The following is a 137674-nucleotide window of genomic DNA, read 5'->3' as shown; positions in this document are numbered from 1 at the left end:
ATATGAGCGTTGTTTGAAAAAAATATAGACGTAGCCTTCTTTGGGACATATATATATACATACATATCAGAGAAATACGGCTGTGATGCATAATTAAAGAAGATACCCGGAGGAGCTTAGAAGCATTTGAAATGTGGTGCTATATTCGCATGCTTCGTATAAGCTGGATCCAGAAGGTCTTAAACGAGTTGGAATGTCGAAAAAATGCAGAACATTAATCCACGTACAGGGTAAATGGCTTGTCGGTAGAAGAAATTATGGCTTCGCAACGTTGGAGAGTGGTCGGGTATTGCGACTGCAGAAGAGAGAGAGAGAACTGCTGGATCTGGCACAGGACAACACACGCTTCCAGAGACTGACGGCCAAACTGCAGTAATGGAGAGGCACCAAAAGAAGAAATTGATTGACATTAACTAAGGTACATTTCGTCTGTAATCCTGTGATGACCGACATGTTTAGGTGAGGAATGCATGCAAGTGCAAAAATCGTTCCTATTAACATCAATCGTGTGTGTAGCGACATCTACAATCGGCGCTTACAATCACTACGATGACGTCATACCCTGAAACGCGCTATCGAAGTATTTCAAACTAAGCATATATACCTACAACTTCCTGATGACCACTGGCGAGTAGCGACCATTTAAAATAGATTACAGTAAAAATCACCTTCACTAGAGAAGCGTGCACCTGTATTTCGTTCTTCGCTCACTCCAGTGAGTCCGAGTCTCGCAGGAGACGCCCCTGCATTAGTCGCGGGAAAATGCCCATTGCGGCCGAGCTCTCCCAGAACAACCCAAGGACAATCACTGGGTACTCTTGGCTGGTCTGTGGTTAGACTGGCCTAGTATCCTTTCTTTAGGTTGGAACAGTCCTTCCTATTATACTATATTATACTATACTATTGTTGAGGTCGCAATAACTAAAATACACGGCAGCTCTAAACGCTACTACGTACGAATTATTTCGTTTATCCAACCACACTTTTCTAATGCATAGCTATTTTGGCTTTAGCTTACTTCTAATTGAATTTATATCTAGAGAAAGATGAGAATATCACGGGACCCAGTTCCCACTAACGGTTTAAAGCAATTGTGTTATGTTTTAACTACAGCCTATTAAGAATATTTCTGAATAAACAAGATTTGTATTCGTACACACGCGGTGATCTCGTTAATTTGGTACTTATCAGTTTAAAGCATACATATCAACTTGATGTATTAATAATAACTTCTTAGTTGGAGCCGGAAAAGAAAAATGCAGATAAAGAAATATAGTTAAATATGGTCGTCTGTCTTGTACACATAAACTATGAATATGAAAACAATTTGATTTCATAGTACTTTTTATATTAAATCATAAATAAAGTATTTGCGTTCAAGCGGGTGCGGAATTTTAGTATTTTTCCGAATTTTAAGTAACTTTTTTCGTCATTAGTAGTCAAATGAGCGTAATTTACATCAGAAAAAATATTATGAATAGTTTTACAGTTATGAATAAACATCGCATAGTTAGGCATAGCTTAGAAACAGCCGCCTGGCAAAGGCGAAGACGCTGGCCGTCTAGAAAAAATAAAAAGGCCAAGGGTGAGGGGAACGGGGTATTTCCTTGAACGCCATTTCGAAAATCGATCAAGCGGCGCGTGTGTGGACCGTTTTGAATTTCGAATGTCTATAAAATTTGAATTTATTAAATATGGTAAAATGAACTTTATATGTAGAGCAAAGGGTTGGATTTTATTTGTAGAGTTTGTATGTGTGTGTGAACACATGGATAGAACCAAAATATGATATGAGGTCGGCTGCCGCCAAAATAGATTTTACAGAATTGGTAATGAATTTATAGATAGCATCTATAAGCACAGGAACATAACCATAGACACGTGTTAGGGAATTAGTATCTATGTAATTTTATTTAAAAATGAATTTCATAGACTGTATATACGAATAATTTGTTTTAATAAAAAGCAAAATTCATGCGTTTTATACGAATTACATCAAGAGCGCATTTCATTTAGCGGGGTGTCAAAGCATCAAACTTAGCAAATGCTTGATATTTATAAGCTATTAATATACTTTTAGAGTCTGCGTTAATATTCAAATTTCCGACGCATTCTAAATATAAATTAAATTTAAACTCTGTATTTTATGCATCATCGATAAACCATTATCGAGCGACATTTTACGTCTAGGGAAGTGTGTGCATAGTGTCGCATTTACAAAACCGTGCTTAAAATTGACTCAGTGGACTCGATGAAGACCTTTCGCGGAGTCGTTTTAGGGACCTTGTTATTTATTTGCAATTTTTTTTCCTTATTCCTACATAATTATGTAATTACAGTGTATATTCGCGTATGCTTGGCGGACCTATGCGGCTCCTTGAATACAAGTAATATATCAAGTTATTCGTTTATACCATAGATACTGTTAGACAAAAGCGTTTTTGTTTTCGAGTCTTGTTTTGAATTCGGAACGTGTTATGTTAAACTTATTTATCACATCTATTGACTATTCATAAAATGTAAGTAAATAGGGACTAAACTAGCTTTTTAATAGATATAATAGGCGATTTGAATTTAGAATGTGGACATTGTGGTTTCACTGACTTAAGAGATTGTTTGTGTTACGATTGTTCTCCTCTTTTTATTTTTATTTTTGGTTTATTTTATTTTATTTATTCATTTGGGAAACAAACAGATACATCTCTAAAAGTTTCACTGATAAAAGGTTATTCAAATATATAATAAAAATGTGAGTCTAGACGATAGATTTATATTATAATAAATATATTAATAATCCATAATAAAGATAACACTTATGTAATAGACGCAGAAATGTTTTAGCCGATTTTTTTTATACAGACTACAGAATATACGAAGTTCAAAGACTTGAGCAGTTGGTAATTATTTTTATCTTCCTTATAGGAAGCTTAACAACTGTTATTTATTATCTGATATATACAATAATATGTTATTATTAGTTTATGCCAGCAGTTTCTTCTCCTCAACGACGTTTCAGGCAATTTACCTAAAATCATAATGGCCTTACCCACATAATGTCATTAAACCAATATCTGATCTAAAGTCCCTATGTCCCCCAAGTCATTCAGTGTAGAAAACCAGTCTGATCGGTACTTCCGGCTCTTCTTATTTCAATCCACGTCATTCCAGCTTCCTCCGCCTCTGCAATGTTGTTTTGTTACCAGGTCTGAAACGGCTTTAAAGGTCCAAAAACTTAGGTTACAGGTAAAACCTAATTCGGCTGTATTGTATGATGGTGTGTGTGGGGTGTGCTCATGATTCCTAAGCTATAATATATGTATAGCTATGGGCCAGTCCCATTGGCCGCGTTTGAGATGACAGATGGATCACAAAGACCCTTACTAAATGGCCCAGTAAGAAAAATGAGAGGATGCCACCGGAGACCTGGGAAGATGGAATTAATGGAAGAGGATGTGAGACAAGTAGAGTGGAGGCCTTCATTGCGTCGAAGGTCGTGTCGACTTTTTTTTAGTACTTCGCTATGCGAGTCTATGGGTCCCGGAGAAGGTGATGTCTATTATTAAGTAGCTGTGGTGGTGTTTTGGTTCTATAACGGATTAAAGGCATTTCAATAAATCAAAGGGGAAAAATGATACGGAGAAATGAAACTCGTATCACGGTATTTTACTGATTTTATAATGTACAGTTATAGTTCGGTGTTTTATTACTCAATATAAAACAAAACAAGTATGTGGCAACCAATCGATATAATTAAGACTAAAAATAAAAATCTATATTTATATTGCGACAACGGTATAGTCCAAAAAAAACCCTCGTGACTTACTTTCTGTAAGGAGTTTTGTACACGAGCGTGTTTACGCACGGGGACACGTTATACCACACGACGATCTCCCGCACTAAAATGACGTTTAGTTTTCGAGATTCTATATACACTACTGGAAAGGCATCTTCACTGTGATGCCAGCTGCTTAATAACCGCCTACAACTAATTTCAAATAACCCTAATTATCGATTAATAACCTCTAAAGTTGTTTGTTGTACTCGAATTAAGTTCGGTGTTGTATGGCTATATTAAAATAAAACGTTTTGTTTAAAGCTGGGGACCACTGGCTTTAATGGTTTAAAACATGAGCTTATAACTGAGATAACATAAGGGGTAGTGAAGTTTTGACGCTAGATTAACAGAAAGTAAGAAAGACTTTATTATACATTGGCATCGACACTAGGATTCCTTGTTGTGGGCAGCCAGTCAACAAAAAACTAACTTCACATATTGAAGAGTTCGTAAATCTAAATGACACTTATGTTATTGGATATTAATGGAAATGTTTTACAATTTATGAGCGTGGGAACAACTAAAGGACTCAGTATTGGCGTCAATTGTACGATGTTTGTTTCCGCTTCTAATTATTAACATAAATATTTCTATATAACTCAACTAAAGTTAGGTTACATAACTCCAGACTAGCTACACATATTTATTGAAAAAGAGAGAACGTTAAACATAAAAATATGAGGAATTCAACGGGCGGCGTATTGCGTTTTCTGCCAGCCAACCAAAGTAAGGAGAAAATCTAAAAATCATGGGTAAAGTAAAAGGACTCTCTAATCTGACGGATTAATGAATTGCGATGCAATACAAAAGAATTACAAGTTACACGAGTTATAAATTTGTCCTCTTTTCACAGTATAGATAAACCATAGATCTTTAAAATAGGTAAATTTTTATTGCATCTGTGTCTATGATAGTTTCTGTCACAGACAATACAAGCCGTATCTCGAAAATTGTCGACACGAACTGTCATTTTCATAAAAAATAAGTTTTCGACTTTCTACATACACTGTTAAGGCATCTTGACTAAACTTCAGATTTCCTTGAAGGGAAGGTTTTCGTCGTGTTAAAGACGTTTGTCTATATAGACCTTAAGTTATTTTAAGAAACACTTAAAAGCTTACTTGTGTACTCTGTTATCAATTGCATCAATGAGTGTATGGCGACGTAGTTAAACCAATTAATTTAAATTATTTTTACAAATTAAGGACTTTATAATGAACCTTCACTTTCAATTGCTATCATTATTGATCCTGCCTTCGTGAAACTGTAATAATAACATTAAAAATACATTTTAAAAGTTTAGTCCCTGTGGCAGTTGTCAAAAATGCTTCGAAAGGAAACAAGCAAACTGAGTGTAGCGTGCGATAACTTCTCACTCAAAACACTCGTCAAGGTACCAAGGCGTTTTTTCGTGTACATAATCAGTATTACATTAAGTCCATTAAACGACCTTCGAAGGAGTGAAAGCCTCTTCTCTACGTGTCTCACATCCTCGTCATCATTTTCCAATGCAATTTATTCCATCTCCCCAGGTTCCTGGTGGACGTGATGTATAATTTTGACGTAAACGTCACGAAGATTTGCAGCGTTTTTGTCGAAGAAAAGGGAGAGAGCGATTGAGAGAGAGTGAGAAAGGGAGATCGAGAAAAAATACACGCTATTGGTGGATGTATTCGTTTAGTTACATATTAGAACTTTAGATGGCAATTCTGACGTCTTGTGCTGTAAATGCAGATTTATTTACATTATCATCAGCACGTATGCAGTGTGTAAACATTGTGAATATAGATATACATATACATGGAGTGATCATATGCTGGTACACGATCATCTATTGGGGCTTTTACCTTAGTAATAATTAATTTACAAAGAAGTTTCACTTCTGACATACTTTGTACGCACGCACTTTTTTTTGCAATATACGCCTAATTTGAGCTATCGCGGAATATACTTAAGAGTATTAAAAATATCCATAGTACTATCATCATTAGCACACCAATATACCACACACACATAGACACCCTCACTTATACACCATCCCAGAACCCAGCCGAATTAGATACTACATAGTTAATAAGTAAATTGATTTTTTTACTTCCATTGTAAATTTTTGTACCTTTTCGTATATATATATATATATTCCATCTTTGGTTATGTTTATTATAATTATTTCTTATATAATTACTGGAGTTGGGAATATATAAATACTGACCAGGAGAGAACGCAATAGTCTCGTCAAGTTGGTAATGGTAGGCTGGATTGATGGCAGGAGAAGTCGGGGTCAATCTCCTACCCAAATAAAGACATTGGCTTTTAACTTCCCTAATGCACAAGCTGAGGATAGATTGGTGTGGAGGCAGCTAGTCGACGTATCGTTAATGGCTCATCAGGACAGGCACCTTCAGTGATGAAAATTACCAAGGAGAGATATACTTGTAAGATTACTCATCTCCGGGCCATCACTCGCTACTCTATAAAGCGCAAACTCGGCCCCATATTGAATACTGTTTTCATCTGTGGGCGGGAACTCCCCAGTACCAGTTCCTTCCGCTTAACCATATTCAATGAAGAGCGATTCGAATCGTCAACGATACTGATCGTTGCGCACTTTCATTGCGGCTTAATCTCTATGCGTTGCGTAGATGTGGGGTCTCTCTGCATCTTCTACAGCATTTACAATGGAGTGTGTTGTAGAGTTCAGACTTCCTAGCTCCAGCTACAGCTGAGTTTCATCATCAGACGTCGAGTCAGAATAGAAAATACCATCCGTATCACATCGACATCCGTCGTTCCAAACCTGAGCGTTTTTAAAGGCAGGTCCTTCATGAAAAGAGTGTACCAATTCTTAAAAGGCCTGCATTTGCGAGCCTTCTTGCAATGTCAGTGTCCATCATCAGGTTAGCCTCCTGTTACATTATAAAAGAAATAAACGTTTATATTGTAATGAACAAATAGTCCTTCCTTAGATTGCTACATGGTATAATAAACAACAATTTATAATAAATGTCGAGCGAAGCCGGAAGATGGAAACTGTTTAACAGTTTTTGGTAATCGTAATAAAAAATGTCCCTGAAAAATAGACTTTCGATTTGCGTCATTCGCGATTTTTGTTTCATTAATTCATTATTTATGAGTCAATATTGATTAAACATTCCAAGCCGAAAGATTTTACGTACAAAGACAATATATGGAAGCAGCTGCTAAAGTATTTCCAAACCAACTCCACTTAGGATCCTTTAAACACTCCTTGATTTTAAAGGCACATAAGCATTCTGGCAATGTTAGTATTACTAAATATCAGACGAGCTTACTGCCCGTTTGCCCCCAATTCTTCGTCGCGTCATGGAAAGACACAACCAACACTGGAAACGCGTGACCAACAATCTAGTTTCTGTCGGTACTCATAAGTGAACTTGTTTACTGATATGAATAAAGATATTCAGAGTTTGAGTTTCATAAAACACTCATGAAATTTTAATAACGCTGTTTTTGCTAATGTAGCAACAAAAAATATGTTCCTGCATGAACTATTTGGTAAGAGATATCCAGTGTCTCATTGGCAGAGGTTTGAGGGTTTAAAGCACATCCATAATGTATTAGATTTGACAAATGGTGGAGCTAGCTCTTAACGTTTAGCGACGACTATTAAGGCGTGACAAATTTTAACGTTTTTGTTCGACGCATGTTTTGGTTATGAATATGAACAAATTGAAATGCAATAATTATTGCAGTTACAATATCGAGCAATAATGCGTGTGATTTTATTAAAATTTAAATATAAAAAAAAATAACAGTGCTTGACGTCAGTAATGAACTTGAATAGTCAAAATGTTTTTTATACTGTACGGAAATGTCAAGGTTGCTTTTAAACGAATAAAACTACGTGATAACTACTTTTTGTACGCGATTAGTAATGATAAAAGTCTTTAATGTCATATATAGACATTGACATTCATTGTAAAAAAAGTAAGATATGGCAAGAATGTTATTTAGATAAAACTAATATAGGAAAGAAAAAAAAAACAAATTAAAAAGGTACCATCAGTTAGTAAGAAAGTTAGGGATACGATGTGGACAGGTAATGTTTGTACTGAAGAAATCTAAAAGAAGATAGAGAAGGAGCTAAGCGTTAGGGACGGGAAGTGAATTCCACAGCCTCATTGCAGATAAAAAACATGTTTATTATGGAATATAAGATACAGGTATCACTTATTCTTCGTCATTAAATTTGTACCGCAGACATACCTACTCATCAGCAAAGACGACAGAGGGTGTAGACCCATGAAAAACTTTCGGTACTCTTTTAGAATAGCAAATTATCAAACAACATTTAGTTTAAAACAAATACCGCAAATTAATTAGAAGTAGCCTGTACCATTAGTCCCAGGCCCTATTATCAACTAGATAATCGTTAACTTTGTAGTAAGCCTTTATACACAGCGTTTCTTTAATGCAACTTCTTTAATAAATTTATTAAAAGGCAGAGATAAAAGAGAAATTCGCCAAGAAAGGATATAGTTTATGGATAGCGTAAGCTATAGCTATGGGCTCCCAAAATTACGAAACCGTTTTTGAGATAGGTGAAGGAAGATGCTGCTGGGAGGATCCTGAACCATCGTTAGACCACCAGCAGCCAGCAGTTGTTAGACTGGTAATGAAATTATGTAGTACTACTAGTAAATAACCCCTTATTTAAATAAAATCTTCCTGGTCTGGACAACTCAGCTCGGGCTGTTTTGGCGAGCGAAGCTCTGCTGAAAATATACTTTGACCGCTAGCACAAGGGCGACTCCTGCTAGACTTGGAGCTCAGCTGGATCCGTCGCAGGGTCAATTACCTCGGAGCGAAGAACTATTTTTTTTAATGGATTCTCGGTGGCGGCCTTAAGGGCCTTAACAGCTTTGCCAAGGCTCCTTTAGCGAACGTAGCTCAGCTGAAATGGTTTTTGTCACGCGACTTTGCGCTAGTCGTCTGCTGTGAGTCACGGACGCGAGGACGGCTTTTATTTTGTTTTGTAGTGATTCGTTCATCCGGATCCGTTAAGGCCTCTTAAGGGCCTTTTTGACAGGAAGGGCCAAGTGGCTGTGAGGTTGTATAATAGGTTGGGGAAAAAGTTTCTTCGCATTTTTAAAGAAAATTTGACTACATTTTTTAATATATTTTATTTACATTCAACTAAAGTATGTAGGTACAGTTTTGTTCGATAACTTTTCGCCATCTTGTAGGTAGGGACATAATCCAATTCTTCTTCTGATCAAAAGACTGATCAAAATCTTCATTTTCCATTGAGAGGACTTCCTCTCGTGATGTTAAACTGACACTGCGTAAAGAATTCTGAAGAGACCGAAACAGGTGGAAGGTCAGGACTAAACGGCGGATACATTAATACCTCCCAGCCAAGCTCTTTTAATTTGTACTGAGTGGCCAAAAAACCACATTCCTCATCTTGCTTAATTCAGGCCGCTTTCCCTTAACTTCTTGCTTTAATCGCATCAATTGTTTGCAGTAGAGTTCAGAATCGATGGTCTTGCCTGGTGGTAACAGCTCATAATAAATAATATTATGTATGTGTGATTTTTATAACAATAAATCAGATTTGAATATTGCTCTGTTTTATTCGTTACACGCTGCCTGTCAAAGTGGCAAAGACTACATCAAGCCCTTATTTATCGTGATGACACCACATTGCTTTGAGATAATCCCACTACCTTGAGCCTCTGATCCTAGCAGGACTCCGTCTGTTACAGATACCAGCAAACTTCTTGAGCATTAAACAAGGGAGTGGGAGAAAGTTAGCGCATCGTACACAGCGCGGGACACAGACGTCAACTGATTCACCAATCACGCGATCGATACGTCACTCTACCTAAAAATCGCTTCTGCGCAGGCAATGACATTTGTTAAAAATGTTTGCCGGTATCTTTACCTTAGTACTCTTGGTGCAGACATCGTGTACTTATTTATACATTCACTATTTATGTGTTAGGGTACATCTGTAGGACGTACAGATGATCCCCGTAGAGCGAAAACTAATTAAGTCAAATAATTGGCAAAACAAGTTATTAATGCCAATAAAATAATTATTGTTTTCTTTATTTAACTGTCTAACGGTAAATTTTGTGGGTATCCTAGTTTCCGATCTACGATGAGTGAAAAGTAGATAAATATATTATTTGCTCCTATTAAAAAATAAGAGTAATAATGAAATCACGATAACTATTTTTTATTTATCAAAAACATAGCTTGAAAATAAAGAGATTTAATTACTTTTACAATAACATTTTTAATCCATAGTTAGGAATTTAGATCGACTAAAAACGACTAAAGAATTGGAATGAAATTCAGCAATTTGTCAAAACACGAAAAGGCCAAAATTCATAAAATCCAAACATCTATTGTTCAATCTTTAATGTTATTGAATTTGAAAAATATTTCCAAAGTAAGAAATAATAGGACTTTTTATACTACAAATGGATTAAAACATTTATGGTGATATACTTAAAATCTCGTTATGATAGTTACATCCAGAACGTTTAAAGGAAGAATATAAATCACATAGTTTTAGAAAGAATGAAGCACAACACGCTAAAGAATTGGATGAAGAGTCTATTACTGATGATACATAGTTATTTACTTTTAACCTATGACTTGTAACCTATATACCAATCAGTGATGTACTAGAAAGTTAAACGTTTAATATTATACAATACTGCTAAATCTCCTCATGAAGCGTTTTGTATAACTTGTAATGAGATGGATGGTAAAAGGTAAATTGAGATTGCCACTGCCATACACTGGTGGATTACTCAAATACCAAACTATGTGAAAGAAATAAATATGTATAGAGAAAAATGCGCTGAGCAAATTAGTAACCTATTTATCACGGCACATTTTGTAAATTTAACAAAACGAGCCGATGTGTCTGTTGAAGTGATAGAACAAAAATATTAAGGGAGTAGTCATACCCATATGGAAGTGGATTCCATGTATAGCGCAATAGACAGAGAATGTGCTCGCTCTAAAAGAAACAGGGATTCAGCACCACCTTATATTGCCAAAGAGTTGCATTACTCGGAAATTTTAGATGTGAGAAAGTCGAAAATGGAAAAAGGGTAATCATTGTGTGTGTCCGATTTGAGAGTTAATGTCCAGGTCTAGTTAAGTTTTGGTATGATCATAATGGTCCTTGAATATACTATATTAGAAGTTCAGACCAACACCACACATGGAAAATAAGGCAAGTTGGCCTACCTACGACAGAAGAACTATAAGAAGTGTTAAAATACTATACGATACCTCGAGCATACTCCGACCTGCCTATTTCAGATGCTAAAAATAAAGATCTTATAAATTAATGTGTCAAAGGGATAATTTCCGGAGAACTGCACTTGTGGTATCAGTCTTTACCGACTAGTAAAGACGAAATTGATCGGCGTTTGGAGCCGAAGACAGAGGAAGAGACAATTTGAGAGAAATAATATTTTACTTGTAGTTTTGCAAAACGTTTTATAACACAAGACGCCTTTGAAGTCTTAGGCTTTTTTCACTATTCACATTTTGTATATCTAGCAGTTATATTATCTACCCAAATCATTCAAATAAGCAAGACTACCTTTGCACGTAATCAATACAACAATCGCTCAGCTTATCTCTATAATAGTTTAAATAAAACCCTTAGCTTTCATAATCTTACATACCACAAATGTAAAACAACTTTAAACCATTGGCTCGGTACACTCAACTACAACAAAACAGAAGCATTGTTAAATCATCGAATATAATTTTTCCTAAATCCTTCTTTTCATGCAACACGCGCACACATTTGTTTCGTCTTTCACAAACACATTACATAGTCATCATAATATATTCATATATTTATTTTTTTATTTATTTCTTTTTAAAACCAATTGTGTTGGTTGATGAAACTTTGTAAATTTAAAGAAGAGCGAAGCTTCCCTGTCACAGGTCTCTGACTTACTAGGGAGGCCTAAATCTGAATTCTATTGTACCTATATCTGAACAAATAAAGAATTTTTGAATTTTTTTAAATAAGTTCGATCTAAGTAATCATTAACTAGGGGAGAATATTAATTAATTCATAATATCATCGGATATCCTATAGACTTCTATCCTATTTTAAAAGTTTTCTCAGTAACTAAACAATTAACACAAGGGTCTTTGGATATAGTATGTCAAACGGCAAAACGGTTTCTCTTAGCTCACTTAAACACGCTATAACTATGAGAATCCAACTCCTTAATACAAAGGAACAAGAGGCCTAAACCGACCCTTTTGAGTTACTAAAGGTAGTTTGCTCTAGTTCAAACAATTTTTGTAACTCAAAATTTAGCGATTAAAAGGAGTGGCGGAAAGTTTCTTGCCAGTTCTTCTTGACCGCTCTACGCCCTTGACTTGCGAACTGCTAGTTATTAATTGAACTTCTTTTCTGACGTTCATAGGTGTATTTGTTTACCTATACGAATAGAGTTATTTTGAGTTTAGTTGTAAACACAATATTTACACTAAGACTGTTAATGAATATTTAAAAGCTACTAGTATTGTTAAAATTAAGTTAACAATATTATTGTATTACTATCTTTGTAATACTAGAGTTACTGGAACTAAAAGTCTTCTATACGTACTTACGGCTCGCTTATCGGCTTTTATTGGTCCAGTAAACACTTAATTACTAACATTGATGATAATTTTGATATATTTTACAACAATCTTCCAACTTACCGTAACTTTATTTATCATGCTCGTCGTAGTTTCCATTTAGTTTTAGTATTTTTTGTGGTTGCTTGTTTCATTGTTTCTGTAGGTGATTAGTACGTGTCGTAATAAAACAGTGATGTGTCCTGACAAGGACAGTTGTAAACGTTATCGTCATGAAACAATAATTTGTTCTGAAAAGAACAGTTAATTGGCGTTATCGTTAGACCACGATATCAAACTGTTCTGAGAAGAACACGTTCTTACCCTTAGACGGTTGCGCGCAGAAAAGGACAACTTTTTGCCGCGCCTCGATTTTATTCCTGTAGGTGATTAGTACATGTCGTAATAAAACAGTGATGTGTCCTGACAAGGACAGTTGTAAACGTTATCGTCATGAAACAATAATATGTTCTGAAAAGAACAGTTAATTGGCGTTATCGTTAGACCACGATATCAAACTGTTCTGAGAAGAACACGTTCTTACCCTTAGACGGTTGCGCGCAGAAAAGGACAACTTTTTGCCGCGCCTCGATTTTATTGTCTACGCACCCTTCGCATCTTGGTACCACATGTTACCACTAGTGGCCAGTGTAGGATAACTTTTGTATATAAATCTACAGTTTTTAAAAATTAAACACATTTCCACATTCCATCTTCACCTCTTCTCATTATTAGGAAGTTTTATTTTAACCAAATAAGGACCAATCAACCTAAACCAAAACAAACCTAAATTTCCCTTGCTTGCTTATGTTCTAATATAATTGATGTGTTTGTGTGTAAAATTCGTGATATAATAAATTATTGTATAACATAAATTAGCCATAATTATTGTATAGGCTAGATTGTAATGTACAGTCACTATGTGAACTTTATTGTAAGAAAAAAAATTGGTTTACGTTGACAAGGTAAAAAAAAGCGCCTTTAAAAATATACTTACGACCAATTCATAACCACGTCTTTAGAATTATTTGGATTCAGTTAATAACTAAAGTGAACTTATCGTTTCATAATTTAAAATACTGTTTTTGTGTAATAATAATTTTATTGAAGCGTTGGAAAAAAAATACCGTCACATTTTTCCGTGACACACCATCTTTTTCTTGTCCCTACCACGATTGATTCGAAGACATTAGTGACAAAAATATATAATAACGATAACAATGATAGTAATAATTCTAATAAAATTAATGAAATTCTGTAATAATCTTAGTATTAATAAGGTAAAATGAAATAATTGAATTATTTGTATTCGTGTCTATGATGATAAAAGCATTTTGTTAAACTTTATTTAACCAATTTCTGTAAATATGCATATAGTAGATCATTTTTCGATTTTTTTTAATGGAAAATCAAAACAAATTTATAAAGCTTGTTCCTTGTCGCAGTGTACCTTTAACGCTGGCAGCATTTCCTCGCTGTATTGCGGTGCTTATTCGTCATGCTAGGAAAGCACCAGCTCTGGGGTCAACTTAAATCTTCAATTAGCGCCTGAGCACTAGAACCCCACAGCCCAAGAGTCTCTACTCCAAAAGGAACCAAATCAAAGTTGATAGTATTTAAGCCGTTTATTATTTTCCGTTTAACTGCTCTGCGGCCGGCCAAGCTTCTTTGCTTGTCCAAGGGAGGTGACACGGGAAACGTGTCCACAAAAGTAGCTTCCCATCTTCCAAGGAATCAACTTCTCTTTGTGCTATTAAATCTCTAACCTTTGGCACCGTTGCTTTCGAGCACCGTCGGCTCCATCAATGCTATTTCATAATAAACAATTGTTAAGCGTTTATCGAAAGGTTAAACTCTAGCTTTCGCTTATTGGTATATATGGCCGTATTTCTGTCCATGTGGAGTGAAATCATTTGTTGTTGACAGTTGACAGTTGTTTGTTGACAGCTCGTTATAGAATTTCCATACTACTAGTAACTCAGTTTTGTTTGTGTAACACGAGGCAAACGAGCAGGAGGTTATGAGCCAGAAGGCTCGCGAATGCGTCGCCTTAATTAAGAATTGCTATATTTTCTTGAAGGACCATTAGTCGAATTGGTTTGGAAATAGTTCAGTGGGCAACTGGTAGCGCGTAGTGGTGGAGCACGGCAAATGTCAGTTTTTAACCGTAAAATGTTGAGATCCAGGTAATACCAAGTCGGTTCATCCAGCCCCAGTTTAAGGGACCTTCTTAATTATTTCGTATTTAGCCAATCAAAACATATAATGACCATGTCGCGCGACCAATGAGCGAAATTGCAAAATATTGAGCTTTTGCTTGATTTATACACTTAATATTAAATGTATTAGAGATTTGATGACGTCTGCTAGGAGTGCCTTAGATTTTAATGCCTGATGGAACTGAATTTATCTAAGTTATAAGAGGCAAAAATGGCCAGAACTGGCCCCTATTCGAATGTTCTAGTCGCTGAAGTTTTCGCATAGAAAAATATTTAGCTTTGACAGGTTTTAACAAACACTGTTTTGCTTTCACTATAACGTCAGTGATTCTTTTTTGAGTAGACGCTAAGCGTCTGATACCGTATTAGTACATTTTGTGACAATGTCAACTTCGCGATTAATGATTGGCGAAGATTACCAAGCAAGTTCATTCAGACCCAACTTCTAAGTTATTACGTAATTAGCTAATCCAAACATCTTATACTGACCGTATCAATAAGGTTCTTAAAGACTAACGAAGCGGCCTACAAGTGTCCATGGGACTAAGCACCATCATGTTTGTCTCTCTAAGTGGTGTCCTCTTGCGATAAGACTATATACAATGTAAACTGCATATAACGTCCCTCGATTTATGGACGAACAATTCCCTAAAGTCGAAATCAATTGGCTTTGGTTAGTTTAGCTTGTCTCCCATACAATGATAATCTACATAGCATTACATCCACTCTTAATAACGACAACAATTGAGTAATAAGTAATGTTGCTAAAATTAGTAAAAAACTGCGCAGCTGTGTACGTTCTTTTGTCGCTTTATTATCATGCATACGAATTTTCTAAGAAATCTTCTTCTTTTATTTACAAATTGTTGTTGACCATGACTAATAAGTAGGAGTCATGGATTATCTATACGTTTTTCTTCTCTCCATTTAACGACAACTCTCTATAACGCCATAAAATGCAGTTCCTTCAGTGTCTTCATATAGTTTATTGTAACAAATACATAGATTTACAGTAGAAGCCGCTTAATACGATTCGTCATCCCTGTGAAATCATCTTAAACGGGTTTTACTGTATTTGTTAAGTCACTTGCTGACAAAAGGTCCACCGTATCATAGGCCTCCCCCTCATCATCTCATCCGTTGCCCATGCCTCCACCAATAGTATGTCAAAGTCAAAATCAAAAGTTTTTATTTCAAATAGGCCTTAGCAGGCTCTTATGAAACGTCTAGTTGCACGGTTCCAAAAAGTGGGTCTCATGGAGAAGAACCGGCAGGAAACTCCATGGACACTCTTTTCAACAATGGTTTAGCTTACAAAGACTCGGTTACAATAGTAATAATCGGCTGAGAAGTTTATATAATGCAAGGTATACAGAGATTCTATACAATGCAAAAGAAAATTAAGTTTTTACTATTAGTGTAGAATGAGATACACACACTTGCACAGCGCAAGTTGCCAGGGAAGCCGCACATGCAGAGATATAGTCGACATAGTCTTGGATTTTATAATACGCTTTTTTAATTAGGATTACTTTGATGAGGTTTTTGAACTTTTTAGTCGTAAGATCAGTTACACACTTCGGTAGCCTGTTGTAGAATCTGACACAATTCGTAAGAAACGATTTATTCGATTTTGTTAATCTGTATTTTGGGACTACTATTTTATGCTTATTCCTGGTATTTATAGAATGAATAACACTTTTGACAGTGAATTGATGCAAGTTTTTACGAACAAACATGATATTCTCTAGAGTGTAAAGGGAAGGCAACGTGAGTATATTAATTTCTTTAAATAATTCTCTCAGAAACTCGCGGGGGCCAAGATTGTAAATTGCACGAATTGCCCTTTTCTGGAGAATGAATATGGCATCTACGTCAGCTGCTGCGCCCCACAGTAGAATACCATAGGACATTATGCTATGAAAGTAAGCAAGCCTAGCTGTAGCAACGTCAGTAACCTGTGACAAGAGCATCGCCAGGTCCAGTAAAATCAGGTGTGGAACAAAGTAGGTGGCTGACTGTAAAATATCTCAAGCAATCAAAATAATTTAAGACAAAGATTTTATTGATTCTTTAGGGGGCAGCTGAAAGCCGTTAGTAACGGTTTTGATAAAAATAGGTAATAGATATTCTATTTATCGCGCACTGTGGAAAAATACATGAATTATTTATTGTTATGCATCGCATCGCAGGCAAATGAAACGGTAGTGATGAATAATCGATTCTCGAGGGGGGAAGCAGCCCCCACCTCCCTTGTGACGGCCCTAGGCCTAGTTGTAACTTGAAAACTGAAATACTATTATGCATCGCATCTTCATCACACCTTCCCATGGTTCATTGGTTATAGTAGATTTTCATTGAACCAATCGGCTCACCTGATGTTAAGCGATGCAGCCGCCCATTGACACTCAATTCCAGAGAACTCGCGAGTACGATGCCGGCATTTCAAAAATTAGTACACTCTATTCTTGAAGGACCCTATGTCGAATTGGTTCGAAAAGACTTCAGTGAGCAGTTCCACGTGGTGGTCCGCGGCAAAAACTGTCTTTAAAAACGCTCAGTTGTGGAACGACGGATGTTGAGGTGATTCGGCTGGCATTTCGTATGTGGAACTGCTCACTGAAGTATATGTGACCCAATTCGACATAGGGGTACCAATTTGTGAAAGGCCAGCAACGCACTTGCGAGCCCTCCTGCATTGAGCGTCCATAGGTATTCCTGAACCAATTCCACTTAGCTCTTCAAGGATCCTACAAATTCCTAAAAGGCCGGCAACGCACTTGCGAGCCCTCCTGCATTGAACGTCCATTGGTATTCCTGAACCAATTCCACTTAGCTCTTCAATGATCCTACAAATTCCTAAAAGGCCGGCAACGCACTTGCGAGCCCTCCTGCATTGAACGTCCATAGGTATTCCTGAACCAATTCCACTTAGCTCCTTCAAGGAGCCTACAAATTCCTAAAAGGCCGGCAACGCACTTGCGTGCCCTCCTGCATTGGTATTCCTGAACCAATTCCACTTAGCTCTTCAAGGATCATACAAATTCCTAAAAGGCCGACAACGCACTTGCGAGCCCTCCTGCATTGAACGTCCATTGGTATTCCTGAACCAATTCCACTTAGCTATTCAAGGATCCTACTAATTCCTAAAAGGCCGGCAACGCACTTGCGAGCCCTCCTGCATTGAACGTCCATAGGTATTCCTGAACCAATTCCACTTAGCTCTTCAAGGATCCTACAAATTCCTAAAAGGCCGGCAACGCACTTGCGAGCCCTCCTGCATTGAACGTCCATAGGTATTCCTGAACCAATTCCACTTAGCTCTTCAAGGATCCTACAAATTCCTAAAAGGCCGGCAACGCACTTGCGAGCCCTCCTGCATTGAACGTCCATAGGTATTCCTGAACCAATTCCACTTAGCTCTTCAAGGATCCTACAAATTCCTAAAAGGCCGGCAACGCACTTGCGAGCCCTCCTGCATTGAACGTCCATAGGTATTCCTGAACCAATTCCACTTAGCTCTTCAAGGATCCTACAAATTCCTAAAAGGCCGACAACGCACTTGCGAGCCCTCCTGCATTGAACGTCCATAGGTATTCCTGAACCAATTCCACTTAGCTCTTCAAGGATCCTACAAATTCCTAAAAGGCCGACAACGCACTTGCGAGCCCTCCTGCATTGAACTTCCATAGGTATTCCTGAACCAATTCCACCTAGCTCTTCAAGGATCCTACAAATTCCTAAAAGGCCGGCAACGCACTTGCGAGCCCTCCTGCATTGAACTTCCATAGGTAATCCTGAACCAATTCCACTTAGCTCTTCAATGATCCTACAAATTCCTAAAAGGCCGGCAACGCACTTGCGAGCCCTCCTGCATTGAACGTCCATAGGTATTCCTGAACCAATTCCACTTAGCTCTTCAATGATCCTACAAATTCCTAAAAGGCCGGCAACGCACTTGCGAGCCCTCCTGCATTGAACGTCCATAGGTATTCCTGAACCAATTCCACTTAGCTCCTTCAAGGATCCTACAAATTCCTAAACGGCCGGCAACGCACTTCCGAGCCCTCCTGCATTGAACGTCCATTGGTATTCCGAAACCAATTCCACTTAGCTCCTTCAAGGATCCTACAAATTCCTAAAAGGCCGGCAACGCACTTGCGAGCCCTCCTGCATTGAACGTCCATTGGTATTCCTGAACCAATTCCACTTAGCTCCTTCAATGATCCTACAAATTCCTAAAAGGCCGGCAACGCACTTCCGAGCCCTCCTGCATTGAACGTCCATTGGTATTCCTGAACCAATTCCACTTAGCTCCTTCAAGGATCCTAGAAATTCTAAAAGGCCGGCATCGCGACCCACCTGGCAATAACTACGTCATACTTCAAAAACGTGATATTTATCACTACAAGAATTGACACACTCATAATGTATCCAACTTCTATGTAAAACTTGTGTATCAAAATGTTGTGTGTCAGAACATATGATCTTTCGATACACACAATTACACTTTCGTGCCGAATCCTTGCAAATCAATTATTTAGTGTTATAGGTATCGCTTGTGATCAGGTAAGCCTGCTATTTGGGTTATAAAGGTAAAGAAATAAAACAACTCTTCAACAAGGTATTATATTTGAGCGCAATAATTTTCTCATTCATGAAATGTGAATAATACGACAGACACCAGCCACATTCAAAACGACTCGACTGTGATCAATACGTTACAGGTACCGGCAAACTTCTTGAGCATTAAACAAGGGAGTGGGGGAAAGTGCGAAATCGTACACAGCGCGGGACACAAACGTCAACTGATTTACCAATCACGCGATCGACACGTCACTCTCATGGTTATACCTAAAATGTTCAAGAAGTTTGCCGGTATCTATATCTTATACTAAGTTCTCCGTCTTACAGGGATCCAAAGTGTTTTAGAATCCCTTTAAACTAGACGGTTTCGAATCGACTAAATGCACTAGTTCGAATCGTATATAAAATTATTATAATACCTAAATGTTCAGTATCACTTAAAAAAGCGATTATTGTTTAGAAACAGTTATATATCGTCATCGTTCCACAGATTTCCAACCCTAGCACTCTTGCCACACCCCTAGCAGACGCAAAGTTGTGTCCTGCGCCAGCGCGTAGACATTTTTTTGTATATAATAATTAACAATTTTTATCAGAAAACTAAATTTAGCGCCGTACCATTTATAAAATATAAAAAAATTACATCGAAATTGGATTGAATGTGGATATCTAGTTTACACAGCAACTTCAACTCACAAATTTCAACAAAATCGGTCCAGCCGTTTAGTTGGTCATATGACATTGTGTCAATATTTTTCTGATCCATAATACAGTATTAAAAAAATTCCCTAAAATCGTAACAATATTTGAAATTCTCAATTATTTTCACTCGGTACAGCACTAACAGCTAGGGATGTGACATAAAAAAAACATAGAGAATAGACAGCTTGGATAAATTACTGGTTAGCGGCTCAAACACGACTCTACGAAAAAATGGTCCTTCTTTGTCCGAAAATGTATATTTTAGTTTATTTTGAACAAAAACGAAAAAAAAAAACATTTTACTGTACACATTTATTCAATTACTATAATAATACTAAATTTTAAAACATATTTAGAAAGATATCCTTCAATTTCGACTCGTAAATGCAAAAGCAAAAATGTCGAAAGTTTCGAAGTCAAAGCGAAGTTATGTGTTGAACCGTGTAGTAGTAAGCGTAATAGAGGTGTGTGTGTGTGTGTGTTACAAAGCGCTATTAAGCCCAATCTATCTATTCTCCACCTCAAATTATCTAATAATCATCAATATCATACAAATTGTCTATCTCTTCATCGTCCAGTTGCATGGATTGGAAGTCGACCTTGTAGCGGAGTAGACCTGAAAATAATATTGTGTTTATAAATTCTTCATTACTAACAACTTGTCCGTCCCATATCCCCAAAGGGGCGAATGATACAGACCAATATATTAAAAAAAAGTCGAAAATCTCTAAAATCCGGCAAATTAAAACAGAACACAAATCCAGCAATATTTCAAACACGTCAGATAAAAAAACCTTGCAAATATAAAAAAATAACACTACAACACATCTACCAAACAATCAACGCCACGTTAAACGTTAAAAATAGGAACGCACGTGCAAATAAAATTACCTTGAATCCGTGTTGCGTTGAAAAAACTAAATTTACAAAATGTATTGGCGCGGATGAAATTACAAAATGAGTCCAACCATTCATCAACATCCCATCGTCCCAAAATCCCACCCGTAAACATTTAAGCTAATTGCCGCCAAGTTACTTGATCAAAGGAAAACCATAATTTCGGAGATACACAATAATGTATTTACAGTGTAATTTGTGGATGCTTGGCGGACAAATACGACTAACAACACAATGAGTTGTGTACCATAGTGCGGTGTAAAGTTCTAAGTATTTTTTTAATAAAAGGGAAAATAACAGTTTGGATTTAAAAACACAATTAATTTGCAAACTTTATATGGATACAAGAAAAGCATACATTCTCAATTTATACTTTCCAACCCTAAGCCTACTTAATTACTAAATCAAATTAAACGACCATTATCAGGCACTTCAGAATATTTCATTCGAGCATTGGGCATTCTCCATATACAAAAATGAATCCCTATTTTCCTTGGTCACGGCATCACGCGTCAACGGCTGGATCGATTTCGCCAATTCATTTTTTTGTATTTGTTATCGTCAGAAGAAGAAAAAATTAAGAAAATTGCGCGGAAAATTAGAAAATTTAAGAATACTTTTGTTACGATCGCAAATTTTTACAATTCAAACTTTTTTGATATAACCTTACGGCGTTTGACTTAACATTGACACAATGCTTGCTGCAAATGTCGTCAAAGAGGGATGTAAGAAAAATTTGTCAGAGTTATTATATTGATACAATACATATAAAATAATTACAGTCGCTAATTGTTTGTGGCATTAATCTTGAAGATCCATGTTTTTCACATGGCCAGTTATATGTCGGAATACCAACAAAACTATTTACATACGCCAGAAAAACAAACAAAGATTGTTGTCATAAAGCATTGTTAGTTAATTATACCAATACGAAATCAATATTCATAGTTAAGACAGGACAACGTCTGTCAGATCCGCTAGTAAACGTTAAAGTAATCGTAAATTATTTATAAAATGTGGTCCGGCCATTTTAAGGTTATGAACAAAACTAATGTTCAGGACTAATTTGGAACTGTACCCCTATACAATTTGTATAGTATTCGATGCTATTCGTAGTTATTAGTTCCAAATACGTCCAGTATTACATTTTTTTACGGTTCTTTCGCCAAATATTGGTACCTCGGCATACGAGTTTCATTCCTTCGTATCTCAAAGCAATTTTAGCCATTTATTATAATGCCATTAATGCGTTCCAGCATCCAAAACATCACCACAGCTGCTTTTGTATACACATCATCCTCTTCGAAGCCATGGTTATAATGTGATAATGTGAAACTCGAATCAAACTTATCAAAAATGCTTCGAAGGAAAACAAGCAAACAGACCGAGGTCTAAGTATAGCAAAACGTCAGTGTAGTGTGTCATTCCTCGTATCTCAAAGCAAATTCTCAAAACACTCACACACTATTTATATATATATGTATATAATAAAAATCAGTGGCGAGACCTTTTCAGGTCTGGATCTAAGATTTCTGTATGAAACAGGATCGTTTGTCGTAGGGAAATCTTTTGTTTTTGTATCTAAGGCTAAGGTTTCCTAACGATGTTCTCCTTCATCATTCGTGAAAGACATTGGTGCACAGCCCGGGATCTGAGGATCTCAGGGAAGAGCTCGCTGGAGCCACTAGGCCAACACATTTATATCGTATATATAAAAGTCGTAATGAGAATCCCCAGCTCGTGTATGTGTCCCTGATATTGCTCGTTAAAAAAAAATATACAACTCTGAACTCACTTGAATAAAACTATAATCTATAACATAATTGCACTCAATATGTTTTTATATTAAATGAGGTTTATAGCACTACAGCCTTTGAGGACTGGGCCTCAGTTTTATGTAGAAACAATTTATAGAATCAGTTGACTGACATCGCTTCTTAGGTCTTGGCCAGCTTTCCTTATATATGTTGTAGGAGTATTCTCGCATAACGCGCTTGTTTGACGGCATATAACGCGTTATGTAAAAATGAACGCGTTTAATTTTTCTCGTTAAATGTAATAGTACAGAAATATAATGTGCCATCCCCGCGTTATATGGATGAATTTCCGTGATATAGGAGAGACTGAAACCGCGTTTTAAGAGTACCGTGTTATAAGAGAATTGAAGAATTGTGAAAGTTTCTGATGAGATTCTTCCGAGGGAAACCTCAGCTCAGGTCAGCTGAGGTGAGCTTGAAACAATCCTGAGTCTTCAAAATCTCAGAGCTTACCAATTCCTCTTTATTTTTGATTTTAAAAAATTACAGACGCACAAAGAATAGTACGCCCCCCTATAACGCGATTTCCGACTCAATACAACGCGGTATACCCCCTATAACGCCGAGATTTGTCAAGACCATAATTAGTATTGCGTATCGTTATACATTGTTTAAAAAAACGATTTTACGAGAACACGGCTACAACGCGATCTCCTAAAATGTGGTCCGTATCTACCGCGTAATAGGGCGATACTAACGTGTCATAAATGTATTAGATTTTGACATAATTCGAGCGTTTCCGAATTCAAATTGTTGACATTCACGGCCTCATACCTCATTTAATACAAATTACAAATGTCTACATACTAAAAAACCTATATATAAAAATGACTAGCGATTATGGTCACAAATATCCCCAAACGGTCAACTGTCAAAACATCAATAAAATTTCAGTATCAATATCACGATTTTCTCAACTTTTCCGTCATATAGCTAGTAGCATTTTGAAGCGCGCACTTTGGGAACGAGGCCCGTTTGAAGTGTACACACGCAAACGCAATCTCCGAGACAAGCGCGCTCACAAATTATCATTCGAAAGCGTGTTGCGCGCGCGCTCCAAGATACACGAGCAGCCATTTTGTTTTACACTCCAACGCACGCTCTCGTAGAGTGGACGCACGTTGGAGCATCTTCTTTTTCAAATTCCAAAAGCCACCAACTATTTGGGATGCGGAAATAGCCGGTTATAAAAATAAATTAAAAAAAAAAAAAGTTTGAGGAGATGGGCAAGGAAAATTTTCGTGAATCTAATACTATTGCTGGTGATTCTTCGAACTGAGCAAGATGTGTACAGTATACTCGTCCTACTAAGGCTCAGTTTGTCTCGCACTTAAAGTTGCTTACGGAGTAAAATAAATCCAACAGTTTACGTAATAAAATACAATCAAAATCTCACAACGACATCCAAGGGTCTTAGATTAGGTCGTAAAAACCGATAGTCGTAACAACCCATGAAGCTGTTAATTACGTAATACTTTAACCAGTCGGATATAAATTTTGGTCAATATATTTGTCGTCGTAAATAGTTTTGACTGTATTAACAAAACGGAAAAAGCTAAGTTTCCATTAGAAAGCTTTTATGGTAGACACTGAGATGAGATTCAGAATCAAGACGGAAAACCTCAGACAAAAACAGTCTCTTACGAAAGAGATGTGATGGAGTTCTGGTGGAAAAGACAGCCTGAAAATGCCAGATTTTTTTTCTAAAAACAAGTCAAACTCAAAAAGTACTGTACGCAATTTCTTGCAGTGTTTACTAATATCCAGAAACGTTGTTACCAACGTGTGTTCGTTGCTAACGGTTGCTTTCTCCGACACTATCGACATATATGTTCGTAAAGTAAATTATGTGTTTAGTATATACTTTTTTCGATAGGCATTAGCATAAGGGATGTATTTCTGTAATAAATAAATTACAAATATAATCTTTGCAGGCCTAGCTTATGTTGCCAGTTATTAAATTGCTACAGGTATACATTTTATCAGCGCCGTAGAATTTATCCAAAATCGCGTTATGCCTAACACAAATTAACCAAAAGTTGAACAGCACTGACTACTTAAAATTGTAAAAACAACACAAGATAATCGTTAAGAAAGTTATCGAAACATTGGGGGTCTCGCTTCTGAATCTTTCCCTCAGCTCAGGACAGCTGAGCTGAGCTATAATCAATCCTGGTTTCTCATATACAAATTACATTTTTCCAAATTTCAGCAATTTCACAACAGAGCATTTTTCTCAGCTCACGAGTGCCTCGTAATTTTTGATTATTACATTACTCAAGTTAAAATATAATTATAGCTGTCTGTCCCTAAGCTCCATACAAAACTCGACTTTATGTTACGATTTTACGAATATCTTTCGAGTTTTATTTGAGTGATCTTTGTGATTCATTGGCCAGCATTTGACCCGATTGTTGGCATAAAGTGTTATTGAGAGTAATATAACAAGGCTTCCAAATAATAATTAATCCATAAATAGAAATATTGACATCGGTCACGTGACAAAACGGCCACATATCAAACGAACACGTAATGTCCGTCTAATCACGCCAGTCACCTGACACCGCCACAGATTCAATTTGTATAATGACAAATAACACGTTAAACTTGACGTTTACAAGGACGCGACGCCATCTTGTCTGTCAGTTGGCGTGTCCACGAAATTACCAATACAGATTCTAGCCACTAATAAATCTGCTTCATATCTTAATTAGCATATGATGTAGATTATTGATAGGTATCATTTTTACGCTAAATATAAATAATTTTTATGTAAATATCTCTTACAAACATTGATATAGGCACGTATATGTATTATTGCGTTTAGATATAAAACAACATAGTTTTTGCGGCGACAACCAGTCAACACAAGACAGACAAAAAGTCTCGAACAGATTTCACTTGAATCGACAAGAAAAAAACCAAATTCTTGTCAAGTTTGGCAGATCCCGTACCTGACACACCGGTTTCCGTGACGTTCGTTTAACCACAATGCTTGCCTGGGCATGTATGTCCCCGAAATATCCTGACACGCTTATATAGAGAGCTCGAGACTACATCGTTTGATACATTTGTCTCGGAACCAAACCAAACTAGCGAGACAAGACGAGGGGGGGGGGACTATAACAGTGGTGGTCACAACTATAACAAGCAACAAGGGAGATGTTTGAAAAGGTTAATAGGAATGGCCCAAGGGTAGAGAAGAGAGGATTTACAAAAACCTGGGAGAAAGAAAAGTGATAATTGAAAAAATTTAACTGGAAATGGGCCAATCAACACTCCTTTCCTTCCTCCAAAAAGCCTTTTCTTTAAATTGGAATAGCGCAAAAGAGCAGAAACAAGAGAGGAAGCCCAGAAATCTAGGTAGATGATAATACTCGAAGGAAGGGGAATGAAGGAAATGGGCCAAACAAAACTGCACGCCTGTTTCAGACTCTTACTTGGAACAATATTAGGTGAAGACCAGAAACCTAAGATGAAAAGAGATGGCGGCGAAGATGACAGACTTGTAGGAATTTGGAGTGGGCCTTCACTCAGGTCGTACTATATTTAACATACATCAAATATCAAAATTTAGTATCTTTTTTAAACACATCCCCGGTCGTCCCTTGCAATACACCTTCATGAGCGCATTTAACATCGTCCGGCGATAGAAAACATCGAGACACATGCCTTAGAAAGCGGCGCGGTTGACACAGCAAGACTCACGGCTCATTAATTCGATGAGATTTCTATTTGATTCTGTAAGGCACCAAATCTCAACTAGGAGACATCCAAAATGCTGTTCTAGCATTCGTTCTAAGACTACTAGATATATATAAAAGTATTGCTGTATTATAAGACCGAGTACGATAGTTAGGGGCCGTTCAAATATTAAGGGTCGTAAGCAGTATTGGGAGAGGTAGAGAGGGGTGGGGAGGGAGAAAAAAAGGGAGGAGAGAGAGAGAAAGGGAGGGGAGAGATAGAAAGGGAGGGGAGAGAGATAAAGGGAGGGAAGAGAGAGAAAGGGAGGTGAGAGAGAGAAAGGGAGGTGAGAGAGAAAGGGAGGTGAGAGAGAGAAAGGGAGCGGAGGGAGAGAAAGGGAGCTGGGAGAGAGAGAAAGAGAGGGGAGAGAGAGAGAGAAAGGGAGCGGAGAGAGAGAGAAAGGGAGCGGAGAGAGAGAGAAAGGGAGCGGAGAGAGAAAGGGAGGGGAATTTGCTTTTCTTATCTTTTTTAACCACTGGTTGTCTATGCTTGAAAAAGAAATGCATTTTCGAGGATTCCTACAAAATATTACGTTATTTTTGATAGCGTTTCCTTACTTTTGCTGACAAGGTTGGGATTTGATAAATTGCAGTAAATCTGCTTACGTAATACTTGAACGGCCCTTTAGTACCGAGTTCTGAACACGCCTTTATTACTATGTTGTTATATACGTCTTATGTACTATATATTCTATACAGATTAAATTTTAACCTATGTATAAAGAATGCCAGTTTCCGTTAGCCCTTGATCTGACGTAAATCTATAATTTATGATTGCTATTTCCTATATTTATTTAGAATAAAACTCGCTGTCCAATTCTCTACGACTCGTAATTGTTACATCCTAGAAGTTTTTTGACGAACCAGGGTTCGAAACTTGTACGACTCCTGTCAAATGCAAGATGTTTTTGACATACCAAAGTCACACTGAACTAAGTCTCGACTCCTGTCAAATGCAAGACGTTTTGACATACCAAAGTCACACTAAACTAAGTCTCGACTCCTGTCAAATGCAAGACGTTTAGACATACCAAAGTCACACTAAACTAAGTCTCGACTCCTGTCAAATGCAAGACGTTTTGACATACCAAAGTCACACTTAGCTAAGTCTCGACTACAAAACTAGGTGTTTGTAAAAATCGACTTCTAATTACGACTCCTGTCAAATGCAAGTCGTTTTTGACATACCAAACTCACAGTTAGCTAAGTCTCGACTCCTGTCAAATGCAAGACGTTTTGACATACCAAAGTCACACTAAGCTAAGTCTCGACTATGAACTAGGCGTTTGTAAAAATCGACTTCTAATTACGACTCCTGTCAAATAAATGCAAGACGTTTTTGACATACCAAACTCACAGTTAGCTAAGTCTCGACTCCTGTCAAATGCAAGACGTTTTGACATACCAAAGTCACACTTAGCTAAGTCTCGACTATGAAACTAGGTGTTTGTAAAAATCGACTTCTAATTACGACTCCTGTCAAATGCAAGACGTTTTTGACATACCAAACTCACAGTTAGCTAAGTCTCGACTCCTGTCAAATGCAAGACGTTTTGACATACCAAAGTCACACTAAGCTAAGTCTCGACTATGAACTAGGCGTTTGTAAAAATCGACTTCTAATTACGACTCCTGTCAAATAAATGCAAGATGTTTTTGACATACCAAAGTCACACTTAGCTAAGTCTCGACTATGAAACTAGGTGTTTGTAAAAATCGACTTCTAATTACGACTCCTGTCAAATGCAAGACGTTTTTGACATACCAAACTCACAGTTAGCTAAGTCTCGACTCCTGTCAAATGCAAGACGTTTTGACATACCAAAGTCACACTAAGCTAAGTCTCGACTATGAACTAGGCGTTTGTAAAAATCGACTTCTAATTACGACTCCTGTCAAATAAATGCAAGATGTTTTTGACATACCAAAGTCACACTTAGCTAAGTCTCGACTATGAAACTAGGTGTTTGTAAAAATCGACTTCTAATTACGACTCCTGTCAAATGCAAGACGTTTTTGACATACCAAAGTCACACTTAGCTAAGTCTCGACTACAAAACTAGGTGTTTGTAAAAATCGACTTCTAATTACGACTTCTGTCAAATGCAAGACGTTTTTGACATACCAAAGTCACACTTAACCAAGTCTCGACTATGAAACTAGGTGTTTGTAAAAATCGACTTATAAGTACAACTCCTGTCAAATCCAAGACTTTTTGACAGGAGTCTTTAGTTATTTTCATTAGATTGGCTCATGCGGTGATCAGAATTATTATATTAACAATAACGATGCTGGAACAAAGGCTTTCCAAGGTTTAAGAGAGAAAATACTAGCTTCTACATATATTGAACGGCTAATATTAATTTGAGTATTTTATTGGTTTTTATATATATATGAATATTAAAAATTTAGACTAAAACAAAAATCAACTTGATTATTATACATCCGTAATAATATAAATAGATAGAAAATAATCATTATATAAATTCAATAAAACAATATAGGTGAAATGCGATTGGGACAGACTTAAGACCTGAAACTACCTTCGAATGAAACCTATAATAATCTTGAAAATGAAAAGTAAAGTTATCTGTAAAGCCCTATTTACGGACTACGGTGTAACGTGATAGCTATTGATGAAATTATTGGATATTTTTGTAAATAAAATTGAATGAATTGGATGGCTATGCCAATCGAGTGGAAGAGAGAAAGATGGCGCAAGCGTACAATGAGCGTACGATGACGGTACGAGTATAAATATATAGACGTGAAAAAAAAACCTTGGCGATTTAAGTTGACGTTGTTTATTGACAGTTCTCTTCGTCTTTCGAGAACTGGCTAAAGAATTTAGAAGCATTATTTACTGGCGTTAATGTGTAAAAATTTACGTACAATCTTATGTTCGTAAAATCGTAAAGTCAAGTCCGTATGGCATTATTCTAAATTACAAAATAATATACCAAAATTAATTCTCCGACTTTAATCCATATGTCAGTTTAAGCTTGACATTCGACAACTGACTGTTTAAGCTTGATATTCGACAACTGTCACTTTAAGCTTGACTTCCGAAAAGTGTTAGTTTAAGCTTGACATTCGACAACTGTCAGTTTTAGCTTGACATTCGACAACTGACAGTATAAGCTTGACTTTCGAAAACTGTTAGTTTAAGCTTGACATTCAACAACTGTCAGGTTTAGCTTGACATTCGACAACTGTCACTTTAAGTTTGACATTCGACAACTGACAGTATAAGCTTGACTTTCGAAAACTGTTAGTTTAAGCTTGACATACAACAACTGTTAGGTTTAGCTTGACATTCGCAAGCTGTCAGTTTAAGCTTGACATTTTGCTTCTGTCAGTTGACGCAGAAATCGTTCGGTTCTCTTTAGAAGTTAGTAAAGCAGTGCTTATTAGTGAGTTATTTAAATAACAAAATAGTCGGCCCGTGTGGTTTTATCTATTGAATAATTTATGAACGAGACAGCTATAATTAACAGGTTAATAAGTAAAATCAGTAAACTTTTATACACTTAAAACAAAATCACAAACTAAATTTTAGTCACAATAACGCCATATTAACTTAGTGAATTTCATAAAAACTTAGGACTACTTTTAAAATCTAATGGTTTTAATACACGGACAGAAAAAAAGTATATTTTTTTTGGTAAAAACGAAAGATATTTTTCTAGAAAAAAAAAAAAAAAAACATTTCAACCATCACTTCTTAGGCTTTTCCCTGTCCGTATAAAATAAATCTAATAATCGTCAAGGTCCACGTCATCCAATGGTTCGTCGAGTTGCAGCGACTGAAAATCTACCTTGTAACGCAAAATACCTGTCCATCGGCAGCATAAGGGAAAAATAACAATTAATTTAAAATCGATTCATGGAGGTATCTAATCTTATACACCCAAAAACCAGCAATTAATAGCTATCCTGAAACTGTAACTGGAGAATGTTGAAGCCGGGCTTCGATTGATCTGGGATCTACCCCGAGAGAATCAAAAAGCTTTCCCAGAACATTGTTCCTCAGTATATGTTAAGACCACCTTTATCTATGTAACAGACACAATTACGAACATATTGTTCGATCTGTAGAATAATCTAGAATGTTTTTATTTAAAAAGAGAATAATATAAAATTTTTTTAGGTGTATACTAGTCTAGGTACATCCTTGAATCGATCCTAATTAGCAGACAAAAATCCTTAGCCTATAATGAGCAATTAAAAAAAAATGTTTACTATAATAATTCTTCCGCTAACATAATAAAATAAATAAATTCTATATAATTTTTTTAATTAAAATAATTATATAGAAAACTTTTTTTTTTCATATTAGCTTAGCAAAGTACCAGGCTACCATAAGTAGCAGAGAGCTTACTAAAAGGTTAATGACCCCTGAGGTCAATGACCTTGCCACGTGGGCTCAAACATGATTTGTGTGAATAAATAATATATTACTAAATACTTCTCATGGAAGTGGGGCATTCGAAAACAATTAGACATGTTATGGCATCGAAACTAGCTATAAAGCTTACTTTAACACACTAATAATAAGACCAGGGATTTACTGCGGGTTTTTCCCGCGTGTTAAAAACAGCTTATTAGGACAAACTCATAGCCATTATCAAATATTATGTAAACAAGAGCACCTAAGGAGCCTATATACAGTATTAAAAAACCAATGCGGGAAAACCCGCACAACTTAACCGCATAATTTTAACCGCTGTTAATATAGCAGAGTAGCTGAGAGACAACTTACCGCCAATTCCACCAAAACCGCGTACAAACTGACTCCCTTCTTGACTCTTGTCCGTGATAATTTCAAGTGTAGCTCCAAAAGACTTGTAGTTGTTCGCCAACCACTCAAGCAAAGGCTGACATTCCACCAGTTCCAGTTCGACCCCGCTCTGAAATTATTGATAAAAGCAATAAAGTAGTAAGAAATATATTAATAAATTATTTATTAGTTATACTCTGATTTTTAATACCGTACAATTCTGACAGCTATAATTTTTTGACATGTCAGAGATTGCAAACCTTTTTGGCCGGGCAGATTTCAATTTTCCAACGAGTGACACTTTAGTCTATGCATACATTGTATTTGTTAGTGAATGTATCCATTTAATTTAATGCGGTCCTCCACATTAAAGGTGGATGTACGGCTAGTGATAATTACGTCCCTTTTCTTCAAAAACGGTGAAAAACGCACAAGTACAGTTAATAATTTTTTTTTAAGGTTAAGATATATTGTTCGTGATATTGAATTATTTGATATTTTTGCATTAGGTCACTTGAGTGAGTATATATATTAAGATTTACGTTTTTGTAGGTAAAAAATAAAATGCTATTTTATTCTATTGCCCTATATTTGGGCAAATTTCTCCCTATTTAATGAACACAAATGCAACACTTTTGAAATGTCAGAATTCTACGGAATGAAAAATCAGAGTATAGTTCCTTAGAATTACAAAAATACATTGAATGGTCCATTTATACGAGCTGTACTATATCATTACATAGAGATGGAGTTAGAAGAAGAGAAGAAAAACGTATAAATGATCCATGACTCCTACTTAATAGTCATGGTCTACAACATGCAAGCAATCCCAATTGTAAACAAAACAACGAATTACTTAGAAAGTTCATATGCATAGTTGTACACTGTATTTATTTTGTGTCTCCAGTAGATCATTACCTAATATTGGCATTGATATAGTTTATTTGTAAAAATGGTATGTTTATTTTATGCATGGATAGCCATCTCAAGATTTTGTTGAAACTCAGACTGTACCCTTTCAAGAACTTTGTAGATATATATTAATATTGTTACGAAGACGGGTCGACTGCAATGTTTCTAGATTTTTCCACTACTTAGAGAACTTTTCAGCCGGCTGTAATATGATTTCTGGCCGTTTCAGGAGAGGGTCAATCACATATTAGAAAATTGTAATTTCCATAATGTTACCCTAGTTTTCAAGAAGCTGAAACATTTTTTTCAGTCAGTTTCAGAACATGTGTAGTCGAGTGGTGCAGTTTTTAGGAGACCCGTTTTCAGGCGTTTTCAGGCCTAGTTATACCCCTTTGATGAAGGAATATTCTAGACCGAACTTTCTAGGTGTGAGACATGGACGAAATGATACGAGAGAGAGAGAATCAGAACTTTCTCGAAACTAGACTGAGCACTCTAGAACGCCGTACGACAAGGACGGAGTAACGTGCGAAAGAGACAAAGAGTGCGGACGTTCTAGAATTGTGCAATCGCTACTCAGTAGCAAGCCCGCCTAGAAAGTTCTCGAATATTGTTTAGAATTATTCCCAGGGATATATAAGCGAGCCGAAACGCGATTAGTCACCTTTAGTTTGGAATGCGATAACAAGAGAGAAACACCAAAGTGTTACACAAGTGATAAAGTAATGTGTGAAGTGTGCATAAGCGGAGTAATAAGTGACTGTGTTTTTGTGTGCTATAAGTGCATTTCTGCAATTAATTTGTGCTCATAAGTTCCTCATTGATTTTTCAAGAAATAAACCCTTGAATAAATCAATAACATGAAGTTTTTTAAAACAAAAAAAGGAGTACGCTCTCTTCTTGATGGACCCTGAGTCGAATTATACCTCTTTATCGGTGAAGTGCGACTTGTCTTTTTCCTGTTCCGGTGTCAAATGAAGAATCGTTTCTTGATTGGTCGCGTGGGATTTGAGGACATATCTGAAAATTAAAAAAATATATATACCTTTTTCACTTTCACTTCTGACTCTTTATACCTTAAAGTTACCATTATGTGGTGTAAAGTACTGGAAATGCGAAAATAATATTAACAATAACGCGTAATTCAATCCCCGCCCCGCATCGTAACGTTTTACAAAAGGACAGTATTGAATATGTAGGTTTTAGTATTGAATATTGACTCTAAATTGCAATTATTTTGTTTATGAACGATGAAATCTTCAATTTTAGTAACAACTAATAAAAAGTACTTCTACTACTATAATCATATCCCAAGGTCCGCTCTTAAGTAAATGTTCTAACAAAATAAAACAGCACTGGACATGCTGCTGGAATTTATTTCTCCAATAGGCAAGTAGGTGATCACCTCATGAACACAGACAGGGTTCGAACTCCAGAGATGACGATGAGAGCTCCTTACAACGTTGTGTATAAAAAAAAAGCTTGGCAATTAAAAAGAGTGGCTAAGAGTTTATAGCCAGTTCTTCTCTTCCGTTCTCCTGTACTGGCAGTTAATGTAAAATTGGAAGCATTTCATATACATTTGTTTTTGACATTCATAAGTGTACATTGTGTTACCGATATGAATAAATGATTTTTGATTTTTTTTTTTGTAACTCTGAAGACACTAGGCCAGTTTTCTTAGTAGCCATTTCCCATTTTTTTTGTGCCACCTTAACCTTACAAAAATGCTTATGGCCTACCCTCAATTTAACATTAATAACTTTTTTTAATTTGTTAAATTAAAGAAACATATTTCTCCTTAGGAAGAAATTACTAGGAAATTGTTAATGATACAGTACAAAGTGATACAAAGCATCATATAATGAAAATCGTAATGTCAAATTGCCTCCCTATGGGGCAAGGGACGTTGGGAACCTATGGGGAAACGAAAAAAAAATTGGAAACACTAAGCAATATATATAAAAAAAAATACAGAAACATACCTTTGAATATCAAGATTCTCCCAACAAATGAGAGTCTCGACTGCACCCAGCTCCAAAGCACGAAGCGTATCATCGACTCCGAAACAATACTTTCCAGTATCCTGAAATAACATGTTCGACTCTTAGGAAAAATTTCTCCAAAAAATTCATTCTTTTGTTTTTTTTATTTGATGATTACGTCATCAGTAATTATTTACTTTTTTACACACCCACATATTGTCTATGCCTAATCTAACATATAAAATTCTCGTGTCACAATGTCCGTTCCCATACTCCTCCGAAACGGCTCGACCGATGCCTATGAATTTCTTTATGGATATTCAATAAGTCTGAGAATCAGCTACTATCTATCTTTTTAACTTTTTTTTTTCATTTTTTTTATGATACAGCATACAAAAATACATACAACCCTTAATTGTCACCCCTATTTTTTATTATAGACCTTTCCTTACTTTCGCTAAAGAGGGGGTGATTATAAATTCTAGTACAGTAGCTATTTTATATATATTAATGTAGTCATAAAATGACTTATCAACATATATAATAGACTGATAAACAATATATGAAAAAAAAATGCACTGTAAAAATAAAAACATACATAACTATTGTTATGTTATTTTTTCATATAACGAGGCAAGCAGGCAGGAGCCTCATCTGATCTTAAGTGATACCGCCAGCAATAGATACCCAATGCCAGAGGGCTCGCGAGTGCGTTGCCGGCCTTTTAAGAATTGGTACGCTCTTGAAGGAGCCTAAGTCGAATTCGTTCGAAAATACCTATCGCACATGGACACTCATTGCCAGAGGGCTCGCGAGTGCGTTGCCGGCCTTTTAAGAATCGGTACGCTCTTGAAGAATCCTAAGTAGAATTCGTTCGAAAATACCCACCACCTATGGACACTCATTGCCAGCGCGCTCGCGAGTGCGTTGCCGGCCTATTAAGAATTGGTACGCTCTTAAAGGAGCCTAAGTAGAATTCGTTCGGAAATACCTACCGCCCATGGACACTCATTGCCAGAGGGCTCGCGAGTGCGTTGCCAGCCTTTTAAGAATTGGTACGCTCTTAAAGGAGCCTAAGTAGAATTCGTTCGAAAATACCTATCGCACATGGACACTCATTGCCAGAGGGCTCGCGAGTGCGTTGCCGGCCTTTTAAGAATTGGTACGCTCTTAAAGGAGCCTAAGTAGAATTCGTTCGAAAATACCTATCGCACATGGACACTCATTGCCAGAGGGCTCGCGAGTGCGTTGTCGGCCTTTTAAGAATTGGTACGCTCTTAAAGGAGCCTAAGTAGAATTCGTTCGAAAATACCTATCGCACATGGACACTCATTGCCAGAGGGCTCGCGAGTGCGTTGCCGGCCTTTTAAGAATTGGTACGCTCTTAAAGGAGCCTAAGTAGAATTCGTTCGAAAATACCTATCGCACATGGACACTCATTGCCAGAGGGCTCGCGAGTGCGTTGCCGGCCTTTTAAGAATTGGTACGCTCTTAAAGGAGCCTAAGTCGAATTCGTTCGGAAATACCCACCACCTATGGACACTCATTGCCAGCGCGCTCGCGAGTGCGTTGCCGGCCTATTAAGAATTGGTACGCTCTTAAAGGAGCCTAAGTAGAATTCGTTCGGAAATACCTACCGCCCATGGACACTCATTGCCAGAGGGCTCGCGAGTGCGTTGCCGGCCTTTTAAGAATTGGTACGCTCTTAAAGGAGCCTAAGTAGAATTCGTTCGAAAATACCTATCGCACATGGACACTCATTGCCAGAGGGCTCGCGAGTGCGTTGCCGGCCTTTTAAGAATTGGTACGCTCTTAAAGGAGCCTAAGTAGAATTCGTTCGAAAATACCTATCGCACATGGACACTCATTGCCAGAGGGCTCGCGAGTGCGTTGTCGGCCTTTTAAGAATTGGTACGCTCTTAAAGGAGCCTAAGTAGAATTCGTTCGAAAATACCTATCGCACATGGACACTCATTGCCAGAGGGCTCGCGAGTGCGTTGCCGGCCTTTTAAGAATTGGTACGCTCTTAAAGGAGCCTAAGTAGAATTCGTTCGAAAATACCTATCGCACATGGACACTCATTGCCAGAGGGCTCGCGAGTGCGTTGCCGGCCTTTTAAGAATTGGTACGCTCTTAAAGGAGCCTAAGTCGAATTCGTTCGGAAATACCCACCACCTATGGACACTCATTGCCAGCGCGCTCGCGAGTGCGTTGCCGGCCTTTTAAGAATTGGTACGCTCTTAAAGGAGCCTAAGTAGAATTCGTTCGGAAATACCTACCGCCCATGGACACTCATTGCCAGCGCGCTCGCGAGTGCGTTGCCGGCCTTTTAAGAATTGGTACGCTCTTGAAGGAGCCTAAGTCGAATTCGTTCGAAAATATCTACCGCACATGGACACTCATTGCCAGCGCGCTCGCGAGTGCGTTGCCGGCCTATTAAGAATTGGTACGTTCTTGAACGTTCGTTAGATTGATTCAGAAATACCTCAGCTGGCTCCAACATGGTGGTCTAAACTGTCATATAAACCTTTTTCCCCTTCAATTTAGAATTTAATCTATAGGAAACTTTACACATACAGTTGTAAGACAATGTTTCTTACTCACTTGAGAGATCTCATCAAAGTACCGTCCAATCAATTTCTTCTCCTGTATGAATTTCACGTTCTGCAGCGACTCCGCGGCCAATTCGATCGCTTGGTTGAATCCGTTCTCGCCACCGTAGGATACGTCGACTAGCTTTATGATTTTCGATTGTAGACGCTGAAACACAAATATAATAGACAACAATTGCACTTATAAACGATAACGAGGAGATTGAGTTTAAAGAATTTTATTTATTTATTTATTTACACTTCGTTACACTACAAAGTAAAAATAAAAATTAACATAATTAAATCAAAAGGATGCCCTCCTTTTGATTTGATTTGATTTTGATGACTGGCGGCCTTATCGCTTACGAGCGATCTCTTCCAGGCAACCAGACACATAAATCTCGATAATTTGAGACAAGTCTCACGTCAGTTAGTAGTTAGTAAGAAAGTTAGGGATACGATGTGGGCAGGTAATGTTTGTACAGAAGAAATTTAAAGGAAGATAGAGGAGCTAAGCGGAAGACGGGAAGTGAATTCCATAGCCTAACTGCGGAGACCTTAAAGGAATCGCCAAGAAAGGAGGTTAGTTAGGCATTTGACAAAGGAGACCATTTGCAAGGAAGATACTAAGAAAAACACTTTTTGAACGGATTAAAATTAATTTAGAATTATGTAAATAATTATAAGTTTTAACAATAATACATAGCTGTAATCCGTTCAAAAAGTGTTTTTCTTAATGTGTAAAAGCTATTTTAACAAAAGACAATACTAGTTTTTTCCCCATATGTGATCACATCCCTAGAAATTGCCTTTTTAAAGTTTTCATTTAAGACCTAGAATTCGTCGTAAGATTTGTTTATTTTAAATGTAATGTCAAAATAATGAAAAAATAAAATTGTTGACGATTTATTCCCTGGAAGAGCGATAAGTCGCAAGGAGCTATGATTTAACGAATGCCGATTTTTTCCTATGGGGCTGCCTTAAAAGCAGAGTTTACAATCGATTGCCACAGACCTGAATTCTTTGAAGCAAAGAATGATTGAAGAAATCAACTCCATTCTAAGAGCGTTGAAAATTTTATCTCCAGGTTAAATGTGTACAAATTGTTTTTCATAAATAAACTTCAGGTTTTGCTGATTAAATTAACATTAAATAAAACGAGATTTAATTGGCATTTTGTTTTTTGTTTAACATCTAAAAACGTAAAACACTCTGAGACACCCTTTATATATGTTCTCTCTATATGATCTCCAATGTTTCAAATAAAATCTAGCTTAATTAGTACTAAGTATTAAGACATACATATATAGTATATATATATGTGTATTCTTTTATCTTGGTATTTCTTTAATCCTTTATATAATATCGCTTATACATGCAGTTTTGTTTATATACTATTTTATAATTATTTACTCAAAGTGATTAATAACAATGTACCAGGCGCTAATAAACACGAGCTGATACTCACTGGGTCAAATATATCAGACTGTGACAGCTGTATCAAATCAGCCGTACCAAAGGATAAAGATACCAGGAGGTCATCTTCATACAGAGGTACCAATTTCGGCTTGTATGTGTGCGTACGTCGTTTCTGAACACAGACACTTAGATTAATTAAGCGCGAATAATTTGATGCGAGCACCTAGGAATGTGATACACTTGACAATTTCTATTATTCCAGTTATTCTAACATTATTATGACCTTAAGTCATCCCTAAACATCATATCAAAAAGGGTCTAGAAATACACTTGCAAATAATATTGCTGTGAATATTTGCTGTTTCAAATACACACTTACTTATTAGTTAAAAACTTGTCTACTAATAATTGAAACGTTTGTGACCCAGTGACTGAAGTATTTGGTAGACTCGTTCTTTCAGACTCATGGAATAAAAGTCTAACAGTAAATCGCAGGGTCAAAGGATTTGTCTAACATTAACTTGTTGGGTCAAAGTATTTGTCTAACATTAATTTGCTGATTCAAAGTATTTGTCTAACATTAACTTGTTGGGTCAAAGTATTTGTCTAACATTAACTTGTTGGGTCAAAGTATTTGTCTAATATTAGTTTGCTGATTCAAAGTATTTGTTTAACATTTGTTTGCTGAGTCAAAGTATTTGTCTAACATTAGTTTGCTGATTCAAAGGATTTGTCTAACATTAACTTGTTGGGTCAAAGTATTTGTCTTATATTAGTTTCAAAGTATTTGTCTAACATTAACTTGTTGGGTCAAAGTATTTGTCTAATATTAGTTTGCTGATTCAAAGTATTTGTTTAACATTTGTTTGCTGGGTCAAAGTATTTGTCTAACATCAGTTTGCTGATTCAAAGTATTTGTCTAACAGTAACTTGTTGGGTCAAAGTATTTGTCTAATATTAGTTTGCTGATTCAAAGTATTTGTCTAACATTAACTTGTTGGGTCAAAGTATTTGTCTAACATTAGTTTGCTGATTCAACGTATTTGTCTAACATTAACTTGTTGGGTCAAAGTATTTGTCTAATATTAGTTTACTGATTCAAAGTATTTGTCTAATATTAGTTTGCTGATTCAAAGGATTTGTCTAACATTAACTTGTTGGGTCAAAGTATTTGTCTTATATTAGTTTCAAAGTATTTGTTTAACATTTGTTTGCTGGGTCAAAGTATTTGTCTAACATTAGTTTGCTGATTCAAAGTATTTGTCTAACATTAACTTGTTGGGTCAAAGTATTTGTCTAACATTAGTTTGCTGATTCAAAGTATTTGTCTAACATTAACTTGTTGGGTCAAAGTATTTATCTAACATTAGTTTGCTGATTCAAAGTATTTGTCTAACATTAACTTGTTGGGTCAAAGTATTTGTCTAACATTAACTTCTTGGGTCAAAGTATTCTTTTAAAATTAACTTGTTCAAAGTATTTGTCTGAAATTAACTTGTTGGATTAAAGGATTTGTCTAACATTAACTTGTTGGGTCAAAGTATTTGTCTAACATTAACTTGTTGGATCAAAGTATTTGTCTAACATTAATTTGTTGGGTCAAAGTATTTGTCTAGCATTAACTTGTTGGGTCAAAGTATTTGTTGATGACTAATTTGCTAACATTAAGGTTAGGTTACAATCAAAAACTTACCGGATCAAACATATCAGACTGCGACAGCTCAGTCTTGAAGTCAGCGGAACCGGCAAGGATCAAACCGGCCACATTTGGTTTATCTTGACTGATAAATAACTGTGTGGCCACTTCAGCCACTTTCCGTACATAGTTGTGTCTCTTTTCCATACGGAGACGCGCGAAACGCAACGCTGACTGACCACCACGACCGTGCTTCTTCGGTAAATCTACTGTAAATTTGTGTAGCACCTGGAATTAATTAAAATTAAATAATAAATATCGCAATATAATAATAATAAAAAGTATTTATATTTCCTGATTTACAGTACGGTAATTGCTATATTACAGTAACAAAAAATATAGATTTCTATTAGTACGTGAGCTTAGATATAAATATATACATATTATTTATTTATTAATTAACAGGAACCCCTTTTCTATGGCCTATCGGCCTTGTGCTATGGAGCAAGCTGATCTTTTCAGATCATCTTCCCAGCAGTCTAAGGGTCTCTACTTCCGCCTCTTGCCTGGTAGTCCTTTCCAATGGTAACTCGTTTGGTCCACTTTCTGCTAGACATTCTCGCTACATGGCCAGCCCAAGTGTTTTTGTGTGTTTCCCTCTTATAAAACGTTACGATGCGGGGCGGGGATTAAATTCCGCTTTATTGTTAATATTATTAGTTGTAAAAAGTCAGACGAAACAGCGCGTATAATTGGAGAAAACGGGCATAATATGACGTATCATGCTCCGATCATCTCTTTCTAAGATATTAGAATACGCCATCATACATCTTAATATATATATATCGCCTGTCACGATGTTTGTCCGCGATGGAACTCTAAAATAATTAACCGATTTTAAATTAAATTGGCACACCATGAGCAGTCTGGTCCAACTTAAGAAATAGGATAGCTTAGATCTTTAATTATAGTCGCAATTTTATTTTATTGCAAATTATTTGTCCATAATTAATTGACAGTCACAATTATCTGTTAACTGCAAAAGATTCTAACAGATGTCGATACTTTTCGACTGCATTGAGTAAGTAATCAATAGATGGCACTGCTCTGGTAAACCGACAAACGTGTCATATCAGCTACAATTCAATATCATGATTACCACGTGTTATTGAGGCTACTTTTTTAATTTTTGGTGTTAGCATAGCCAACCACGTGTTACTGAGACCGAAGTGTAAATCAAATTCAAATTATAGTGACGATACTACAGTGAAATTATTCTTTCGTGTCGCGGTATTAACTAAAACCACATTAGGGGGAAAGGAAGTTCGCGGGGGCAGCTAGTGTTATTTATATAAGATAGTTATTTACAGAAACTTGTGGACTTTAAGATATAGTAATTTATGTTCCACTAACTGTTTATTAGCTTAGTAATCTATATATACATGAATCCCTATTTCCCTTGGTCACGGCATCACGCGTGAACGGCTGGACCGACTTCGATAATTCTTTTATTGTTGTTGTCAGAAGTTCTTATGAATGAAAAAATTAAGATAATTAGAAAATTGAAGAATACTTTTGTTTCGATAGCAATTTTTTATTATTTTATATAACCTTATGGCGTTTGACATAACATTGACACAATGCGTGCTGCAAATGTCGTCAAAGAGGATGTAAGAAAAATTAGCCAGAGTTATTATATTGATACAATACATATAAAATAATTACAGTCGCTAATTGTTTGTGGCATTAATCTTGAAGATCCATGTTTTTCACATGGCCAGTTATATGTCGGAATACCAACAAAACTATTTACATACGCCAGAAACACAAACAAAGAATGTTATCATAAAGCATTTTTAGCTAATTATACCAATACGAAATCAATATTCATAGTTAAGACAGGACAACGTCTATCAGGTCCACTATATATATTATCGACAAAAAACAAGATAGACACTAAAAGGCCATCGCCTGCCCATGTAGTATTACAAAACGGATTAAACGAAAAGTATATATTTCAGTAACACTTTGAGGTTTAAAAAACTTTATTTCTCATCACAAAATAATATTTTATTTACATGAGAAACTAAATAATATGAGCGAGCTACACGTCCCAACTTTAGTTCACTACATTAATTTTGACATGCATGCACTTTACATGTCCTCTTGCTGATAATGTCAAGATGACCTTCAAAAAGCCTCTGGCACAGACTTGCTAGGGATAGGAAGCAATCGAAGCAGTTGGAGGTGACCTTTGTGCCACAAAGGCAAGCTACTTTCACAGTTTTATGTCGTACAGTATTCAACTGTGGGGTGCTGCTGCAGAGTTATTTGTTGTGATCCCCCGAGGGAGTTGGTACGGAATAAGTTCAAGGAATTAAATATTATGATTATCTGGTCAATATATTCCTGAAGCCTTGTTGCTTGTACAAAAAGATATAAACGATTTTAAAACAAATGGTGACTTTCACCAGTATGTCACAAAACAGAACCAATTTGAGTGTACGGCCAACCAGGCTCCAGAAGATAAATCACTCCTTATATGGAAACAAACTCTCAAGCGAAAATAGAAACTTATCACTGAATAAATGATCCTAATCTTTGGTATTGATTTGCTCCAGTTCAAACAATTTGTATGACTCAAAACTTAGCGATTAAAAAGAGTGGCGGAGAGTTTCTTGCCAGTCCTTCTTGTCTGCTCTACTTACCACTTGCAAACTGGTAGTAAATGTAAATTTAGAATCAATTAAACGTCGTTTCTGTTGACGTTCGTAAGTGTACTTTTTTACGTATATGAATAAAGATAGTTTGACTTTGAATTTGCTCTACAAGACGGTTGTGTACTAAAACCTTCTTAAAGAACTCTTATTACATACGTATTTATGTAAACTTTCTCTTGTACCAGCTGAAATAAAGGCTTTATAATTAAAATATCAATAAATAACTTACCTCTCTTGTATTCCCTTGAAGTGTTCCAAACAAGGCTCCATTACCATCCATAACGATAAAACCAAATTTATTATCATCAGCGAGTAGCGCTGTTAAAGCTTCTGTATGAAACTTATTGTCACACAAATAGAGAGATGTATTGATTGGTTTGAAAGGTTCAAAGTCAATGTTCACTTTCTTTTCTTTTCCCTCTTCTGTTACTATTGTACCACAGTATATAACCAGGCCGTTTGGTGGTACTGTAAAGAGATTAATTAAAATAATAAATATCTAAATTTGGATAAGTCAAGAGATTCGACAAATAGATCTACATATAACAATGTTATCCAATAAATTTGTTCCACAGAGAACTACTTGTAAATTACGATGACAATGACAGTAATCTCAAGGAATATCAATATGCACTATAGTATTTCCGAACCAATTCGACTTAGGGTCTTGCGAGCCTTCTGGCAATGTAAGTGTCCATGGGCTGCGGTATCGCTTAACATCAGGTGAGCCTCTTGCCCGTTTGCCTGCTATTACAAAAATGCAGGTACTTTATAATGTAAATAAAGAAAGCTGTGCCTGCTTTGAATATGCATCCAATTTTGTCTATGTAAGGAATTTTTAAAATAAAACCAGTAGTGATCGAATTACAATAACTAGTTAAAGACAAAAATAAAATATGTTTGTCGGATGAGGTTTATAGACTACTTACAAGGTCATTGCAGCAGTGTATCATTATTTGGTTATTGTATACTATAATAAGGTTTTTCTAAAAAAGTTGTTTCTTAAGGATCTGTTTCAAATGACATGATTTTCCTAAACTAAATAATTGATATAAAGTTAATTAAGAAATACCTTTAGTATATAGCTTCAGACGATGCTGTACAGAGGTGATAGCTCCAAGTACAGAGAGCCGATTGACACGGGATTTTATGTTTGAAGCTGTACCAAACTCATCAGCCAACATCTTCGACACCCGGGAGATCTGATCCTTTGGTGGTATGATAAGAGATATCATTGATGTACCATTACTGAAAACAAATTTTCCAAAAGCGTATGAACAAAAGACAAGGGTTTAAGTGTGATATCTGTTTGTATTAAGGCAAGTGTAGATGATTTATTTCATGAAAAATTACTAACTTATATGCATTCTATGGGCTTTCCTGAAGTTCAGAAGGCAATAGACAAAACCAAGGCATGTTGTCTGTGATTGTGAATGTTGAATAAAGAGACTAATATATCTATAATCTAAGTAAACTCAACAATGTTTTTTTTTGCATTTTATGACCTAACATTTTGATAGAATCCTTCTTAAATAAATACATAGTTAATATACGACCTATATAATAGTTTATAACTAACAATTATCATACACATATACTTATTAGATGTTCAATGTTATTATGCTTAAGTAGTTTCCTTGTATTATAAACCTATACATATTATCATATATGTAGTAATCTTTAATGAAAAGAAAATACTTATTTGTAATATTGTTAGCGTAGATATGTAAATGTTGGCATCACATACTTGAAGTTATGGTTCACTTAACATGGTATTATTATTTATTGATAAATTTCCATTTCCTATAACAAACCAATTTCAGTAGGAACTAACGAACCTTTACATTACTATGCTAATGTGTTGCTTAAGGTTACTACTTTATTATAGTAATAAATTTCAGTTATTTACAAGGCCATGGTTTTGCCATTGTAAAGAAAATATCTATCTTATAGCCTGATACACAAACTTACATAACTTATGTACACAGTATCAAGAATAGATTATGTTTACACATTAGGTAACTATCAGGTGGATAGCATCCAATTATGTTCTAAATTATTACATTTATGTTTTACCTTTTGAATAATTATTGATTATGTATGTAATGTTATTTGTCAAATTTGGCTCATAATTCTTCTCAAATATATGAATTCAATATTAATAACTGAACTAATAATTCTAAATTATTGAATAGTATAACTATTAAATATTCTCAAATATTTAACATTATTAACTGTCATAAGGATACCTAAAGAAATGATATCTTATAAATTATGTTCATGTTGTGGTGAAAAATGTTATACTAAATGAGTTATTTCTTTTATAAATATAAGGTGAGGTAAATAAGTACTATATATTCCGATATATAAGTAATAAGTCTTAATTTTTACGTATTAGTAAGTTAGAACACGTAAAAGTGTACTAACAAACATTATTATTAGACTTTAATACACATCTTGGTCAGATCATGTTATAGCTACTATAAATTAGACGATTACACTAATACAATTTTTGTTTATGATCTCATTAATAATGCAGACGAGAATCCATTGAAATTAAAACACGAGTAACGTGACGTGTTTAGAGACGATTTTTCCGTGACGTATATGCTCCATTTTGGACAGGCTACTCGAACTTGAATAATGCAAGTGGTAAAAGTTGTTAGGTCAATGAATTTTGCGTATATTTTCATGCACTGCGTGACTTCGAGGTTATTTTGCGCATATACCACGCGCACGTATAGAATGACGCAGCCTAGTTGGCATTTTTGGCCAATCGTAACATCAAACTCTACGCGGGTATTATAAAGATGAACACGTTGCAGTAATATGGGGTTGTAAAGGAATATAACATGACGTTATCAGAGTAGAATAACTCACCCTCTAGCCATTTCCAAGCTCTTGATCAGCTTTTTGATCTTCCATATTTCTACGTTACGGTCAGCGGACGATTCTTCAGACATCTTTGCCGTTTATGTAACTACTATTAACACTAAAATATTGCCGAATAATGGACAAAAAGTATGTTAAACACCACTAAGTTAAAATAAAGAAAGGGTGTCGAACTCTTGAACCGACTTTTACCAGATTGAACCGGACTTCGAACACTTCAACTCAATTCACACACTTTCTAGTTTACATTTAATACTGCCAATCTCACTCGCACTTTTCTTCTCGTTCTAGGATTCTTTGATTTTTTCTTGTTTCGGTTACCCCTAAGCATGTGGGATACAAAAATCAGACATTGGAAGATAAAAAGATGACGTGAACCTGACCAAGCGATCGAACGAACGCCTTCGCCTCGCTCGTTGTCGATCGAGGAAATGAAAGAAACAACTTGGTGTTGCCAATTACTGTCGTAAATAAAAACGGCCAACAAAATATAGTATTATGACAGTAGAAAAAAATATCTCAAAGGTTGTTGTTAAAACGTATCTATATGTTAATGAGATCTTTTAATAACTTATATTTTCAGAAAATGAGGAGCTCCATTGGGACCTCATGAACGAAAACTTCACCATCACGTGAATGTCGAACCTATTTAATTTCTTGAAATCACTAGATAGCCTAGTGAGAACTTTAAAAAGAAGAGAAAAAACAATTTGAATTACTGAATTAGTTTTAAAACTAAACAGTAAAAAGTGGCAAAAGTTGTCTACACGAATATAGATAGTGTTACCCTTAATGGAGACTGTAAGTAGTGTTATTGAAAACTTTCTTATATTAAAATATCTTATAGTATATTAGTGAATTCTCCAATATTTTTATTTTTCTAAGAGGCCAACCACAATGCTGCATTCCTTTACCATTCAAGCGAGTGTTAAACGCGCACGTAGACAAAAAGTCTATATTTGGTGCACAACCGAGGACCGAAGCCACGAACTCAGGTATGAAAGTTGCACGCTGAAGCCACTAAGCCAACACTGCTGTTATGTTTTGTCAATAAATAAGATAAAATAAAGTAAGTAAGGCCTACCATAACATAAATGAATATTTTAATGATGTTAGTACTCGGATATTATTTGTTCTAGTGTCTAGTTCAACAGTATCTATGGTTTTATGTAAAAAGTGTAAGAAAACCTTGTGGTGAATTCCTAGGCAGCTTTTCCGATTCGGTATTATTTTTTAATGAAACGCAATAATTGTCTTCGTGAATCTTCATAAAACTATTGTTGTTGCGTATTTATTTAGTAGAAAATAATTTTTGTTTTAGATATGTAGTAAAAGGGATTATGGTAACACTTTCTTGACATAGCTGTCAAGTGTCAGTTTTGTGTCATTTTTATCAAATTCAAATTGCGCTGTAAGGTTAAGTTTCTCAAGACTGCAGACCGTAATACATTATAACACATTTTCCTTCTTTAACGATTATTGAAGGAAAAACTACTGCGCGACATTTTGCAATGGGCTATTAGTACAATTACCCTAATAGTCCCTACCCTAATAATTAGTACAATTCCAAGTAGCATGTCCGCGTTGCGATTTAAATTTTTCCTCAGAAATACAGCAGTTCGAAGATTTTGGAATACATGGACTCGAAATTATCTTATAAATACTGTAGTGAGAAAGTTCAGACGTGAACGCGGTGTCAGAGAGGTTATACAGTGTTTCAAACAAGTAATTTTCCGGCCACGGCGAACCTTGCTGTTGACGGCCACGGCGGTGTGTAAAGGTCGTGATAAAGTGTTTCCCTGCGAGCAAGGCATATCTGATAATGAATTACAGGTACGTATATAATATTAGTTACAATTACTCCCGTATGTACATATTTATTTCCTATGAATTACAAGCCATTATTATAGTATACATGTATATATAGTATCAAAACATACTGTAATATAACATTGTTTGCCTAAGTGCATAATGCCATAATAATCATTTCCTCAAGGCTGCCAACCAAGTGATATTGACATATTGGATTACATAGATTTGTTGATTAGAAGTTTTATGTACATTCTAGTTACTACTTCAATTTATAGATTATTAAATTACTATATAAGAACAATTATGAATAAAATTTTTATAATCTTTTGGAGTAATTTACTATGTAAATATGTAATTAAATAAATTGATGTAATATATAAATATATAAATTTATTATGCATACAGTGTATTTAAAAGACATCAAAAACTATAACAGACTATACACAATAGCATTTAAATAATATTTTTTTATGTACATCTACTAGCACTAGTCTGAAATAAACTTTTATGTTTTTCTAATTCTGACTTTTCTTCTGTCCAATTAATGACAACTCTCGCTATTTAATGATAACACCATTTAGTTTAAACTGTATATACATACATAAATTGATTGTTTTTTAATATTTTTTTTTATAGAACAGGGTTTTTGCCCCCTGGCTCAAGTGATGTTAAGTGATACCGCCGCCGATGGACACTTCATGCCAGAGGGCTCGCAGCCTTTTAATTTAATTATATTTTTATTCTATAAAATCTAAAATTATATTTTGTCAGGTTTACTATTAAAGAGTTAAAATTGTTAACTCTAAAACTCATAAACTATTTGAGGTGTGTAGTTACTAACCAAGTTGATATATTGGTGAAATCTTATGTGAATTGAAATTATATGTAATATTGTATCACACAAGTAACATTAAAATAAATCTTTAATAAATAGAATCGAAAATATATGTAGTAAACTTACATAGTTCATATTCAGTACCATTTCAACAATTCTGTGTCAGAGGCATTTTAAGACTATAGAAATAATATGTATTATTTTATGCTATAATTAGAGCTAGATAGTTGGGAATATAAGTGCAAGTGTAGTATCTCGGACACACGAAAATAGTGTCAAAACATTACTGAAGACTAAGACTAATTCATTAGTATTGTAGAAAATTAAGTCAACATTATATTACTTATTAGCCATAATTATTGTATAGCCTAGATTGTAATTCATGTAATGTTGCACTCTTTTTTGTGAACATTATTGCAATAAAAAAAAGAGCTAGATGTTGCCATGTAACTTTTATATTAAGTATTATAAACTCAAGATACTTAGTGCTTATTAAATCTTAAACATTACAGGAATTACTGGAAGAAATGGAAGGTCTTGAGAAATTGGCAAAGCTGACCGTATATTGCACAAGTTGTGGAAAAAGATTAGTGATCGATAAAAAACAGAACGGAGTCTCGTACTGTGTGTAAGTAGAATTAAGAACTATATAATCACTTCGTAGTGTGTGACTCCTGAGTCAAGATTTTATGATAAGTTGCTAATGTTGACACTGAATAAATTTTACAATAACAAATGTACAAATTGTGACCATTTTGTAAGTACATTAGATTTATATGACACTAACTGTTTTATGATCATGTGTTAATCTAATAGGCAAGTAGGTTAGATCAAGGCAAGCCGGTTTCCTCACGATGTTTGCCTTCGTACGAGCGAATGTTAAATGCGCAAATTGAAAGAAAATCCATTGATGCACAGCCAGGGATCGAACCTACGACCTCAGGGATGAGAGTCGCTCCCAGAAGCCACTAAGCCCACTCTTCTCTCAATTTCAAATACTACCCTAAAATTATTAGAGTGACATGTCTATCGCGTGATTGGTTGTGTTGACGTTTGTGTCCCGCGCTGTGTACGATGCGCAAACTTTCCCCCACTCCCTTGTTTACTGCTCAACAAGTTTGCCGGTACCTGTATAAAAAAAAGGAATTAATATATTACATAAAGTTTTAATTCTTTACTTAGCCTTATAGTTGTCATTATTGTGATACTGAAGTTATACGCATTATTGAATTGTAAACATCACGTCACGAAAGCGTTTTTGTCGAAGAAAAGGGAGAGAGCGATTGAGACCGATCGAGAGAGAGAGCGAGAAAGGGCGAATGTAGCGTAAAGCAATTAGCAATGGAGCGAGAGTACAACGACAATAGACGCTATTTTTTACAAGATATTTAGATCATGTTGAAACACAAACTTATGTTGCATATTTTACTTATCATAATGCTTTAGTCACAACTATACCAATAGAAATCGCGTCGAATATAAATGTCGCAGTAAATTAGTAAAATCAGAGAGTTAATTGAATCTCTAGACGGTTAAATAAAAATCGATAGTCAATCAAGTCGCTAAAGTTCCGTTCAGACAAGTGATTGAACGAAACGTTTAACGAGTTTCCTAAACGTTCCTAGGCAACAACACTAACCTAACCTAATTATGCGACATAAATATCGTCCCTGAAAGTCTCGGAAATCTAAAGTTTTAGATTTGTATATGGAGAAAACATAAAAAATCGTTTGCCAAAGAAGTTTCACTGCTGACGTACGTACTTCCTCAACAGATGCAAAGACTCGAAACCTAGCCAAGAATCGTTAGATGGTTGGGTGCCATATATGGAGGCTGTTGATGTCATTATATGGAGGAAGGAGTATAAACCGGGAACTGGACAATACGCTTATAAAGGTATGAAGCATTTTACACTGAGTCGTCGGGCTATAAGTGTCACTGACAGTAGGAATGTGCACGCAATGTTATCGATACATAGCTACCTGCGCACGCGCTTCGACTCCTGATTGGTTGTTGTTTTTCCTTAATAGGATCAATCGGTTTTTAGGAATGAAAACTTTACGTTTTTCTGTGATTTTTTCTCTATGTAATCCTCAGAGTACAAGTAATAAGTTTTTAATCAACAAATTAAATTGGGGGTTGATTGTAGAGGGGTGAAAATTGTAAAGGATTGTTTGTAATTTTCGTATGCTGTCATTAAAATAAAAAACAAAAAAATTGACTACAAAACCCCCCCTTTTTTTGGGATGGACACCCCTTATCGCTTAGGGGTTTGAAAGATAGATAGTAGGTGATTCTCAGACTTACTGAATATGCATAAAAAAAATCAAAAGCATCGCATATGACACTAACTAAATTACTTACCAATGGAGAAATTATTTTCTAACGTGTAAAAGAAATTAAATGACATTAAATACAAATTGGAAAGTTTTATTTTTTATAGCGAAAAATTATTTCTATTAATACTTATCGATATGTACCACCACAATTTTTACGCACATCACTACACCTCTCCATAAGACCCATGATGACGAAGATGAAACAGTCAACTAGTTAGAAGTTAGTAGGCATAAAGGGGGGGGGGGGACAAAGCGGATGAGAGAGACAACAAACTGTATAAAACGCGGGGATTCCCGGGGCATAGATATTCCGTGCTTGATTTGCAACGAACTAGATCACACAAGATGGCCGACATTCCTTTTTTAAATATTTGAAAAGTATCGTTTGTGTCGGCAAATCTGTATTGCAAATCTAACAAAATATACTGTTAATAAAGGCTTTTTAAAATTCCTTTTAGTCTATGGCCGGTACCCGGAAGTGTCAGCTAGTGATTACGCGGCCGTACAAATAGATGGCGCTTATCGAAAGGCCTGGGATAGCGCGGTGGCTGCGTTATCTGTGGTGCAGAGAGGTGCTCACGGCATGGCTGACCAGGCGGTTATGCATTGGGAGGTTCTCTGGCCTGTGAGTAGGGCTAAATTGTATTAGGGGCCGTTCAAGTATTACGTACGTACGTAAGCACGTATGGGGGGGGGGGGGGGTTTTGATTTTCTTATTTGGTGATTGACACATATTACCCACACATTGTCTATTTGTCTATGCTTGAAAACTAAATGCATTTTCGAGGATTTCTACGAAAATGAATACGTTTATGTGGGATGTGTGACAAATGTCAGTAAATCTGCTTACGTAATACTTGAACGGTTCGCTTTTTTATGAGCAGGTCATTATGGAGCCAATAATGTCAGCTGTCAAATGTCATCTGTGCTGTGATTATCTAAAGAAATATTTCCACATACATTTCAGAGACTATTCGCGAATCGAGATTACGTGTACATAAGACGTCACAAGGAAGTCGAGCTGACGTCGCCAAAGAAGTACGAGTTCACGAGCGTGCACGCGAAGGCGAAACGGAAATATGACGAGGGCACGAGTGAGAGGGATGGCAATAAGGTGTATATTATACTGTCGAAGGCGTGCGAACATCCAGACGTACCGGAAACGAAGCACGCGATCCGAGTCACGGAGTACTGGAGTCATATGGTTGTTAAAAGCACCCATGGTGCTGATAAGGTGAGATTATTCTTTACAAAGATTGGCTGTATGAATATTAATGTGTTTAGGGACCGTTCGAGCAGCAGCAGATTTACTGTGGTACCCCCCACCCCCCCTCTTGTCGGCAAAAGTAAGCTCGAAACGATGAGCCCCCCTGGAATGAGAGCGCTGAGTCATTAAAGGTTTTATGTACAGCCCGGAATGGAGTTCGTTCTAACGTACTACGATGAGCCGGCCGTGGGCGGAATGCCGGGCGGGGTCGCCGCTTGGGCGTCGAGTCGTGCCGCCCCAGACTACTTGTTGAAAATGAGAAAGGCAGCCACGGACTATAAAGGCTGGGCGGATCGGAGGGGTAAACTGGTAATGTCGTACAAAAATATTTCCTTATATTTATTAGTATATAGACTCATACATACTTGCACACGGACACATCACCACTACCACCAAAGGCCGGCAATACAGTTGCCTGTGGCAATGTGAGCGTACGACGGTGTCACTCATCATCAGATGAGCCTCCTCGTTGTTGTAATTCTTGTTAGGGCACGGAAATTATACACACACAGTATCCGTAATAAAGAAATATATTCACTGTTTAACTTGGAAGTTATATGTCTGCTTCCTACCACGATACAAATTGGAATAAATCAGAAATGACCTGGAGCAGAGTGAGGTAAAGACAATTTGGCGCCTCGACAAGATGGCGGCTCGATCGCTCATTCAAATGACAGGAAATAGTCAATACAATGATTAATTTTTGCAATCTTACTCAAATAAATCAACACAGAAAATAGTCAATACAATGATTAATTTTTGCAATCTTACTCAAATAAATCAACACTCGTTTGCCTCCAGTTACATAAAAATCAAGCCCATCATAATAATAATCATCACCACCGCCACCACTATCATTACCAACTCCATCATTTTCATTACCTCCACTCCACTATCATCATCATCATCATCAAAAACATCATTATTATGATCATGATCATCATCACCACTACAACCATACCATCACCATTATCCTCATCAACATCATTATTATCATCACCACCACAATCACCACCATCATCACCACCACAATCACCAACATCATCACCATCACAATCACCAACATCATCACCACCACAATCACCAATATCATCATGTTGGCCATCACCATCATCCGTTACGTTATATGTTTTTAACACTAGCGAGTTTTACTTGGCGCTAAGTTTGACTCCTATATGTCAAATCCTTTTTGACACACGTGTTGTGTCTGGATCAGGAGTCGTTTGAATTGTTCTGTTTTGCATATATATATTTTTTATTAACAATCATAACGCTGTATTATGTATTGGACGCAGTGAAGGAGTAAACAGGTAATAATCCATCGTCCTATGGAATGGCCTCCATCTATTCTCCATCATTATTTTGGCTCTTCTGTTTCCTCATTTTATGGTTCCTGGATCATCGGGCAGCTCAATAATGAAGGATTTTATGTCTACTCTGTATTAACCACTTGCGTACAATAGATATATACGCAAAATAATGAAATGTTAATTGCTATGTGACGACTGAATGCAATGCTGGTGAAGAGTGCCCACGTCTGGATATGACTCTCATGTTTTCTCGAAGTTAAATCCGTAAAAATCATTTGGTATGTGTGTGACTGTTATTTTATGAGCAGTGTTGGGCTAGTGGCTACAGCGTGCGACTCATCTCTGAGGGCTGATAAACTTTATTGCTCAAGTTGATAAAGTTTATTGCGCAAGTTGATAAAGTTTATATCTCAAGTTAATAAAGTTTATATCTCAAGTTAATAAAGTTTATATCTCAAATTAATAAAGTTTATATCTCAATTTAATAAAGTTTATATCTCAATCTAATAAATTTTATTGCTCAATCTAATAAAGTTTACATCTCAAGTAAATAAAGTTTATTGCTCAAGTTATTAAAGATTATATCTCAATTAAATAAAGTTGATATCTCAAGTTACTGAAGTTTAGTTAAGGAAAACTAAACGAGGAAACCGCCTTCCCTTAGACCCAAAAAAGTCGACGGCGTGTGTCAGGCACAGAAGGCTGATCACCTACTTGCCTATTCGATTTACAAATGATCATGAAACAGATACAGAAATCTGAGGCCCAGACCTAAAAGGTTGTAGCGCCATTGATTTTCTTTTTTATGCGTGCAAGTGAACAGGAAACAGTAAACTCGTTTAAATGGCCAATTGTAAATGCAAATAAATTCAGACATCAAAAATGCACGAATTAGATATACTCTGTGGGAGCGCGTTTACTGTTAAACGCGGTTGCTACGGACCGCGTTGTAGTTGGGCGTGGCACGAAAAGGATTGGGAGCTGGGTTAAAAGGTGCTTGGTGTATCAGGCCTCACGTTGCGTATTTTTTTCAGGATTTACCAGACTTCACACCATTTGGACCGGATCAAGTGAGTTTCGAAGAGAACGTTGAACAAATAAACGAACAGGATATGGAGGTAGTGTATGACCCATTGGGATATACAATTGTGTTGTAATTCGGTTAATCGAGAAATTTTGTTTCACTTCCCTAATCATTTTTCTTTACTGATTTGCGTAGACATACTTGGCTAAATTGTTGAGCTAATTGCAGCAGATGTTAGATTTTTTAGATCATTTCCTGGAGAAGAAATAAGATTAATATAATTTTTGAAGCTTAATATTTTTTATAGATTAATATAATTCTCATCAACCCCATAACGACAAAAGACAAAGTCTTTAGAAGCTATTTTCAATGTTATCGTAATTTTTAAGTCTCATTTGTTTTGCTCTTTTAGTAATTTACATTTAGTTTGATATGTTATAGGCATAGTAGAAGTTTTGTGTCGGTATTCATTTTTAATTATGTCATTCCGTACCGAAGGACCATCTGGTTAAATTCGTTGAATATGTTAGAGAAACGTTTATAATGACTATTATGACTATGTAGTGATGGAAGACTGCATCGCATGCAACACGAACCTGTTGTGCATACAGGAGAATTGAACTTATTCACAAAATTTTATTATAATAATTTTTCAGTCGTCAAAATTAGGTCCTGATTTAGAGTGCGATATGGAAAAGAAAGATAAAGAAACACAAACGGATAGAACTGATGATAAAATTGTAAAATCAGAGGAAACAGCGAATACAGAGAACAATGAAAAAGTCGAACAAAATGTGGATGACAAAGTTGAAGCCCAAATTGAAGAACCAGGGGAACCTGAAAATACAGAAAGTGTTAAACCAAGTGAACCGGGGAAAAGTGAGGTGGAAAAAGGGGAAAAAGTGAGTATATTTTTTTTGAATGTTATATATTTGGCAGTAAAGTAGTTAAATCAGAGTTAATTGAATCTCTAGTTAATTAAAAATCGATGTTCAATCAAGTCGCTAAAGTTCCGTCAGACAAGTGACTGAACGAAACGTTTAACGAGTTTCCTAAACGTTCCTAGGCATTGTTAATCAACACGCTGGCTTTCGGTCAGACAGATGGTTAACGCGACGCTGCTTTATTTAAATGAAAATGTTAGCGACTTGATTGAATATCGACCTTTAACTGTCTAGAGATTCAATTAACTCTCTGATTTTACTACTTTACTGCGACACACCAATTGCTAGAGGCTACCATTAGGTTTAGGCCTTATATTTTTGTATCTGTTCCGTGATGGCAATATGGCAAGGTGGTGGTGATCACCCTGTGCCTGACACACCAACATTTCGGGTCTAAGCGAATGTGACAACGGTCTATACCATTGATGCAGCTGTAGATCGAACCATTCTTCAGCGAGGAGAGCACGCTGAAGCCAGAACACTGCTACTTTCCTGAATGTTAATGGCGTAGAAATACTAAACATTCTACCACAGCTTTCATTGCTCTTGGAACACTTTCCCTCGAGGGGGGTGTTTAGGTCCGTTCTAGGCAAATTCCCACTTCGGGTTTTGTGTTCGCGCCCTAATTCGGAGAGGTATATCACAGCTCGATTATCGAGAGAATTTTTGAGGATTAAATTTTAAATATCTTTCCATGTTCAAGAATTCTGAAGAACAACAACAGACAGAAGTTAACTGTATGTTAATTTTTTAGTAGAAATCTAGTTTCTTATAGTTAGACACTATCGGCACATAATTGTATACGTTAACATCCATCATACCCACTAAAAATTTCAAAGTCATCGTCATCAAGTCAAGTTCATATAGGTAACACAATGTACACTTATGAACGTCATAAAGAAATACATATTAATGCTTCTAAATTTACATTTACTGCCAGTTCTCAAATCAAGGGCGTACGAGAAGAACTGGTAATAAACTCTCCGCTACTCTTTTTAATCGCTAAGTTTTTTGTTTTACACAACGTTTGTAAGGAGCTGCAACAATTACACCATGTTCCACATCTTAGGTAATTAATAATAAAAAATGAATTAAAATCAAAGATTTGTCGTCTATCAGCAGTAGGCATGGTGAAATAGGAGCACGCACTTACATTCTCGTGGGAACAACTCGCAAATAGTCGAAATAACTAACATCACCGTATAGACGAATTCAAGTCACCAGTCGACCAGTCACCACAAGCACCCATTCACGACTATGACGCGACACCAACAATCGCCTTAGATGCGATGTGGCCTTTTGCGTCCGCCTCTTGATGTCCATTGTTTTCAAATTCAAACTCAAAATCATTTGTTCATTTCGGTAACAAAATGTACACATGAACGTCAATAATGAAATACATATTAAATGCTATCAATAGGAAGCATTTTATTATACATTTATTGCCTGTTCTCAAATCAACAGACGAGAAGAACTGTCAATGAAACATTACTTGAAGAAATGAATTCATTATGAATCTTACTCTTGTCCATTTATTTCATGATAATTAGTAGTTAAATAATTAATTATTACTTAGTTAATTAATTAGTAGTATATTTAGGAGTTTGACAGTAGTTCTTTTGGGGTTATTTTTATAATATGGGTGTAAACGTGCGATACGCTCAAAAAGGCAATTATCGCTACCCGTGTACATTTTATTAGGGGCGTGGCCGCCCTTTGAGGAAGGAGTATACCCCATAAACAATGGGAGGTCGTATCTCCCTTGGAAGTCTCCCTCATATTCTTAACCTACATAGTAATAATAATAATTAATTGATAAATAGAAAATAAAACAAATTGAAAATGTTTAGTCCCTTTCATGCTGGCATTTCCTCAAATTTTGGTACTTAGTCGTTGAGGAAGGCACCAGCTCTGGGGTCACCTTCCAGGCTTCAACTTAAATCTTTAATTAGCTGTACACTAGAACACCACGGCCCGAGCCTACTCTAGAGCAAAATTGGAGAAAATACTTATATTTGAGCCGTTTGTAATTCTGTTAGCTCTGCGGCCGCGCCAGATTTCGTGCTGTCGAGTTGAGACGGGGCTGACGTGTCCACAAAAGTTGCATCCCATATTATATTTATTGATTATTATATACGTTTGTATGTTGGTTTGAATTTTAGGATACAACGGAGGTCAACAATGAAGACCACGGAAATGGAAGTTGGTGGAAATATCTATATCCTTTCTATTATTTTGTATAGATCTGTCAAAAACGCTGATTTATTGTGTCACAGTTTGACAGTGTTCCTGTCTGTAGGTCGAAGTTCAATTTTAACTGTCATGACATGTGGATGATGTTCCGTCTCGAAAGTTTTCGAATTTTAACGGTCTTGAATTTTAACAGCTGTCACTGTCAAAATGGTTTTGATAGCAGTGTAACTGTCTTCGATTGTATCAAATGTGGCTTTGACGGACAATGTCAGTGGTCGATTTACTATACCAGGGGCTTGAGACAAAAACACTGTCTCATTACGCCAAAGGCGATGTTTGGGGAAGACATTAGCTCACGCTCATGTCGAGAAATGATATTCTCAAGCCCATGGACTTTTACATACGTGAAGAGTATTATTTGTAGCATAATGATATTTTAAAATAACTTAAAGGGGTCGATGTAACTGTTATAATGAATGATTTTAATATAAGTCGGTATATGTCAAAGCGTAACAGTCAAAATGGTCTGACAGCACTGTAACTGTCATTATGGCAGTGACAAATGTGTGACTTTGACGGTAGTATGACAGTGGTCGATTGTAATTGACAAAAACGCTTTGCGACAGGCGAGACCCAAAGAAATTTGTATGGAATTGTACGTGATCATGCAGTACGCAGAACTGCTTAACTGTGCCATGAGCCCATAATGTCCACCTTAACAGGACTTATGCCTGTATTCTAAACGTCAAATTATCTAGTTTCAAGAGTTTTTTTCTTTATAGATAGATTTATAATAATTACGGTAATTGCAGCCTTGGAGATTTTCCTGCATTTTTCGTTGGAAAAGTTTCCTTAGATAATATTTTTGTAGCATTTATTTTTGACGTATTACCGAATTAAAACTCGCTCGCTTTGAAACTGGTTAATTTTGAGAGTTTCCAAAATTAGAAAAAAATTGAAACAATAGACAGTACTGATGACTTATAGCGATTCCAACGACGAAACCAATAATTTAATATGGGCTTTTACAATAACGGAAAACAGGCATCATCCCTGGCGACCCAAAAAGTGTCGTGGCCTTCGAACGGACATCCAGTTCCGTTAATTGCAGCTATCATCAGCAATTCTCCAATCTGTCACCCCGAAATATATTATATTCAATCAGCAAATTAACCAGCCTTCCCGCTATTGTCGTCAGCTGATAGGATTCCCTTATAAGGCGCGTGACTGTACCAAGGATGTGATGTCGTAAAATATTTCCAACTTTTTCTGGCAACAGTTTTAATTATATCCAAGTTTCAAGCAAAATAGGAAACTACCCACGAAAACAATGGGGAAACAAGATAGTTACAAACGGAATATTAAATTTCACGTTAAGACTATACGGTCGCCAAACTCCAAAAAAGCACAGTTTCTTTCCATTTTTTGTCATCGATTCTTGAAGTATGGAAGGGAAAAAATATGTGGTGGAGTTGAGTAGTTTATGTATCCATTTCGTAAGATCGATACACGGTTAAATAACTTCGCTCGATGGAAAAAAAATCCAAACATAGCCAATTTTTGACACTTTGAATTCATTTGACGAAAATGTATATAGAACATGATTTTGAAATTTTCACTATATATTTTATCGCAAGTGAAGTAATTCATTCTTATTACGGGCCGGGGCGCCTCAGTGCTCCAGCTCTCCATTGCATGACGCAGTCCGCCCCGAGGCACTGAGACAGAAATTCGTGCTTAGGGCCTTAAATCTTAATATTATTATTCGATCGCAAAGATAATACAATAAAGGATAAATCCGGAAATGGAACATGTAGTAATTGTAAGGAATACAGGAATCTATCTATATATAATATCTTTTCCACAATTTTTCTTTATAATTTCTTTAAGGCGTAAAATTGACTTTAAGCAAAGCGCCATCTATGTACGCCTTTCGCTAACTTGACCTGTCTTTTTCCTATGTATGTAATGCATGTTCGGTGTAGTTGCAATGTAACTGATGGAAGCAACAGTATTGGGATTTTGGAATCGCTACTGTCATTAATAATCTTGTAACGTATTTTAATAAATAGATTTTAAATTATATTGAGATGTCGGCTCTAAATATTGCTTGTATAATCACTACGTCGTAGTTGATCTAGCTGTCTTTGTCGCACTTGCGTTTTTGTGATACAAAGAAAAGAGGCAACTAGATGTATTACGTAACGTAAAATAGCAAGAGTTGTCAAGATCTGTTATAACGTCATCGAAGGGTCGTTGTTATTAAGTACCTTATACTTTTCCGGGACCTTTGATTTTGGTCAATATAACCGGTATATTGTTCTAAACGATGTCGTTAATTCCATTGAAATGCATTATTTATTGTTTATGGTTTAGATAGAAGTAAAATCGTATGATAATATTTTGTTTATTTTACAATTTTTAAAAACATTTAGTAAAATGTCAATTCAATGATTTGCCATTTTGTAAAATACAAACCGCTTCCGTTTCCGTTTGTTATTAAAAACGCGCCATGTCAAATGTCATCACAGATTACAACAGTTGAATCTTGGGCAATATTTCTAGCCGCGTATATGCGAATATTTTCTGTGGCTATTCCAGATAGACTATTGTATGAGTGTTTGTAGATTTATAGCTTTATATAATGTACAAATATATATAAGTTGTTATGTTATACACTTAGTTCTGAATATATGTTATGTTTTATACAGAGTGTTTTATTTTCTTCATCGATAACCCAACTACAGATGTGTTTACTAAACCCTAAAATACAGGCGTGTCCCAATATTTTTTAATATAATAAATAGCATGTTTTCTGTCTTATGTCAAATCCAACGTGTTTTTGACACACGTGAGTCATACTTAGCGCTAAGTCTTGCTCACATGTTAAATCCAACAATTTATGACACGCTAATCACATAAGCTTGTTGGATTCAATCCATCCATCCCGTATGTCATTCCTTCAATAGTAGTACATCAATCCATTTTGACATACGGGAATCATACTAAGCGCTAAGTTTTGGTTTTTGACAAACAGGAGTCATACTTAGCGCTGAATTTAACATGCTTATGTCAAATCCAATGTGTTTTTGACACACGGGAGTCATACTTAGTGGTAATGTCAAATCCAATACGTTGCAGGCACACAAGAGTCATAAATCTTGAATCTGTATCTTAATAAATTCATATTCTAATTGGTATCTTAATCTACAGGTCGTCTTGAGCGTTGTCAAATACGTCAATCTCGATACAGTAAAAATGGTTTGATAGCTCTGTCAACTTCAGTTGACATTCTAGAATCCGGTTTTTTTATTAATAAAAAGTAGTTGCAAACACAATTTAATTAACAAAGAACTCGTTGGACCGTTGGTTCTGATTGTGTCTCCATTTGCAGGCCCAGTTCCAACAGGACATTCCAGCCCACGGCTCGTCCGTGTAAAACACTTGTCCGTTTTGGTACATCTGGAATTATACGGAGTTTTAAGGGTTTCATAAAAAAATTTAAAAAAAACAGCGGCGCTTCAACCTATTTAGGTCTGAGACTCAGATTTCTGTATCTGTTTCATGACCAATCGAACAGCCAAGTAGTTAATCAGCCTGACTGACACACGCCGGCGACTTTTTGGGTCTAAGGCAAGCCGGTTTCCTCACGATGTTTTCCTTCATACGAGCGAATGTTAAATGCTTTGAAAGTCCATTTGTGTACAGAGATCGAACCAAAGACCTCAGGGATAAGAGTCGCATCCATAGACCGCAGTCGACGATAGACTCACACTGCCCAAAAGGCTCGCCTTTAAAATTGGTACGCTGAAGGACCCTAAGTCGAATTGGTTCGAAATACTTCACTGGGCAGCTGGTTCAAGTGGTGGAGAAAAATCTGCCTTAAAATACGCTCATATGACGACGGACGTAATATAGGTGGAAGTAAACTCTACTATTATGATATAATATTACCAATGAATACACATAAAATCCATTGGTTAGGGGGGTTCAAACGCATGATTTGAGGGCAGATTTATACACATTACATTGCTTAGATAACGTTTGGTAAATACAGCATCACAAGTGACAGAAAAACCAGTGGCGCTACAACCTTTTTGAAGTCGGGGCTTCAGATTTTTGTTTCGATATCGTCAGGGCTTCAGGTGTTTTTCTAATTGAAATTTTTCTTCACCAAAGCACGCTTGTTCCACCTTTTTCGTTTTTGACATCCCCAGGTGCTCTACACGATTTGGATCGTCGATTTTTGTAACAGAAAAAGATTGGAACTCCTTGTATCATCTTCCCTAGAGTATTTAATACAGGTAATACCTGGACAGGTCTGCCAATAGGCCGCATCTCACTTAACATCAGCTGGGATTGTGACCAAAGTTCATTAAAAAAACCGTATGTACGAGTCTTAAATCAAATGACAATTGACTTACAAATGACAAATCCGAGCTTTTATATGTCACGCCATCATATCCAAATCTCAGAATGAAATTCATAGAGAATATAGAGAAAATACAGCGTATGTCAGTCGTGGCTGGTATGAAGTATCGATACGGACCACACCAGTAGGACACTTTTGGTTCATACTCGACGGATTCAGGGAATTCTTCGCGCGGATTTATTCTGAAAGAAAGCGTATATTGGGTGATTCTTTCTAGTTAAGGCCTAAACCCATATTTTATGCGATCTAATTTGTTGACACTTTACCATTTTCTCATAGATATAACATTTATTACTAACAAAATACAAAAAAAAAGAATGAAAGATATTTTTTTTCTTTTAAAGAACAAAGTACGTTTCAATTATCAGGTCTAGCATTTTCCCGAGTTTCATATGATTTAGGACGTAATTTACCAACAATTGACAAAACCACTTGGCTCTGATTGTTATAAAACCCTTTATTTTCTAATTATTATTCTCATTTTATTTTCGACTTCTAGGCTCAAGACAGAGATACATGAAGTCATTTGGAGGAGGCCTCAATAAGAGGTCCTTAAAAAAAAATTAAGTGTCTGTATCCAAGTCATTCATCGATTCCAAAACAAAGTGCTCAGAGAAATAGTCAATGCTCCATCGCAATTACGATCTCCATCGGGACCTCAATGTAGAGGACGTCACCACATTAATAAAAAAGACGCTGGAGCCCACGAACATTGTCTCCACCATCACATGAATGTCGAGGCTGAATAGTTGAATAACTACTTGCCACCACGGGCCCAGTGAGAAGATTGAAAAGGACAAAGCCATTTGGACTAGTGAATTGACGTTAATATTAAGTGCTAAACAGTGAGTGAAAATATAGAACATAAGAACAGAGTGTCTTCCCTGTAATAGAGACTGTAAGTAGTGTTATTGGACACTTATGATAACAATCCTTTTTAGTGAATTAGGTTAGACTTAAATTACTTATTAGTCTTAAGTTAGGCTAGATCGTAATGTTCCATGATGTCTTAGTAGACACGTAAAAAAAAAGTCTGTATTAAGGAGTAAATGAGTCTTAATTATTATTGTTAATCTTAGTGTTGGATATTGATTTTCTGTCAACTAAATTCTCTCGGCTTTTCATCAAACTTATGTCCACAGAGTTTAGTCAGGGCTGGCTCAGGGTCTCATAAGAGTCATGTCCTGCTTCCTGTAGCCCACGTGTATTTGAATTTCTTAATTTATATTTCAAAATAGTTTATGGATATTTGTGTATACAATCCAATACTAAAATCCAGTCACTAGAATGGTACAAACACATTTTTTATACATTCGCGCAAAGATATTGTGTCGCATCTTAATTCATTGCCCAAGGGTTTTGAATTAAGATGGAGGAAGTTGCAGGCGACAAGTAAAGAACTTTCTAAGAATTAACATTACTTATAAATACACTGCGCATCACTCCAGCTATCATCAGAGTGGCAATACAGGCCTTGGCTCGGGTCCTTTGCCTGGAATTGCTCCGCATGAGGACCAACATACGTCGTCTCAGAGTGTCTATGGTAGAAGCCGGAGAACGCAAAAGCGCCTATAAGCAAGTAAATATAGATATAGACGTAACATTGAATACTAACAAAACACACAAAATACAATAATCAAAGAAGAAAATAAAAAATACTGAGAGATAATTTTTTTTTAAAGAAATAGTTACTTTTTAAGTGTGCATGCATTGTGCTGTGGGGCAGACTCTTCCACAGCGCTGGTCACACAGACCTCAGTCGCAAAAAAAGAACATGAAGTAGCAGTGATATCGTTTGAAGGCGACATTCGCCACGCCAAAAGTGCTCGTCAAAAACTGCTTTTAAATTTACTTTGATAGAATCAGTCTAATTATATAAAGAGGAGGCATTTGTAATCTTGTCAACTTGGGATTATATACCTATGTTCGTTTTATTGAAAGGCCAGGAGGTTCACCTGATGTTAAGTGATACCCATGGACAATACCAGAAGGCAAGGCTGTTAATAATTGGTACGGTACTTGAAGGAACCTATGACAAAATGGTCTAAAATTACCACAGAGGGTAACTGGTTCCACATGGTGCTTTACATATCGATCAGTTCTTGTGGTGGTTTTTCAAGGCAAATGATTTTTAATTGCTGCACTAAAATACCTCTAAAAGTATAGCAGTGAGGCTTTCTTTCACTCGATAGTATCATTTGGACATCTTCTTGGTTGTGCGCGGAAGCCACGTAGTACGATGTTCCCAGACATTTGAACTCTGAAACAAAGCTTCAAACTTGAGAAGGAAATTTATATAGAAACAACCCTTTTACACGCCTGTCTTGTTTACACGTTTGTGCTAATCGTCTAATAGTTCTGTTAACAAATTGACAATGAAAGTTTGATAAAAAATATCTCAGTGGCAATCCAGCAGGTTTTGTCTTCTTAATATAGCGACCTCATTGATACAGTCCAACTTTCAGTGTCAGGAAATCGGCTTGTAATAAAAAAACTCAGTGGCAGTCCTGTGACACACGACATTTTGTCTCTAAAGTGAGTGTTAAATGCGCACATAGAAACTCTTATTGCTCAGCCTACGAACCCAGGGATGAGAGGTTAGCTCCCCTAAGCCAACACTGTTTGGTGTGGCAGAGCAACCACATCCCTAGGTAGAAATATAGTATATAATGTATTATAAGTTTAGGGATAATAGAAAAACAACCCACCATCTAAATATGTGCAGATTTGGCGTTAATTTTTTTTTTAATAAAACAAATATCGCAAATTAATTAGAAGTAGCCTCTCCAGCACTAGTCCCAGGCCCTTTTATCAACTAGATAATCGATAACTTTGTAGTAAGCCTTTTTAGAGAGCTTTTCTTTAATACATTTCTGAAATTTATTAAAATTCAGAGATAAAAGAGCCTCTGGGATTTTATTAAAGAAGAGTATCCCTTTTCCCAAAAAGGAATTACCAACTTTAGATAGTCTAGTCTAGAAATTGCAGCCTGCGTTTGTTCCGAGTATTAACATTGTGCGTATGTTCGTTGAAAGGAATTCTTATTGTACACGGTATAACTAAAGCGAGAGACTAAATATTGGTACATACAGAAGTTCTCGACGCAATGGAATAATATTGAAATAACGACAGTAAGAGAGGGTTTCACATATCTCATATGGGGCCGTTCAAGTATTACGTAAGCAGATTTACTGCAATGTATACCCCCCCCCTCCCTCCTCTTCTCAAATAATAGTACATAAACGTATAATTTTGATGTAGGAATCCTTGAAAATGCATATCGTTTTCAAGCATGTGTAAAAAGTTAGTGTTGAAGTTATCACCAAATTAGAAACTCAAGGACCCACTCTATAGTGCTTACGTATACTAGAATGGTCCCTAACTTGCGGTGCTGGATTGAAGACATCATGTGCTGCATGTGTCCATTTCTTCGTGGATCGATAGCTAGCGTCGCGATAGCTTTACTGCAAATATCCATAAACTTTGCGACGAGGGTTTCTCAGTGTCTCTTCTTCTCGACCTGACGCAGGATCCTTTATATTAATCCATCACCTAAGCCGTGTGTGAAACCATAATGTATATACGTGGCGCAATCACTGTTCTTGAAAAACCTACCTGGACTCGTGTACAATCCAAATGGTATCTTAGCTTGTGTTGATTTGATTTTAGCCTCCGACGTGTCCATCTTCTTGTTCAATTTCAGCAGTACCATAGACATGAGCGCCATGTCAGTGGCAAATAGAAGCCTCTTCAGATCCTTAATGTGATTGTCGACGAAGGTAACTAGTTTCTTTTCAGCCGTCTCCAATATTTCCCGTCGCTCTGTCTGTAATGCGGGATTATCAAAAACTATATAACACTTTAAAACAACACTATACTATAAGTACAGTTACTTATGTACAAGCGTTAGAAGTGTTCTTTGTCGTAAAGATAAAAATCTTTTTAATTTTTTATATCCGCGTGCCTACAAAGTACACAAGTCAGAACTGAAACTTCTTTGTAAATTAATTATTACGAAGGTAAAAGCCCCAATAGATAACCATGTACCAGTATATGAGCACTCCATGTATTTGTATATCTATATTCACACTGTATTTATGTAATAGCAGGCAAACGGGCAAGAGGCTCACCTGATGTTAAGCGATACCGCCGCCCATGGACACTCACATTGCCAGAAGGCTCGCAAGTGCGTTGCCGGCCTTTCAAGAATTGGTACGTTCTTTTCTTGAAGGACCCTAAGTCGAATTGGTTCGGAAATACTTCAGTGGGCAGCTGGTTCGATATAGTGGTGGTGACGGCAAAAACTGCCTTAGAAAACGTTCAGTTGTGGAACGACGGACGTCGAGGTGATACGGATGGTATTTTGTATTTTGCCTTGACGTCCGATAATGAAACACACTGTATACGTGCAAATAATATAAATAAATAAAAAATCTGTGTTTACATCAACCAATAGCGTGTAATTTGTCTCGATCTCCCTTTCTCGCTCACTCTCAAACGAACTCAATCACTCTCTCCCTTTTCTTCGTCAAAAACGCTGCACATCTTCGTGATGTTTCCGTCAAAATTTTACCCTCATACGCCCAAAGAAGTTTCACTTTAAAAAAAGCATTTTTAAGTGCTGTCTTCACTGTATTCTGGGCATCTACTGACACGAAACGATCTCTAGGGAGCAACTTTGGGAGCGCTGCCGAGAAAACCCGATTATCCAGCAGTTCAAGGTACGCAAATGGAAGAAGATATGCCATACACTCCAAAGGATCCCAATCATATTCCCAAGCAGGCGCTTGATTGGAACTCAGAGAAAAGAGGAAGCGTGGCCGTCAAAGGCAAACCTGGCCTACAGTTGCAGATGAGGCAAAGAGTGCTCGAAAGACTAGGAGCGATGTGAAATCAAGCCTCAAGACTCTCAAGAAACTCACTGTTGACGCCCTCTGCCTAAAGTGACCATTTGTTCTTTGACTCAAAACGGGACATTGGTTTAAATTAGGTCAAATAATAAGTAGTCAATAAAAAAAAGCACAAAATATAGTTACCCAAAATGTTAGTTATATTTATCAGAAGATCAAATTTGTGTTAATACAGCTCGTGACGTTTCCTACTAAGAATGAAATACTTGGCACGTTTTTTTTTCTGAAAACAGGACAATTTTGCGTCTCACAGTTCATTTCGTGGACACCGGGACTCGTAATTGGAAAAAAGGGAAAGCCCCGTTCAAAACGGGACGTTTGGTCACCATACCTCTGGGGTTCTAGAACATTAAGGTATGTAAGTAAGTCATCCGCTGTTTCGCCAGTAATTTCTTACCTAACCAGATACACAGTAAAATCTTTAATTGTCATTTTAGCAAATATAGCTTGTATCATGTACCATTCAGTGAACTTTAATGAATAAATAATAATATTAGGACAAAAAATGATCACAAAACGATATCCCCAAGCGCTTGTTTTTTTTTTTAAAATCATTAATAAACTCTTTTCGTAATTTTAAAGTCGCCGTCAAAAAAATTGCCAATGCCTACAATATAAGTTAAACTTACTGGATTATGCGGCTCCTTAATCCGTGAGTTCATATAACTCGTGTACTTTAGAAGATTGTCGAATTTCTCCTCTGCGTAGCTGTGCCTCGGATCTATTTCTTTCGCGCTCGGCATGTTGTAGGGTTTCTGGAATTGTTAATAATATTTAGCCATGGATTGCATGCTAACTCCGCTAGCAAACGACTTCGAAACGAGAAAATTCCAGCGTGTTGTTCCAGGGGAAGTTTTTGAGCATTGAGGTCCCAGAATGCTAAAGCGACACCGGAGCCGGCTGATCGCGGCTTTGTTGGAACCACTCCAGGTGGTTTTAGTATGTATTACTCACCCAGTCTCTGAATACTAGAGATTATGGCGTGGGTTGAGTCCCACAGACCCCTGCAACTTTTGGGGGGTGCGCAAATGTATTCCTACCTCTGATATAAATAAAGCCTGTTGTCCTACCCCACCCATTGCTGGATTTTATCTGCACCAGGGCCTCCAGCCTGTCGATCCAGCGATACCTAGGCCCTGCTGGTCTACGACCACTGGGCCGGCTTTCTAATTGCATGCTTATTCACCAACTGGATGGACCGATCAAATGAAAGACTCATCGTGCTCAAAAGTAAGAGTATATACTACGTAAGAGAGGCGCTGGAAAGAAACCGGTGAAAACAGATTGTTTTTTAAGATTGCTCCAGATGTTTCCTTGCTGTTTACGCTCAGACATAAGCTACTAATGAGAGAGACCTTTCGCAATTTTAGATTTCGATATTTTTTGCTAACTGTAATTCTACAAATAAATCTCTTCTCTGACGTTATAGAAGAAAGTTTTGCATTTTGAATTTTTATTTAATTTATCATAATCAAGATAAAAGTTCCTGGACTGATTAAAAAAAAATTCATTGTATAACCCACTAGAAATACAATTTTTTTTCAATACCTTCGGAAATTCTACGTAAATTTTGTTACGAATTTTAAAATATATTAGATATATATACGTTGTAAATTAAAATTTAGTAGATTATGAATGTAAGTTAAAAAATATATCTATAGTCTATAGTAGACTTTCCACTACCATTAAATCGGTATCTACGCCAGAGAAACACATATTTGTCACGATTTCTTGTATTTAGATAATTAAATAATTTTCGCAGAACCTGACATTATAAAAGTATACTTACTGTCTCTACCGTTGGAAATGATAGTCTTGCGAGCTGGAAAAAAGTATTTATTTGTTAAATATGATCAATTAAAAAAAGTATTGCTATGCCTAAACCTGGCCATAGAGTGACCGCATGTTGCAGTCGAGAACGACTGCTGTAGAGCGGTTGCGTTGAAGTCGTACACGACTGCAATCGACTACGACTATAATGCAGTCGACTATGACTATAATGCAGTCGACTACGACTATAATGCATTCGACTACGACTGCTTGGAGCAGTTTTGTTCGACCGCAAATTAACAAGATTACAAGATGGATTTCGATGCTTAAGTATAAAGCATTATATATGATATGGTGTAGTATAATAAATAATTGTAGCACTTATAAAGTTTACAGACCAGAAATAAATAAATAAGAAGCCTTGCTGTTTGTTTATATGAATATATGTGTCTAAAGTAATATATAATATGTATGATAGGTATGTCGCAGTCAACTAGCTTAATAAGCTGTTCAATTAACAGCAAGGCCTTTTAACTAGACTGTGCCGTTTAACTAGCGGCCTCAAAGATATTCCAGTTGATGAAACTGCCAGGCAGATGACTTGGATAGATGACGTTTCATTACTTGCCTAGCCTGTTGACTGTTAATTTAAATTTAGTTCCACTGTCTCCATTCTCAAACTCGTAATGAATCTCTTCAAACTGTCTATATGGCGTCGGAAAACTAGAACTTTGATGGTGTCTTCTAAAGTTTAATGAAAAACAACAAGTAAAATGTAGTGTACTGACAATAACAATGTCAATTTAGCTGTAACTGACTCAAGCAATTTAATTTTAAAGAAATATTTTTCATGTCTCATATCTTTTATTTCTGCCACTTGATCACCATCGTACGAATGGTAGGCCAACTAGTTTATTAGTAACAAACGCTACGGCTGAATATCTTTGAGGCCGCCACTTAAACGGCGCTGTTTTGTTAAAAGGCTAGGCTGTTGATTCAACGGCTAGTTAATTTAGTTGGCTGCGACAGATATTTATGTCAGGCAAATGTTACACCACACATACATTGTAACGCTTTTATTTTCATTATTTTCTTCACACCTAACATTCATATCATTTAGTCATTATTTTAAATAATGCCTCTTAAAAGATGTGTTTCTTTCTAGTTATAATACGAGTTTGCAGCGTATTTATTTAATGTATACAGGATTTATAATAGAAAAGAAGTTGGTGTGGTGGAAACACAAACTGGACGAAGTTAAAGGTTGTTAAAGCTCTTTAAATGAATGATATTAATATTTCCCATCTCACCAACGCATCATCAACAATAAGTACTGCAACTAAAACTTACCAATTGAAATGATGAAACTTCTCCATTATCACCTTTGGATAATCGTGCCCAAAATAGAATCTAAAAAATATTAATCATTATATTAATAAACTTTTATTAATTAATGAAAACGTATAAAATAATATGCAACTAATAGACCTTTTACGATTACAGATATACACTATTTTCAAGTTTCGTACTTACAAAAATAATTTATAAGAAAATTAAAACGAATTGAAAATGTTTGGCCCCTGTGACAGTTTTACGTTGGCAGCATTTCCTTGCTCGAAGATCACATGTATTTATTATCCAACAGGAGGCTCACCTGATGGTAAGTGATATCACCCATGGGCAATCAATGCCAGAAGGCTCGCAAGTGCCGCACATTGAGGAATTGTAACTACGGAATTTTGACGGAAGTCTAAATTGGTTAGGAAGTACTTCGGTGGGTAGCTGGTTCCATATAGTGGTGGCGTTGCTGACCTTTAAAGTATGATTTATTTACACGTGCGTTGCCTAAATTTCTATCTCCATCAGCGTGACGTCTAACGTAGGTTGAATTTTCAATACAATTTTCATCAGTGTTATACTTTAAACTAGACTTTTTAGACCTGGGCTTGATAGCGTTTTAGTCCCGAAAAATTAAGTAATTAGTCAATTGGAATCCTTCACCTCATCCTCAATTATTATCACGCCAGGAATCGAACGTTACAGGTTGGATTTAAGTTATTTATTTTAGAGTTCATGGCAACACTGATAAGTGGGTCAAGAAAGTACTAAACCCAACCCAACGAGCAGGAAACCGCAGAGACTGGCACAGTGCAGACGGAGACGGAATTTGGAGGAGGACTTTGCCAAAAATGGTACACATATTAAAAAAAAATTATGAGATAAAAATCTAAATCTTTGTAAAAGTATCTGAAATAAAAGGTTATTGTTATTATATAATTTAACATACCAGAAATGTTCGGAACAATTTCATTTGTAATTCTTTGTGCGCACTAAAACGTTCAGTTACTAATTGCTTGTTATAGTTTACGATAAAGATAACTGATTTTAATTGACTTGTTAATTTGACTATTAAATGAAGTTAAATATTTTACTAAAACATGCAATTTTTTAAATATAATATGTATGTTTACCAATTAACCGAATTTGAGTGTTGTTCCTTGGAGAATGTATCTGAGTGCTCCTATTTCACCATGCCTCCTGCTGGTAGAGGACAAATCTTATTTGTATTTTTTATTTTATTACTAGCGGACCCCACTGACTTCGTTCTGTCAAAAATATTTGAAATGTGACAGTTTTTTGTTCCTGCCAATTTTATAGTCGGCGTAAAAAATTTTCATGAGGGTGATAGTTCTGCTATCACCCTGATTATAGGCCGATGTGAGGTTCAGCTCGGGTGACCAAAGTATCTTCGCTTCCACGAATATTTTGGCCACACTTCTGTGACCCACAAAATAACCCCGACTGGGATGTCTGCTAGAGGGCTTCAAACTAAGAGGTCTTCAACTAAACCTGATTGGAAAATAATCTAAAAGGATAGTTGGAGCCTAAGAGTGACAAATATTTAAACATTGTGTCCCTCATTGATATATTTTCCCATTAGTATGTATTCAAATAATTTTGCTCAGATAGGGATATTAAATTAATAATTCAAAAATTAAATCCTTTTTTTAACGCGATTTGTTTGAGTGAGTGCTTGTAATGTAATATGAACTTTATTGGATAGCAATAAAGTTCAAATTGACTCTACATTTTATTTACAAAACGTTTGTATGTGAAAAAGAAAAGGGCTGTTTTAGGGTTTACCCGGAAATTATTCGAATTTTTCTCGCCGTAAAATCCATCCTTAGACTTCAACGAACATTTAAAAAAAAGAATTGGTACAATTGGTCCAGGCGTTGTAGAGTTATGCGCTTACCAACACATTTTGCGATTAATTTTTTATATTATAGAAGATAGACTTAAAGAAGTGGAACATGGTGTAATGGTTGCAGTTCCTTACAAAGCATCAAACGGGCAGTACGCTCATCCGATATGAAATGATACTGCCGCCCGTGGACAGTCTTAATGCCAAAGGGGTCGCGAGTGCGTTGCCAGCCTATAATATATTTGTTATAGAACAGGGAACAACGGGCAGGTGGCAGGTCGCTCATCAGTTTAGTGACACTGGCCTACATAAACACCCTAAATGCCAGTACGTCCGGGGTCGCGAGTACGTTGCCGGCCTACAATCTATTTTTTTATAGAAGAGGCATCAAACGAGCAGGACGTTCATCTGATGTGAAATGATACTACCGCCCGTGGACACTCTCAATGTCAGAGGGGATGCGAGTGCGTTGCCGGCTTTTAATATTTTTTTTATAGAAGGCGGGGCAAACGGGGAGTACACTCATGTGATGTTAAGTCATATCATCGCCCATGTACACCCATAATGGCAAAGGGGTCGCAAGTGCGTTGATGGCCTTTATTATATTTTTACAGGGGCAAACGAGTAGGCTATGCTTCGATCTGAGCTATTATATTGATAAAATACATATGAAATAATTACAGTCGCTAAATAATATAAGAATTGACCAATTCATATGACTAATAATGTAAAATGTAAAACTCCTACTATGTAAAACGAAAAGAAATGTGTGTTGATCATAATTTAATTTAAACTTTTGACTCTAATTAAAAACACAATCCATATATATATATAAATAAATCTATATTCTGTTTTTGTTGTGTTTGTCAGGAGAAGGTTCTTGTGAAAAATTAAGAAAGTTGCGCGAAAATCAGAAAATTTTAGAATACTTTTGTTACTATAGCAAATTTGTTACAACTCATAATATATCATATAATGTTTTCATCTAACCTTATAGCGTTTGACATAACTTTGACAGAATGCGCGCAGATAATATCGTCAAAGAGGATGTAAGAAAAATGAATATCGCTTAAAAAAATGCTTCGATCTGAGCTATTATATTGATAAAATACATATGAAAGAATTACAGTCGCTAAATAATATAAGAATTTACCAATTCATATGACTAATAATGTAAAATGTAAAACTCCTTTAAAGACAAATTTGCGCGCCATTTTGTGTGGCACAATATGCCATAGTGTACCACATTACACATTTTGTACAATATTCTTGCAATAAATTATTATCATTAAATATTTCTTTCGATTTTGTAACCTGTTTCAAAGCAATTTTAATTGGTAAAAACATGCCTACAGCCATATCTAGCCGTAGGCATGCCTGGTAATGCGGCAATAACAATTTTTTATTCCTCGCGTAAAATTTTACTTGAATTAAATTTTAATTCAATTTAACGCTAACACGAAAGTAATTAAAAACAATCGTAATGAAACACCTGCTATTTTATTTCCTATGCGGTAAGAAATTCATAATTTAATTTCAAATTATCAACCTCTTCTTCAGGTTTATTGTAGGTACACATTGGTGTGTGACATAGGAGTCTTGCCTGATTTGAAATATCATGAAACATACAGAAATGTGCGGTCCAGATTTTCTAAAGTTTAACAATGTATGTGTTTTGCCTTTGTTTATTGTCTAAATATTTTCGTTCACAGGTATACTTCTTTTAATGAGTAATTCTGAAGATGGAAGGAAGTCATTTACGCTGTCTAAAAAGGCTTTAAAAGCTCTTAAACCAGGATATGAGCAAAAAAGATTAGTCAATTTTAGACATTATCCATCAATTTTCTAAATAAATCTTAATATTAATGTTTCTCATTAAAGAAAGGGGGGCTGGAGGGGGTTCGTCTGATGTTGAGCGAGCATTAACACTCATCGTAGATTTGATTTAACTAAGTATGTGCTTAAATAAAACAAAAACTGCGTGCGTAAAAAGTACACGTGTCAAAAGTGAAACTTCTTTGTAAATTCATTATTACGAAGGTAAAAGCCTTAATGAAATTCATGAAGAAATAAAATATGTTGGTGGTAAAATAAACATTTCTATTATACGACAAGGACATAAGACCCCCCCAGGCGTATGAGTTAACTTACAAAACCTTGATCACGAACCTTATAATAAAAAATTTCATCTATTTTGCCTACATTGAAGTGATAAATGCACACAGAAAACATCACACAGCTGCCATTCGAACGATCTGAGCGTTGAGATCCTTCCGCCACTAGGCTTGACAGTATCTTGCCAATTCATTTATGAAAATGTTATGTATGTAAGAAAGAATCTACATATTTTTAGTAAAATAAATGATAAACAACTTTAATAGTAGAAATAAAGATAATGGCTCAACCATCTTTCCGATAAGCCAAAGTTCAAACATCTTTTATAGAGTACTAGCTGCCGCCGCGAACTTCGTTTCCCCCTAATGTGGTTTTAGTTAGCCTTAATACCGTGACACGAAAGAATAATTTCACTGTATTATCGTCACTATAGTTTGAATTTGATTTACACTTCGGTCTAAGTAACACGTGGTTGGCTATGCTAACACCAAAAATTAAAAAAAGCGGAAATAATTGAATTTCACGGTACCTCCCAGTTCTTCGGTCTCCTGTGATGTCGACTAACCTTTTTGATATTACCTTAAAAAGCCTTGTAGCGCTAAGACTCCCCGGATCAAGGATCTCGACACCGAATGGGACAAAATCATATTCGGAGCCTAGACTCCTGTATTTGCAGGCTTTAGCTTTTTCAGCCTTATCACATGCTGTACCAGCTCTGTTGTTGAAGGATTATATTCAATTCAATGCTTGGAAACATGCTGGTCTTGCTCCATCATTCCATGGTTCGGGTTGTCTCTCTTCCTAAAATATGGCGAGGGAGCCGATGGCTGGCCATGCTTCATACTCGTGAACGGGTGCTACTTGTGGTTACTGGTCGTATTTGAATTCGTGTATGCGGTGATGTTAGTTCGAGTATGTATTTGCGTGTTGTTACCACGAGAATGTAAGTGTGTGCTCCTATTTCACCATGCCTCCTGCTGAAGATTTATCCACAAATCTTTGTTTTTAATTTATTTTATTAATTACTTAAGATGTCATGTGGAACATAGTGTAATGGTTGCATCTCCTTACAAACGTTAAGTAAAACAAAAATTTGGCGATCAAAAAGAGTGGCGGAGAGTTTATTGCCAGTTCTTCTCTTCCGTTCTACGCCCTTGATTTGATAACTGGCAGTAAATGTAAAACTAGAATTTCATATACATTTCTGTTTTTGACGTTCATAAGTGGACATTGTGTTACCTATATGAATGAATGATTTTGAATTTGACTTGACAAAATCAAATTAGTTGCTGAATATTACATATTTTTGTTATTTTGTAATACTAGAAACTGTAATTATTTTACATTTATCTCACATACTGTTTTATTATACTTTAATGTATAATATTATACGGTTTCAATATACGTAAATCTGTAAGGCACATGTATACTTACAATACAATAATCGATCTATCTTCTGCATTGCTTAATTTGTATTGTAATTTGTGCCTATTTTAAAGTAGTGTTATTCTAGGAGTACATTGTCTTCATATAATTATTTAACTAACGTATACAAAATATTGTTAAACATCTTTCACGTTCAAAGTTCACTTTAGATGGTCTAATAGGAATAAATGACTGACCTAGCTCCTGTCAATTTCTTAGCGTCTAAACTGAATAACATATAGCCTTTTTTACATAATAAAATAATACTTCAGTGGGCAGCTGGTAACACAGTGGTGATGCTCAGAATCGCTCACGTACGACGGACGTAGAGAAAACACGACAATCGATTATTTTTAAGTGTGTAAAATTTTGACATTGCAAACAAATTGCCACCGCCTAGCAACGAGAAATTTTATAGCCGGAGTCAGAGAACAGTTAGTATATCTCGTTGTTGCCCGGGGCAAATCGCTTTTGAATTTGTATTTTGCCCCGGGCATAGCGGTGTACCAGGGTACGATGTTAATAATTATAGCGAGTCACCCGGAGCGAAGCCTGAGGCATGCCACCCTATCAGCGAGCTTACCATTTAAATACATGAAAGGTAAAAATACTTTAGAATGTAAGTTACGTAATATATACTGTATATAACACACAAAGACAAATGTCAATTGACGAGCTTACCGTTTAAATTCAATACATAAAAGTTAAAAATGCTTTAGAATTTAAGTTACGTAATATATACTATACAGGGTGGCCAAAAAATCGTGGAAAACACGCAACTAGGGGGTAGATGAGGTCATCAGCGGCAAAAAATAGTTCTACGGAAGGTCCCTAAACTCAACCCCTGCAGAGTGATAATTTATTTTGCATTTCTATAAGAAAGTTGACTGTTTTTAATAATTCTTATTTAAATTCGAAAAAATCTATCTTTTTCATAATATCTAGATTGGTACTGCACATCAGTTAATATTTAAATCTTAGTTAGACACACATACATATTATTCTTGTGAGCTGTGGGTGAATGGCATCTTCAGCTACGAAATAGCTACGTGAATCGTGTCAGAATTTTGAAGTTAAAAATGGTCGATATTGAACTTGAGTAATAAGCTTGCAGCGGAATGCATATTTGACGTGAGCCGTACATGGAATTTATAACGGTTTTATCTTTGAGAATATTTTTGAAGTTGAAACTACTGAAATTAAAAACTTCGTAATATGAGACAAAACAAGTTAAATCTATTAAAAAAACAACTGCGCGTGACCCCGAAATAATTATAAAAAAAAATATGTTTAATATGGAACATAAGAAATAAGTATCATTTATTCCACGTCAATAAATTTGTCTACATCCCTAATCATTGGCAAAGAAGACAAAGGATGTAGGCCGAGAGAAAAAGCCTCAAGTACTGTTTTAAAATAGCAAATCATCAAATAACACTTATTTTAAAACAAATATAGCAAATTAATTAATTAGGTCCAGCATAAGTCCCAGGCCCTTTTATCGACTAGATAATCGTTAACTTCATAGTAAGCCTTTTTACACAGCTTTTCTTTAATACATTCTTAAATTTATTAAAAGGCAGAGATAAAAGAGCCTCTGGGATTTTATTAAAGAAGAGTATCCCAAAAAAGATTTACTAACTTTAGATAGTTTAGTACGGGGAAATTGCAGTCTCCATTTGTTCCGAGTATTAACATTGTACCATTTTCTATGACTATGCGAGCACACGCCAACCGATCATGACAATCTAGATCGATGTTTGTCGATCGATATTAACAAGTGTTACCTGGAGCAGAATATTATCCTTGAGCAGTTAGCTAATGTTTGAACACCTGCAAGTAACACCTGGAACGTAAAACATCGTCAAGTGGTTTATTATTATTTATTTGAAGATATTTGGTAATGCCAGCCCGTCATCCGCAGTATATTGTAGATAATAAAATATCACTGACTTAAGTAAGTTTGTAAATAATAAAAAAAATCAATTAGGCCTTTTAAAAGTCAAAATTACAAATTAAAAAATGATTATTTGTCCCTTCCAAAAGACGACAAGGCAAGCAACTCCATACTTTGTTTAAAATAGTTTTTACAATATTGTCTATATACTGATTAGACATATATGTTAAGACTATGTATCTATAACAAAAACAACTACTATATCTCAATGCATTCGTCATCTAGTAGCTAGCTTTTCAGTGAAGGAAACCTGCATACATTTACAATGAAATAAAAATAAAAAAAGTTGGGCTCGGGCTTCTTGGCCCCCGACCCAAGATGGCCCCTGCCAAACAATTGTTACGCCACTGGCAGCAGATAACTATATTATTATGTAGATATTGACAGATATTGCAACTATAGATTATAAATTATGCGTTATAAAACAAGAAATAATTAGCATACAATCAAAGAGTGTGTGATCAAAGCCGATTTATTGAAAAGCAAGGAAAGGTATTGAATATTTTTTGTTGTTTTTTTAGCATTTTTAATTTGAACCAATTTGTAAATATTATTTCCATTCTTTGGCTATATATTTAGTGTAATTGTTTGTTTTATTCTCTATTTTGAGAAGATTGTTATCGTATTTTAATAAATCTACAGAAAGCGTTAAATACAAGCATAATATTAATGAAAATTTGTTTCTTTTGGAGACGTCCTGGGTAACCTGTGCACGTGCAAGCTGCACGTGCGTGTATCAACACAATATTTTGTTTTATTGGTTGTTTTTTTTCCATTTTTAATTTGAACCAATTTGTAAATATTATTTCCATTCTTTGGCTATATTTTTAGTGTAATTGTTTGTTTATATTTGTTATTTGTAGAGTTACGAAATAAACAAACAATATACGTAGAATATATATCTATATAATTTGGTTTATTTGTTTAAGTTAATATTTCTTAAGCTCTCAGTACTGTAAAACTAACTAACTAAACTGTTTTTTAATTTACATGTAATAAATGTGAGGAGTATCTGTATAGTATATGTATTAGCAAGCTACAATAAATAATTAAGTATACTTAAGAACCCTAACATATAAACTGTGTATTAAAAAGTATGTCATGCACCATAAACCTAAGGTGACAGACGGAGCATTACAAGATCAGAGGTTCGAGATGGACTGGCTCACAACGATAATTAGGGGCTTGCGAGAGTCGTCAACAAAAAACAACACCAACTAAATATTAGTTACATATTCACACATATTTAATATTTCTCTGGTGAGCTGTCGTTGTACCCCGCATCTTCAACTGTTAAAATTTAGTACGTAAGCCGTTGTTGGTCAATGTTCCAGTGAAACTAGTACCTACACTGTTTGTTATTATGTATTTTCAATTGTTAACTTTAAAACATTGTTATCCTATTTTAATTAATTTCCACAAAGCGTTAAATACAAGAATAATAATAATTAAAATTTGTTTCTTTTGGAGATGTCCTGGGTTACCCCTGCACGTGTAAGCTGCACGTGCGTGTATCAACACACTATTTTATTTTATCATTTGATACTTTTTAGAAAGTTAATTTATTACACAAATATTTACAATAATAATAATCAAGCATTGATAAATATAAAATTAAAACAAATTAAAAATATTTGTGCCTTTAATGCGGGCAATTTTCCTTTTCGGTAATTTTATTTCTTTTTTGTATTTAACTAATTGTGAAGTCATGTTATTAAATAAATAGATGTATATATATTTTTTACAAAAGAAGGCAGACTCCCACTTGTTCAGACACAAGCTTAAAGTTATTAATTTTATTGTATCCAATAAATAGTTTATGATTTAAGAGAAGACACAGCTAAAGCGTATATTTACATGGCCAGAGGCCAAATAGATTTCGAAAATGTAGTATTGTATTGCCCAGGGCATAGCCCGGTGCGCGAGAGCAATGCGAGGTGTTCCTTAATAACTACGGCGAGTCGCCCAGGGCAAAGCGCTCTAGGCTACCAGCCCCAGCCCCTATGAAATAGTGGTGTTACGACGATGTATCGATATTAAACGATTATTTTGCAAGTATGTTTTTTCGTGTGAAATGCGAAAACAGAATGACGTAACAGAAGGCTTTTTTTGTGAAGTTCACGGCTATTTTCAGATTTAACATAACTATAATTTGAGCTATAGTCTAGGTTCGATTTCCGGCGATAAATTAAATATTTCTATTTGATAGGCACAGGACTTACTTGTTAATTAATAGAACTTAAATGTTGTTCAGGGAACTTAAATAACTTTCGAATCTTCCCGTTAGATCTGTATAACTTGAAATAACTTTATCCCTCTTTCACTCTGTTACTTCGTTGGCTCTGCTTAGTCATAGCAAAAGTGCTTTGGTCTCCGAAATAAGAAACTTCTAGTTCCTGTCCTGTCACGTCCCACTAATTGTTGGATTTCAGCTGCAGCAGGTCCTCCTTCACTTTATGACGGTAATGCGATGAAAAAACCGAGTTTCTGTAAGAAAACCTCTGTGTTCTACAGCTAATCACTTAACGTCCGTTGTTCCACAATTGAGCGTTCAAAACTAATTCCTTCCTTCAATTATTATACGGAAACACTCGCCTTCTGGCATTGAAAGTCTGTTCTATAAAAACATCGATAAGTCGTAAGCATCACTAGAAATATTTGCATTGTAACTCTACAGAGAAAAGTTTATGATTCATACCGAGTGCGGCTGTTGGTGAGATCGGTTGTGTTTTGGCAGTTGTGTAATATTTTCGTGTATTTTTGGTGAGTAATAATATCTTTAGAGTGAGTTCACAATAGCGATGTTGTGTATCTTATGTCTATCTATATATATTAAAGAAAGTAGTATTAGTTATGTCGCAGCCAACTAGCTTAAACAGCCTGGCCTTTTAACTAAACAGCGCCGTTGAACTAGAGGCCTGAAAGATACAGGCCGTAGCGTTTGCTAATACTTAGGCCATTCCTACGATAGAGTGATCAAGTCGCAGAAATGGATCTGACATATCTGACAATGGATCTGAAAATTAAATTGTTTGAGTCAAAAAAATAAATAAATCAATCAATGGCGCTACATCCTTTTTAGGTCTGGGCCTCAGATTTCTGTATCTGTTTCATGATCATTTGTTAGTCTAATAGGCAAGTAGGTGATCAGCCTTCTGTGCCTGACACGCCGTCGACTTTTTTGGGTCTAAGGCAAGCCGGCTTCCTCACGATGTTTTCCTTCACCGTTCGTGCTAATGTTAAATGCGTATATAGAAAGAAAATCCATTGGTGCACAGCTGGGGATCGAACCTACGACCTCAGAGACGAGAGTCGCACGCTGAAGCCTAACTAACTAGGCTAACACTGCTCTAAATTGCTTCAGTCAGTCACAGCTAAATTGACATTATTATTGTCACTACACTACATTGTACTTGTTGGTTTTCATGAAACTTTGGAAAACACCATCAATGTTGTGGTTTGCCGATGCCATATTGACAGTTTGAAGAGTTTCGTTTCGAGTTTTCGAGTTGAATGAAATGTCATCCTTCCAAGTTGAGTAGCAGCAGGAGTTGCGTTTGATCAAACTGCTACTTGTTTGGAGTAGAGACATTGATGTTGTTAGATGTTGGTCACTGGCAGAATGATCAGCGCTGTGGAACAACTCTGCTCCTCAGCATAATGCTGAGCCAGGGCCAATTACAACCACAGCACACACACATTACACAATTAAAGCTTTTTCTTTAAAAAAATTGTTATCTCTCTATTATTATTAAATTTTCTTTTTGATTATTATTATTTTATGTGTTTCTCTGTGTGTGTTTTGTTGGAAGTAAATGAAATGTTATGTTATGATAAATTATACTAATAATGGCAGCCGATACCAGCGCCATTGCTCCGACATATATATGTATATATTGCAAAAAATAGGTAGGTAAATGTTGGGCACTGTTGGCCTAGTGCCTTCAGTGTGCGAATCTAATCCCTGAGAACATAGATCCCCGGCTCTCCAGAGGACTGTCTATGTGAACATTTAATATTCGCTCGTACGAAGGAAAACATCGTAAGGAAACTTGCCATATACCAAAAAACCTCGACGGCATGTGTCCGGCACAAAAGGCTGATCCAGTTGCCTCTTAGATTGACATATACAGAAATCTCAGGCCCAGCCCTAAAAAGGTCCACCAACTTCAAATACCCATAATTATTGTTTAAAAACTCCAATTTCTTGTGGTCGGTTTGACAGCTCCTAACAATTTTTTTGTAAAACAAAAACCTTGGCGATTAAAAAGAGTGGCGGAGTGTTTATTGCTAGCTTTTCTCGACTAGCTCTTAATTTGAGAACTGGCAGTAAATATAAAATTAGAAGCATTTAATATGTACTTCTTTGTATTGTCTTTAATATAGCTTTTACACATTAAGAAAAACAATTTTTGAACGGATTAAAGCTGTGTATTATTATTAAAACTTATAGTTATTTACATAATTCTAAATTTTAAATGTTTTCCTACGTTTCGCGTGTTTAGCGTGCGTGGTCACGATGACGGGAAAAAAATTGTATAAAAAATGTAAATAACTATATGTTTTAATAATAATACATAGCTTTAATCCGTTAAAAAAGTGTTTTTCTTAATGTATTTCTTTATTGACGTTCATAAGTGTACATTGTATTACCTAAATGAATGATTTTGAATTTGGGAGGTAATGTTCAAATATATTGAAGTAGGATAACATTTCGATCTAGTAGTGATCTTTTTGATAATTCATTTATAGCCACGGTTGGAGCTTACATTTGGTTTGGTCCAAGTATGTGCGTGAATTATTAACAATAAATATGTTTTGATGCTATTAATTTTAGTTATTGACTCTTATTAAAAACACAATCCTACTAATATTATAAACGTGAAAGTTTGTAAGTGGATGGATGTTTGTTACGTTTTCCCGTAAAAAACGGCTTTTAATGAAACTTTACTATAGCTATACATCAGAATGACATAGGCTACAATTTATAAAGATATCATGTGAATTGTCCAAAATATCAAGTGAGTAGGAAAAAATCTAGTAACTGCGAGCTTTTCTGGCGTGCGCTGCCAAAACCGGTAGCTATCTATACACATATGAAATGTATTAAGGGAAATGTTTATCTTAAATAGTCAATATTTTAGTAGTATTTTTCCATAATATATACGCCATATACGCCTCTCTAATATAAAATACTCAAAATATTAATTCTGTACCAAGTCACGGCACCAGATAGTACAATATAACTTTTGTCTGATTTCGTTCAATCATGGCGAGCATTATGGAGCCAACATTAAACGAATTACAGCAAATAAAATCGAGAGCTGTTACTACTAACTAGCGATTTTATTAAATATTGCATTCACGAGTTATTTAAATGACAAGCATTTGGCGTTTAATTCATTTTTATTCCGCGAATGAACACGAACGAACATACCGCGTACTGTTCAACTTGTCACCAGAGCGATACGCGCGGGTAAAATCGTAAACTTTTCTAGCCTAGAGCCATCTCTTAATATAAATTGCATAGTATCGAGCGATTATTAGAAAAACGTGAATACAAAGCCCTTAAAAATCCAATAAGAAAGGCTCTTATGTATATAAAACCTTGTTCAAACCTGACATTTGACAGCTGTGATTACAAATTTGATAATTGACATTTCAGATAATGCAACGGGTAAAGGAAGATTGTCTCTATTGGAAAGAGGATCGCTACGAAGCTAAATTGTTCAATGACATGTCGAATGAAGCGAGATTCTGTATGCCACGAGTGGCTGAACCAAGTCACATGACAGCTCCAGTCCATATCGACGTTGGTGGTGTTATTTATACATCTTCGCTGGAAACTTTGACCGTGTAAGTGACACATCTGCACTCAATCAAATTAAAATCATAATTCATATAGGTAACACTTATGTACGTCATAAAAGAAATACATTTGCTTCTAATTTTACATTTACTGCCAGTTCTCAAGGGCGTAGAACGGAAGAGAAGAACTGGCAATAAGCTCTCCGCCACTCTTTTTAATCGCCATTTTACACAACTTTCGTAAGGAGCTGCAGCCATTACACCATGTTCCACATGACATCTTAAGTAATTAATAGTTAAATAATAATAATAAAATAACTTAAAAACAAATATTTGTCCTCTATCAGCAGTAGGCATGGTGAAATAGGATCACGCACTTACATTCTCGTGGGAAGAACACGCAAAACTGGATGCTTCTAATAAAATATATTAATAATAAAATTACTCGAACGATTTTTAAATTCTACCAATAAGTAAACTTTTACAGTCAGTTCGTCAATTAATGATCTGGAAAGTTTTGAAATTTCGTAGATTTTATTTGCTCTTTCCGACTTTTGGAGATATTGCCGCCATATTGGAACAATGGCGCGTCAATGGTTTTTGACAATATCTCATTTCACGATAAAAATACACAAAATGAAAAAAAATATACTCGTAATATTGTAGGCTATGTAGAGACCTACAATTTATTTATCTTCTTTTATACAATGTCAATAGTTTTGGTATACGATCGCCGCATGGACTTCTTTAACATAAAGTGTCCAATAACACTACGTACTACCTCTAAGACACTCTGTTCTTGTTTACCGTTATTCTATTTACCACTTACTAACACTGTTTAGCACTTAGGACTAACATGCACGAACACTAAATCACTAACTCCAATTCGTGGTCAATCTTCTCACTAGGCCCATGGTGTCAAGAAGTTGAAAAGCTCCCCGTATTCCCGATAACTAAAACAAGTCAAAGCTTAATATGGACTTTCCTAATGGCTAATTGCTTAGTTACTAATAAATCAATAATGTCTTCAGATTTCCAGAATCGAGACTCGGAAAGATGTTCTCTGGCAGCATTCCCCTCGTCCTGGACAGCCTCAAACAACACTACTTCATTGATCGAGATGGTGCAATGTTTCGGCACGTGTTAAATTATTTACGAAATCGACGGCTTATTTTGCCAAATAATTTTGCTGACTATAACCTCTTGGTCACGGAGGTTGAGTACTTCCAACTGCATCGTAAGTATTTATGAACTATCTGATTGACTTTATGTCCTATGATCCTGGATGGGGCAGAGCCACTGCGCAGTGTAGTGACAGCAGGGGCGACCTGGACTCCAAATACGAATTGACCACACGGAACTTTTCTGGGAATTTCCTTTGAATGATATTTTGTAGCGAGATAGAACAGCACAAACAGGCAGCATGCTCACCATCTAATTGATAGTGACCATGGACACTCTTAATGCTAGAAGGCTCGCGAGAGCGTTGCCGGCCTTTTAAAAAATGGCACGCTTTTTTCTCGACAGCGATCAATAAGAACGACTCGAAGGAACTGTTCTTGCCGAAAAGTTCACTAGAATTAAAGTTTACAATAGATCTATGCTGCAACACTCAATAAGGGAGCGGCAAAACAGTCTTCCTCCTCCACGTGAGCTTCCAACACTTACCCTACGCCCCAGCGTAAGACGGACGGATGGAGGACGTCCACAGTGAACCTTCACGCGTTTGGCCTCGTGCTGTACATTTTACTCCGGCCCAAGTCCTTCCCTTTGCCTTATCTGCCACGATGCACCAGGCTAGTCACAGCAACACATCTTCTTTCTTAATTTCTAATCAAGTACCTGCTTGAGTTGATTTGATTATGATGTGTGGCCTATCCAGCACATGTTTCGCTTGATTTTCTGGTTAAAGTGAGATCCATGTCAAAAATAGACAGAGAAGACAGGAGTCTGTTCGTATCTCTCTGTCTGTAGTTCGCGCTAAACGTTTCTGTATCTTACCTATCAAGGTATGTCATTCGAGGATCCTCTTTAGGCTTCCGGAAGAGACCAACGTCCTTCCTCGAAAGTAAAACCAAGATTTCTAAATCCGCCCTTGGGATACTGCGCAGGATTGTTTGTAATTAGGTATTATCTATTTTCAGAAATGTTAGAAGATTTAGAGAAATGGTACTCTGATCGAGAGATTAAAGCGAAGGCGACCTGGAATCACGCAAATGGATACAGTTGAAGATTTGAGGTAATTGTCGATGTCCAGAGAATTGTTCTAAATACAGCAGTGTATGCTTCCTATCTCATTTTCTCTTACGCTTAATTTTATGAATTTATCAGTCTGTCTCTTTTACTTTAGCTAAAGAAGTTTTCATGTTTTCTATATTATTTTTTTATATAACAAACGGGTAGGAGGCTCACCTGATGTTAAGGGACACCGCCGCCCATCGACGCTCAATACCAGAGGGCTCGCATATGTGTTGCCGGCCTTTTAAAAATCGGTTCTGATAGAATAGGGGGCAAACGGGCAGGAGGCTCACCTGATGTTAAGTGACACCGCCACCCATTGACGCTCAATGCCAGAGGACTCGCATATGTGTTGCCGGCCTTTTAAAAATCGGTTCTGCTAGAACAGTGGGCAAACGGGCAGGAGGCTCACCTGATGTTAAGTGACACCGCCACCCATTGACGCTCAATGCCAGAGGGCTCGCAAATGTGTTGCCGGCCTTTTAAAAATCAGTTCTGATAGAACAGGGGGCAAACGGGCAGGAGGCTCACCTGATGTTAAGTGACACCGCCACCCATTGACGCTCCATGCCAGAGGGCTCGCGAGTGCGTTGCCGGCCTTTAAGTCGAATTGGTTCGGTAATAATTCAGTGGGCAGCTCGTTCCACATGGTGGTGGATAACGCTCAGTTTTGAAACGATGGACGAGCGATGCTGACACTAGCTGCAGGTATTATTCCGAACAATTCCTCTGAACAGACTCCCTGCTAAAAACCTGATTTTGAACCTAGAGTTAGGATAAAGTCAGGACTTAAGCCAAACAACGTCAAATCCAATATTTTTTTTACATATAGGAGCCACACATTGAGTGGCCATGGGCAGCGCTGTCTCTGCACCTCCTGCTTCTTGTCCACTCTAACATTAGAGAAAGTTTTTTCTGATAATAATATTATCATGTATATATATTACTATAACATGTCTTGTTACAGATATTACGAATCGCGCATTATTTGCCTTATGCGAAATCACAACTGAGACGTGCGAGGCGTGGATCAAGCAGATTTTTGACAACAAGTAGAATTCATTCGAAATTCGAAAATAATTCGAAATACACCAAAGCAATGCACGTGATTCGAAATTCAAATTACCGCACCACAGTTCTATTCACATTTCGAAATTCAAAACGCGCTATAGATAAAACTTGAGTATTTTATTATTTGGAGAAAATAAATAAAAATTATTATGTGTTACGTATTTCATTTTTGTATAATGTAATATAATTTAAATGCAAACGATATATTAGGTCCTTACATATGAAATTGGCGTATTTCGTACTGGCTTTAATCACGATGTTCTCTTTGGTACGGAATTCCAAATTCAAATTTGTACTGCTATTTACTCATGTATTTGTGCTTCGACGACCGTCAATCATTTGTTTTTTTCTTCTGTTTTTTTCTCTTTGCGTCACTCATTTTACAAAATGGAAAACTTAAAGTATCGCATTATTTACGAGTACGAGTTCCACCGTGGCACTAGTGCTGCGGAAAAGACTCGAAGGGTGAATGATGTGTATGGCGGTCATATGCAAAAGAAAACACAGTTCGTTTTTGGTTTTCGACTTGCAGAACAAGCCCCGTGGACGGCCTGAGACCCAAGTTGATAATGAAGTATTAAAGGCTATTGTGGAAGCTGCTGCGGTATTAGTGATAAAACTGTTTTAATTCACTTGAATTGCTTAATTGGGAAGATTAAAAAACATTAAAGGTGGGTACCTCACGAATTGACTGAAGCAAACCGGCAAACGCGCGTCGACTGCTGCGTTACATTACTGAACCGGCACAATAATGAAGGTACTTTAAACCAAATCATTACCTGTGATGAAAAATGGATTCTTTACGATAATTGGAAGCGCTCAGCGCAATGATTGGATCCTGGCCAGCCAGCCAAATCCTGCCCCAAGCAAAAATTTACCCCAAAAAAGTTACTTGTGTTAGCTTCTAATATTAATTTAATTACTACAAGTGCGCATGTGCAATAGTTACTCATTTGACTCGTTCGGTTGTTTACGAGTTGTAACGAATTGACTCGACCATTTTCCCGAAGTGGGATGGTCGAGTCGGAGGAGGGAGTTGTGATTATAAAAGAGGTTGTGACACATGCGCACGGGCCTTTTCTTTGTACAAGTTTGAAGTTATACAGTTCACGTAAAATCAGTGAAGTAAATTATAGTGAATTAAGTCATCATTGAAGTGTTTAATTTCCTACCCTAAGAACTAAATCAACTACCGCTAACAATTCAGAAGAACGGGATGCAGCGAAGAAACTGATACGGTATATCATATCCTTGTTGTAAAGGACGAGGTATGCGAAATATTTTTTTTTTCCATTTTTGTAACCTAAAGGTGTAGGTACTAGTTTTTGCTATAATATTCAAAATCGTTGGTCATTTGAGTAAATTAAGTGTTATTAGACAAGTTTTACAGCGTTTTATGCACGTAAATTTGTTATTTAATGCAAAATTGCATCTTTTTTTTATCTACACGTATGTATAAAATGTGAACAAAGGAATTAACTTTTAGCTATTTATCGCAATATTATCTAAATTAATACATAAATCATTCAATGGTATGACTTCACTATTCCGTAAAATAGGTCAATGGAAGTTGTTCGAAATACATAATTTAAATTTAATCATTTTTCATGAGGGTGATCCCAAATATTTTTTCTCGGCCGACCGTCACAATTGTTAGTTGAGTCATTGTTGAGATTTACTCGGGCTACGTTAGACACATTTTTATTATGATATATACTTTTTGTTAATTATAATTGATAATACTTACGTCCACTATTTAGAATTGTATAGTGAGTGTTTAGTGCGTTTCTGAGAACTATCGTGAGGCAAGGTATTAGCATCGGTCTAACCTCTCTTTGTTCCGAAATTATTAGAATTTCTCCTAATCCTTACGTCTGATAATATTGTGTGCCTTTCCTCCTGGGAAGAAGATATTGTAACGAGGTATGTACTCAGGACTTATTATTCTAGTATAAGATTGTGTAGCGGCGGCCACCGAACCGTTCTTTGTGGTACAGAAGTATATTAAGAAAGGAAATTATTTTACGAAGTAACGTTGGTTTCGTATTTTAGGTTTTCTCTATACATTTGTTATGCTATCAAACGTAGCTTACGAGTATAAAGTTCTGTTCCTTTATTAACGGAAGACTGTGCTATTGCGTAGGAAGCGTGGAACTGTGCTATGTTTTAGGATTTCTAAACCTTTTCCAATTATAACCTCTCGGCCCTGTCTTGTCGTATTAGTTATATCGATAAAAATCAAAGCTTCCCAACTGCAGGCCTTGATACCTACCTAACATATATGAAAGAAAAGAAGTCGTATACTAGTACAATTTCTTGTTTAATTTTAGATATGATGTTGAATTGTCCGATTTCCTTTTAACGCTCTAGAACGCAAAGAACATTTTACGTAATTTTTTATTTTTAAGAGCTGTTACATTATATATTTTTATAATACTTACCATTTGTATGAAGTCTAAATAAATTTAATAAGTATATAGGAAAGTTTATAATCTTTATTTATAAGAGGTTACTAGGGGAGTGAAGCGTTTATTTAGCTAGTTATAAAGGCGTTATGTGAACTAATATATAGTATTTTTCTGTGGGTGTGAACTGAATGCCATAGTAATTTGTAAAAATATTATTTAGCCCATTTTCATCTGAGATAATGGAGGGTTCTAATTCTAATTGATCCTGTGAATCCATCTAGTTTCGGTGCCTATTCAAAAAGCAAACAATCAAATCTTGTTTTATTGTATTTGTATCTTTTTATAATTTTCACAATTTTTAGAGATTCTTAGGTGAATTCATTTTTATAAAGTTTTTTTTATTTTTCAGAAATAATGGATTTTAATTTATTATTAATTTTAACCATTATTTTAAAATTTAGCTTAATTAAATATATAATAATTTTAAGATTTTTAGAAGTACAAAGTCAGTTTAATATGATTATAAGGTTCTTACCGGACTAATTTCTTTTAAATTTTTTATAATAATAATTTTACCATTTTTAGAGCTTCTTGGGCGAGTTGAAAATTTTTATAAAGTTTATTTTTATTACAGAAATAATTGACTTAATTTTTTTTATGAAATTTAACCATTACCTTAATTAAATCTATAATATTTTATTTTTAGAAGTTACAAGTCTCTTTAATATTATAACAAGGTTCTTACAGAAGTAATTTATTTATATTTTTTGTGTATAATAATAATTTTACCATTTTTAGAGTTTTTTAGGCGAGGTGAATATTTTTAGTTTTTTTTACAAATTTTATAAAATCTTAGGATAATAAGCTACTTTAAACAGTAAGAAGTTTTCACCATTTTTAGGATTTCAAGGTCAGATTAATATCAAATTATGACTATGTTAGACGAAAATTACATTGAAACATAATACAGTATTTTTTCAAGTATATATATGAATATAAATTAAACTTTTTGATTTAAATAGAAAATATCTTTGTTAGAATCGATGCCAATCCTTTTAAGATTCAGATGGCGGGAGTAGTAATGTACAATGCTTTTCTTATGTGTAACGTTTGTTTCCAGTAGTGTGACTAGACGCGGAAAGAATCTAGGGTTTTAGTCCTGAGTTACGAAATCGTTTTAAGGACGAGACATATAGGAGTCGAACCTCATGGTTATTTCATTTGTGAGACTAAAGCAGCTCGCTTCCCAATGCAGTAGGAGCAAGACTATAGGGCAGTCATAAGTTAACCTTACCACAAAAGCCGCAGTAGATCGAATAATTACGCAGGCGTTGCCTCACGGCACTACCATCACAGGACTACGCAGTCCCAGCATTTAGCCACAAAAGTAAGGAACGACGATTGCATGAATAATGCAAGCCGTGAAAATACAGCAAACGGCTGATTCATTTTTTTTTAAATATTACAATTGCTTTATTAGACAAAAAAAAACATTACGTTTTGTACTTATATTTTTTAAAACCTAAAGGTTGTAAACATACAATAGGCTACGAAACGTTGAGCTACAATATTCATTTTGGTTAACCTTACACATAATATGCTTCTATGAGCACTAGCGAAAATTAGGCCTAGCCTGTAACTTAGACGCTAGTTCCTTCCAGTGTCAAAAAGAAATTGGTTAAGTAGTTTGTCATTAGATATTTATTAATTTTATTGTTTATTAAACTAAATGAAGGTAGAATCTATTTAAGTTGTTGCAATGGGTTAGAATGTAGTAAGTGTGAACTTCGATCAAGATTTTTTAAGTCTTGTGGATGAGAAATTTGAATACGAGATATGAATTTAGTGTTGTTATTTAGGCAAGTATGGATGGAAACTAATATTTAATGTTAAGATTTTCTATTTAAATTAAATTTTAAACAATATAACAGATTGAAGTTAGAAGTTTTAAAATATGATCTTGGTCCCAGAATTCAATCCGGACATAATTATGACAATTTGTCAAAGAATGTGTGCTCGTCGCAATCACGTCGTCTATAGTAAGTCACTAAGTTATATTACGACTCTACGACATTATACGACATACGCATATCACGATTATTTTCATTCACGCAAAATAGCATCGGAGTACGGTATAAATTTTTGTTTACGTATATCTCACGAAGAGGCTACAAATTTAAATCCGTGGCGAGACAACTAGCAGATCGTTAGTCAAAACGTAAAACATATTTCTTAAAATCTATTGGACAAATGTAGCGTTCCTTTGAAGAAAGATTCAGATCAAAGTTGATGTCTAGAACCTCGAAAAGAAAATGAAAATATTTTAAGTGTCTCAAAGATTTTTCTGGTTTTGAAAGTTAAGTTATTTTTATTGGCAACCGTTATAGAAATTGTTATTACACGTCTATAAAGTAGAAAAACGTGAATATGAATGAAGTGATAATAACAGTGGAATCGCTATTACTATTGACCGTTGAATAGTCGTTCATTTGTAAATCCAATTAATGATTAACATTAATAAGGAAATGGAATGAAAATATAGATACTTATTTGTAGCTGGATTCTTCAAATAAGTTTAGCGATTGGTTTTAAAACATGTACAGAAATTAAGATAGAGCTAAGCGACAGGTTTTTACCCGTAATACGGCCTGAAAGAAGATCAAACTGGGAGCGGTAAAAAAAAAAACCAGAACTGAAGTCCTGGTAATTTTGGGGGGGGGGGGGTATTTGACTGTAATTCACTTTGGGTTTATTATATTACAAAGGATTGCGTTTTGGCACAGCATAAAACGGAATAAGTCTCAATTTAAGTAACAAATCTGAAACTTCGATGTTATGTCATGTCGACAATTTAGCTTGCTTGTTAAGACTGTTATAATTTTTATATTAAAAGTAGTGTTTATTTAATTAAAGCATTCTTTTTTTTTGCGAGACGCAAACATTGTCAGGAAAGGCCGACTATTAATTATAGATAGAATATTAATTTAATTAAATACTAAACATTTTTATGAAACATATTCTTAATAATCTTGCTACAAGTGCGCATGTGCAATAGTTACTCATTTGACTCGTTCGGTTGTTTACGAGTTGTTACGAATTGACTCGACCATTTTCCCGAAGTGGGATGGTCGAGTCGGAGGAGGGAGTTGTGATTATAAAAGAGGTTGTGACACATGCGCACGGGCCTTTTCTTTGTACAAGTTTGAAGTTATACAGTTCACGTAAAATCAGTGAAGTAAATTATAGTGAATTAAGTCATCATTGAAGTGTTTAATTTCCTACCCTAAGAACTAAATCAACTACCGCTAACACTTGTAAGCGTTTGGTGGACTAGTGGAGGTATTGTTCATTGTAGTTTTCTCAAATCTGGCCAGACTATTACGGCTGATGTTTATTGTCAGCAATTGCAAACCATGATGGAAATTCTAGCGCCTAAACATCCTAGGCTGGTCAATCGCTCCACGCCACTACTACTTCACGACAACGCTAGACCACACTGCACAACAGACGGCTACCAAATTACAATAGCTTCAATTGGAATGTCTAAGATATCGTCCGTACTCCCGGACCTTGCTCCAACAGATTACCATTATTTTCGAAATTTGGACAACTTCTTGCAAGGGAAAAAAATTAACTCTGATGGGGCAGTCCAAATCGCCTTCACAAATTTTATTGATTCCCTTCCGACTGGTTTTTTAGTAAAGGGATCAATGAACTACCTATGAGATGGCAAAAGTGCAAAGAAAACAATGGTTCATACTTTGATTAATTAAATATATTATATTTAAAAATATTCGACTTTTTGTTCCTCCCATACAAAACGCCAATTTCATATGTAAGGACCTAATATTTATATTTTTCTACAATTCTCCAATGACAACAACTTAAAGTGCGCCTGGTTTTCGTTCTTAGGATTTACATATATCATATTATCTACTTATGATCGTCATACTAAGGATGTAAATTTTCTACCAGTTTCCAAATCAAGGCAAAGGCAAGGAAAAGAATTGGCAAGTCTTTGCCATTCTTTTTACTCGCTAACTTTTGTTTAAGGCACTGCAAGCATTACGCCTCGCTTCGCTTGAGATATTGAAACATAAATTAAATTCAAAAATAGGTTTGAATTTGAAGGAAATTTCTGGATAAAAAAAGTGTGTGTGAACTAGTGTACAAACGTAAGAAGCGAAACTCCTTTACTTATCTTTCGAAAAATAATCTACTATATGCAACTTTATAGAAATTGGTTAAATAAAGTCAAATTAGATAAAGTTTAACAAGGCTTTTATTGTCATAGATATGAATACAAATAATACAATTATGTATTTCATTTTACCTTATTACTACTAAGATTATTATAGAATTTCATTGATTGTAATAGAATTATTACTATCATTGTTACCGTTATTTTATATTTTGTTATTATTGGCTTTGAATCTCTTCGAATCAACCTTGGTAGGGACAAGAAAAAGATTTTTTTCACATGTATCACAGCGCTGTTGTATTTTTCTGTGACAGTACTGACCTCACGTCTGTTTTGTAAAACGACAACGTAGTTACATCTCAGCGGACGAGATGGCGCTGATCTAAAGAAAACTTGTAAAAACTGTATTTTTTTGTTAATACTAGAGAGACTTGCATTTATATTGTAATTAGAGGTACAGCAATTTAAATTATTTTCGCTTAATTTTGAATCATCTCAGTTCTTATTTAGACCACTACTTCATTTAAAAGCTTGGCAAAACGAACGAAGTCGTTCTTACACGAGATGGCGCTTAACAAATGAAATATTTTTAAAACCATTTTTTGTTTTTCCTTGAGAAAATTGAGTTAATATTAGATGGCAATTAGAGGTACAGGCAGTATTTGTTTATTACGTACTCCTAATAATAAAACGTATACATATAGCAAATTATACTAATGATACAGTCAAATATGGAATACATAATATAACTGCTGATCACAGCACAGCATTTCTTATCGATTTCGATATATAGTCTCATTAAAAAAACCAATTCAATTATAATAGTTCCTTAACATTTAAATAAAAAAAAATTAAAGATTTAATTATGAAAAAAAGAATAAAAACAGTGGGAGAAAACGGAAAAATGAGCATTTTTCAAACTTTTCCTAAATTAAAAACAAACCATATTGTACAGACATAGGAACTCCACATTTTCTATTAGCTCTATCACATATCTAAGCAAAACAGTAAAAGCCCAGGCGAGAACTTTTCGATTTGTCTCAGCAGAGCATACACTTATTTTAGAAAAATTCAAATAAAACTTTTATGGGTCTGACATGCGAACTCCGCGGTTTCTAATAGATGTCTAGCCAAAACAATTAAAGCATAGGCCAGAGCTCTAGACCCAAAAGTGTGTTTGTTCACGCACTTTAAACAAAGCGGAATGCAATTATAGTGTTACCAAAAAATAATGCTTAGCATTTGTACATAACATAGTATTGGGCACACAACCAGAAAGTGTGGATTACATTTATGGCCGTCAGTTCACCATAGTCACAGACAGGGAAATGGCTTCTTCAATGGGTATTCAATTGTAAAGACCCTGAATCCAGACTTGTGCGATGGAGACTAAAGTTGGAAGAGTTTGATCACGAAATAGGAAAAATGAACACAAATGCTGATAAAGAAAAACACTTTTTGAACGGATTGAAGCTATATATTATTAAAAAATAATTATTATTTACATACAAATTACATTTTTTTCCACCGTGACCACGCACGCTGAAAAGCACGCAAAACGTCGGAAAAAAATTAAAATATAGAATTATGTAAATAATTATAAGTTTTTGATAATAATAAATAGCTTCAATCCGTTCAAAAAGTGTTTTTCTTAATGTGCAACAGCTATGTCAACAAAAGACAATACTATAAAAACACAAGTTTATTTTGTAAAAAAATATATTGTTTGAACTATTATAATATAATTATTAATGTAATTAATTATATCTAGTTGACCCTTTTTTACTTTTTATTAAAAAATATGTATAGAGTACTTACTTAAATTAGAATAATAGAATATTAATTATATAAAGTTTATTTCTATGTTTGGGTCATTGGGGAAAGAAATGTTCGTTGCTTATCGGCTTCGGCTTAATCCCGATGGGATTGTACCTTGGATGATATCTATTTATGCATTTGCAATTAGTTAGACATAGCTTTAGATACACTATTCATTGTTGGAATTATAAGAAATAGTATATACTACGAATTATAGTTTGAATTTTATTTAGGTAATAGCTCCGGTTTCATTTGGTCGAAATGATGAGTTACATGTTTTCTATTTATTAGAAATGTCGCTGTATGTTTATTCCGAAGACAAACAATCCGCGAACACAGAGGACACCGTGAGTCATTTTTGCAAAAACCCGTCATCTTTTAGTCGATACCAACTTCGGGGCAATAAATACAGATAAAACAACTGTCTCTGCAGCTGTGATACTTTTGACATTTAAAACCTTTTGTCTTCAGTCACCGTGACAACGCACGCTGATAGGCACGCGAAACGTCGGAAGAAATTAAAATTTAGAATTATGTAAATAACTATAAGTTTTTAATAATAATACATAGCTTTAATCCGTTCAAAAATGTTTGGTTTTTTATGTTTTTGTACCAGGAAAGCAGGAAGTGGAAAGCAATGTCGAATCATAGTTTGCGATAACTGCTCGATTGTGATTTTAATAACTGCGGAATATTGCATTTTTTTTCCTTTTGCTTTATAATAATGCTCTTCAATAAATAAATAACGTAGCTTTTTTATTTGTCTACTTTCATAACGTAAGGTGAAGAGATATGTTATAGCTTAATCAGTGCAAATGCCCCCCAATACATGATTCCGACCATGTTATGTTTGTTTAAACAAAATATTTTTTTGCCAAAATAAACTTGTTTTCAATGTTTTTGTACCAGGAAAGCAGGAAGAGGAAAGCGATGTCGAATCATAGTTTGCGATTACTGCTTGCTCAATTGTGACTTTAACTGAAAAATATTGCAAAATTTCTTCCTTTTCATTTATAATAATGCTTTTCAATAATTAAATTATGTAGCTTTTTTATTTGTGAACTTTCATAACGTAAGGTGAAGAGATATGTTATAGCTTAATCAGTGCAAATGCCCCCCAATACATGATTCCGACCATGTTATGTTTGTTCAAACAAAATATTTTTTTGCCAAAATAAACTTGTTTTCGATGTTTTTGTACCAGGAAAGCAGAAAGTGGAAAGCAATGTCGAATCATAATTTGTGATTACTGCTCGATTGTGACTTTAACTTAAAATTATTGCAAAATTTCTTCCTTTTGATTTATAATAATGCTCTTCAAAAAATAAGTACTGTAGCTTTTTTATTTGTGTACTTTCATAATCTAAGGTGAAGAGATATGTTATAGCTTAATCAGTGCAAATGCCTCCCAATACATGATGATTCCGACAATGTTATGTTTGTTCAAACAAAATATTTTTTTGCCAAAATAAACTTGTTTTCAATGTTTTTGTACTAGGAAAGCAGGAAGTGGAAAGCGATGTCGAATCATAGTTTGCAATTACTGCTCGATTGTGACTTTAACTGAAAAATATTGCAAAATTTCTTCCTTTTCATTTATAATAATGCTTTTCAATAATTAAATTATGTAGCTTTTTTATTTGTGAACTTTCATAACGTAAGGTGAAGAGATATGTTATAGCTTAATCAGTGCAAATGCCTCCCAATACATGATGATTCCGACAATGTTATGTTTGTTCAAACAAAATATTTTTTTGCCAAAATAAACTTGTTTTCAATGTTTTTGTACCAGGAAAGCAGGAAGAGGAAAGCGATGTCGAATCATAGTTTGCGATTACTGCTTGCTCAATTGTGACTTTAACTGAAAAATATTGCAAAATTTCTTCCTTTTCATTTATAATAATGCTTTTCGATAATTAAATTATGTAGCTTTTTTATTTGTGAACTTTCATAACGTAAGGTGAAGAGATATGTTATAGCTTAATCAGTGCAAATGCCCCCCAATACATGATTCCGACCATGTTATGTTTGTTCAAACAAAATATTTTTTTGTCAAAATAAACTTGTTTTCAATGTTTTTGTACCAGGAAAGCAGGAAGTGGAAAGCGATGTCGAATCATAGTTTGCGATAACTGCTCGATTGTGATTTTAATAACTGCGGAATATTGCATTTTTTTTCCTTTTGCTTTATAATAATGCTCTTCAATAAATAAATTATGTAGCTTTTTTATTTGTGAACTTTCATAACGTAAGGTGAAGAGATATGTTATAGCTTAATCAGTGCAAATGGCCCCCAATACATGATTCCGACCATGTTATGTTTGTTCAAACAAAATATTTTTTTGCCAAAATAAACTTGTTTTCCATGTTTTTGTACCAGGAAAGCAGGATGTGGAAAGCGATGTCGAATCATAGTTTGCGATAACTGCTCGATTGTGACTTTAACTGAAAATTATTGCAAAATTTCTTCCTTTTGATTTATAATAATGCTCTTCAAAAAATAAGTACTGTAGCTTTTTTATTTGTGTACTTTCATAATCTAAGGTGAAGAGATATGTTATAGCTTAATCAGTGCAAATGCCCCCCAATACATGATTCCGACCATGTTATGTTTGTTCAAACAAAATATTTTTTTGCCAAAATAAACTTGTTTCCATGTTTTTGTACCAGGAAAGCAGGAAGTGGAAAGCGATGTCGAATCATAGTTTGCGATAACTGCTCGATTGTGATTTTAATATCTGTGGAATATTGCATTTTTTTTCCTTTTGCTTTATAATAATGCTCTTCAATAAATAAATTATGTAGCTTTTTTATTTGTGAACTTTCATAACGTAAGGTGAAGAGATATGTTATAGCTTAATCAGTGCAAATACCCCCAATACATGATTCCGACCATGTTATGTTTGTTCAAACAAAATATTTTTTTGCCAAAATAAACTTGTTTTCGATGTTTTTGTACCAGGAAAGCAGAAAGTGGAAAGCAATGTCGAATCATAATTTGTGATTACTGCTCGATTGTGACTTTAACTGAAAATTATTGCAAAATTTCTTCCTTTTGATTTATAATAATGCTCTTCAAAAAATAAGTACTGTAGCTTTTTTATTTGTGTACTTTCATAATCTAAGGTGAAGAGATATGTTATAGCTTAATCAGTGCAAATGCCTCCCAATACATGATGATTCCGACAATGTTATGTTTGTTCAAACAAAATATTTTTTTGCCAAAATAAACTTGTTTTCAATGTTTTTGTACCAGGAAAGCAGGAAGAGGAAAGCGATGTCGAATCATAGTTTGCGATAACTGCTCGATTGTGACTTTAACTGAAAATTATTGCAAAATTTCTTCCTTTTGATTTATAATAATGCTTTTCAATAATTAAATTATGTAGCTTTTTTATTTGTGAACTTTCATAACGTAAGGTGAAGAGATATGTTATAGCTTAATCAGTGCAAATGCCCCCCAATACATGATTCCGACCATGTTATGTTTGTTCAAACAAAATATTTTTTTGCCAAAATAAACTTGTTTCCATGTTTTTGTACCAGGAAAGCAGGAAGTGGAAAGCGATGTCGAATCATAGTTTGCAATTACTGCTCGATTGTGACTTTAACTGAAAAATATTGCAAAATTTCTTCCTTTTCATTTATAATAATGCTTTTCAATAATTAAATTATGTAGCTTTTTTATTTGTGAACTTTCATAACGTAAGGTGAAGAGATATGTTATAGCTTAATCAGTGCAAATGCCCCCCAATACATGATTCCGACCATGTTATGTTTGTTCAAACAAAATATTTTTTTGCCAAAATAAACTTGTTTTCCATGTTTTTGTACCAGGAAAGCAGGATGTGGAAAGCGATGTCGAATCATAGTTTGCGATAACTGCTCGATTGTGACTTTAACTGAAAATTATTGCAAAATTTCTTCCTTTTGATTTATAATAATGCTCTTCAAAAAATAAGTACTGTAGCTTTTTTATTTGTGTACTTTCATAATCTAAGGTGAAGAGATATGTTATAGCTTAATCAGTGCAAATGCCCCCCAATACATGATTCCGACCATGTTATGTTTGTTCAAACAAAATATTTTTTTGCCAAAATAAACTTGTTTCCATGTTTTTGTACCAGGAAAGCAGGAAGTGGAAAGCGATGTCGAATCATAGTTTGCGATAACTGCTCGATTGTGATTTTAATATCTGTGGAATATTGCATTTTTTTTCCTTTTGCTTTATAATAATGCTCTTCAATAAATAAATTATGTAGCTTTTTTATTTGTGAACTTTCATAACGTAAGGTGAAGAGATATGTTATAGCTTAATCAGTGCAAATACCCCCAATACATGATTCCGACCATGTTATGTTTGTTCAAACAAAATATTTTTTTGCCAAAATAAACTTGTTTTCGATGTTTTTGTACCAGGAAAGCAGAAAGTGGAAAGCAATGTCGAATCATAATTTATGATTACTGCTCGATTGTGACTTTAACTGAAAATTATTGCAAAATTTCTTCCTTTTGATTTATAATAATGCTCTTCAAAAAATAAGTACTGTAGCTTTTTTATTTGTGTACTTTCATAATCTAAGGTGAAGAGATATGTTATAGCTTAATCAGTGCAAATGCCTCCCAATACATGATGATTCCGACAATGTTATGTTTGTTCAAACAAAATATTTTTTTGCCAAAATAAACTTGTTTTCAATGTTTTTGTACCAGGAAAGCAGGAAGAGGAAAGCGATGTCGAATCATAGTTTGCGATAACTGCTCGATTGTGACTTTAACTGAAAATTATTGCAAAATTTCTTCCTTTTGATTTATAATAATGCTTTTCAATAATTAAATTATGTAGCTTTTTTATTTGTGAACTTTCATAACGTAAGGTGAAGAGATATGTTATAGCTTAATCAGTGCAAATGCCCCCCAATACATGATTCCGACCATGTTATGTTTGTTCAAACAAAATATTTTTTTGCCAAAATAAACTTGTTTTCCATGTTTTTGTACCAGGAAAGCAGGATGTGGAAAGCGATGTCGAATCATAGTTTGCGATAACTGCTCGATAGTGACTTTAACTGAAAATTATTGCAAAATTTCTTCCTTTTGATTTATAATAATGCTCTTCAAAAAATAAGTACTGTAGCTTTTTTATTTGTGTACTTTCATAATCTAAGGTGAAGAGATATGTTATAGCTTAATCAGTGCAAATGCCCCCCAATACATGATTCCGACCATGTTATGTTTGTTCAAACAAAATATTTTTTTGCCAAAATAAACTTGTTTCCATGTTTTTAAACCAGGAAAGCAGGAAGTGGAAAGCGATGTCGAATCATAGTTTGCGATAACTGCTCGATTGTGATTTTAATATCTGTGGAATATTGCATTTTTTTCCCTTTTGCTTTATAATAATGCTCTTCAATAAATAAATTATGTAGCTTTTTTATTTGTGAACTTTCATAACGTAAGGTGAAGAGATATGTTATAGCTTAATCAGTGCAAATACCCCCAATACATGATTCCGACCATGTTATGTTTGTTCAAACAAAATATTTTTTTGCCAAAATAAACTTGTTTTCGATGTTTTTGTACCAGGAAAGCAGAAAGTGGAAAGCAATGTCGAATCATAATTTGTGATTACTGCTCGATTGTGACTTTAACTGAAAATTATTGCAAAATTTCTTCCTTTTGATTTATAATAATGCTCTTCAAAAAATAAGTACTGTAGCTTTTTTATTTGTGTACTTTCATAATCTAAGGTGAAGAGATATGTTATAGCTTAATCAGTGCAAATGCCCCCCAATACATGATTCCGACCATGTTATGTTTGTTCAAACAAAATATTTTTTTGCCAAAATAAACTTGTTTCCATGTTTTTGTACCAGGAAAGCAGGAAGTGGAAAGCGATGTCGAATCATAGTTTGCGATAACTGCTCGATTGTGATTTTAATATCTGTGGAATATTGCATTTTTTTCCCTTTTGCTTTATAATAATGCTCTTCAATAAATAAATTATGTAGCTTTTTTATTTGTGAACTTTCATAACGTAAGGTGAAGAGATATGTTATAGCTTAATCAGTGCAAATACCCCCAATACATGATTCCGACCATGTTATGTTTGTTCAAACAAAATATTTTTTTGCCAAAATAAACTTGTTTTCGATGTTTTTGTACCAGGAAAGCAGGATGTGGAAAGCGATGTCGAATCATAGTTTGCGATAACTGCTCGATAGTGACTTTAACTGAAAATTATTGCAAAATTTCTTCCTTTTGATTTATAATAATGCTCTTCAAAAAATAAGTACTGTAGCTTTTTTATTTGTGTACTTTCATAATCTAAGGTGAAGAGATATGTTATAGCTTAATCAGTGCAAATGCCCCCCAATACATGATTCCGACCATGTTATGTTTGTTCAAACAAAATATTTTTTTGCCAAAATAAACTTGTTTCCATGTTTTTGTACCAGGAAAGCAGGAAGTGGAAAGCGATGTCGAATCATAGTTTGCGATAACTGCTCGATTGTGATTTTAATATCTGTGGAATATTGCATTTTTTTCCCTTTTGCTTTATAATAATGCTCTTCAATAAATAAATTATGTAGCTTTTTTATTTGTGAACTTTCATAACGTAAGGTGAAGAGATATGTTATAGCTTAATCAGTGCAAATACCCCCAATACATGATTCCGACCATGTTATGTTTGTTCAAACAAAATATTTTTTTGCCAAAATAAACTTGTTTTCGATGTTTTTGTACCAGGAAAGCAGAAAGTGGAAAGCAATGTCGAATCATAATTTGTGATTACTGCTCGATTGTGACTTTAACTGAAAATTATTGCAAAATTTCTTCCTTTTGATTTATAATAATGCTCTTCAAAAAATAAGTACTGTAGCTTTTTTATTTGTGTACTTTCATAATCTAAGGTGAAGAGATATGTTATAGCTTAATCAGTGCAAATGCCTCCCAATACATGATGATTCCGACAATGTTATTTATGTTTGTTCAAACAAAATATTTTTTTGCCAAAATAAACTTGTTTTCAATGTTTTTGTACCAGGAAAGCAGGAAGAGGAAAGCGATGTCGAATCATAGTTTGCGATAACTGCTCGATTGTGACTTTAACTGAAAATTATTGCAAAATTTCTTCCTTTTGATTTATAATAATGCTTTTCAATAATTAAATTATGTAGCTTTTTTATTTGTGAACTTTCATAACGTAAGGTGAAGAGATATGTTATAGCTTAATCAGTGCAAATACCCCCAATACATGATTCCGACCATGTTATGTTTGTTCAAACAAAATATTTTTTTGCCAAAATAAACTTGTTTTCGATGTTTTTGTACCAGGAAAGCAGAAAGTGGAAAGCAATGTCGAATCATAATTTGTGATTACTGCTCGATTGTGACTTTAACTGAAAATTATTGCAAAATTTCTTCCTTTTGATTTATAATAATGCTCTTCAAAAAATAAGTACTGTAGCTTTTTTATTTGTGTACTTTCATAATCTAAGGTGAAGAGATATGTTATAGCTTAATCAGTGCAAATGCCTCCCAATACATGATGATTCCGACCATGTTATGTTTGTTCAAACAAAATATTTTTTTGCCAAAATAAACTTGTTTTCAATGTTTTTGTACCAGGAAAGCAGGAAGAGGAAAGCGATGTCGAATCATAGTTTGCGATTACTGCTTGCTCAATTGTGACTTTAACTGAAAAATATTGCAAAATTTCTTCCTTTTCATTTATAATAATGCTTTTCGATAATTAAATTATGTAGCTTTTTTATTTGTGAACTTTCATAACGTAAGGTGAAGAGATATGTTATAACTTAATCAGTGCAAATGCCCCCCAATACATGATTCCGACCATGTTATGTTTGTTCAAACAAAATATTTTTTTGCCAAAATAAATTTGTTTCCATGTTTTTGTACCAGGAAAGCAGGAAGTGGAAAGCGATGTCGAATCATAGTTTGCGATAACTGCCCGATTGTGACTTTATCTGAAAAATATTGCATTTTTTTCCTTTTGATTTATAATAATGCTCTTCAATAAATAAATAACGTAGCTTTTTTATTTGTGTACTTTCATAATCTAAGGTGAAGACACGTGTTATAGCTTAATCAGTGCAAATGCCCCCAATACATGATTCCGACCATGTTATGTTTGTTCAAACAAAATATTTTTTTGCCAAAATAAACTTGTTTTCCATGTTTTTGTACCAGGAAAGCAGGATGTGGAAAGCGATGTCGAATCATAGTTTGCGATAACTGCTCGATTGTGACTTTAACTGAAAATTATTGCAAAATTTCTTCCTCTTGATTTATAATAATGCTCTTAAAAAAATAAGTACTGTAGCTTTTTTATTTGTGTACTTTCATAACGGTAGGTGAAGACACGTGTTATAGCTTAATCAGTGCAAATGCCCCCAATACATGATTCCGACCATGTTATGTTTGTTCAAACAAAATATTTTTTTGCCAAAATAAACTTGTTTCCATGTTTTTGTACCAGGAAAGCAGGAAGTGGAAAGCGATGTCGAATCATAGTTTGCAATTACTGCTCGATTGTGACTTTATCTGAAAAATATTGCATTTTTTTCCTTTTGATTTATAATAATGCTCTTCAATAAATAAATAACGTAGCTTTTTTATTTGTGTACTTTCATAATCTAAGGTGAAGACACGTGTTATAGCTTAATCAGTGCAAATGCCCCCAATACATGATTCCGACCATGTTATGTTTGTTCAAACAAAATATTTTTTTGCCAAAATAAACTTGTTTCCATGTTTTTGTACCAGGAAAGCGGGAAGTGGAAAGCGATGTCGAATCATAGTTTGCGATAACTGCTCGATTGTGATTTTAATATCTGTGGAATATTGCATTTTTTTTCCTTTTGCTTTATAATAATGCTCTTCAATAAATAAATTATGTAGCTTTTTTATTTGTGAACTTTCATAACGTAAGGTGAAGAGATATGTTATAGCTTAATCAGTGCAAATGCCCCCCAATACATGATTCCGACCATGTTATGTTTGTTCAAACAAAATATTTTTTTGCCAAAATAAACTTGTTTTCAATGTTTTTGTACCAGGAAAGCAGGAAGAGGAAAGCGATGTCGAATCATAGTTTGCGATAACTGCTCGATTGTGACTTTAACTGAAAATTATTGCAAAATTTCTTCCTTTTGATTTATAATAATGCTTTTCAATAATTAAATTATGTAGCTTTTTTATTTGTGAACTTTCATAACGTAAGGTGAAGAGATATGTTATAGCTTAATCAGTGCAAATGCCTCCCAATACATGATGATTCCGACAATGTTATGTTTGTTCAAACAAAATATTTTTTTGCCAAAATAAACTTGTTTTCGATGTTTTTGTACCAGGAAAGCAGAAAGTGGAAAGCAATGTCGAATCATAATTTGTGATTACTGCTCGATTGTGACTTTAACTGAAAATTATTGCAAAATTTCTTCCTTTTGATTTATAATAATGCTCTTCAAAAAATAAGTACTGTAGCTTTTTTATTTGTGTACTTTCATAATCTAAGGTGAAGAGATATGTTATAGCTTAATCAGTGCAAATGCCTCCCAATACATGATGATTCCGACCATGTTATGTTTGTTCAAACAAAATATTTTTTTGCCAAAATAAACTTGTTTTCAATGTTTTTGTACCAGGAAAGCAGGAAGAGGAAAGCGATGTCGAATCATAGTTTGCGATTACTGCTTGCTCAATTGTGACTTTAACTGAAAAATATTGCAAAATTTCTTCCTTTTCATTTATAATAATGCTTTTCGATAATTAAATTATGTAGCTTTTTTATTTGTGAACTTTCATAACGTAAGGTGAAGAGATATGTTATAACTTAATCAGTGCAAATGCCCCCCAATACATGATTCCGACCATGTTATGTTTGTTCAAACAAAATATTTTTTTGCCAAAATAAATTTGTTTCCATGTTTTTGTACCAGGAAAGCAGGAAGTGGAAAGCGATGTCGAATCATAGTTTGCGATAACTGCCCGATTGTGACTTTATCTGAAAAATATTGCATTTTTTTCCTTTTGATTTATAATAATGCTCTTCAATAAATAAATAACGTAGCTTTTTTATTTGTGTACTTTCATAATCTAAGGTGAAGACACGTGTTATAGCTTAATCAGTGCAAATGCCCCCAATACATGATTCCGACCATGTTATGTTTGTTCAAACAAAATATTTTTTTGCCAAAATAAACTTGTTTTCCATGTTTTTGTACCAGGAAAGCAGGATGTGGAAAGCGATGTCGAATCATAGTTTGCGATAACTGCTCGATTGTGACTTTAACTGAAAATTATTGCAAAATTTCTTCCTCTTGATTTATAATAATGCTCTTAAAAAAATAAGTACTGTAGCTTTTTTATTTGTGTACTTTCATAACGGTAGGTGAAGACACGTGTTATAGCTTAATCAGTGCAAATGCCCCCAATACATGATTCCGACCATGTTATGTTTGTTCAAACAAAATATTTTTTTGCCAAAATAAACTTGTTTCCATGTTTTTGTACCAGGAAAGCAGGAAGTGGAAAGCGATGTCGAATCATAGTTTGCAATTACTGCTCGATTGTGACTTTATCTGAAAAATATTGCATTTTTTTCCTTTTGATTTATAATAATGCTCTTCAATAAATAAATAACGTAGCTTTTTTATTTGTGTACTTTCATAATCTAAGGTGAAGACACGTGTTATAGCTTAATCAGTGCAAATGCCCCCAATACATGATTCCGACCATGTTATGTTTGTTCAAACAAAATATTTTTTTGCCAAAATAAACTTGTTTCCATGTTTTTGTACCAGGAAAGCGGGAAGTGGAAAGCGATGTCGAATCATAGTTTGCGATAACTGCTCGATTGTGATTTTAATATCTGTGGAATATTGCATTTTTTTTCCTTTTGCTTTATAATAATGCTCTTCAATAAATAAATTATGTAGCTTTTTTATTTGTGAACTTTCATAACGTAAGGTGAAGAGATATGTTATAGCTTAATCAGTGCAAATGCCCCCCAATACATGATTCCGACCATGTTATGTTTGTTCAAACAAAATATTTTTTTGCCAAAATAAACTTGTTTCCATGTTTTTGTACCAGGAAAGCAGGAAGTGGAAAGCGATGTCGAATCATAGTTTGCGATAACTGCTCGATTGTGATTTTAATATCTGTGGAATATTGCATTTTTTTTCCTTTTGCTTTATAATAATGCTCTTCAATAAATAAATTATGTAGCTTTTTTATTTGTGAACTTTCATAACGTAAGGTGAAGAGATATGTTATAGCTTAATCAGTGCAAATACCCCCAATACATGATTCCGACCATGTTATGTTTGTTCAAACAAAATATTTTTTTGCCAAAATAAACTTGTTTTCGATGTTTTTGTACCAGGAAAGCAGAAAGTGGAAAGCAATGTCGAATCATAATTTGTGATTACTGCTCGATTGTGACTTTAACTGAAAATTATTGCAAAATTTCTTCCTTTTGATTTATAATAATGCTCTTCAAAAAATAAGTACTGTAGCTTTTTTATTTGTGTACTTTCATAATCTAAGGTGAAGAGATATGTTATAGCTTAATCAGTGCAAATGCCTCCCAATACATGATGATTCCGACAATGTTATGTTTGTTCAAACAAAATATTTTTTTGCCAAAATAAACTTGTTTTCAATGTTTTTGTACCAGGAAAGCAGGAAGAGGAAAGCGATGTCGAATCATAGTTTGCGATAACTGCTCGATTGTGACTTTAACTGAAAATTATTGCAAAATTTCTTCCTTTTGATTTATAATAATGCTTTTCAATAATTAAATTATGTAGCTTTTTTATTTGTGAACTTTCATAACGTAAGGTGAAGAGATATGTTATAGCTTAATCAGTGCAAATGCCCCCCAATACATGATTCCGACCATGTTATGTTTGTTCAAACAAAATATTTTTTTGCCAAAATAAACTTGTTTCCATGTTTTTGTACCAGGAAAGCAGGAAGTGGAAAGCGATGTCGAATCATAGTTTGCAATTACTGCTCGATTGTGACTTTAACTGAAAAATATTGCAAAATTTCTTCCTTTTCATTTATAATAATGCTTTTCAATAATTAAATTATGTAGCTTTTTTATTTGTGAACTTTCATAACGTAAGGTGAAGAGATATGTTATAGCTTAATCAGTGCAAATGCCCCCCAATACATGATTCCGACCATGTTATGTTTGTTCAAACAAAATATTTTTTTGCCAAAATAAACTTGTTTTCCATGTTTTTGTACCAGGAAAGCAGGATGTGGAAAGCGATGTCGAATCATAGTTTGCGATAACTGCTCGATTGTGACTTTAACTGAAAATTATTGCAAAATTTCTTCCTTTTGATTTATAATAATGCTCTTCAAAAAATAAGTACTGTAGCTTTTTTATTTGTGTACTTTCATAATCTAAGGTGAAGAGATATGTTATAGCTTAATCAGTGCAAATGCCCCCCAATACATGATTCCGACCATGTTATGTTTGTTCAAACAAAATATTTTTTTGCCAAAATAAACTTGTTTCCATGTTTTTGTACCAGGAAAGCAGGAAGTGGAAAGCGATGTCGAATCATAGTTTGCGATAACTGCTCGATTGTGATTTTAATATCTGTGGAATATTGCATTTTTTTTCCTTTTGCTTTATAATAATGCTCTTCAATAAATAAATTATGTAGCTTTTTTATTTGTGAACTTTCATAACGTAAGGAAGGTGAAGAGATATGTTATAGCTTAATCAGTGCAAATACCCCCAATACATGATTCCGACCATGTTATGTTTGTTCAAACAAAATATTTTTTTGCCAAAATAAACTTGTTTTCGATGTTTTTGTACCAGGAAAGCAGAAAGTGGAAAGCAATGTCGAATCATAATTTGTGATTACTGCTCGATTGTGACTTTAACTGAAAATTATTGCAAAATTTCTTCCTTTTGATTTATAATAATGCTCTTCAAAAAATAAGTACTGTAGCTTTTTTATTTGTGTACTTTCATAATCTAAGGTGAAGAGATATGTTATAGCTTAATCAGTGCAAATGCCTCCCAATACATGATGATTCCGACAATGTTATTTATGTTTGTTCAAACAAAATATTTTTTTGCCAAAATAAACTTGTTTTCAATGTTTTTGTACCAGGAAAGCAGGAAGAGGAAAGCGATGTCGAATCATAGTTTGCGATAACTGCTCGATTGTGACTTTAACTGAAAATTATTGCAAAATTTCTTCCTTTTGATTTATAATAATGCTTTTCAATAATTAAATTATGTAGCTTTTTTATTTGTGAACTTTCATAACGTAAGGTGAAGAGATATGTTATAGCTTAATCAGTGCAAATGCCCCCCAATACATGATTCCGACCATGTTATGTTTGTTCAAACAAAATATTTTTTTGCCAAAATAAACTTGTTTTCGATGTTTTTGTACCAGGAAAGCAGAAAGTGGAAAGCGATGTCGAATCATAGTTTGCAATTACTGCTCGATTGTGACTTTAACTGAAAAATATTGCAAAATTTCTTCCTTTTCATTTATAATAATGCTTTTCAATAATTAAATTATGTAGCTTTTTTATTTGTGAACTTTCATAACGTAAGGTGAAGAGATATGTTATAGCTTAATCAGTGCAAATGCCCCCCAATACATGATTCCGACCATGTTATGTTTGTTCAAACAAAATATTTTTTTGCCAAAATAAACTTGTTTTCCATGTTTTTGTACCAGGAAAGCAGGATGTGGAAAGCGATGTCGAATCATAGTTTGCGATAACTGCTCGATTGTGACTTTAACTGAAAATTATTGCAAAATTTCTTCCTTTTGATTTATAATAATGCTCTTCAAAAAATAAGTACTGTAGCTTTTTTATTTGTGTACTTTCATAATCTAAGGTGAAGAGATATGTTATAGCTTAATCAGTGCAAATGCCTCCCAATACATGATGATTCCGACCATGTTATGTTTGTTCAAACAAAATATTTTTTTGCCAAAATAAACTTGTTTTCAATGTTTTTGTACCAGGAAAGCAGGAAGAGGAAAGCGATGTCGAATCATAGTTTGCGATTACTGCTTGCTCAATTGTGACTTTAACTGAAAAATATTGCAAAATTTCTTCCTTTTCATTTATAATAATGCTTTTCGATAATTAAATTATGTAGCTTTTTTATTTGTGAACTTTCATAACGTAAGGTGAAGAGATATGTTATAACTTAATCAGTGCAAATGCCCCCCAATACATGATTCCGACCATGTTATGTTTGTTCAAACAAAATATTTTTTTGCCAAAATAAATTTGTTTCCATGTTTTTGTACCAGGAAAGCAGGAAGTGGAAAGCGATGTCGAATCATAGTTTGCGATAACTGCCCGATTGTGACTTTATCTGAAAAATATTGCATTTTTTTCCTTTTGATTTATAATAATGCTCTTCAATAAATAAATAACGTAGCTTTTTTATTTGTGTACTTTCATAATCTAAGGTGAAGACACGTGTTATAGCTTAATCAGTGCAAATGCCCCCAATACATGATTCCGACCATGTTATGTTTGTTCAAACAAAATATTTTTTTGCCAAAATAAACTTGTTTTCCATGTTTTTGTACCAGGAAAGCAGGATGTGGAAAGCGATGTCGAATCATAGTTTGCGATAACTGCTCGATTGTGACTTTAACTGAAAATTATTGCAAAATTTCTTCCTCTTGATTTATAATAATGCTCTTAAAAAAATAAGTACTGTAGCTTTTTTATTTGTGTACTTTCATAACGGTAGGTGAAGACACGTGTTATAGCTTAATCAGTGCAAATGCCCCCAATACATGATTCCGACCATGTTATGTTTGTTCAAACAAAATATTTTTTTGCCAAAATAAACTTGTTTCCATGTTTTTGTACCAGGAAAGCAGGAAGTGGAAAGCGATGTCGAATCATAGTTTGCAATTACTGCTCGATTGTGACTTTATCTGAAAAATATTGCATTTTTTTCCTTTTGATTTATAATAATGCTCTTCAATAAATAAATAACGTAGCTTTTTTATTTGTGTACTTTCATAATCTAAGGTGAAGACACGTGTTATAGCTTAATCAGTGCAAATGCCCCCAATACATGATTCCGACCATGTTATGTTTGTTCAAACAAAATATTTTTTTGCCAAAATAAACTTGTTTCCATGTTTTTGTACCAGGAAAGCAGGAAGTGGAAAGCGATGTCGAATCATAGTTTGCAATTACTGCTCGATTGTGACTTTATCTGAAAAATATTGCATTTTTTTCCTTTTGATTTATAATAATGCTCTTCAATAAATAAATAACGTAGCTTTTTTATTTGTGTACTTTCATAATCTAAGGTGAAGACACGTGTTATAGCTTAATCAGTGCAAATGCCCCCAATACATGATTCCGACCATGTTATGTTTGTTCAAACAAAATATTTTTTTGCCAAAATAAACTTGTTTTCAATGTTTTTGTACCAGGAAAGCAGGAAGAGGAAAGCGATGTCGAATCATAGTTTGCGATTACTGCTTGCTCAATTGTGACTTTAACTGAAAAATATTGCAAAATTTCTTCCTTTTCATTTATAATAATGCTTTTCGATAATTAAATTATGTAGCTTTTTTATTTGTGAACTTTCATAACGTAAGGTGAAGAGATATGTTATAACTAAATCAGTGCAAATGCCCCCCAATACATGATTCCGACCATGTTATGTTTGTTCAAACAAAATATTTTTTTGCCAAAATAAATTTGTTTCCATGTTTTTGTACCAGGAAAGCAGGAAGTGGAAAGCGATGTCGAATCATAGTTTGCGATAACTGCTCGATTGTGACTTTATCTGAAAAATATTGCATTTTTTCCTTTTGATTTATAATAATGCTCTTCAATAAATAAATAACGTAGCTTTTTTATTTGTGTACTTTCATAATCTAAGGTGAAGACACGTGTTATAGCTTAATCAGTGCAAATGCCCCCAATACATGATTCCGACCATGTTATGTTTGTTCAAACAAAATATTTTTTTGCCAAAATAAACTTGTTTTCCATGTTTTTGTACCAGGAAAGCAGGATGTGGAAAGCGATGTCGAATCATAGTTTGCGATAACTGCTCGATTGTGACTTTAACTGAAAATTATTGCAAAATTTCTTCCTCTTGATTTATAATAATGCTCTTAAAAAAATAAGTACTGTAGCTTTTTTATTTGTGTACTTTCATAACGGTACGTGAAGACACGTGTTATAGCTTAATCAGTGCAAATGCCCCCAATACATGATTCCGACCATGTTATGTTTGTTCAAACAAAATATTTTTTTGCCAAAATAAACTTGTTTCCATGTTTTTGTACCAGGAAAGCAGGAAGTGGAAAGCGATGTCGAATCATAGTTTGCAATTACTGCTCGATTGTGACTTTATCTGAAAAATATTGCATTTTTTTCCTTTTGATTTATAATAATGCTCTTCAATAAATAAATAACGTAGCTTTTTTATTTGTGTACTTTCATAATCTAAGGTGAAGACACGTGTTATAGCTTAATCAGTGCAAATGCCCCCAATACATGATTCCGACCATGTTATGTTTGTTCAAACAAAATATTTTTTTGCCAAAATAAACTTGTTTCCATGTTTTTGTACCAGGAAAGCGGGAAGTGGAAAGCGATGTCGAATCATAGTTTGCAATTACTGCTCGATTGTGACTTTAGCTGAAAATATTGCAAAATTTCTTCCTTATGATTTTATAATAATGCTTTTCAATAAATAAATTATGTAGCTTTTTTATTTGTCTACTTTCATAACGTAAGGTGAAGAGATATGTTATAGCTTAATCAGTGCAAATGCCCCCCAATACATGATTCCGACCATGTTATGTTTGTTCAAACAAAATATTTTTTTGCCAAAATAAACTTGTTTTCCATGTTTTTGTACCAGGAAAGCAGGAAGTGGAAAGCGATGTCGAATCATAGTTTGCGATAACTGCTCGATTGTGCCTTTGTCTGAAAAATATTGCATATTTTCCTTTTGATTTATAATAATGCTCTTCAATAAATAAATTATGTAGCTTTTTTATTTGTGTACTTTCATAACGTAAGGTGAAGAGATATGTTATAGCTTAATCAGTGCAAATGCCCCCCAATACATGATTCCGACCATGTTATGTTTGTTCAAATAAAATATTTTTTTGCCAAAATAAACTTGTTTCCATGTTTTTGTACCAAGAAAGCAGGAAGTGGAAAGCGATGTCGAATCATAGTTTGCGATAACTGCTCGATTGTGATTTTAATAACTGCGTAATATTGCATTTTTTTCGTTTTGATTTATAATAATGCTCTTCAATAAATAAATAACGTAGCTTTTTTATTTGTGTACTTTCATAATCTAAGGTGAAGACACGTGTTATAGCTTAATCAGTGCAAATGCCCCCAATACATGATTCCGACCATGTTATGTTTGTTCAAACAAAATATTTTTTTGCCAAAATAAACTTGTTTCCATGTTTTTGTACCAAGAAAGCAGGAAGTGGAAAGCGATGTCGAATCATAGTTTGCGATAACTGCTCGATTGTGATTTTAATAACTGCGTAATATTGCATTTTTTTCCTTTTGATTTATAATAATGCTCTTAAAAAAATAAGTACTGTAGCTTTTTTATTTGTGTACTTTCATAATCTAAGGTGAAGACACGTGTTATAGCTTAATCAGTGCAAATGCCCCCCAATACATGATTCCGACCATGTTATGTTTGTTCAAACAAAATATTTTTTTGCCAAAATAAACTTGTTTCCATGTTTTTGTACCATGAAAGCAGGAAGTGGAAAGCGATGTCGAATCATAGTTTGCGATAACTGCTCGATTGTGACTTTATCTGAAAAATATTGCATTTTTTTCCTTTTGATTTATAATAATGCTCTTCAATAAATAAATAACGTAGCTTTTTTATTTGTGTACTTTCATAATCTAAGGTGAAGACACGTGTTATAGCTTAATCAGTGCAAATGCCCCCAATACATGATTCCGACCATGTTATGTTTGTTCAAACAAAATATTTTTTTGCCAAAATAAACTTGTTTCCATGTTTTTGTACCAGGAAAGCGGGAAGTGGAAAGCGATGTCGAATCATAGTTTGCAATTACTGCTCGATTGTGACTTTAGCTGAAAATATTGCAAAATTTCTTCCTTATGATTTTATAATAATGCTTTTCAATAAATAAATTATGTAGCTTTTTTATTTGTCTACTTTCATAACGTAAGGTGAAGAGATATGTTATAGCTTAATCAGTGCAAATGCCCCCCAATACATGATTCCGACCATGTTATGTTTGTTCAAACAAAATATTTTTTTGCCAAAATAAACTTGTTTTCCATGTTTTTGTACCAGGAAAGCAGGAAGTGGAAAGCGATGTCGAATCATAGTTTGCGATAACTGCTCGATTGTGATTTTAATAACTGCGTAATATTGCATTTTTTTTCCTTTTGATTTATAATAATGCTCTTCAATAAATAATATATGTAGCTTTTTTATTTGTGTACTTTCATAACGTAAGGTGAAGAGATATGTTATAAGCTTAATCAGTGCAAATGCCCCCCAATACATGATTCCGACCATGTTATGTTTGTTCAAACAAAATATTTTTTTGCCAAAATAAACTTGTTTTCAATGTTTTTGTACCAGGAAAGCAGGAAGAGGAAAGCGATGTCGAATCATAGTTTGCGATTACTGCTTGCTCAGTTGTGACTTTAACTGAAAAATATTGCAAAATTTCTTCCTATTCATTTATAATAATGCTTTTCAATAATTAAATTATGTAGCTTTTTTATTTGTGAACTTTCATAACGTAAGGTGAAGAGATATGTTATAGCTTAATCAGTGCAAATGCCCCCCAATACATGATTCCGACCATGTTATGTTTGTTCAAACAAAATATTTTTTTGCCAAAATAAACTTGTTTTCAATGTTTTTGTACCAGGAAAGCAGGAAGAGGAAAGCGATGTCGAATCATAGTTTGCGATTACTGCTTGCTCAATTGTGACTTTAACTGAAAAATATTGCAAAATTTCTTCCTATTCATTTATAATAATGCTTTTCAATAATTAAATTATGTAGCTTTTTTATTTGTGAACTTTCATAACGTAAGGTGAAGAGATATGTTATAGCTTAATCAGTGCAAATGCCCCCCAATACATGATTCCGACCATGTTATGTTTGTTCAAACAAAATATTTTTTTGCCAAAATAAATTTGTTTCCATGTTTTTGTACCAGGAAAGCAGGAAGTGGAAAGCGATGTCGAATCATAGTTTGCGATAACTGCTCGATTGTGACTTTATCTGAAAAATATTGCATTTTTTTCCTTTTGATTTATAATAATGCTCTTCAATAAATAAATAACGTAGCTTTTTTATTTGTGTACTTTCATAATCTAAGGTGAAGACACGTGTTATAGCTTAATCAGTGCAAATGCCCCCAATACATGATTCCGACCATGTTATGTTTGTTCAAACAAAATATTTTTTTGCCAAAATAAACTTGTTTTCCATGTTTTTGTACCAGGAAAGCAGGATGTGGAAAGCGATGTCGAATCATAGTTTGCGATAACTGCTCGATTGTGACTTTAACTGAAAATTATTGCAAAATTTCTTCCTCTTGATTTATAATAATGCTCTTAAAAAAATAAGTACTGTAGCTTTTTTATTTGTGTACTTTCATAACGGTAGGTGAAGACACGTGTTATAGCTTAATCAGTGCAAATACCCCAATACATGATTCCGACCATGTTATGTTTGTTCAAACAAAATATTTTTTTGCCAAAATAAACTTGTTTCCATGTTTTTGTACCAGGAAAGCAGGAAGTGGAAAGCGATGTCGAATCATAGTTTGCAATTACTGCTCGATTGTGACTTTAACTGAAAAATATTGCAAAATTTCTTCCTTTTCATTCATAATAATGCTTTTCAATAATTAAATTATGTAGCTTTTTTATTTGTGAACTTTCATAACGTAAGGTCAAGAGATATGTTATAGCTTAATCAGTGCAAATGCCCCCCAATACATGATTCCGACCATGTTATGTTTGTTCAAACAAAATATTTTTTTGCCAAAATAAACTTGTTTCCATGTTTTTGTACCAAGAAAGCAGGAAGTGGAAAGCGATGTCGAATCATAGTTTGCGATAACTGCTCGATTGTGATTTTAATAACTGCGTAATATTGCATTTTTTTTCCTTTTGATTTATAATAATGCTCTTAAAAAAATAAGTACTGTAGCTTTTTTATTTGTGTACTTTCATAATCTAAGGTGAAGACACGTTTTATAGCTTAATCAGTGCAAATGCCCCCAATACATGATTCCGACCATGTTATGTTTGTTCAAACAAAATATTTTTTTGCCAAAATAAACTTGTTTCCATGTTTTTGTACCATGAAAGCAGGAAGTGGAAAGCGATGTCGAATCAAAGTTTGCGATAACTGCTCGATTGTGACTTTATCTGAAAAATATTGCATTTTTTTCCTTTTGATTTATAATAATGATCTTCAATAAATAAATAACGTAGCTTTTTTATTTGTGTACTTTCATAATCTAAGGTGAAGACACGTGTTATAGCTTAATCAGTGCAAATGCCCCCAATACATGATTCCGACCATGTTATGTTTGTTCAAACAAAATATTTTTTTGCCAAAATAAACTTGTTTTCCATGTTTTTGTACCAGGAAAGCAGGAAGAGGAAAGCGATGTCGAATCATAGTTTGCGATTACTGCTTGCTCAATTGTGACTTTAACTGAAAAATATTGCAAAATTTCTTCCTATTCATTTATAATAATGCTTTTCAATAATTAAATTATGTAGCTTTTTTATTTGTGAACTTTCATAACGTAAGGTGAAGAGATATGTTATAGCTTAATCAGTGCAAATGCCCCCCAATACATGATTCCGACCATGTTATGTTTGTTCAAACAAAATATTTTTTTGCCAAAATAAACTTGTTTTCCATGTTTTTGTACCAGGAAAGCAGGAAGTGGAAAGCGATGTCGAATCATAGTTTGCGATAACTGCTCGATTGTGCCTTTGTCTGAAAAATATTGCATATTTTCCTTTTGATTTATAATAATGCTCTTCAATAAATAAATTATGTAGCTTTTTTATTTGTGTACTTTCATAACGTAAGGTGAAGAGATATGTTATAGCTTAATCAGTGCAAATGCCCCCCAATACATGATTCCGACCATGTTATGTTTGTTCAAATAAAATATTTTTTTGCCAAAATAAACTTGTTTCCATGTTTTTGTACCAAGAAAGCAGGAAGTGAAAAGCGATGTCGAATCATAGTTTGCGATAACTGCTCGATTGTGATTTTAATATCTGCGTAATATTGCGTTTTTTTTCCTTTTTATTTATAATAATGCTCTTCAATAAATAATATATGTAGCTTTTTTATTTGTGTACTTTCATAACGTAAGGTGAAGAGATATGTTATAGCTTAATCAGTGCAAATGCCTCCCAATACATGATGATTCCGACCATGTTATGTTTGTTCAAACAAAATATTTTTTTGCCAAAATAAACTTGTTTTCAATGTTTTTGTACCAGGAAAGCAGGAAGAGGAAAGCGATGTCGAATCATAGTTTGCGATTACTGCTTGCTCAATTGTGACTTTAACTGAAAAATATTGCAAAATTTCTTCCTATTCATTTATAATAATGCTTTTCAATAATTAAATTATGTAGCTTTTTTATTTGTGAACTTTCATAACGTAAGGTGAAGAGATATGTTATAGCTTAATCAGTGCAAATGCCCCCCAATACAAGATTCCGACCATGTTATGTTTGTTCAAACAAAATATTTTTTTGTCAAAATAAACTTGTTTTCAATGTTTTTGTACCAGGAAAGCAGGAAGTGGAAAGCGATGTCGAATCATAGTTTGAAATAACTGCTCGATTGTGATTTTAATAACTGCGGAATATTGCATTTTTTTTCCTTTTGTTTTATAATAATGCTCTTCAATAAATAAATTATGTAGCTTTTTTATTTGTGAACTTTCATAACGGTAGGTGAAGACACGTGTTATAATAGCTTAATCAGTGCAAATGCCCCCAATACATGATTCCGACCATGTTATGTTTGTTCAAACAAAATATTTTTTTGCCAAAATAAACTTGTTTCCATGTTTTTGTACCAGGAAAGCAGGAAGTGGAAAGCGATGTCGAATCATAGTTTGCGATAACTGCTCGATTGTGATTTTAATAACTGCGTAATATTGCATTTTTTTTCTTTTTGCTTTATAATAATGCTCTTCAATAAATAAATTATGTAGCTTTTTTATTTGTGTACTTTCATAACGTAAGGTGAAGAGATATGTTATAGCTTAATCAGTGCAAATGCCTCCCAATACATGATGATTCCGACAATGTTATGTTTGTTCAAACAAAATATTTTTTTGCCAAAATAAACTTGTTTCCATGTTTTTGTACCAGGAAAGCAGGAAGTGGAAAGCGATGTCGAATCATAGTTTGCGATAACTGCTCGATTGTGATTTTAATAACTGCGTAATATTCCATTTTTTTTCTTTTTGCTTTATAATAATGCTCTTCAATAAATAAATTATGTAGCTTTTTTATTTGTGTACTTTCATAACGTAAGGTGAAGAGATATGTTATAGCTTTATCAGTGCAAATGCCCCCCAATACATGATTCCGACCATGTTATGTTTGTTCAAACAAAATATTTTTTTGCCAAAATAAACTTGTTTTCAATGTTTTTGTACCAGGAAAGCAGGAAGAGGAAAGCGATGTCGAATCATAGTTTGCGATTACTGCTTGCTCAATTGTGACTTTAACTGAAAAATATTGCAAAATTTCTTCCTATTCATTTATAATAATGCTTTTCAATAATTAAATTATGTAGCTTTTTTATTTGTGAACTTTCATAACGTAAGGTGAAGAGATATGTTATAGCTTAATCAGTGCAAATGCCCCCCAATACATGATTCCGACCATGTTATGTTTGTTCAAACAAAATATTTTTTTGCCAAAATAAATTTGTTTCCATGTTTTTGTACCAGGAAAGCAGGAAGTGGAAAGCGATGTCGAATCATAGTTTGCGATAACTGCTCGATTGTGACTTTAACTGAAAATTATTGCAAAATTTCTTCCTTTTGATTTATAATAATGCTCTTCAAAAAATAAGTACTGTAGCTTTTTTATTTGTGTACTTTCATAACGTAAGGTGAAGAGATATGTTATAGCTTAATCAGTGCAAATGCCTCCCAATACATGATGATTCCGACCATGTTATGTTTGTTCAAACAAAATATTTTTTTGCCAAAATAAACTTGTTTTCCATGTTTTTGTACCAGGAAAGCAGGAAGAGGAAAGCGATGTCGAATCATAGTTTGCGATTACTGCTTGCTCAATTGTGACTTTAACTGAAAAATATTGCAAAATTTCTTCCTTTTCATTTATAATAATGCTTTTCAATAATTAAATTATGTAGCTTTTTTGTTTGTGAACTTTCATAACGTAAGGTGAAGAGATATGTTATAGCTTAATCAGTGCAAATGCCGACATGATTCCGACAATGTTATGTTTGTTCAAACAAAATATTTTTTTGTCAAAATAAACTTGTTTTCAATGTTTTTGTACCAGGAAAGCAGGAAGTGGAAAGCGATGTCGAATCATAGTTTGCGATAACTGCTCGATTGTGACTTTAACTGAAAATTATTGCAAAATTTCTTCCTTTTGATTTATAATAATGCTCTTCAAAAAATAAGTACTGTAGCTTTTTTATTTGTGTACTTTCATAACGGTAGGTGAAGACACGTGTTATAATAGCTTAATCAGTGCAAATGCCCCCAATACATGATTCCGACCATGTTATGTTTGTTCAAACAAAATATTTTTTTGCCAAAATAAACTTGTTTCCATGTTTTTGTACCAGGAAAGCAGGAAGTGGAAAGCGATGTCGAATCATAGTTTGCAATTACTGCTCGATTGTGACTTTAACTGAAAAATATTGCAAAATTTCTTCCTTTTCATTTATAATAATGCTTTTCAATAATTAAATTATGTAGCTTTTTTATTTGTGAACTTTCATAACGTAAGGTGAAGAGATATGTTATAGCTTAATCAGTGCAAATGCCCCCCAATACATGATTCCGACCATGTTATGTTTGTTCAAACAAAATATTTTTTTGCCAAAATAAACTTGTTTTCAATGTTTTTGTACCAGGAAAGCAGGAAGAGGAAAGCGATGTCGAATCATAGTTTGCGATAACTGCTCGATTGTGATTTTAATAACTGCGTAATATTGCATTTTTTTTCCTTTTGATTTATAATAATGCTCTTCAATAAATAATATATGTAGCTTTTTTATTTGTGTACTTTCATAACGTAAGGTGAAGAGATATGTTATAGCTTAATCAGTGCAAATGCCCCCCAATACATGATTCCGACCATGTTATGTTTGTTCAAACAAAATATTTTTTTGCCAAAATAAACTTGTTTCCATGTTTTTGTACCAGGAAAGCAGGAAGTGGAAAGCGATGTCGAATCATAGTTTGCGATAACTGCTCGATTGTGATTTTAATAACTGCGTAATATTGCATTTTTTTTCTTTTTGCTTTATAATAATGCTCTTCAATAAATAAATTATGTAGCTTTTTTATTTGTGTACTTTCATAACGTAAGGTGAAGAGATATGTTATAGCTTAATCAGTGCAAATGCCCCCCAATACATGATTCCGACCATGTTATGTTTGTTCAAACAAAATATTTTTTTGTCAAAATAAACTTGTTTTCAATGTTTTTGTACCAGGAAAGCAGGAAGTGGAAAGCGATGTCGAATCATAGTTTGCAATTACTGCTCGATTGTGACTTTAACTGAAAAATATTGCAAAATTTCTTCCTTTTCATTTATAATAATGCTTTTCAATAATTAAATTATGTAGCTTTTTTATTTGTGAACTTTCATAACGGTAGGTGAAGACACGTGTTATAGCTTAATCAGTGCAAATGCCCCCAATACATGATTCCGACCATGTTATGTTTGTTCAAACAAAATATTTTTTTGCCAAAATAAACTTGTTTCCATGTTTTTGTACCAGGAAAGCAGGAAGTGGAAAGCGATGTCGAATCATAGTTTGCGATAACTGCTCGATTGTGATTTTAATAACTGCGTAATATTGCATTTTTTTTCTTTTTGCTTTATAATAATGCTCTTCAATAAATAAATTATGTAGCTTTTTTATTTGTGTACTTTCATAACGTAAGGTGAAGAGATATGTTATAGCTTAATCAGTGCAAATGCCTCCCAATACATGATGATTCCGACAATGTTATGTTTGTTCAAACAAAATATTTTTTTGCCAAAATAAACTTGTTTCCATGTTTTTGTACCAGGAAAGCAGGAAGTGGAAAGCGATGTAGAATCATAGTTTGCGATAACTGCTCGATTGTGATTTTAATATCTGTGGAATATTGCATTTTTTTCCTTTTGCTTTATAATAATGCTCTTCAATAAATAAATTATGTAGCTTTTTTATTTGTGTACTTTCATAACGTAAGGTGAAGAGATATGTTATAGCTTAATCAGTGCAAATGCCTCCCAATACATGATGATTCCGACAATGTTATGTTTGTTCAAACAAAATATTTTTTTGCCAAAATAAACTTGTTTCCATGTTTTTGTACCAGGAAAGCAGGAAGTGGAAAGCGATGTAGAATCATAGTTTGCGATAACTGCTCGATTGTGATTTTAATATCTGTGGAATATTGCATTTTTTTCCTTTTGCTTTATAATAATGCTCTTCAATAAATAAATTATGTAGCTTTTTTATTTGTGTACTTTCATAACGTAAGGTGAAGAGATATGTTATAGCTTAATCAGTGCAAATGCCTCCCAATACATGATGATTCCGACCATGTTATGTTTGTTCAAACAAAATATTTTTTTGCCAAAATAAACTTGTTTTCCATGTTTTTGTACCAGGAAAGCAGGAAGAGGAAAGCGATGTCGAATCATAGTTTGCGATTACTGCTTGCTCAATTGTGACTTTAACTGAAAAATATTGCAAAATTTCTTCCTTTTCATTTATAATAATGCTTTTCAATAATTAAATTATGTAGCTTTTTTGTTTGTGAACTTTCATAACGTAAGGTGAAGAGATATGTTATAGCTTAATCAGTGCAAATGCCTCCCAATACATGATGATTCCGACCATGTTATGTTTGTTCAAACAAAATATTTTTTTGCCAAAATAAATTTGTTTCCATGTTTTTGTACCAGGAAAGCAGGAAGTGGAAAGCGATGTCGAATCATAGTTTGCGATAACTGCTCGATTGTGACTTTATCTGAAAAATATTGCATTTTTTTCCTTTTGATTTATAATAATGCTCTTCAATAAATAAATTATGTAGCTTTTTTATTTGTGTACTTTCATAACGTAAGGTGAAGAGATATGTTATAGCTTAATCAGTGCAAATGCCTCCCAATACATGATGATTCCGACCATGTTATGTTTGTTCAAACAAAATATTTTTTTGCCAAAATAAACTTGTTTTCCATGTTTTTGTACCAGGAAAGCAGGAAGAGGAAAGCGATGTCGAATCATAGTTTGCGATTACTGCTTGCTCAATTGTGACTTTAACTGAAAAATATTGCAAAATTTCTTCCTTTTCATTTATAATAATGCTTTTCAATAATTAAATTATGTAGCTTTTTTGTTTGTGAACTTTCATAACGTAAGGTGAAGAGATATGTTATAGCTTAATCAGTGCAAATGCCGACATGATTCCGACAATGTTATGTTTGTTCAAACAAAATATTTTTTTGTCAAAATAAACTTGTTTTCAATGTTTTTGTACCAGGAAAGCAGGAAGTGGAAAGCGATGTCGAATCATAGTTTGCGATAACTGCTCGATTGTGACTTTAACTGAAAATTATTGCAAAATTTCTTCCTTTTGATTTATAATAATGCTCTTCAAAAAATAAGTACTGTAGCTTTTTTATTTGTGTACTTTCATAACGGTAGGTGAAGACACGTGTTATAATAGCTTAATCAGTGCAAATGCCCCCAATACATGATTCCGACCATGTTATGTTTGTTCAAACAAAATATTTTTTTGCCAAAATAAACTTGTTTCCATGTTTTTGTACCAGGAAAGCAGGAAGTGGAAAGCGATGTCGAATCATAGTTTGCAATTACTGCTCGATTGTGACTTTAACTGAAAAATATTGCAAAATTTCTTCCTTTTCATTTATAATAATGCTTTTCAATAATTAAATTATGTAGCTTTTTTATTTGTGAACTTTCATAACGTAAGGTGAAGAGATATGTTATAGCTTAATCAGTGCAAATGCCCCCCAATACATGATTCCGACCATGTTATGTTTGTTCAAACAAAATATTTTTTTGCCAAAATAAACTTGTTTTCAATGTTTTTGTACCAGGAAAGCAGGAAGAGGAAAGCGATGTCGAATCATAGTTTGCGATAACTGCTCGATTGTGATTTTAATAACTGCGTAATATTGCATTTTTTTTCCTTTTGATTTATAATAATGCTCTTCAATAAATAATATATGTAGCTTTTTTATTTGTGTACTTTCATAACGTAAGGTGAAGAGATATGTTATAGCTTAATCAGTGCAAATGCCCCCCAATACATGATTCCGACCATGTTATGTTTGTTCAAACAAAATATTTTTTTGCCAAAATAAACTTGTTTCCATGTTTTTGTACCAGGAAAGCAGGAAGTGGAAAGCGATGTCGAATCATAGTTTGCGATAACTGCTCGATTGTGATTTTAATAACTGCGTAATATTGCATTTTTTTTCTTTTTGCTTTATAATAATGCTCTTCAATAAATAAATTATGTAGCTTTTTTATTTGTGTACTTTCATAACGTAAGGTGAAGAGATATGTTATAGCTTAATCAGTGCAAATGCCCCCCAATACATGATTCCGACCATGTTATGTTTGTTCAAACAAAATATTTTTTTGTCAAAATAAACTTGTTTTCAATGTTTTTGTACCAGGAAAGCAGGAAGTGGAAAGCGATGTCGAATCATAGTTTGCAATTACTGCTCGATTGTGACTTTAACTGAAAAATATTGCAAAATTTCTTCCTTTTCATTTATAATAATGCTTTTCAATAATTAAATTATGTAGCTTTTTTATTTGTGAACTTTCATAACGGTAGGTGAAGACACGTGTTATAGCTTAATCAGTGCAAATGCCCCCAATACATGATTCCGACCATGTTATGTTTGTTCAAACAAAATATTTTTTTGCCAAAATAAACTTGTTTCCATGTTTTTGTACCAGGAAAGCAGGAAGTGGAAAGCGATGTCGAATCATAGTTTGCGATAACTGCTCGATTGTGATTTTAATAACTGCGTAATATTGCATTTTTTTTCTTTTTGCTTTATAATAATGCTCTTCAATAAATAAATTATGTAGCTTTTTTATTTGTGTACTTTCATAACGTAAGGTGAAGAGATATGTTAAAGCTTAATCAGTGCAAATGCCTCCCAATACATGATGATTCCGACAATGTTATGTTTGTTCAAACAAAATATTTTTTTGCCAAAATAAACTTGTTTCCATGTTTTTGTACCAGGAAAGCAGGAAGTGGAAAGCGATGTAGAATCATAGTTTGCGATAACTGCTCGATTGTGATTTTAATATCTGTGGAATATTGCATTTTTTTCCTTTTGCTTTATAATAATGCTCTTCAATAAATAAATTATGTAGCTTTTTTATTTGTGTACTTTCATAACGTAAGGTGAAGAGATATGTTATAGCTTAATCAGTGCAAATGCCTCCCAATACATGATGATTCCGACAATGTTATGTTTGTTCAAACAAAATATTTTTTTGCCAAAATAAACTTGTTTCCATGTTTTTGTACCAGGAAAGCAGGAAGTGGAAAGCGATGTAGAATCATAGTTTGCGATAACTGCTCGATTGTGATTTTAATATCTGTGGAATATTGCATTTTTTTCCTTTTGCTTTATAATAATGCTCTTCAATAAATAAATTATGTAGCTTTTTTATTTGTGTACTTTCATAACGTAAGGTGAAGAGATATGTTATAGCTTAATCAGTGCAAATGCCTCCCAATACATGATGATTCCGACCATGTTATGTTTGTTCAAACAAAATATTTTTTTGCCAAAATAAACTTGTTTTCCATGTTTTTGTACCAGGAAAGCAGGAAGAGGAAAGCGATGTCGAATCATAGTTTGCGATTACTGCTTGCTCAATTGTGACTTTAACTGAAAAATATTGCAAAATTTCTTCCTTTTCATTTATAATAATGCTTTTCAATAATTAAATTATGTAGCTTTTTTGTTTGTGAACTTTCATAACGTAAGGTGAAGAGATATGTTATAGCTTAATCAGTGCAAATGCCGACATGATTCCGACAATGTTATGTTTGTTCAAACAAAATATTTTTTTGTCAAAATAAACTTGTTTTCAATGTTTTTGTACCAGGAAAGCAGGAAGTGGAAAGCGATGTCGAATCATAGTTTGCGATAACTGCTCGATTGTGACTTTAACTGAAAATTATTGCAAAATTTCTTCCTTTTGATTTATAATAATGCTCTTCAAAAAATAAGTACTGTAGCTTTTTTATTTGTGTACTTTCATAACGGTAGGTGAAGACACGTGTTATAATAGCTTAATCAGTGCAAATGCCCCCAATACATGATTCCGACCATGTTATGTTTGTTCAAACAAAATATTTTTTTGCCAAAATAAACTTGTTTCCATGTTTTTGTACCAGGAAAGCAGGAAGTGGAAAGCGATGTCGAATCATAGTTTGCAATTACTGCTCGATTGTGACTTTAACTGAAAAATATTGCAAAATTTCTTCCTTTTCATTTATAATAATGCTTTTCAATAATTAAATTATGTAGCTTTTTTATTTGTGAACTTTCATAACGTAAGGTGAAGAGATATGTTATAGCTTAATCAGTGCAAATGCCCCCCAATACATGTTTCCGACCATGTTATGTTTGTTCAAACAAAATATTTTTTTGCCAAAATAAACTTGTTTTCAATGTTTTTGTACCAGGAAAGCAGGAAGAGGAAAGCGATGTCGAATCATAGTTTGCGATAACTGCTCGATTGTGATTTTAATAACTGCGTAATATTGCATTTTTTTTCCTTTTGATTTATAATAATGCTCTTCAATAAATAATATATGTAGCTTTTTTATTTGTGTACTTTCATAACGTAAGGTGAAGAGATATGTTATAGCTTAATCAGTGCAAATGCCCCCCAATACATGATTCCGACCATGTTATGTTTGTTCAAACAAAATATTTTTTTGCCAAAATAAACTTGTTTTCAATGTTTTTGTACCAGGAAAGCAGGAAGAGGAAAGCGATGTCGAATCATAGTTTGCGATTACTGCTTGCTCAATTGTGACTTTAACTGAAAAATATTGCAAAATTTCTTCCTTTTCATTTATAATAATGCTTTTCAATAATTAAATTATGTAGCTTTTTTATTTGTGAACTTTCATAACGTAAGGTGAAGAGATATGTTATAGCTTAATCAGTGCAAATGCCCCCCAATACATGATTCCGACCATGTTATGTTTGTTCAAACAAAATATTTTTTTGTCAAAATAAACTTGTTTTCAATGTTTTTGTACCAGGAAAGCAGGAAGTGGAAAGCGATGTCGAATCATAGTTTGCAATAACTGCTCGATTGTGATTTTAATAACTGCGGAATATTGCATTTTTTTCCTTTTGTTTTATAATAATGCTCTTCAATAAATAAATTATGTAGCTTTTTTATTTGTGAACTTTCATAACGGTAGGTGAAGACACGTGTTATAGCTTAATCAGTGCAAATGCCTCCCAATACATGATGATTCCGACAATGTTATGTTTGTTCAAACAAAATATTTTTTTGCCAAAATAAACTTGTTTCCATGTTTTTGTACCAGGAAAGCAGGAAGTGGAAAGCGATGTCGAATCATAGTTTGCGATAACTGCTCGATTGTGATTTTAATATCTGTGGAATATTGCATTTTTTTCCTTTTGCTTTATAATAATGCTCTTCAATAAATAAATTATGTAGCTTTTTTATTTGTGTACTTTCATAACGTAAGGTGAAGAGATATGTTATAGCTTAATCAGTGCAAATGCCTCCCAATACATGATGATTCCGACAATGTTATGTTTGTTCAAACAAAATATTTTTTTGCCAAAATAAACTTGTTTCCATGTTTTTGTACCAGGAAAGCAGGAAGTGGAAAGCGATGTAGAATCATAGTTTGCGATAACTGCTCGATTGTGATTTTAATATCTGTGGAATATTGCATTTTTTTCCTTTTGCTTTATAATAATGCTCTTCAATAAATAAATTATGTAGCTTTTTTATTTGTGAACTTTCATAACGTAAGGTGAAGAGATATGTTATAGCTTAATCAGTGCAAATGCCCCCCAATACATGATTCCGACCATGTTATGTTTGTTCAAACAAAATATTTTTTTGCCAAAATAAACTTGTTTTCAATGTTTTTGTACCAGGAAAGCAGGAAGAGGAAAGCGATGTCGAATCATAGTTTGCGATAACTGCTCGATTGTGATTTTAATAACTGCGTAATATTGCATTTTTTTTCCTTTTGATTTATAATAATGCTCTTCAATAAATAATATATGTAGCTTTTTTATTTGTGTACTTTCATAACGTAAGGTGAAGAGATATGTTATAGCTTAATCAGTGCAAATGCCCCCCAATACATGATTCCGACCATGTTATGTTTGTTCAAACAAAATATTTTTTTGCCAAAATAAACTTGTTTCCATGTTTTTGTACCAGGAAAGCAGGAAGTGGAAAGCGATGTCGAATCATAGTTTGCGATAACTGCTCGATTGTGATTTTAATAACTGCGTAATATTGCATTTTTTTTCTTTTTGCTTTATAATAATGCTCTTCAATAAATAAATTATGTAGCTTTTTTATTTGTGTACTTTCATAACGTAAGGTGAAGAGATATGTTATAGCTTAATCAGTGCAAATGCCCCCCAATACATGATTCCGACCATGTTATGTTTGTTCAAACAAAATATTTTTTTGTCAAAATAAACTTGTTTTCAATGTTTTTGTACCAGGAAAGCAGGAAGTGGAAAGCGATGTCGAATCATAGTTTGCAATTACTGCTCGATTGTGACTTTAACTGAAAAATATTGCAAAATTTCTTCCTTTTCATTTATAATAATGCTTTTCAATAATTAAATTATGTAGCTTTTTTATTTGTGAACTTTCATAACGGTAGGTGAAGACACGTGTTATAGCTTAATCAGTGCAAATGCCCCCAATACATGATTCCGACCATGTTATGTTTGTTCAAACAAAATATTTTTTTGCCAAAATAAACTTGTTTCCATGTTTTTGTACCAGGAAAGCAGGAAGTGGAAAGCGATGTCGAATCATAGTTTGCGATAACTGCTCGATTGTGATTTTAATAACTGCGTAATATTGCATTTTTTTTCTTTTTGCTTTATAATAATGCTCTTCAATAAATAAATTATGTAGCTTTTTTATTTGTGTACTTTCATAACGTAAGGTGAAGAGATATGTTAAAGCTTAATCAGTGCAAATGCCTCCCAATACATGATGATTCCGACAATGTTATGTTTGTTCAAACAAAATATTTTTTTGCCAAAATAAACTTGTTTCCATGTTTTTGTACCAGGAAAGCAGGAAGTGGAAAGCGATGTAGAATCATAGTTTGCGATAACTGCTCGATTGTGATTTTAATATCTGTGGAATATTGCATTTTTTTCCTTTTGCTTTATAATAATGCTCTTCAATAAATAAATTATGTAGCTTTTTTATTTGTGTACTTTCATAACGTAAGGTGAAGAGATATGTTATAGCTTAATCAGTGCAAATGCCTCCCAATACATGATGATTCCGACAATGTTATGTTTGTTCAAACAAAATATTTTTTTGCCAAAATAAACTTGTTTCCATGTTTTTGTACCAGGAAAGCAGGAAGTGGAAAGCGATGTAGAATCATAGTTTGCGATAACTGCTCGATTGTGATTTTAATATCTGTGGAATATTGCATTTTTTTCCTTTTGCTTTATAATAATGCTCTTCAATAAATAAATTATGTAGCTTTTTTATTTGTGTACTTTCATAACGTAAGGTGAAGAGATATGTTATAGCTTAATCAGTGCAAATGCCTCCCAATACATGATGATTCCGACCATGTTATGTTTGTTCAAACAAAATATTTTTTTGCCAAAATAAACTTGTTTTCAATGTTTTTGTACCAGGAAAGCAGGAAGAGGAAAGCGATGTCGAATCATAGTTTGCGATTACTGCTTGCTCAATTGTGACTTTAACTGAAAAATATTGCAAAATTTCTTCCTTTTCATTTATAATAATGCTTTTCAATAATTAAATTATGTAGCTTTTTTGTTTGTGAACTTTCATAACGTAAGGTGAAGAGATATGTTATAGCTTAATCAGTGCAAATGCCGACATGATTCCGACAATGTTATGTTTGTTCAAACAAAATATTTTTTTGTCAAAATAAACTTGTTTTCAATGTTTTTGTACCAGGAAAGCAGGAAGTGGAAAGCGATGTCGAATCATAGTTTGCGATAACTGCTCGATTGTGACTTTAACTGAAAATTATTGCAAAATTTCTTCCTTTTGATTTATAATAATGCTCTTCAAAAAATAAGTACTGTAGCTTTTTTATTTGTGTACTTTCATAACGGTAGGTGAAGACACGTGTTATAATAGCTTAATCAGTGCAAATGCCCCCAATACATGATTCCGACCATGTTATGTTTGTTCAAACAAAATATTTTTTTGCCAAAATAAACTTGTTTCCATGTTTTTGTACCAGGAAAGCAGGAAGTGGAAAGCGATGTCGAATCATAGTTTGCAATTACTGCTCGATTGTGACTTTAACTGAAAAATATTGCAAAATTTCTTCCTTTTCATTTATAATAATGCTTTTCAATAATTAAATTATGTAGCTTTTTTATTTGTGAACTTTCATAACGTAAGGTGAAGAGATATGTTATAGCTTAATCAGTGCAAATGCCCCCCAATACATGTTTCCGACCATGTTATGTTTGTTCAAACAAAATATTTTTTTGCCAAAATAAACTTGTTTTCAATGTTTTTGTACCAGGAAAGCAGGAAGAGGAAAGCGATGTCGAATCATAGTTTGCGATAACTGCTCGATTGTGATTTTAATAACTGCGTAATATTGCATTTTTTTTCCTTTTGATTTATAATAATGCTCTTCAATAAATAATATATGTAGCTTTTTTATTTGTGTACTTTCATAACGTAAGGTGAAGAGATATGTTATAGCTTAATCAGTGCAAATGCCCCCCAATACATGATTCCGACCATGTTATGTTTGTTCAAACAAAATATTTTTTTGCCAAAATAAACTTGTTTTCAATGTTTTTGTACCAGGAAAGCAGGAAGAGGAAAGCGATGTCGAATCATAGTTTGCGATTACTGCTTGCTCAATTGTGACTTTAACTGAAAAATATTGCAAAATTTCTTCCTTTTCATTTATAATAATGCTTTTCAATAATTAAATTATGTAGCTTTTTTATTTGTGAACTTTCATAACGTAAGGTGAAGAGATATGTTATAGCTTAATCAGTGCAAATGCCCCCCAATACATGATTCCGACCATGTTATGTTTGTTCAAACAAAATATTTTTTTGTCAAAATAAACTTGTTTTCAATGTTTTTGTACCAGGAAAGCAGGAAGTGGAAAGCGATGTCGAATCATAGTTTGCAATAACTGCTCGATTGTGATTTTAATAACTGCGGAATATTGCATTTTTTTCCTTTTGTTTTATAATAATGCTCTTCAATAAATAAATTATGTAGCTTTTTTATTTGTGAACTTTCATAACGGTAGGTGAAGACACGTGTTATAGCTTAATCAGTGCAAATGCCTCCCAATACATGATGATTCCGACAATGTTATGTTTGTTCAAACAAAATATTTTTTTGCCAAAATAAACTTGTTTCCATGTTTTTGTACCAGGAAAGCAGGAAGTGGAAAGCGATGTCGAATCATAGTTTGCGATAACTGCTCGATTGTGATTTTAATATCTGTGGAATATTGCATTTTTTTCCTTTTGCTTTATAATAATGCTCTTCAATAAATAAATTATGTAGCTTTTTTATTTGTGTACTTTCATAACGTAAGGTGAAGAGATATGTTATAGCTTAATCAGTGCAAATGCCTCCCAATACATGATGATTCCGACAATGTTATGTTTGTTCAAACAAAATATTTTTTTGCCAAAATAAACTTGTTTCCATGTTTTTGTACCAGGAAAGCAGGAAGTGGAAAGCGATGTCGAATCATAGTTTGCGATAACTGCTCGATTGTGATTTTAATATCTGTGGAATATTGCATTTTTTTCCTTTTGCTTTATAATAATGCTCTTCAATAAATAAATTATGTAGCTTTTTTATTTGTGAACTTTCATAACGTAAGGTGAAGAGATATGTTATAGCTTAATCAGTGCAAATGCCTCCCAATACATGATGATTCCGACAATGTTATGTTTGTTCAAACAAAATATTTTTTTGCCAAAATAAACTTGTTTCCATGTTTTTGTACCAGGAAAGCAGGAAGTGGAAAGCGATGTAGAATCATAGTTTGCGATAACTGCTCGATTGTGATTTTAATATCTGTGGAATATTGCATTTTTTTCCTTTTGCTTTATAATAATGCTCTTCAATAAATAAATTATGTAGCTTTTTTATTTGTGTACTTTCATAACGTAAGGTGAAGAGATATGTTATAGCTTAATCAGTGCAAATGCCTCCCAATACATGATGATTCCGACAATGTTATGTTTGTTCAAACAAAATATTTTTTTGCCAAAATAAACTTGTTTCCATGTTTTTGTACCAGGAAAGCAGGAAGTGGAAAGCGATGTCGAATCATAGTTTGCGATAACTGCTCGATTGTGATTTTAATAACTGCGTAATATTGCATTTTTTTTCTTTTTGCTTTATAATAATGCTCTTCAATAAATAAATTATGTAGCTTTTTTTATTTGTGTACTTTCATAACGTAAGGTGAAGAGATATGTTATAGCTTAATCAGTGCAAATGCCTCCCAATACATGATGATTCCGACAATGTTATGTTTGTTCAAACAAAATATTTTTTTGCCAAAATAAACTTGTTTCCATGTTTTTGTACCAGGAAAGCAGGAAGTGGAAAGCGATGTCGAATCATAGTTTGCGATTACTGCTTGCTCAATTGTGACTTTAACTGAAAAATATTGCAAAATTTCTTCCTTTTCATTTATAATAATGCTTTTCAATAATTAAATTATGTAGCTTTTTTATTTGTGAACTTTCATAACGTAAGGTGAAGAGATATGTTATAGCTTAATCAGTGCAAATGCCCCCCAATACATGATTCCGACCATGTTATGTTTGTTCAAACAAAATATTTTTTTGCCAAAATAAACTTGTTTTCAATGTTTTTGTACCAGGAAAGCAGGAAGAGGAAAGCGATGTCGAATCATAGTTTGCGATAACTGCTCGATTGTGATTTTAATAACTGCGTAATATTGCATTTTTTTTCCTTTTGATTTATAATAATGCTCTTCAATAAACAATATATGTAGCTTTTTTATTTGTGTACTTTCATAACGTAAGGTGAAGAGATATGTTATAGCTTAATCAGTGCAAATGCCCCCCAATACATGATTCCGACCATGTTATGTTTGTTCAAACAAAATATTTTTTTGCCAAAATAAACTTGTTTTCAATGTTTTTGTACCAGGAAAGCAGGAAGAGGAAAGCGATGTCGAATCATAGTTTGCGATTACTGCTTGCTCAATTGTGACTTTAACTGAAAAATATTGCAAAATTTCTTCCTTTTCATTTATAATAATGCTTTTCAATAATTAAATTATGTAGCTTTTTTATTTGTGAACTTTCATAACGTAAGGTGAAGAGATATGTTATAGCTTAATCAGTGCAAATGCCTCCCAATACATGATGATTCCGACAATGTTATGTTTGTTCAAACAAAATATTTTTTTGCCAAAATAAACTTGTTTCCATGTTTTTGTACCAGGAAAGCAGGAAGTGGAAAGCGATGTAGAATCATAGTTTGCGATAACTGCTCGATTGTGATTTTAATATCTGTGGAATATTGCATTTTTTTCCTTTTGCTTTATAATAATGCTCTTCAATAAATAAATTATGTAGCTTTTTTATTTGTGTACTTTCATAACGTAAGGTGAAGAGATATGTTATAGCTTAATCAGTGCAAATGCCTCCCAATACATGATGATTCCGACCATGTTATGTTTGTTCAAACAAAATATTTTTTTGCCAAAATAAACTTGTTTTCCATGTTTTTGTACCAGGAAAGCAGAAAGTGGAAAGCAATGTCGAATCATAATTTGTGATTACTGCTCGATTGTGACTTTAACTGAAAATTATTGCAAAATTTCTTCCTTTTGATTTATAATAATGCTCTTCAAAAAATAAGTACTGTAGCTTTTTTATTTGTGAACTTTCATTACGTAAGGTGAAGAGATATGTTATAGCTTAATCAGTGCAAATGCCGACATGATTCCGACAATGTTATGTTTGTTCAAACAAAATATTTTTTTGTCAAAATAAACTTGTTTTCAATGTTTTTGTACCAGGAAAGCAGGAAGTGGAAAGCGATGTCGAATCATAGTTTGCGATAACTGCTCGATTGTGACTTTAACTGAAAATTATTGCAAAATTTCTTCCTTTTGATTTATAATAATGCTCTTCAAAAAATAAGTACTGTAGCTTTTTTATTTGTGAACTTTCATAACGTAAGGTGAAGAGATATGTTATAGCTTAATCAGTGCAAATGCCCCCCAATACATGATTCCGACCATGTTATGTTTGTTCAAACAAAATATTTTTTTGTCAAAATAAACTTGTTTTCAATGTTTTTGTACCAGGAAAGCAGGAAGTGGAAAGCGATGTCGAATCATAGTTTGCAATTACTGCTCGATTGTGACTTTAACTGAAAAATATTGCAAAATTTCTTCCTTTTCATTTATAATAATGCTTTTCAATAATTAAATTATGTAGCTTTTTTATTTGTGAACTTTCATAACGGTAGGTGAAGACACGTGTTATAGCTTAATCAGTGCAAATGCCCCCAATACATGATTCCGACCATGTTATGTTTGTTCAAACAAAATATTTTTTTGCCAAAATAAACTTGTTTCCATGTTTTTGTACCAGGAAAGCAGGAAGTGGAAAGCGATGTCGAATCATAGTTTGCGATAACTGCTCGATTGTGATTTTAATAACTGCGTAATATTGCATTTTTTTTCTTTTTGCTTTATAATAATGCTCTTCAATAAATAAATTATGTAGCTTTTTTATTTGTGTACTTTCATAACGTAAGGTGAAGAGATATGTTATAGCTTAATCAGTGCAAATGCCTCCCAATACATGATGATTCCGACAATGTTATGTTTGTTCAAACAAAATATTTTTTTGCCAAAATAAACTTGTTTCCATGTTTTTGTACCAGGAAAGCAGGAAGTGGAAAGCGATGTAGAATCATAGTTTGCGATAACTGCTCGATTGTGATTTTAATATCTGTGGAATATTGCATTTTTTTCCTTTTGCTTTATAATAATGCTCTTCAATAAATAAATTATGTAGCTTTTTTATTTGTGTACTTTCATAACGTAAGGTGAAGAGATATGTTATAGCTTAATCAGTGCAAATGCCTCCCAATACATGATGATTCCGACAATGTTATGTTTGTTCAAACAAAATATTTTTTTGCCAAAATAAACTTGTTTCCATGTTTTTGTACCAGGAAAGCAGGAGGTGGAAAGCGATGTAGAATCATAGTTTGCGATAACTGCTCGATTGTGATTTTAATATCTGTGGAATATTGCATTTTTTTCCTTTTGCTTTATAATAATGCTCTTCAATAAATAAATTATGTAGCTTTTTTATTTGTGTACTTTCATAACGTAAGGTGAAGAGATATGTTATAGCTTAATCAGTGCAAATGCCTCCCAATACATGATGATTCCGACCATGTTATGTTTGTTCAAACAAAATATTTTTTTGCCAAAATAAACTTGTTTTCCATGTTTTTGTACCAGGAAAGCAGGAAGAGGAAAGCGATGTCGAATCATAGTTTGCGATTACTGCTTGCTCAATTGTGACTTTAACTGAAAAATATTGCAAAATTTCTTCCTTTTCATTTATAATAATGCTTTTCAATAATTAAATTATGTAGCTTTTTTGTTTGTGAACTTTCATAACGGTAGGTGAAGACACGTGTTATAGCTTAATCAGTGCAAATGCCCCCAATACATGATTCCGACCATGTTATGTTTGTTCAAACAAAATATTTTTTTGCCAAAATAAACTTGTTTCCATGTTTTTGTACCAGGAAAGCAGGAAGTGGAAAGCGATGTCGAATCATAGTTTGCGATAACTGCTCGATTGTGATTTTAATAACTGCGTAATATTGCATTTTTTTTCTTTTTGCTTTATAATAATGCTCTTCAATAAATAAATTATGTAGCTTTTTTATTTGTGTACTTTCATAACGTAAGGTGAAGAGATATGTTATAGCTTAATCAGTGCAAATGCCTCCCAATACATGATGATTCCGACAATGTTATGTTTGTTCAAACAAAATATTTTTTTGCCAAAATAAACTTGTTTCCATGTTTTTGTACCAGGAAAGCAGGAAGTGGAAAGCGATGTCGAATCATAGTTTGCGATAACTGCTCGATTGTGACTTTAACTGAAAATTATTGCAAAATTTCTTCCTTTTGATTTATAATAATGCTCTTCAAAAAATAAGTACTGTAGCTTTTTTATTTGTGTACTTTCATAACGGTAGGTGAAGACACGTGTTATAATAGCTTAATCAGTGCAAATGCCCCCAATACATGATTCCGACCATGTTATGTTTGTTCAAACAAAATATTTTTTTGCCAAAATAAACTTGTTTCCATGTTTTTGTACCAGGAAAGCAGGAAGAGGAAAGCGATGTCGAATCATAGTTTGCAATTACTGCTCGATTGTGACTTTAACTGAAAAATATTGCAAAATTTCTTCCTTTTCATTTATAATAATGCTTTTCAATAATTAAATTATGTAGCTTTTTTATTTGTGAACTTTCATAACGTAAGGTGAAGAGATATGTTATAGCTTAATCAGTGCAAATGCCCCCCAATACATGATTCCGACCATGTTATGTTTGTTCAAACAAAATATTTTTTTGCCAAAATAAACTTGTTTTCAATGTGTTTGTACCAGGAAAGCAGGAAGAGGAAAGCGATGTCGAATCATAGTTTGCGATTACTGCTTGCTCAATTGTGACTTTAACTGAAAAATATTGCAAAATTTCTTCCTTTTCATTTATAATAATGCTTTTCAATAATTAAATTATGTAGCTTTTTTATTTGTGAACTTTCATAACGTAAGGTGAAGAGATATGTTATAGCTTAATCAGTGCAAATGCCCCCCAATACATGATTCCGACCATGTTATGTTTGTTCAAACAAAATATTTTTTTGTCAAAATAAACTTGTTTTCAATGTTTTTGTACCAGGAAAGCAGGAAGTGGAAAGCGATGTCGAATCATAGTTTGCAATAACTGCTCGATTGTGATTTTAATAACTGCGGAATATTGCATTTTTTTCCTTTTGTTTTATAATAATGCTCTTCAATAAATAAATTATGTAGCTTTTTTATTTGTGAACTTTCATAACGCTAGGTGAAGACACGTGTTATAGCTTAATCAGTGCAAATGCCCCCAATACATGATTCCGACCATGTTATGTTTGTTCAAACAAAATATTTTTTTGCCAAAATAAACTTGTTTCCATGTTTTTGTACCAGGAAAGCAGGAAGTGGAAAGCGATGTCGAATCATAGTTTGCGATAACTGCTCGATTGTGATTTTAATAACTGCGTAATATTGCATTTTTTTTCTTTTTGCTTTATAATAATGCTCTTCAATAAATAAATTATGTAGCTTTTTTATTTGTGTACTTTCATAACGTAAGGTGAAGAGATATGTTATAGCTTAATCAGTGCAAATGCCTCCCAATACATGATGATTCCGACAATGTTATGTTTGTTCAAACAAAATATTTTTTTGCCAAAATAAACTTGTTTCCATGTTTTTGTACCAGGAAAGCAGGAAGTGGAAAGCGATGTCGAATCATAGTTTGCGATAACTGCTCGATTGTGATTTTAATAACTGCGTAATATTGCATTTTTTTTCTTTTTGCTTTATAATAATGCTCTTCAATAAATAAATTATGTAGCTTTTTTATTTGTGTACTTTCATAACGTAAGGTGAAGAGATATGTTATAGCTTAATCAGTGCAAATGCCTCCCAATACATGATGATTCCGACAATGTTATGTTTGTTCAAACAAAATATTTTTTTGCCAAAATAAACTTGTTTCCATGTTTTTGTACCAGGAAAGCAGGAAGTGGAAAGCGATGTCGAATCATAGTTTGCGATTACTGCTTGCTCAATTGTGACTTTAACTGAAAAATATTGCAAAATTTCTTCCTTTTCATTTATAATAATGCTTTTCAATAATTAAATTATGTAGCTTTTTTATTTGTGAACTTTCATAACGTAAGGTGAAGAGATATGTTATAGCTTAATCAGTGCAAATGCCCCCCAATACATGATTCCGACCATGTTATGTTTGTTCAAACAAAATATTTTTTTGCCAAAATAAACTTGTTTTCAATGTTTTTGTACCAGGAAAGCAGGAAGAGGAAAGCGATGTCGAATCATAGTTTGCGATAACTGCTCGATTGTGATTTTAATAACTGCGTAATATTGCATTTTTTTTCCTTTTGATTTATAATAATGCTCTTCAATAAACAATATATGTAGCTTTTTTATTTGTGTACTTTCATAACGTAAGGTGAAGAGATATGTTATAGCTTAATCAGTGCAAATGCCCCCCAATACATGATTCCGACCATGTTATGTTTGTTCAAACAAAATATTTTTTTGCCAAAATAAACTTGTTTTCAATGTTTTTGTACCAGGAAAGCAGGAAGAGGAAAGCGATGTCGAATCATAGTTTGCGATTACTGCTTGCTCAATTGTGACTTTAACTGAAAAATATTGCAAAATTTCTTCCTTTTCATTTATAATAATGCTTTTCAATAATTAAATTATGTAGCTTTTTTATTTGTGAACTTTCATAACGTAAGGTGAAGAGATATGTTATAGCTTAATCAGTGCAAATGCCTCCCAATACATGATGATTCCGACAATGTTATGTTTGTTCAAACAAAATATTTTTTTGCCAAAATAAACTTGTTTCCATGTTTTTGTACCAGGAAAGCAGGAAGTGGAAAGCGATGTAGAATCATAGTTTGCGATAACTGCTCGATTGTGATTTTAATATCTGTGGAATATTGCATTTTTTTCCTTTTGCTTTATAATAATGCTCTTCAATAAATAAATTATGTAGCTTTTTTATTTGTGTACTTTCATAACGTAAGGTGAAGAGATATGTTATAGCTTAATCAGTGCAAATGCCTCCCAATACATGATGATTCCGACCATGTTATGTTTGTTCAAACAAAATATTTTTTTGCCAAAATAAACTTGTTTTCCATGTTTTTGTACCAGGAAAGCAGAAAGTGGAAAGCAATGTCGAATCATAATTTGTGATTACTGCTCGATTGTGACTTTAACTGAAAATTATTGCAAAATTTCTTCCTTTTGATTTATAATAATGCTCTTCAAAAAATAAGTACTGTAGCTTTTTTATTTGTGAACTTTCATTACGTAAGGTGAAGAGATATGTTATAGCTTAATCAGTGCAAATGCCGACATGATTCCGACAATGTTATGTTTGTTCAAACAAAATATTTTTTTGTCAAAATAAACTTGTTTTCAATGTTTTTGTACCAGGAAAGCAGGAAGTGGAAAGCGATGTCGAATCATAGTTTGCGATAACTGCTCGATTGTGACTTTAACTGAAAATTATTGCAAAATTTCTTCCTTTTGATTTATAATAATGCTCTTCAAAAAATAAGTACTGTAGCTTTTTTATTTGTGAACTTTCATAACGTAAGGTGAAGAGATATGTTATAGCTTAATCAGTGCAAATGCCCCCCAATACATGATTCCGACCA

At 34.3% G+C, this 137674-nt stretch overlaps 3 protein-coding genes and 1 long non-coding RNA gene across 7 annotated transcripts; 2 read left to right on the top strand and 2 right to left on the bottom strand.

The window, feature by feature from the left end:
* Positions 1–19324: 19324 nt before the first annotated feature.
* LOC123718181 (eukaryotic peptide chain release factor subunit 1) lies at positions 19325–45821 on the bottom strand. Of its 2 annotated transcripts, none has more exons than XM_045674620.1 (9): positions 45379–45821; positions 43571–43746; positions 42728–42966; positions 39836–40066; positions 36737–36892; positions 34133–34233; positions 33074–33167; positions 31218–31365; positions 19325–20614 (listed from the first exon to the last, which is right to left on the bottom strand). In XM_045674620.1, exons 1-9 carry the CDS (start codon positions 45459–45461, stop codon positions 20529–20531), a joined length of 1314 nt encoding a protein of 437 aa, XP_045530576.1. In that variant the 5' UTR covers positions 45462–45821; the 3' UTR covers positions 19325–20528. The 2 variants fall into 2 exon arrangements, with proteins under 2 accessions (XP_045530576.1, XP_045530577.1); XM_045674621.1 differs by lacking the exon at positions 19325–20614 and adding an exon at positions 30161–30290.
* A 1134-nt stretch (positions 45822–46955) lies between these two features.
* LOC123717985 (stAR-related lipid transfer protein 7, mitochondrial) lies at positions 46956–62201 on the top strand. Of its 3 annotated transcripts, XM_045674305.1 has the most exons (10): positions 46956–47223; positions 48550–48665; positions 49812–49933; positions 50835–51001; positions 51344–51610; positions 51788–51952; positions 53988–54071; positions 54634–54879; positions 55625–55658; positions 57084–57290. In XM_045674305.1, coding segments are annotated over exons 1-10 (1461 nt in total). In that variant the 5' UTR covers positions 46956–46965; the 3' UTR covers positions 57086–57290. The 3 variants fall into 3 exon arrangements, with proteins under 3 accessions (XP_045530261.1, XP_045530262.1, XP_045530260.1); XM_045674306.1 differs by lacking the exons at positions 55625–55658; positions 57084–57290 and adding an exon at positions 62046–62201; XM_045674304.1 differs by lacking the exon at positions 55625–55658.
* Positions 60441–70614, bottom strand: LOC123717986. Its single transcript, XM_045674308.1, has 9 exons — positions 70514–70614; positions 69577–69636; positions 68246–68278; positions 67086–67211; positions 65162–65372; positions 63699–63806; positions 62968–63115; positions 61539–61728; positions 60441–60576 (listed from the first exon to the last, which is right to left on the bottom strand). Exons 1-9 carry the CDS (start codon positions 70535–70537, stop codon positions 60454–60456), a joined length of 1023 nt encoding a protein of 340 aa, XP_045530264.1. The 5' UTR covers positions 70538–70614; the 3' UTR covers positions 60441–60453.
* Positions 70615–72952: 2338 nt separating this feature from the next.
* LOC123718096 lies at positions 72953–73867 on the top strand. The gene is made up of 2 exons (XR_006754922.1): positions 72953–73066; positions 73144–73867. It is a non-coding gene; the product is annotated as an uncharacterized LOC123718096 (long non-coding RNA).
* Positions 73868–137674: the final 63807 nt, after the last annotated feature.

This window comes from Pieris brassicae, chromosome 14, assembly GCF_905147105.1.
Source record: "Pieris brassicae chromosome 14, ilPieBrab1.1, whole genome shotgun sequence".
Taxonomy (NCBI): domain Eukaryota; kingdom Metazoa; phylum Arthropoda; class Insecta; order Lepidoptera; family Pieridae; genus Pieris; species Pieris brassicae.
This window is presented reverse-complemented; position numbering and strand designations above follow the sequence as displayed.

What these genes read in the sequence shown, in the direction of transcription:
- LOC123718181 (XM_045674620.1), bottom strand. Translation starts at nt 45,461, where the DNA reads ATGTCTGAAGAATCGTCCGCTGACCGTAACGTAGAAATATGGAAGATC. An exon ending in TTCAAGGGAATACAAGAGAG is followed by an intron (nt 40,067 to 42,727) that starts GTAAGTTATTTA and finishes AATTAATTCCAG; the next exon opens with GTGCTACACAAATTTACAGT. An exon ending in CGCACTTCACCGATAAAGAG is followed by an intron (nt 31,366 to 33,073) that starts GTATAATTCGAC and finishes CAATAATTTCAG; the next exon opens with AGCGGGGTCGAACTGGAACT.
- LOC123717985 (XM_045674304.1), top strand. Translation starts at nt 46,966, where the DNA reads ATGTCCGCGTTGCGATTTAAATTTTTCCTCAGAAATACAGCAGTTCGA. An exon ending in AACGGAGTCTCGTACTGTGT is followed by an intron (nt 48,666 to 49,811) that starts GTAAGTAGAATT and finishes CTTCCTCAACAG; the next exon opens with ATGCAAAGACTCGAAACCTA. An exon ending in TGGACAATACGCTTATAAAG is followed by an intron (nt 49,934 to 50,834) that starts GTATGAAGCATT and finishes AATTCCTTTTAG; the next exon opens with TCTATGGCCGGTACCCGGAA.
- LOC123717986 (XM_045674308.1), bottom strand. Translation starts at nt 70,537, where the DNA reads ATGAAATTGTTCCGAACATTTCTG. An exon ending in AAGTTTCATCATTTCAATTG is followed by an intron (nt 68,279 to 69,576) that starts GTAAGTTTTAGT and finishes ACTTTTTTCCAG; the next exon opens with CTCGCAAGACTATCATTTCC. An exon ending in TGGATTGTACACGAGTCCAG is followed by an intron (nt 63,807 to 65,161) that starts GTAGGTTTTTCA and finishes GCTTTGTTTCAG; the next exon opens with AGTTCAAATGTCTGGGAACA.